The sequence below is a fragment of the Crinia signifera genome, chromosome 11 (genome assembly GCF_055691185.1).
Source record: "Crinia signifera chromosome 11, ASM5569118v1, whole genome shotgun sequence".
Taxonomy (NCBI): Eukaryota; Metazoa; Chordata; class Amphibia; order Anura; family Myobatrachidae; genus Crinia; species Crinia signifera.
The window spans coordinates 100911420-101030924 of NC_139227.1; the positions used below are offsets into that span (position 1 = coordinate 100911420).

A 119505-nucleotide genomic window follows, 5' to 3' on the forward strand; every position below is an offset into this window, starting at 1 on the left:
CCTACTGTGTGACATCACACTGGGCTGCAGCGGCAGAGGTTACTGTGTGACATCACACTGGGCTGCAGTGGCAGAGGCTACTGTGTGACATCACACTGGGTTGCAGCGGCAGAGGCTATGTGTGACATCACACTGGGCTGCAGCGGCAGAGGCTACTGTGTGATATCACACTGGGCTGCAGAGGCTACTGTGTGACATCACACTGGGCTGCAGCGGCAGAAGCTACTGTGTGACATCACACTGGGCTGCAGCGGCTACTGTGTGACATCACACTGGTCTGCAGCGAGAGAGGCTACTGTGTGACATCACACTGGGCTGCAGCGGCAGAGGCTACTGTGTGACATCACACTGGGCTGCAGAGGCTATTGTGTGACATCACACTGGGCTGCAGCGGCAGAAGCTACTGTGTGACATCACATTGGGCTGCAGAGGCTAAAGTGTGACATCACACTGGGCTGCAGCGGCAGAGGCTACTGTGTGACATCACACTGGGCTGCAGAGGTTACTGTGTGACATCACACTGGGCTGCAGCGGAAGAGGCTACTGTGTGACATCACATTGAGCTGCAGCGGAAGAGGCTACTGTGTGACATCACATTAAGCTGCAGCGGCAGAGGCTACTGTGTGACATCACACTGGGCTGCAAAAGCTAATGTGTGACATCAGACTGGGCGACAGAGGCTACTGTGTGACATCACACTGGGCTGCAGAGGCTAATGCGTGACATCAGACTGGGCTGCAGCAACAGAAGCTACTGTGTGACATCACACTGTGCTGCAGCGGCAGAGGCTACTGTATGACATCACACTGGGCTGCAGAGGCTACTGTGTGACATCACACTGGGCTGCAGCGGCAGAGGATACTGTGTGACATCACATTGGGCTGCAGCGGCAGAGGCTACTGTGTAACATCACACTGGGCTGCAGCGGCAAAGGCTAATGTGTGACATCGCACTGGGCTGCAGCGGCTAATGTGTGACATCATACTGGGCTGCAGCGGCAGAAGCTACTGTGTGACATCACACTGGGCTGCAGCAGCAGAGGCTACTGTAGGAAATCATACTGGGCTGCAGCGCCTACTGTGTGACATCACACTGGGCTGCAGCGGCAGAGGTTACTGTGTGACATCACACTGGGCTGCAGTGGCAGAGGCTACTGTGTGACATAACACTGGGTTGCAGCGGCAGAGGCTATGTGTGACATCACACTGGGCTGTAGCGGCAGAGGCTACTGTGTGATATAACACTGGGCTGCAGAGGCTACTGTGTGACATCACACTGGGCTGCAGCGGCAGAAGCTACTGTGTGACATCACACTGGGCTGCAGCGGCAGAGGCTACTGTGTGACATCACACTGGGCTGCAGCGAGAGAGGCTACTGTGTGACATCACACTGGGCTGCAGCAGCAGAGGCTACTGTGTGACATCACACTGGGCTGCAGAGGCTATTGTGTGACATCACACTGGGCTGCAGCGGCAGAAGCTACTGTGTGACATCACACTGGGCTGCAGAGGCTAAAGTGTGACATCACACTGGGCTGCAGCGGCAGAGGCTACTGTGTGACATCACACTGGGCTGCAGAGGCTACTGTGTGACATCACACTGGGCTGCAGCGGAAGAGGCTACTGTGTGACATCACATTGAGCTGCAGAGGCTACTGTGTGACATCACACTGGGCTGCAAAGGCTAATGTGTGACATCAGACTGAGCGGCAGAGGCTACTGTGTGACATCACACTGGGCTGCAGAGGCTAATGCGTGACATCAGACTGGGCTGCAGCGACAGAAGCTACTGTGTGACATCACACTGTGCTGCAGCGGCAGAGGCTACTGTGTGACATCACACTGGGCTGCAGAGGCTACTGTGTGACATCACACTGGGCTGCAGCGGCAGAGGCTACTGTGTGACATCACATTGGGCTGCAGCGGCAGAGGCTACTGTGTGACATCACACTGGGCTGCAGCGGCAAAGGCTAATGTGTGACATCGCACTGGGCTGCAGCGGCTAATGTGTGACATCACACTGGGCTGCAGCGGCAGAAGCTACTGTGTGACATCACACTGGGCTGCAGCGAGAGAGGCTAATGTGTGACTTCACACTGGGCTGCAGAGGCTACTGTGTGACATCACACTGGGCTGCAGCGGCAGAGGCTACTGTGTGACATCATACTGGGCTGCAGAGTCTACTGTGTGACATCACACTGGGCTGCAGCGGCAGAGGCTACTGTGTGACATCACACTGGGCTGCAGAGGCTACTGTGTGACATCACACTGGGCTGCAGTGGCAGGGGCTACTGTGTGACATCACACTGGGCTGCAGCGGCAGAGGCTACTGTGTGACATCACACTGGGCTGCAGAGGCTAATGTGTGACATCACACTGGGCTGCAGCGAGAGAGGATAATGTGTGACATCACACTGGGCTGCAGCTGCAGAGGCTACTGTGTGACATCACACTGAGCTGCAGCGAGAGAGGCTAATGTGTGACATCACACTGGGCTGCAGCGAAAGAGGCTAATGTGTGACATCACACTGGGCTGCAGCAGAAGCTACTGTGTGACATCAGACTGGGCTACAGCGGCAGAGGCTACTGTGTTACATCACTCTGGGCTACAGCAGCAGAGGCTACTGTGTGACAACAGACTGGGCTGTAGCGGCAGAGGCTACTTTGTGACATCACACTGGGCTGCAGCACAGAGGTTACTGTGTGCCATCACACTGGGCTGCAGTGGCAGAGGCTACTGTGTGACAGCACACTGGGCTGCAGTGGCAGAGGATACTGTGTGACATCACACTGGGCTGCAGAGGCTACTGTGTGACATCACACTCGGCTGCAGAGGCTACTGTGTGACATCACACTGGGCTTCAGCAGCAGAGGTTACTGTGTGACATCACACTGGGCTGCAGCAGCAGAGCCTACTGTATGAAATCATACTGGGCTGCAGCGCCTACTGTGTGACATCACACTGGGCTGCAGCGGCAGAGATTACTGTGTGACATCACACTGGGCTGCAGTGGCAGAGGCTACTGTGTGACATCACACTGGGTTGCAGCGGCAGAGGCTATGTGTGACATCACACTGGGCTGCAGAGGCTACTGTGTGACATCACACTGGGCTGCAGAGGCTACTGTGTGACATCACACTGGGCTGCAGCGGCAGAAGCTACTGTGTGACATCACACTGGGCTACAGAGGCTAAAGTGTGACATCACACTGGGCTGCAGCGGCAGAGGCTACTGTGTGACATCACACTGGGCTACAGAGGCTACTGTGTGACATCACACTGGGCTGGAGCGGAAGAGGCTACTGTGTGACATCACATTGAGCTGCAGCAGCAGAGGCTAATGTGTGACATCAGACTGGGCGGCAGAGGCTACTGTGTGACATCACACTGGGCTGCAGAGGCTAATGCGTGACATCAGACTGGGCTGCAGTGACAGAAGCTACTGTGTGACATCACACTGTGCTGCAGCGGCAGAGGCTACTGTGTGACATCACACTGGGCTGCAGAGGCTACTGTGTGACATCACACTGGGCTGCAGCGGCAGAGGCTACTGTGTGACATCACACTGGGCTGCAGAGGCAGAGGCTACTGTGTGACATCACACTGGGCTGCAGAGGCTACTGTTTGACATCACACTGGGCTGCAGTGGCAGAGGCTACTGTGTGACATCCATCACATTGGGCTGCAGCGGCAGAGGCTACTGTGTGACATCACACTGGGCTGCAGAGGCTAATGTGTGACATCAGACTGGGCGGCAGAGGCTACTGTGTGACATCACACTGGGCTGCAGAGGCTAATGCGTGACATCAGACTGGGCTGCAGCGACAGAAGCTACTGTGTGACATCACACTGTGCTGCAGCGGCAGAGGCTAATGTGTGACATCACACTGGGCTGCAGAGGCTACTGTGTGACATCACACTGGGCTGCAGAGGCTACTGTGTGACATCACACTGGGCTGCAGCGGCAGAGGCTAATGTGTGACATCACACTGGGCTGCTGCAGCAGAAGCTACTGCATGACATCACACTGGGCTGCAGCGGGAGAGGCTACTGTGCAGCCCAGTGTGATGTCACACAGTAGGCTCTGCCGCTGCAGCCCAGTGTGATGTCACACAGTAGCCTCTGCAGCCCAGTGTGATGTCACACAGTAGCCTCTGCAGCCCAGTGTGATGTCACACAGTAGCCTCTGCCGCTGCAGCCCAGTGTGATGTCACACAGTAGCCTCTGCCGCTCAGTATGAGGTCACACAGTAGCCTCTGCCGCTGCAGCCCAGTGTGATGTCACACAGTAGCCTCTATCGGGATTGTAATGCAGGACGGCCTCGCGCATGCGTACAACCAGCCTATCGATAAACGACCGGCCTGCGAAATCAACATTGAAAAAACATCGACTTGCACAAGGTCGAAACTGACAAAATGTCGGCACAAGCAAAAGGTTGACATGGCGATGGTCACACATGAAAAGGTTGACATGAGTTTTTGACAAATTTGCTTGAAGTTTTTGAATTTTTTCTACTTTACCATCCACATGTATACCGATTGGGAACGGTAATCTGCCTGAAGCATGACGAGCCATGCGAGAATACACGGGACACTAATTGGGGGTCTGTGTGTTCAGGTGTCGTCAAACTCATGTCGACATTCTGCTTGTTTCGACCTTTTGTTAATGTCGACCTTGTGCACGTTGACTTTTTGGTGTCGACATATTGGCTACCCACACACTGTTGACCCTGTAATCCGTGACCTTAATACCGCACAGCCATCTATACAGAGCTGGACCCGTTGCTGCATCGTCCCTAGTCTGGGGGATCCGCAGAGCTCTGAATAATGGATGACGGCAGAATGCAGTTCATGGTGGTGGTTATTATTATATGTGTGCAATAGACAGTGCTCCGAGATTGTGGCGATAATTGCAGTAAGGGGCCGCTGTGAATATCCCGCACCTAAGGTTAATGTGTCAGGGGAAGGGGCTGTCACTTTAAGGGTTACATAAGCCACATCTTGGCAGGATGTCTTGTCCCCGGCCATTGAGGAATCCTGGCTATGCCGCTGGTATTTTTATAACTGACCTACTGTATAGTCTGTGATCACAGATGTGTCCAGGTCCCTCAGTTATACAGGACAGTGCACTCACACAGACTGGGACTGTGGACACTGCTGTCAGGGCAGGCATGGGTCAATGGGTTTACCTACATTTCTGCCATTACCACCAGCGCAAGTATTACTGCCCATTACCACCGCTGAAAGTAATACTGCCCATTACCACGGCTGCAAGTACTACTTCCCATTACCAGCGCTGAAAGTATTACTGCCCATTACCACGGCTGCAAGTATTACTGCCCATTACCATGGCTGCAAGTACTACTGCCCATTACCACGGCTGCAAGTATTAATGCCCATTACCACGGCTGCAAGTATTATTGCCCATTACCAACCAACGTCCAGGTCCCGGAGTTACACAGGACAGTGCACTCACACTTAGCAGACTGGGACTGTGGACCTAAATTTCACTCATGTTGCCCATTACCACCGCTGAAAGTATCACTGCCATTACCACGGGTGCAAGTGCTACTGCCCATTACCACCACTGCAAGTATTACTGCCCATTACCACCGGTGCACGTATTACTGCGCATTACCACCGTTGCAAGTATTACTGCCCTTACCACCGCTGCAACTATTACTGCCCTTACCACCGCTGCAAGTATTACTGCCCATTACCACAGCTGAAAGTATTACTGCCCATTACCACCGCTGCAACTATTACTGCCCTTACCACCGCTGCAAGTATTACTGCCCTTACCACTGCTGCAAGTATTAATGCGCATTACCACCGCTGCAAGTACTACTGCCCATTACCACCGCTGAAAGTATTACTGTCCATTACCACAACAGCAAGTATTACTGCCATTACCAACAGCGCAAGTATTACTGCCCATTACCACCGCTGAAAGTATTACTGCCCATTACCACCGCTACAAGTACTACTGCCCATTACCACCGCTGAAAGTATTACTGCCCATTACCACCGATACAAGTACTACTGCCCATTACCACGGCTGCAAGTATTACTGCCCATTACCACAGCTGCAAGTATTACTGCCCATTACCACCGCTACAAGTACTACTGCCCATTACCACGGCTGCAAGTATTAATGCCCATTACCACGGCTGCAAGTATTACTGCCCATTACCAACCAACGTCCAGGTCTCAGAGTTACACAGGACAGTGCACTCACACTCAGCAGACTGGGACTGTGGACTCATTGGGCATGGGTCATTGGGTCTACCTTAATTTCACTCATGCTGCCCATTACCACCGCTGAAAGTATCACTGCCCATTACCACGGGTGCAAGTGCTACTGCCCATTACCACCGGTGCAAGTATTACCGCTGCATGTATTACTGCCCATTTCCACCGCTGCAAGTACCACTGCCGATTACCACCGCTGCATGTATTACTGCCCATTACCACCGGTGCACATATTACTGCCCATTACCACCGGTGCAAGTATTACAGCTGCATGTATTACTGCCCATTAGCACCGCTGCATGTATTACTGCCCATTACCACCACTGCATGTATTACTGCCCATTACCACCACTGCATGTATTACTGCCCATTACCACCACTGCATGTATTACTGCCCATTACCAACACTGCATGTATTACTGCCCATTACCATGGCTGCAAGTACTACTGCCCATTACCACGGCTGCAAGTATTAATGCCCATTACCACGGCTGCAAGTATTACTGCCCATTACCAACCAACGTCCAGGTCCCGGAGTTACACAGGACAGTGCACTCACACTTAGCAGACTGGGACTGTGGACCTAAATTTCACTCATGTTGCCCATTACCACCGCTGAAAGTATCACTGCCATTACCACGGGTGCAAGTGCTACTGCCCATTACCACCACTGCAAGTATTACTGCCCATTACCACCGGTGCACGTATTACTGCGCATTACCACCGTTGCAAGTATTACTGCCCTTACCACCGCTGCAACTATTACTGCCCTTACCACCGCTGCAAGTATTACTGCCCATTACCACAGCTGAAAGTATTACTGCCCATTACCACTGCTGCAACTATTACTGCCCTTACCACCGCTGCAAGTATTACTGCCCTTACCACTGCTGCAAGTATTAATGCGCATTACCACCGCTGCAAGTACTACTGCCCATTACCATCGCTGAAAGTATTACTGTCCATTACCACAACAGCAAGTATTACTGCCATTACCAACAGCGCAAGTATTACTGCCCATTACCACCGCTGAAAGTATTACTGCCCATTACCACCGCTACAAGTACTACTGCCCATTACCACCGCTGAAAGTATTACTGCCCATTACCACCGATACAAGTACTACTGCCCATTACCACGGCTGCAAGTATTACTGCCCATTACCACAGCTGCAAGTATTACTGCCCATTACCACCGCTACAAGTACTACTGCCCATTACCACGGCTGCAAGTATTAATGCCCATTACCACGGCTGCAAGTATTACTGCCCATTACCAACCAACGTCCAGGTCTCAGAGTTACACAGGACAGTGCACTCACACTCAGCAGACTGGGACTGTGGACTCATTGGGCATGGGTCATTGGGTCTACCTTAAATTCACTCATGCTGCCCATTACCACCGCTGAAAGTATCACTGCCCATTACCACGGGTGCAAGTGCTACTGCCCATTACCACCGGTGCAAGTATTACCGCTGCATGTATTACTGCCCATTTCCACCGCTGCAAGTACCACTGCCGATTACCACCGCTGCATGTATTACTGCCCATTACCACCGGTGCACATATTACTGCCCATTACCACCGGTGCAAGTATTACAGCTGCATGTATTACTGCCCATTAGCACCGCTGCATGTATTACTGCCCATTACCACCACTGCATGTATTACTGCCCATTACCACCACTGCATGTATTACTGCCCATTACCACCACTGCATGTATTACTGCCCATTACCACCACTGCATGTATTACTGCCCATTACCACCGCTGCAAGTACTACTGCCCATTACCACCACTGCATGTATTACTGCCCATTACCACCACTGCATGTATTACTGCCCATTACCACCGCTGCAAGTACTACTGCCCATTACCACCGCTGCAAGTATTACTGCCCATTACCACCGCTGCAAGTATTACTGCCCATTACCACCGCTGCATGTATTACTGCCTATTACCACCACTGCATGTATTACTGCCCATTACCACCACTGCACGTATTACTGCCCATTACCACCGCTGCAAGTACTACTGCCCATTACCACCACTGCATGTATTACTGCCCATTACCACCGCTGCAAGTATTACTGCCCATTACCACCGCTGCAAGTATTACTGCCCATTACCACCGCTGCAAGTATTACTGCCCATTACCAATCCCACGCATATTATTGACCATTACCACCGCTGCAAGTGCTCTCATGAAATGGCGGTTACCACCCACAGATGCCTACTTCCTGTCAATCACCTTGCTAACAGCTAGCAAACACAAAAATTAGCAAGACTTCATCGCTTCCCAAGGTCGCGAACTGCTGCCCATACGCATGCGCAGTTCATTGTGTGAATTCACAGCCGTGCGCTCAGGTCTGAATCGGGCCCTATGTATTGTTACACATTCACTGGTTACTGTTCATACCCACTTTTGATACTTGGATGTTTCATCCTATGGATTTATTTACTAAGATGGGAGTTCTATTAAAGATGGGGTGTTGCCCATAGCGACCAATCAGATTCTATCATCTTCTAAATAAATAAGTAGATTTTGATTGGTTGCCCATAGCACCATCCCATATGAAATAGAAGTCCCCCTTAGAATCTTCTCAAACGTTCCCCTATATATAGTATATAGCTTATAGTACCTGTCCCTGGACAACTGTGGTGACCTCATATAATTGGTGTATACCAGAGGTTCTCAAACTCGGTCCTCAGGACCCCGCACAGTTCACTTTTCCAGGTCACCCGACAGGTGCACTCATTACTCATTGACACATTTGAAAAGATCCACAGGTGGAGCTAATTCTTTCACGTGATTCTGGGAGGAGACCTTCAAAACATGCACTGTGCGGGGTCCTGAGGGCCGAGTTTGAGAACCTGTGGTCTACACCAAGCCACTTACACAAGTTTACATGTTATATATGCAGGCTTACTGCAATTTATGTAACTATCACATAATCCTGGCTGATGAAACAGGCGTTACTGTGGCTGTAACTAGAGGAAATGATGAAGCATTCGGCAATTATACTCTGTCACTTCCTCCCCTACAGTGATACAGTGTCTTATGTACACGGTGAAACAGAAGGTGGGCCCCGTCCTTACAGAAACAGACCTCCGTTTCTGCGCGCACTGAGTGACTTACGGCTTGTCAGAGCTGTACAATGTGTGCATTGTGTTCATATGCCAATTCCACAGGAGGCGTCTAAGGGCAAAGGATGCCCATCGCTGGCACTGCAGACCAGAATGCTGTCAGCTTAGATATTTTTGCTATTTTGGTCGCTATATGGGCTCGCACATGCTTGCTACGATCCATATGGTCCTTCACTAAACAAACAGATTGTGCATTCGCAATCGGGCACCAATGTATGGCCCCTTATCTCTCTCTGTATGTGTAACATCTGTTCCATCTGCAGTGCACATGGTTTTGCCCATTTTGAGACAAATGTCCTGCGATCTGAAGGTCTGAATTAGGCCCAATGTGCCGGTAGCACTGCAGTGTCTAACACAACTTTATCTCCTACCGCCAGACATTACATAAAGCCTTTTCTAACGAGAGAAACCAGCTGCCACTGTGTTCCATGCGATAAAATATTCATAAAGCTTATTACAAAACATGTAGAAGGTAAAACAGGTTCCGCCACACTGAAATCAACTCCACACCGACATGGATAGTGGGGGTATGAAAAGGTCGGAGGACGCGTACCACCGCCCCTCGCGGGCTTGCTGCACTCGCCACGCTTCGGGTTGGCGTTGATAGTGGGGGTGGCGTGGGGGTGCTTTTAACATTGTAAGCACCCCTTACGGTACTTATACAATTAATAATCTTATAGGGGGCCCATTTAACATTGAAAACACCCATTAGGGTGCTTATACAATTTTAAATCGTATACCATTGTATATGGCATACAATGCGATGGTATACGATTTAAAATTGTATAACATCGGCTGCCATCGCATCGCATACCATTGTATGGCTTATGGTATGCGATGCGATGGGCGCCGTGCTAGGAATCAAGTACCCAAGTCTGCTTCAGGAGCTGTACATTTGAAGCTTTATCTGCTGTTTTAATAAATTATTAAACATCAAAAACTGATGGTTGTCAGTCACCAATGTTCCTGGCTTGATGGATAGGTGTTTTTCTTTCAGTTGATGCCACAATGGTGATGGTTGCCCCCATGGTATGCCGGCTTTCTGGTGCTCATCTGATGACGCATTACGCCAATTGATCTGTGGGCACTGGGAGGCAATGCCCTATGTTGCTGATGCTGCATATATGCCATCAAATTACCACCAATGCTGACTTATCCAATGGCCAACTTGTGATAGCTGTAACTATATAGCCATGTTATAATTGCCATCAAAATGCCAGCACTTTATTTGGCCATCCCTACTTCCTATCAGCTCATACCCCATATTATTATCCAAGAGACCCCATATATCAGCTCAGAGACCCCCTATATTATTATCCCATAGACCCCATATATCAGCTCAGAGACCTCCCCCCATATTATTGTCCCAGAAACCCCTTATATCAGCTCAGACACCCCCCCTTATATTATTATCCCAGAGACCCCTTATATAAGCTCAGAGACCCCCCTATATTATTATCCCAGAGACCCCTTATATCAGCTCAGAGACCCCCCTATATTATTATCCCAGAGACCCCTTATATCAGCTCAGACCCCCCCCCCATATTATTGTCCCAGAGACCCCTTATATCAGCTCAGACACCCCCCTTATATTATTATCCCAGAGACCCCTTATATCAGCTCAGAGACCCCCCTATATTATTATCCCAGAGACCCCTTATATCAGCTCAGACACCCCCCTTATATTATTATCCCCGAGACCCATTATGCTCAGAGACCCCACCATATTATTATCTCAAAGACCCCTCATACCCCCCCCATACTATCAGCTTAGGGACCCCTACTATACTATACCCGCGTACTATCAGCTGAAGGACCCCTCTCATATTGGGCCTTATTCTAGTTCACTCTTTCTGACAAAATCCTTCTTAGATGGACAAAACCATGTGCACTGCAGGTGGGGCAGATGTAACTTGTGCAGAGAGAATTAGATTTGGGTGAGTTATTTTGTTTCTGTGCAGGGTAAATACTGGGTGCTTTATTTTGACACTGCAATATAGATCTTACTTTGAAGTAAAACCCCACCCAAATCTAATTCTCTCTGCACAAGTAACATCTGCCCCACCTGCAGTGCACATGGTTTTGTCCATCTAAGAAGGATTTTGTCAGAAAGATTGAACTAGAATAGGGCCCATTATGAGGTGCACCCAGGGCTATTTTTGTGCAGGCTCCAGCAGGAACTGAGGCCCTTATTCTAGTTCACTCTTTCTGACAAAATATTTCTTAGATGGACAAAACCATGTGCACTGCAGGTGAGGCAGGTGTAAAACCCCACCCAAATCTAATTATCTCTGCACAAGTAACACCTGCCTCACCTGCAGTTCACATGGTTTTGTCCATCTAAGAAATATTTTGTCTGAAAGAGTGAACTAGAATAAGGGCCTCAGTTCCTGCTGGAGCCTGCACAAAAATAGCCCTGGGTGCACCCTATGCGGTATCCGCGGGACCCCGCCTACTGCCCCAGGTGACCCAACACCGGCCTCCACGACGTCATCGCTCCCCTCTTCTTCTCCCGTTCCATCGCTCACAGGAGTATATATACTAGTAGAGTGACTCACTCTGAGATCCATCCGCCGCCGCAGCGCCTGCTCCCGGGCACGTCCGCCGCTCTATGCTAATGAGGCAGTGACGTATCTGACAGGGCGCTATATAAGTCTCCCTCCCTGCTCTCTTGGGCACGGGTTATTATTATTGCAACAGCATCGGAGAACGGGCCGGGCATCGGAGACAGGTGAGAGAGCAGCACCACTGCAACCCCGGGGCACCCTGCGCACGCCCCTCAGCACTGACCCCACACCTGTAGCCTCATTATACAGTGCTCCTATATGAACATTACTGCAGTAGCTTACTATGGCAGTGCTGGGTAGGGGCAGCTGGGTGATACATTGCAACATCCAGTAAATGATTAAACCCTATTCAGGATTCCATGTACAGTAAGCTCAGCAAGGATATGCGTGCATCCTGCCCTGGCACATGCATGTTTCCTCTTCCCCCTGGCACAAGCCATATGTGCCCCCTGGTAGAGGCCATGCATGTCCTGCCTCTGAAAGCACATGCCATGGGTTTGCCCCCCCACCACCACCTCTCTCTTTCTCGATCTCCACCCCTTTGGTACACACCATGTGTGTGCCCCCTACCCCCTCACCCCTGGATTGTGACGTCCCTGACACATGCCAATTGTGTGCCCCCAGGTGCTTGACCCAATCCAGGGCGCATGCCATGCATGTGTGTGTCTCAGCTTCCCTGGTGCAGACAGGCATGTAACATGGTAATCACACAAGACAGATGGGACTAGTTTTGCTTGGTGGCAGATGGGACTAGATGTGACTAGTTTTGCTTCTAGCCTGGATTTAGGGTTAATATGATATAAAGTAACGTGTGCGCTCACCCTCCTGCACCCTGAGCATCCCCTGTACCAGGAACTGTGTGCGCCAGGGAGAGAGAGCTAAAGCTGCAGGGTGTGGCTGAGGTGTAATGTGTATACCCATCAAACTACAAGTCTCAGCATGCCCTGACAGTGGTAGGTCATGATTGTTTGAGAAGAGTATGCGGGTGATAAGCTGTCAGCCCCTCTGCCATCCATGTATCTAGGGGCACGGGACACTGTGCCATAGCACCACTTGGTGGACCAGGACCTAAGCCCTTCTCAGCTGATTATTAATGACAGCTGGGACTTGTATAGAGATCCTCCAGGAGAACAACTTCTACTAATACAGAACAGCGATGCTGCTGGTATACCGCAGAGAGATGCTAATACTGTATCTGGCACACATCAAGGTCACGTCACTTGCCCACTGTGTGGTACAAGCCTCTGTGTTGGTGCTATTTACAGAACAACAAGATTGTGCTCCATATTTACCAATCCTGGCTTCAACCTCATTCTTACACGTATCCAGGGGTAGAATCCCAGCATCTAGTGATGAGACTGCCCCAGCTGGTCCTTCTGTCACATACTGGGGAAGAGGTATCAAATCCAGCTTGCAGAGATGAGACGGCCCCAGTTGGTCCTCCTGCCTGCTTGCCTGTATCCACAGACTGCAGGTGGAAAGGTCATTTTAGCATCCTCTGATTGTACCACATCTGCATCACTTTGTCCTTGAGTGCACACTGTAGCTGCCTGCCCCCCCCCCCCCCCCCCCCCCGCACACAGATTATGTCATCGCCTGGCACAGGAGCACCATCTGAGGTTTCATTACATTGGTGTCATGTTTAAATAGTAATAGAGGAAAAACAAGATTTATTTGCATCTATTATTTTTATATTTTAGATTATTGGCCTGATTCAGCTTTGTTAGCAATGAAAAAAAAGAAAGCAAATTTGCAAAACCATGCTGCACTGCAGGTGGGGTAGATGGTACATATGCGGATAGTTAGCTTTACTCCTACCCTGAAATATGGATTTCCCAAAGCTAACATCTGTGAGCTGCATGCAAAAGCAGCCAGTATTTACCCTGCACAAAAACAATAGCTCCCCTTTACAGAATCTGGGCTTATGTTGGCTTGGGTAATTCGACTGCTAGCTTTTATAAGCAGGGCCCTCTACCCTCACCTGTACCCTCCTCTCCTCCCCACTGCCTGCCCTGCTGCTCATGTGGGTACTGTAACGGTTGGCATGCAATACTTATGCCATGTCCTGTAATGCTCTGTGCTGTAAGTCCATTTCCTTCTGTACATGGTTTTGTTTCATTTGCTATATAAGGCGCCTCTGACCCCTTGTGGCGCCCTATAAATAAGGCATCATAATAACTGAGAACAAACAATCTTCCATTCTCAGTGGTAATGACCGCTGTAATAATACATAGTGGTCACTTGATGGTGTGGTACCCATGACCCGTAATGTAAAGTTATAACATTACAATAACAATATAAGGCTTTCCCTGCAGAGACCTGACAGCACTGGCAGTAAGTGGTATATACCCTGCTTAGACAGGCCGCACATACAGCAGCATTCACTGGAGAATGTGGGTCACTGACTGTGGTTTATACTGTATATAGATCTCGAGATATATAGATGGATCTCCTATAGAATTCCTGTCCTTATCACCCCATAAAGCCATCTTCTAACTTTCCATTGCTTGGAATAATGTCACTCTCCCTGGTTACCATAGTGACCACAGCCAGGATTTGGCCTAGCCTACATACTGATGGCTATTTTTGCATGCTGGCGTCCCTCCCATTGCAGAATACTCCCACAGAGGCTGACAGTGTGCTGGAATGAAGCATTCTGTATCTGGTGCTGGATGGTGTATGGTCCTGGTGCAGCCATGACATACAGATATGTCGCTGCCTAGGCCCTGTGACCTGTACAGACGTGCTTTATCTGCTGCCTTAGGAGGAAGCGCAGGTCACTGCCTCTTGTGTCACATGCATTGTGCGGAGAGCAGCTGCAGTGCCTTGTAATGGCCGCTGCAGGAAACCCCAGTCCTGTCTCCAGGGGTGACACATGTTGTTGTGTGCACATAGATCACCCTCTTAAAACTGTTGTGCCCTAGAACGAGCCATCCTATTGATCTATGGCAGGATGTATATCTGCTCATGTCTGTGAAAACAGAGATAAAGTATGAGCCCGTAACTTGTATTTAAAACCCAGCAGGTAACATGGCAGGAGCTGATTGGCTGGTACTTTGGGGTCTAAAGTGGACAGCGATAAAGTGCAAACCAATCGACTCTTAACTGTCACGTTGCGCTGGCTGGTACTTTAGCTCTCTCCAAGGCTCAGTACATTGACTCCTTAGTCCGCTGGATGTATCTAAGCTCGAGGCTGACGTTTCAGCAGTGATGGAGCGGTATATTATTCAGTGTGTACAGCTCCCTTCTGCCCATCCCAAAGGTGCGTACACAAGATAAATAATGATATTGGCTATACTATCGTGCATATCGCCTAGTGTGAACACACTATGGGCCAGATTCTCTAAGCTTCAAAAGTGATAAAAATAGAGAGTGATAAACAGCCAGCCAATCAGCTCCTGTCGACATTTTTCAAACACAGCCTGTGACATGGCAGGTAGGAGCTGATTGGCTGGCTGTTTATCACTCTCCATTTTATCACTTTTGAAGTTTAGAGAATCTGGCCCATTATATCATTAGTCTGATCAGACAGTGTTCCAGGGTGGGAAGCAGTACATGTCTGTATATTCTCTCCTACATAAAGGTATCAACCGACAGTTCACATAGCTTTAATGTTGGCAATCCTTTGGCGCAACAAGTTAATTATTAATTATGTACAGACAGTGTCCCCAGTACATTGTGCTTGGGAGGGTTATTGGCCGCTGTCTGCAGCCCTGTCCCATACATTATTATTGTATTATCCAGTGTCTGTTATAAATATTTGTCTTGGTGTATTGGGGAATAAGGATTTTACAATGACCCCATGGTTGTCCTCTGGTGGTAATGAGATGACGTCTTGGCCCATTGGCAGATTGAACATGATTTTGGAAGCTGTTGGAGTGTTCTGTATTCCATAAAATAGATAATAAATAGTCAAGAGGAGGATCCTTAATATACTTGTTCTAAAAGGAAAACCAGTAACTGCAGATTCCCAGATTGATTGTACTGTACAGTCCTCCTTACCTGCAAGGTATAAGTCATGGGTTGGGATCATTTAGTCTACAGCATGATGGTTGACAGTCATTAGGTCGACATGGGAAAATGTCGACATGGTTCTAGGGCGAAAGGTCGTTGGTTCGACAATGTCTAGGTCAACAGTGAAAGGGTTGACATGTGTGGTTTTTTTTTTTTTTTTACCTGAATGTCGACATGGACACAGTTTAAAGTGCACCGCATCGCTCGCAATGCGACACTATATTTTATTCTCCCACCACACCCTAGTGGATGGTAAGGCATGAAATACTACCTGTCGGCTCAAAAAAACTGTGAAAAACCCCAATGACCTGTCGACCTAGAACCATGTTGACTTTTTCCCATGTCGACCTAAAGACTGTACCATAATGCTGTAGACCAAATGACCGCATCCCTAAGGCCTAGGGTTTCATCACGTCACAGCGGACTTGCAATGCTGTACAAACTCAGGGCAGTTGGGGACTGTGCACCTTATATCCCGGACCAGGGGGACTGTGATCCCTTTATAACCTGGCGGCACTGTGTGCACCTTATACCCCAGCTCAACAGCGACTGTGATCCCTCTATATCCCTGACCGGCGGCGACTGTGTGCAGTTTATATTCCGGCCTTGCCGTGACTTTGTGCTTCTTTCAGCAGAGCAAGATGGCAAGCACCAAAGAGAAGCTGATCAAAAATGTGGTGGCCGAGGCGGCCCCTTCTCAGAACAAGGTCACCATAGTTGGCGTTGGTGCAGTTGGCATGGCCTGCGCCATCAGCGTCCTGCAGAAGGTGAGAATATTCCCTGGATGTCTTGAAATGTTCTATCTCTGCTTAGAGCCTGAATATACCAAATACACAGATAGATTTGGGGCTTGATTTCCGATTATTAACTAGTAGATTGGACTCGGCATTACAGAATAACATGTTTCATCCTATTGCATCAGTATAACTTTATGTTAATGTAAAGTCAGCCATTTTAGATGCAATAATGCCTGTTTTGGATGACTCCTTTAAATATGATGTATCATACCAAATGATGTCATCTCTGATATGACATCACCTATCACATTATGTCCAACGCCAGATATGACGGAATAGTTATGCTTTCATTCTGCTCTATTACAAATATAAGGTGAGCACCAGATAGAGTCTTGGTCCCACACACGAACAATTTATTTTTTTTTTTTTTTTAAATATCGTCCGATGTTTATCGAAAATCGGTCGATTTCGGTCCGATGTGCGCTCCCGTGAATCTTTTGCTAAATCTTCTGATCTTACGTGCTGCATGAAAGATCAGAAGATGTAACAAAAGATCCAAAGGAACGCACATGGTATCTTAAGAAAAATCTTTGGTAAAGACGTGCGCTTGCCTGAAATCTCTAGTCCAGGATGGACAAAAGATTTCAAGGCTAATTTATGCGCACATCTTAAGATCACAGATCTTTCTAGTGTGTGGGCACCAGGCCAGAGAAGAGTAGGCTGCTGGTCTTCTGCATGTTGTGTATAGCAAACTCTCATTCTTGTCCCAATTTTTACGTTTGTTTGTGTAGTTTTATTTGTTAAACATCCAAGAAAATCGATTGTGTTTAATAAATTGGCAACATTTCAATCCGATGAAGTTATTCTATTACTATGTATTTGTTTAGCAATTGCTTTAGTTAAACTTTTTGGGACTTGTGTATTATCACGGCACCCACTACTCCATTTGTGTAGAGGGCTATTCAGGGTGGTGAAATCGCATCGCATGCCATATTGTATGGCATGCGATTTTTCCTATGTAACGTATTCACTGCTCTGTGTCAGTGAATCCATTACAAAGATAGGATGCGATAAAAAAATCGCATGCCGTTATTGTATGGCATGCGATGAGATATCTGTTCTGATGGAACCTAGAATAATGCCATTTAATGGTAAAATGACATATAGGGGGACATTTACTAAGATGGGAGTTCTATTTCACATGTGATGTTGCTGTGGGCAACCAATCAGAACCTACTATTTATTTAGCACCTTGTAGAAGATAATAGATGATTTATGATTGGTTGCCGATAGCAACATCCCATGTGACATAGAACTCTCATCTTAGTAAATTTCCCCCATAATGTCATTTATTTTGCCCCCTCTACTATCCACGTCAGCCTGAAGCGTGGCGAGCGGCGGCGGTACGTGTCTGACCGACCTTTTCATACCCCCACTATCCACGTCGGCGTGGAGTTGATTTTATAAAGTGTGGCGAGCGGACACGTAATACACGTCCCCTCACGGGGCTCGCTCGCCACACTTTATAAAATCAACTCCATGCCGACGTGGATAGTGGGGGTATGAAAAGGTTGGTCGGACGCGTACCACCGCTCGCCACGCTTCGTGATCACGTCGATACTGGGGGGGGGGGGCATTAATAAATTTATATGTCATTTAATGCTATTGTACATTAAATGCCATAATAAGCGTCAAAATCTCATCGCATGCCATACCATAACGGCATGCGATGCGATTTCACTATGTTTGCGTACGTAGTAAATCTGGGTGCCGTGATAATACACAATTACCAACTTTTTTTATACTTGTATTCGCGCCACCCACCTTGTGCCATTTCTCTCAGGCTGGGTATGGAATGCCTGGTTATAAGCACTGCAGGGGAATCAGGTGCCCCCACCTAGATAGCGCCATTCCCCATTATTCTACAGACCCTGCTACATAATCCGCCCTGGGATGTATGAGTTCTGGACAGTAACATCAGCCCTGTGTAAGCGTACATGTCTGCATTGGTTTATAATCTGTACAGGAGTTCTGTGTTGGGGCACACATGCATGTCAGGATAGAATCACCCCAGACTATTGCAGCTGTCAGAACCCACCCTGGGTTCCTGTAACTCCTACGTGGTGCCTGAGACCCCTGGTGGCTCCTTACAGGTTGTCTCTCTACCCACAGGACCTGGCTGATGAGCTTGCTCTGGTTGATGTGATTGAAGACAAACTGAAGGGGGAAATGATGGACCTCCAGCATGGCAGCCTCTTCCTGCGTACCCCAAAGATTGTCTCTGGGAAAGGTGTGTGTGTGTGTGCGCGCATGTGCTCTAAAACTAGACCGAGGTTATTGCCTCCTTTAAATGTTCCACTAGAAGTCCATACTCTGCATTGTGGCATAACCAGTTTACCCACCAGCGGTGCCACCAGTGTACAGTAGGTGATTTATCTGCAGTTTATATCCCCGCAGAAATGGGCTATGCCACAGTCATTGACTTGGAGACCTCTAGATCATAGTAGTGCTGTGTATAGTGTGACTGAGTGTCCAAGGATGTCCCTGGATGGGAATAATGTACCTATGTATGATCCTGGGGTCATGTTATGGGGCCGGGTCAGAGGCAGGATGTGGCTAGTAAAATCAGAACTGTATTTGTATTGCAGATTACAGCGTCACAGCCAACTCCAAGCTGGTGGTTGTGACCGCCGGTGCCCGTCAGCAAGAGGGAGAGAGCCGCCTCAACCTGGTGCAACGCAACGTCAACATCTTCAAATTTATCATTCCTAATATTGTGAAGTACAGTCCCAACTGCATCCTGCTGGTTGTCTCCAACCCCGGTAAGTGTCACCATAAACACCAGGCAGAACTGCAGGGGTTCCACCATTATTAGCGGGATGCCAGGGACTTGCTTGGCCCATTCTGAGACGTATGCTACACAGAATAGAGCCAGTGTTTGGGCTAGTTCATCACATATGGGTAGGAACCTAGCCTACTGTGACGTGACCAGGCAGCTGGTTGGCTTATTAGATGTGCTTACTGGCCAATCAGGCTGTAGAACTTTGGGCCGGACTAAACAATCCGGTCCACAGATCTGATCGCCCGGCAGTGGGACAGACAGCCGGTTGTGTGTGGTTAGCGGTTTATTGGCTTTTGTAATGAGGATTATTCAGTAGCTTGTGGCACAGGTGTTAGAACTATGGTAATGCACATAGTCTGCAGTAGTAATGTACACGCAAGCATGACAGCTGCAGCTATGAGGTAACAAGACTCTGTACACCACTGGTTCTTAACCTTGGTCCTCAGGACCTCCCAACAGTTCACGTTTTCCAGCTCTCCACACAGAGGGCCTTATTCTGGTTCACTCTGAGGCAAATTCCTTCTGAAATGGTCAAAACCATGTGCACTGCAGGTGGGGCAGATATAACATGCGCAGAGAGAATTAGATTTGGGTGGGGTTTTTCTTTAAAGTGAGATCTATATTGCAGTGTAGAAATAAAGCAGCCAGTATTTACCCTGCACAGAAACAAAATAACTCGCCCAAAGCTAAATCTCTCTGCATATGTTACATCTGCCCCCCTGCAGTGCACATGGTTGTGTCCATTCTAGAAGGAATTTGCCTGTAAGAGTGAACCAGAATAAGGCCCAGAATCAAAAGTAAAGTAATTATCCCCACCCGTGGATCTCTTATAATTCACTTTTTAAGTGCACATGCAGGGTGACCTGGCAAACATGAACTTTTGGGGGGTCCTGAGGACCCAGGTTGAGAACCAATGCTGTACACAGTTCACACAACTTACTTGTGTTCTCCATCACACATCCCACTAATCCCAGTGGGATTCCATCTGAAGGAACTATGGGCCCAAATCACACCTGATCGCTGATCTTTGAATTCACAAAGCAGCCGGTTATCGACCGATCGCGTAGGAAACAGATTATCGCTTGCGCAGGCTCAAACGGCGACTAAATCCAGCATCTATTCTGATCGCTGGCTGTTCGCAAGTTGGGTGACGGTAAGCCGTCATTTGTGAGTGTCACCTGGCCATTTACTGGGAGTGTCAGGGAAAACGAAGGTGTGTGAAGTCGCCCTGTTTCTATGGCAGGGAGTAGGGTCTGTGTTCTGCAAACATTGGGAATCCTTTGAGTGGACTTTGCAGCTGTCCGTAGAATTGTACAGGGCAGGGGGTCACTCTGTCAGGGTGGCGGCTATCTGATTGCAGGGCTCTGCCAAATTGCCCAGCAGCGATCCAGTCTGAATAACCCCATGTTATGTACATTCAAAGCTGTATTCCAAAGCGCGCTGCAACAAAGTAAAAACTGCGTGACACATTTACACCCCAATACCTTTACCCATTGCGTCAGTCTGAGGATCTGATTATCTGGCTGCTGTTGTGCGGTCTCTAATGTAGATAATTCAGCTACAAGTTATTCATGCAGTCTTTATTTTTTTTTCTTCTTCCAGTTGATGTTTTGACGTACGTAGCCTGGAAAATCAGCGGCTTCCCCAAGCACCGCGTCATCGGCAGCGGCTGCAACCTGGACTCCGCTCGCTTCCGCTACCTCATGGGGGAGAAGCTGGGCATTCACTCCCTGAGCTGCCACGGCTGGGTCATTGGGGAACACGGAGACTCCAGTGGTGAGAATCTAGTAGTTGTCAGCTTGTCGGGAAGAGGATCTGAAGGCTGAACCTCCGTAACCTTAGAGAGGATCTATATTTAACTGTTTGGAAAGGTCACAATGTAACACAAGTAGGTCAGACGTTATGGCCTTCACCCCAAAGTGCAAATAAAGGGCAACGTGACATTTGCTGCTATGGGTTAAGACTGCAAAGCTCTGCTCCGACAGAACAGCTGGAAACGAACGGCTGTCATTTATATCGGAAGCGAATCATATTGTGTTATGGGCCTAGTTCAGCGTCTGTTGTAGTTTAGCAAGATACAGTAGGTCTTTGGGGAGATAACGTGTAAGAGGAATCTAGATGGGTGCTATTAGATATGACTGCTACTGGAGGTTATTTGGGGGTTCCGGAATAGGTGAGTTTTTAGGGAAACAGAACATAACTGATATATAGTATGTAGTAGATTGGGAAGTTTCCAGAATCTAACTTTAAGGATAACCCCAAATACATTTTAGCAAATATATATGGATTTTTTAATACAAACCTGGTAGCCGGGTACCCTAATTTTCCCCAAAATTACTGAAGGAATAAAGGTTGTTACTCCCAGTATCTGCTGTAACTATCTCTGAGCTGCAAATTAGTATTTTTTTTTTTTTTTTTTTTTTTTATTGCTTTCCTTGAGTTTATCTCCACGTGTGTGTGTGTGTGTGTGTGTGTGTATACGATGTGTTGTGCGCAGTAAATTGTCTGATCTTGCTTAGTTACTGTGCATCAGGCAGCCTACAGATGTGGGGTGCAGGGTGTCCTCCCGACTAGGAAATAATCTGCAGCCTGCTAGTCCCGTTTCTAACCTGCTCCCCCTCTTTCAGTGCCGGTGTGGAGTGGGGTGAATGTAGCTGGAGTGTCTCTGAAGACCCTGAATCCTGACATGGGAACAGACGCGGATAAGGAGAACTGGAAGGAGGTGCACAAGCAGGTAGTGGACAGGTAGGTCATTACTGCAACCCCTCTGGCCTAATGTTTATGCAGGTAAGAGGATAGGACTATGTAACTGGTACAGCGTCACATGTGAAACTGCTGTACCTGAGGTACAGGTAGGGGGTCTCTGCCTGTATTCCAATGCAGCTGTACTTAAGCACAGATGGGGGGGTCTCTGCCTGTATTCTGATTTCAGCTGCACTGCACCGATATGCCCCAGAGTAGCTTTTCCCACTATTGAGAAATCCTGGGTGCAAAGTTCTGTCTGATATAACCGGGTCCTTGTGTATGGTACTTATCTCCAGTGTGATAAACCTGTGCACAGTGCCGGCACCCCAATGCTATCCAGTTACACCTATTTTTATTTCTATTTAGCTGCTGCACAAATCATTGGCTGTTAGTGACTGACTGTTTCATGTTCCGACAGCGCTTATGAAGTTATCAAGCTGAAGGGCTACACTTCCTGGGCTATCGGCCTATCCGTGGCAGATCTCGCTGAGACCACCCTCAAGAACCTCAGGCGTGTCCACCCAATCTCTACAATGGTCAAGGTAAACTTCTCATGAGAAAGCAGGTTCCCTGTCCTGGTGCCCGGGTTATGTCTCCTTCGCCATAACATCTGCTGTTGGAGAAGCCCCCGTGGAGCACTGCTTCCTGGCACGCCCTGCTGTGTACTTCACCTGGGGAACCATTTGCTTTGTTACATTAATTACAGTATTAGCAGGATAATGGTGAGCACCACATTATTACTGGCCAGCCACCCTGTGTTTAGCTGAAGGATGGTTTAGTTGTCCATCTTCATAGCTATCTACAGGGGTCCAATGATGGCGCCATAGTCTGGCTTGTACGACATCAATCTAAGAAGGTGCCGTTTCCATACTAAATGCCACTACAGTATATCCATGTCTGTGATAGGACCCCGGTTTAAGCACTTGGGTGCGGATTGGCTACAAGCGGGCCAGAACCACCCCCCTCCAAACCTTATTGGCCAAAGTATGCATGTGTTCATTGGGTAAATGGCATTATGTCGCTGTGAGCCTTCTACTGCTGATGGTTGAGATTGTATTGTGCCCCCTAACAATTGTATTGCTGTGTTTCAGGGACTGTACGGTGTGAAGGATGAAGTCTTCCTCAGTATCCCATCCGTTCTGGGGAACCAGGGCATCACCGATGTGGTACAGATGACGCTGAAGGCTGACGAAGAGGAGCGTCTGCGGAAGAGTGCGGACACACTCTGGGCCATCCAGAAGGAGCTACAGTTCTAGGCCGTACTGCAATAGTCACGTGTTCATTGTCGTCTTAATGTGTTTTTACGTTGCACTTTTCAAGTAGGTCAAATACCTTTTTGTCCGATAGTCACCTGTGCGTTGCCAGCAGGGCCCCGGTATACTGCAGAAATTACCTGTTGGCATTTGTGATTTGTCTGTTTGTGCCCACTCAACATGTCACAGCCTGACCGAACAAACCATGCACAGTCCGTCGTCTTATGCAGGCGGTCCTTGTGTGGACCTACCCAGCATGAGATTCTAACCATCACTTCTCCAGCTTGGCCGCATATTCATGGTTGTCTGTCCACAACATAAAACAGTCATTCTCTAATGACTAATACATCCGATGACCAAGCTAGACCATCGATAGTGCAATACATTGCTTGTACAACTAAATTAGGGATGTTTGCAGCAATCTGCCATTGAAACGGGGAAGCCTGAGACGTTTCAAAACCAAGTCTCCCCAACATATAAATGTTTCTGACCTGTATTAGGTTTTTTACAATCATTTAATGGTAGCCCTCCCGCAAAATCTGTATGAAGAGTAATCTATATAAATATATATTTTAGCATCCTGTCCACTGTTGTCTTTGGCTCAATGGAGTAAGTGGTGTCATGTGATAAGAGACTGAATCATGTGACTGAGAAACAAGATGTCTGCACTAAATAAAGAAATCTATTCTACTGATTTTTGTCATCCGTCTTCCTTCCAGTCTGTGCGTAAATCAGATCCTTCTCTGCCAGTGAGATCGAAAGCTGAAGTCACAGGTCCTCCATGTATATGCTTGGGCATGCCTGCGGTTTTTCATAACATGCCCAGAAAATGGGTGGCTGACACCCACGAATGCCAGCTTACTGTCGGTCCACTTGGCAAATGGCCAGTGATTAGAAAAGACACTGGATTTGTGTTTTGCTGCTGAATATCCTCACACATGCACAGTTGCAGGGGGGGTGTGTGTATAAGAGTCCTATCTAGTTATACGGTGTCCAATGTGAGAACGCTGGAGGTGAAATGTTCCGATGAACCAAGCGTCTTCTCTCAATGGTGGCTGCAGATGGAATTAGGCCACCGGAAGATCTCCAGAAGGTGCTGGTATTTGGGCACCTTTTGAGAAAGCTACAGTAGATAGTGAACCCCTTCGAGTGTTACTGCCTCACTTCCAGGTTTTACATCTAAGGAGCTGACCACCTTTCACTGTCATCTCTGCTCAGTGCCACGACCATTCTTGGTCACCAATACCGGCACCTGCCCACTCTATCGCCTCCGGTGGCCTAATTCTGTCTGTATCCACCATTGAGAGGATGCTTGGTTTTAACTTTGGGGTCCACCAGGACATTCTCCCTCCAGTGGTCTCGCATTGGACACTATAACTAGAGAGGACTCTGGTACCCCCCTGGGGGCTTTGATTATATTGTTCACAGCAGTGACACAGTACTACATTATGGTAAAGTGCCCTTACCTGTTTACTTGACAGTTTCCAAATTACCTGGACGGTGTCACCTGCAAGTGAGGAATTGTTCATTTTAATGTACATTTATTCTTGTACATTTATTCTTGTATTTATACAAGTACATTTTTATTAGTGGCATGTTTTTGTTAATACAGTAGTTTTCTATATTACATATGCTGCATTTTATTATTATAGTATATTTTCTTTAATTTTCCTTTCTGAATAACCCCCCTAATCCATGATTGGGCAATACACACCAATTCTCTTAAAATGCTGACCCCTTACAGAAAATCTATTCTTGGAAGAATAGAGAATTATATTAATTCTGATAATCAAACTAATATCACAGCCCTCTGTAGGTATTTTTTTTTTTTTTTTTTTTTTTTTTTTTTTTTTTTTTTTTTTTATGCTGGACTGTACAGGGACGGTCTGTCCCCAAAGTACATAGCAACAATTTTCTACCGAGTCGTATGTGATAACATAGGCTTCATCTCCACACCCGGATACACTGTCCCTTATCGTTCTGCCTCCGCCACCAAACGTTACACTAGGCAGGAATAGTTCTGCTAGCACAGTGATTGTTGAATTCTTCTAGCACAATGTTAACCTTGACAATCCAGCTGTTGAACTACACATCTAAGCATGCCCTGCATCAGTTTTAGCATGGCCAAGTAGTAAAACTGTAGCGGGGCATGCTGGGATGTGTAGTTCAACAACAGCTGGAGTGTCAAGGTCAGCCAACACTGCGCTAGCATCTGCCAAAGACACTTGTCCATTGGACCGCCAGATGGTGGTTTGTGATTGGTCTCCAGTGTGCCAGAGACCAATGGCAGGTACTGTACACCGTTCCTGCAGGAGGCAATGGATGTCGCAGGCAGGAAGTGACAGAATGCTACCTGCCTGTCCTCATTGCTTGTTCCTATTACTAACTAATAACATTGCCCAGGAGAAGCCTCTGATGTGACCAGCTCCCTCAGGCACAATCTAAAGACTGCTGTGGAGGGGAAGTAGAAGGGGAGGAGTCAGCCACACTAATTTACATTAAAAGTGCCCATGCTCCCCGTGGTCTCCCTCCTATCCACCACTGTCTACGCTCCAGTGCCACCTAGTGGATGAAGGAGAAATATTTATATGTGAATACTGAATATAATAAAGGGATATATAATCGTGGCAACATGGACCCTGGGATTGAACTTCACTTTTCTTGGCAAAGTTTCTGCTGCGCCCTTATACCTCTATCAGATGAATCTTTGTACCTACCGAATATAAAAGCTAAATAGTGAATAATGAAACCTTTGTGGTGATCGGCATCTGGCGCTGAACACTGCTAAGCAATGCCACATATCTGATGTAGATATCGTGCCACAGGGTAAGAGGCCACGGACCCAGGACACGAATTATACTATTACTCCACACTGTCTGAGCAGTATTACAGGCACAGTAATGCTTATCTATAGGTGGTTCCCATATGGTGTATCTAAAGCCGGGTGCCCATCGGTAGATGTAGCTACCGACAGATTGGGCAGTATGTACATACAGCCTAATCCGTTGTGACTGACATCAAAACTAGGCAAGCCCAGTGAGCTGTCAATCACTGGCGGCTCCTGCAGCAGCTGTACAGGCGGTAGATAAATCGCGCACACGCACAGAATGATGCGCAAATGAAGCTTTAGATGTATTGGGTATCGGCTGTGCTGCGCAGCCGATGCAATATATCTGAATGACGCCGATGGTCTGCTGATGTATTGGCCAGTGTGTATGCACCTTTAGGGTGCGTATACACTAGTCAATATGGTACTTGTTTAGTTTCACGGCGGCACTTCCCAGCAGATCGCATCGCATGCAATTCTATCTGTGATGCGATTTAGCACACCCCCACTATCCACGTCAACCCAAAGCGTGGTGAGTGGATGCGGTACACGTCCTCCCAACCTGTTCATACCCCCACTATCCATGTCAGCGCGGAGTTGATTTTATAAAGTGTGGCGATCGGACGCGGAAAACGAGCCCCAAGAATGGCGAGGGGACATGGATTACTTGACGTGTATTCCGCGGCCGCTCGCCACGCTTCGGGCTCCATGGTTCGCTGCGCTCGCCACACTTTATAAAATCAACTCCACGCCGATGTGGATAGTGGGGGTATGAACAGGTCGGGAGTATGTGTACCGCGGGGCACACTGCGCTCACCATGCTTCGGGCTGACGTGGATAGTGCATGCAATATTGCATGCGATTTGCATACAATCTGCTTGGAAGTGCCGCCGTGAAACTAAACCAGTACCGTCAATATGGTTAATGATTTTTCCTATGCTCCTGGACAAACGATATCTTTCAGATGCCACTGACGATATAGTCAGAATTTGCAGACGGTGGGGTTGTGAAGGACCCTCCGGTCCTTACCGATATAGAGCTGCAGATTATTTGAATTAGAACATTAGTGTGCATATTATTAGCAATGATCATACAGCGTGTGCTATGGGACCATTCCACATTTTATTAATTACTAGCTGACCCGCCTGGCGTTGCCCGGGAAAACCTTGTTTTTTGTTTTTTTTATTTAAAAAAAATTGCTGTAAAATTTCGTCTTATGCTGTACCAAAGGCCCAAGATTGTAATTCGTTAAAGCCTCCATTATAATGTTAAAATGTGTTTGCATTGATGCTCAATGACCGCAATGAAATCAGGTGGAGTTGTTCCTTTGTCATCCTTTTTCCAGATCCTCAATAAAGGCAAATTGAACCTTGATGGGTTTTTTTACATTTCAAAGTGAAATTTCCCAAAAATGGCTTATAGGTGCTGGTTCTAGAGGAACCCACCCCCCCTTATACATCAGCTGGGGTGTAGCGTAGCAAATCAGGGACTAGACCCAGCAGTGTACAGTCATGGACTAAGAATAGGATTCCATGTTACTAGACACTAAGATAGGAGTTATATTAAAGATGGGATGTTTTTATGGGCAACCAATCAGATTCTTTCTATGATTTTCTAGATTCTACTAAATAAATAAGTAGAATATTCTGATTGGTTGCTATGGGCAACATCCCATCTTAGTAAATAAACCCCAGTAGATGTGACAGCATATGCAGCTATTCCCGCAAAACATAACTGCGTGTGGTTACCAAGTTACCCAGCGACCCCGTGCTCGGCACTCTGAAGAGTCACATCTGTACAAATAGATGACCCAGGCTGCACCCCAAGTCCAGAATTCGCCGCCACACATACAACATCCTCAAATGATGAAAACAACAAAACGATAAAGAATTAGTATTTCTTTAATACATATTATTAAAATTATTCACAGACAGGTGGAGTTGGTGCTGTGGCGGCACAGCAGAAGTCCCAGGTACACTGTACAGGTGTCGCACATACAAATATAGACATGGGAAATGCTCAAATTACAGGCAGATGGGAATCACGCAGCAGCCTGAGAAGCCAGCGTTTAATAGAAAGGAAAAAATATTTGTACAAACGGACCTTTAATCGGCCCTCTAACTGGTCTCTAGTAAACTAGACAGAATAAGAGGACATTATTGCACCCGCCTCTGCGCCACCATGCCAGCCCCGCGCCCCCTCGCACAGGGGGCCGCACCAGCCGCAGCGCCACAGTCTCACAGCATACACCAGTAACAGGCTGCAATAGTGTCTGTCGCTGTACTAGTGACCTCTCCTGTGAGTATAATCCAAAGTGCATCAAGCAGAAGCCTCCTCGCCGAAAAACAAACGCAGATTTTATTTTTGTATTTTTTGTTATTTACTATTTTAAATATTTTTTTTTATTTTTTATTACAATAATAACTTAACCCAAATCTCTAGTGATCTGCAAAATTGAGAAAAAATAATAAAAAAAAGATGTCACGGGTATAAATGGGAGGAATCGGATGTTGGCCGTTTAATACAAGTCGCTCAGTCCTGCCGTCTTCCGGGCTTTCTGCATCAATGCTCGGAGCTGGAACTGCTTGCGGGACAAGAGGCGCACGTGCTGGAAGATAAAACGGGCGTCGGTAACCACATGACCCAACCACCGTACACTACAGAGAGGCTCAAACGTGACACCATACACCTGACACACTGTTAGATCCATCTAAAAGGTTAAAAATACCTGACCTAGGGCAAAAAGCTAAAACAAACAAACAAAGCATCCATCCATGGTAACTGTTCTCTCTGCCTCCAACCACCCTCTATGTGCCAGGCTGTAAGCAGGCATCTGATGCCGGTACACACGGCCGCTATGACAGCCTATTAAGTCTGTCGTAGACCAACCGGCTACAGACTACTTGGTATTAGAATATAGACTAAGGGGTCAATTTACTGAGGATGGGAAGACACCAGAACAATTGCCAATCGTCCGGACGGTCGGCCCGAATTCCATTTAGCCAAGACAATGTGAGATTGGCCGTACGTGATGTAATGAATGACGCAATGATACCTCGATCTGCCATTCATTACACTGTGCGGCCAGGTATACAATATCGTCTGATTGACCCTGCAGTATAGACAACCAGATAATATCGCATGCAACCGGCGGGAACGTGCAATTGTGTGTACACAACAGAGGATGTAGGCGTTTACTATTACAGTACGGCAAATCATACCAATATTGTTTTAATGTGTCAGAAGCCTTGGAGAGAGAAAGCACCAGCACCTAACTGTCATGTTACAGGCTGTGTTTGGAAAAGGACAGTGGGGAGCTGGTTGGATGGTACTTTATCTCTCTTCAGGGCTCGATACTTAGTCGTCACTGGCCACCTGGACATACCGATTGCCTAAATGGGAATCATCATGTCAGACAGAAGAGGCAATAACTCAGGTCTGATAATGGTGTATCCAGTTATCATCTGCCTGTATTAGTGCTGCGCTCTATTACAAGCTGCGGCACTGCAGAACGGTCACACACATGGGAATTACAAGCTGCGGTACTGCAGAATGGTCACACACACATGGGAATTACAAGCTGCGGCGCTGCAGGAGAATGGTCACACACATGGGAATTACAAGCTGCGGTACTGCAGAATGGTCACACACACATGGGAATTACAAGCTGCGGTGCTGCAGGAGAACGGTCACACACATGGGAATTACAAGCTGCGGTACTGCAGAATGGTCACACACACATGGGAATTACAAGCTGCGGTACTGCAAAATGGTCACACACACACATGGGAATTACAAGCTGCGGTATTGCAGAACAGTCACACACATGGGAATTGCAAGCTGCAGTACTGCAGGAGAATTGTCACACACATGGGAATTACAGGCAGTAGGGAATTATGTGACAAAGACAAAAACCATGGCAATCTAGTGAACTCACCGTTCATGGTTGCCACCGTTCACTAGATTGCCATGGTTTTTGCTCAGCAGAGCAGCCTTAGTAACAGTGTCATAGAAAATCATCACCGGTAATAAATATGTTTTTATACATTCATGTACAATATGGAGAAGGCCCCGCTCCCTGCACCCCAGCTTATCTATCCTGCCGGCTACCACTGGTAATGAGTGACGCACCTTTAGGAAGACATCCAAGTCTATGACGCCACGCCTGAGGGCTTCTCCCAGATAGAAGATGGTGTCCTCGATAGCATTCTCTTCTGCGTACAGGTTCAGGATCTGCTTGTACAGCGGAGCGGTCGGCACGATGACCTCATCAATGTCTCTGTATTCCGATTGGCTCTCCATTTTCTCCACCACAGCTCCCAGTTCCTCATCTTTGTTCCTCAGGGTTTCTATGTTTTTGTCCACTTCAGTCTGGCAGGAATCAGAATAACAACGTGTTATTAATCGAACACGCACATGGGATAAATCACGTGGAACACTATGCTACACTTCCCAGCTCTCATCATCCTCATCCTCACCCTCACATTGGGGGTTATTCCGATTCACTCGGAAAGGCACAATCACTCTCTAATGGACAAAACCATATCCACTGCAGGTGGGGCTGATGTAACATGTGCAGAGAGAGTTAGAATTGGGTGTTTTTTTTCTATGCAGGGTAAATACTGGCTGCTTTATTTCTTACACTGTAATATAGATATCAGTTTGAAGTACACCCCCACCCAAATCTAACTCTCTCTGCACATGTTACATCAGCCCCACCTGCAGTGCATATGGTTTTGTCCATTAGAGAGTGATTGTGCCTTTCCGAGTGAATCAGAATAACCCCCATTGTGTATTGGTGCTCCTCACAGTGACCGGCCATGTCTGGGTGTATGGCCGAACAGCTGCAATCTTTGACTTCCTGGTGAACGGGGTTCCAGATAAAGCAACTGTAACTCTATATATAATATACATCTAAACCTCATATATGATACTATTACCTAAGCCCGCTGTTACATTATATTATGGCAAATGGCGGTTTCCCTGGTGAGCTGTGGGCAGAAATTAAGCCTGGGAGGGTTGGATCTGGCCCACCAGCTGTACAGCAATTGGGGCTGAGAATTTATATGATTTTATATTCGAGGTTCCCGGGCTGGAGTGGAAGATTTAATCCGGACTTACAGTTCAACAACAGGGACCAGTGAATGCTGGTCCAGCTAACAACATGGCTGCCTCCATTGTGTATAGGCATCATTACCACTCTCTGGTCAGGCCTCAGTGATGTCACTGGTCCCTAGTACATTATACTACAGCCTGATGAGTGCTGGTCTAGCTAACAACATGGTTGCCTCTACTGTATATAGGCATCATTAACACTTCCTGGTCAGGCCTCAGTGACATCACTGGTTCCTAACAACATGGCTGCCTCTACTGTGCATAGGCGTCATTACCACATCCTGTTCAGGCCTCAGTGACATCACTGGTCCCTAGTACATTATACTACTGCCTGATGAGTGCTGGTCCAGCTAACAACATGGCTACCTCCACTGTGCATAGGCGTCATTACCACTTCCTGGTCAGGCGTCAGTGATGTCACTGGTCCCTAGTACATTACGGCCACAGTCTGATGAGTGCTGATCCAGCTAACAACATGGCTGCCTCCATTGTGTAAAGGCATCATTACCACTCCCTGGTTAGGCCTCAGTGACATCACTGGTCCCTAACAACATGGCTGTCTCGACTGTGTATAGGTGTTATTACCACTCCCTGGTCAGGCCTCAGTGACGTCACTGGTCCCTAGTACGTTATACTACAGCCTGATGAGTGCTGTCCAGCTAACAACATGGCTGCCTCGACTGTGTACAGGTGTTATTACCACTCCCTGGTCAGGCCTCAGTGACGTCACTGGTCCCTAGTACATTATACTACAGCCTGATGAGTGCTGGTCCAGCTAACAACATGGCTGCCCACACTGTGTATACGATTAACAAGGTCATTACCACTTCCTGGTCTAGCCGAGTGACCATCTCCTCCAGCTTCTGGTGGCCTTTCTTTAGGTCCTCTTCTGTGCGCTTCAGGGCGTTCAGCTCCGCCTGGGCACGATCCATTTCCTCCTTCATTCTCCATCTTAGCTTGTCACTTACAGCAGAAATAAGAGAGGCACGAATCGTGTCCTCACCGATGGTGCCATCTCTGGCTGGACCTGCAGGATCACACAGATATATTATAATGATTTGTATACAACACGAGGTACATGAACTGTATCAGTGTACACGTGAGTGTGACCAGAAGTATCGGTACAGCCAAGGAGATCTTGTGGTCACTACACTTACGATAGAGGTCGCCTTATGTACAAAACTAGTAACAGAGAGAAGCATATATGTAAAAGTGTCATCTATAATGTGATACTTGGTGGACACAATCTACACAAAAAGAAAAAAAGTTACACCAGTGGTCTCCACATTTTTTTTTTTTTTAAAGAAGGCGCTCTAAAGTAGCAGATTTTTGGGTAATTAAGGTATGCGATGGGACCCGATTTGAGCCTTTCCCCGGGCTGAGTATACATCTTTATTATCGCGTCGCATAGCATGCCATTATAATGGCATGCAATGCGATCATGCCCGGTTTGGGCTTATTCCCATGTTAAATGCCCCCCCAGACCCGATTTTTTATTGTATACCCACCCTGATGGGTAATGAGTATGTTAAATGCCCCCCCCACTGTTAATGCCAGCCCACTATCAACGCAAGCCTGGCGAGCGCAGCGATATACATCCTCCGATCTTTTCATACCCACGTCGGCGTGGAGTTGATTTTACATAGAGTGGCGAGCGCAGCGAGCCCGAAGCGTGGCGAGCGGAATATATGTTAAGTCATCCGTGTCCGCTTGCCAAGCTTCAGGCTAGCTGGCTCGCTGCACTATATAAAATCAACTCCACGCCGACGTGGATAGTGGCGGTATGAAAAGGTCGGAGGACGCGTACCGCCACCGCTCGCCACGCTTCGGGTTGGCGTTGATTGTGGGGTGGCGTTAACAATGGGTTGCATTTAACATAGTCATTACCCATCAGGGTGGGTGTACAATCAAAAATCGGGTCTGGGGGGCATTTAACATAGGAATCAGGCATCTGAGTGCCTGTACAATTAAAAATCGTAGCGTGCGATTGAAAACGATGGAAAACGTGGGCGCCGTGATAATACACAAGTACCGATTTTTTTTGGGCACCCCTAAGCCGGAGATTTGTTACAGAGAAATTCAGACCAAAGTACAGATACACTTAGCTTCACAAAGTGATAAGGTGGAGAGACATAAAGTACCAGCCGATCAACTCCTAACTGTCAATTTTCAATCCCAACATGTAGCGTGGCAGTTAGTAGCTGATTGTTCATCACTTTCCGCATGATCACTTTTTGAATTTTGATGCATCTGGCCCAAAATATTAAATTCGTTTTTAATGGTCATTGTTAGCCATGTGATGAGGGACAGGACTCACTTCTGATTGGCAGTTTGGATAGTTTATGATTGACAGCCACCAGCACTGGTTATGCTGGTTACATTCACCTTAAATCATTTGAATTGTTACTAGAATACCAACCCAGGGCACCCCTGCAAGTGTCCTAATATGGTGCTTATTTGTTGCAGCCTCATATATAACAGGGTTGCCGACTTTCAGAAAATCCTCTCCGGGAGAAGCCCGGAAAGGAATCTTTCATTACGATTTTTTGGGGGCGGGGGCTTAACAGTGACGTCATTAAGCCACGCCCCCATTCAGGGAAATAGACTAAATAACTGATATCCATGGAGGGGGCGGGGCTAAAACGTCACGATTGTGCCGTTTTAGCTCCGCCCCCTCCCCTGAGACCCGCGGATTGCGGCATATAAATGCCGCGATCGGGGGGCTCAGTGGGGGTCCCCCTGATTCCGGGATGGTTGCCCACCCTTCCGGGGGCCGGGAGGAAGGACCCGATTTTCGTGAGACTCCCGCAAATTCCGGGAGGGTCGGCAACCCTGATATATAATAGTCATATTACTACACGAAATATCGGAGTGGTGCAGATTAATCGAAAAATCATGTGGAGGGTTATTAGATCACACTGCCATATTTTAAGTTTTCTACATATATAAAAGGCCAACTACTCCTCACCTCTATGAGGTGAAGTACCTCCACTGACCGCTTGACGGACCAAATTTCTCCTCTATGTGCTAAAAGAAGTCATAACAGAAAGTGGAAGCAATTTTTGCAGGGACACTGACCTGTTTCAAACTTGCTGGATATGGAGAGGGGGGGCTGTGAACACAGAGATTGGAGGTAGGAGCAGATAGGGGCCAGATGCACTCAGCTTCATAAGTGATAAAATGGAGAGTGATAAACAACCAGCCAATTAGCTCCCGCCTGACATATCACAAGCTGTGTTTGAAAAATGTCAGGCAGGAGCTGATTGGCTGGTTGTTTATCACTCTCCATTTTATCACTTATGAAGCTTAGTGCATCTGGCCCATGGACTGGGGGAGGGGTTCAGAGTTTGTGGGCTAAAACGGTCACCGCTCAAAGTGAAAGTAAACACTGTCACAGCTCAAAGTAAAAGTACATGGCAGAAGCGGTCATTTTGATGGGCTTTTAACTACTTTGTAAAGCGCAACGGAATATGCTGCGCTATATAAGAAACTGTTAATAAATAAATAAACTACTTAAGGTTTATTTAATGGGTCACTTTGTATAAATTGAACAGTATCACAAAGCTGCTCACTGGTCATACAGTTACCACCTCTGCAGCTAGAACGATCTTGCAGTGTAAATGTCTCTGAATGGAGCAATATGATGGGGGAAGCAGTGCCACCTAGTGGCAGTAGTGCTCACACACATGCAAAGTCTTTCATCGTCACATTAGCTAATTCCAATATCTCCTTAGGGGCCAGATGTATCAAGCTTCAAAAGTGATGAAGTGGACAGTTATAAACCAACAGCCAATCAGCTCCCAACTGTCATGTCACAGTCTGGGTTTGAAAAATGGCAGTTAGAAGCTGATTGGCTGGTTGTTTATCATAGCCCATTTTATCACTTTTTGAAGCTTGACATATCTAGATCAAGAAGAGAACGACTACAGGACACTAAAAATCCAGATGCACCACAGCAAACGTTCACTAATTACTCACCAGAGCTGGTGACCTGAGTGTGAGGTACAGGGGGCTGAGGAAACATCTGGGGGCCAGATGTTGGGGGATAAGGTCCCCCTTGTGGATAGTAGCCAGGATAGCCGCTGTAAATACAGAAGGGAAATGATGCTTAGTAGGTTATACACCCGGAGAGGATCCCTGTGCGCATTACTAGGTGGGGTTACAGACAGGAAGTCTGGTGTGCTTGGGATAGAGGGTTCCCCAATCCAATCACATCTTCAGGACACCAGGCAGTTACCAGAATTCTCTACTGAATATTGTATTACATTTTGCAGATGTGTCCTCATACGCTATTGCTGCAGTTATGCCAAACAGTGCCGCTCGGTGCGTCAGGTCCCGGAAGACTCTACTAGGGATGTGAATCTGCATATACATACCTCCCAACAGTCCCTATTTTAGCGGGACAGTCCCGATTATTAGGGCCTGTCCCGCCCGCAGGCGGCAGTGTCCCGCGGTGAGGGGGGGCTGTTGGGAGTCCCCCCTGTCGGCTGCTAAGCAGCAGGGAATAGATGATGTGCGCATGCGCACAGCGTCTATTCCTGCAGCCAGGGGGGCTGGGGGCATGGCTAGAGGCTCACAGAGCCTCTGGGTCATGCCCCCATAGCGGCAAAATGGGGGCGTGGTCTTGAGGTGGAGCTGCGAGTATAGGCCACGCCCCCCGGAAATTTTGGCGCGTCTTCGGCGCGCATCAGCAGTGTCCCGGGTCCGGCGACCACAGAGTTGGGAGGTATGCATATGAAGTGCCGCACGGTTTTACACTCCACGTTCTGTTGTGCCACGTATACAGAATCAATGGCACACATATACAAGTGTCTAGTTGCGTCACATCGCCAGTGTCACCTGGGGCCTGGCGGCTCACTTGTGCTGGATGGTGTATTGAGGAAGCATGTATGAGGACACGTATTACTTGCATATTGTTTCAGTAACGAATTAATGTATCAATAAAATCTGAAAATAGCACCACCTAGTGGATGGAGGGCCACAGATCTCAAGACCCAAACCACTGCTATGGTATATACCAGGGGCAGGCAATCTTTGGTACTGCAGCTGCTGTGGAGCTACAAATACAAGCAGATCTTGCCGCAGTGTTGTCATTCGGGCATGCTAAAACTGTGGCAGGGCATGCTGGGATGTGTGGTTCCACTGGTTCCACAATAAGGTGTGGCTTTGTTGACCGCTTATTGATGTATTTGGGCACCTTTAGGTCACATTGCACAGAATACAGACCCCTCACTGTACCTGGAGTTAGTCGGGTGGCTTGCGGCAGGATACGGGGGGTTGGCGCCTGGGATGTACGAGGCTGAAACACAGATCATAAAAATGCGTCAATTTTATTTCTATTAGTGGAAATTAGAATATGCAGAACAGAATCCAGCATCATACATGAGTACATGAGCGCCTGGGGAACATGAAGCAGGACTAGGGGAACATGAAGCAGGACTAGAACAGCATGGCGTTCTATCACACAGACTGAGGAACCCCTCTACCGCTGGGGGGGAACATACTCCTATATATCATTATGGGTTTGTGTATATCGCACATATGGGGCCTCACCAACACAATGTACAGGCTGAACCTGCAACTGGTCTGGCTGCAGGTATGTGAGATATGTTCACAGAGGTAGGCGCAGTAATAACAGAGGTTACGTGTCAGACGTGACGGTGGAAACCCGCAGCAGCCACAAATAATACATACCTGCTGCCTCCATTCCCCTCCTCACATCATGTCACTGCCCCTGTTCTCACTTACACATCAGTCATCTCCTGATATACTCTGTGCTGCTGGGGACCCTGCTCCTCCCACTATATAACTCTCAGTCTGTGGCTTCCTGCTGCCTCCATTTCCCTCCTCACAATATGTCAGTGCCCCTGTCACATGCAGCCCTGTCCTCACGGACACATCCCTCATTTCCTGATATACTCTGTGCTGCTGGGGACCCTGCTCCTCCCACTATATAACTCTCAGTCTGTGGCTTCCTGCTGCATCCATTCCCCTCCTCACATCATGTCACTGCCCCTGTCACATGCAGTCCTCACTGACACATCACTCATCTCCTGATATACACTGTGCTGCTGGGGACCCTGCTCCTCCCACTATATAACTCTCAGTCTGTGGCTTCCTGCTGCCTCCATTCCCCTCCTCACAATATGTCAGTGCCCTATTAATGCTTTTGTATTGTACACTGACGTCACTTTGCTTTTTACCCAAACATTGCAGTATACTATGTCTAATTAACCCTCAATTCATAAATCAGAATCACCTCCTAAACCTTAATCATCAATCTACAAATATAAGAAGAAGCAGACAATATACAGGTCTGAGTATTTTACTCATTGATTTGTTTGTTTTTTCAAACATACAAGAATTTTTTTTGTTTGGTTTTAACATTTAACATATATTATGTTTCCGTATGTTTTAATTAGAAAAAACATAGCGGATCTGTAATTGGCCAGCGCCGTGTCTCCTCCTGCCCTTTTGGGCTGCTACCGCCTGCATCTGAAGGTGCGGTGGATTTCTGGATGCGGGTGTCCGCCTTTGAGGAGAGGTCACCGGTGTTACTTGGGGAGCGCCCCCCCCCCCCCGAGCTGCTTCTATGTTGCCGACTTTGCTGAGCCACCAGGTGCTGCGTGAGCCACCAGGTGCTGCGTTAGCGTGGCAAGGGTGGCATTGAGATCTCTTGTGGCTGCATTATGTGACTCCATGGGACGTACCATGCTCAGTTGTGTGGTGTGATGCATTTCCATCATGTGATGAAAGCGATTATTGTCCTCCCTCATTAAGTCCACACTATTTGCAGGCGTGTGAGTTGTGTACTTTGTCAACCTGAATTTTGGGACATTTTTGGGGTATTACTGCTTTATCGACCACTCGAAGTGGTTTGTTTGCTGGTTGGCCAAGGTGCTTGCTCCTGGTCATGTGCGGATGGTGATGGGCTGAATTGGGCTTCCCTGCATCGGTGGCGCCGAAGTTGTCGGCATTGATGATTGAATTTCAGTGTCGGCCTCCTCTATTTCCGGTTCCTCTTGTTTGGCTGGATCATCATCATCTTCGTTAGGCTTCTCTGGAAGTAAAGTAAAGGGGAATCCTTGTATTCAATGTAGGTGGAAACAAAAGGGGAGCCACCTCCAGTCTCGTGTGCCGCCATCTCCATTTCAGCCCGGACACACCGCTTGATGACTACAGGTGTCATCCTTCCTGCAAACAGGTCCCTCCACATTCAAGGCTGTCAGGACCTTCTGCCAGATGGCGCTCTTCTGACGGGTGGAGACTCAAGGCCAAACAGCTGCTGGAGAGGACTCGTAACCTTCCGCACCAGGGCCGTATTCTCGCAAAACATAAAAATCGACATTGCGCCCCATCCTGGTCCAGGCAAGCTGCTAGAGGAGGTCATCGCTGTCCTCTGATGAAGAGTGTGGTGTCTCAACCGCCACCTACCCCCATCTGACTATCCCCCAAATCAGACACTTACAAAATAAAGAAACACATTGCTCTCCTTCCAACACACACAGGCACAAACACACACAGAAACACAGACAAAAGATGTATTATACTGAATTATAATCACAAATACAGAACAAGACAAACTAATAAGGAACCAACAAGTCAACTTACAAGCACAAAACCCATTCATAAAAACGTACTACTAACCAAATCCTCTCCGCACATCTCCAACCAACTCCTCTTACCAAACCTATACAGTTTGCTTGGATTGTGACATGACATTCCCCCGTGTGACAATATCTACAAATCGCGCACATTCCGAAGTCACTTCTGGGATCGGCCTTATATTTCTCTAATTTGAACCATAGTGAAATACAGCCATGGTCAGCAAATGCATACTGAAAACACGACACTGGAATAGGAACGGCTTCACAATCGGAAAATACGAATTGGCAAAACACGGGAGGTACGTAGATTTCCCAATTTGATCCCAATAAAATAGGTGATATCAACCGATACTGATCTCGGTAACCCACTGTGGAAAAGCGAGAGCTTAGAAAGTTTACTTTAAGGGCAGTATTCAATGTAGAAAATTCTCTGTACATGGCGAGAGATTTTTTCTCTCGCCATGCATTCGCCGTGTTCCGGAGCCTCCTGCTCCCACTATTCAACGTATTTAAGACTCGCCGCCACTCGCGGCGAGTCTTAACCCCTGCAGCGGACGAGCGTCCGCGGCAGGGAGCTGACAGGGAGCCGTGGGACGGTGGCATCCAGGGAGATTAAAGTCTCCCTGGATGCCCCAGAACATATGTGGAGGGTAGGGGGCCCCCCCGGGACCCAGGCAGCACAGGCTGCCCCCCCCCTATAGCCAGCGGGGGACCCAGTATTCACTGCACCCGAACGTGCATCGGGTGCAGTGAATATATGAATATCTAATGAGCGGCTCGAGCGCTCAAGGCCCCCTGCTGGCTGCACTGTGTAAAAATAAAATAAAAAAAAAAAATATTTTTTTTTTTTTTTTATTAAATATATATTCATGTGCATAAGCACATGAATAAAAATAACATGCCCCTTCACAGAAAAAAAAACCTGATTTTTTTACACCAAAATAAAAAAAAAAAACCTTTTAGATTAAAAGTTCACATTCCAGCTCTCCATCAAAAGATGGAGAATTTCTACACGGAGAGAGACGGCGAAAATCACTTAGAAAGACGGCGAATATTTCACATTGAATAGGGTGGTTCACTTTTGGAGAGCAAAATGCTCCGTCCAGGGCGAAAAAAGCAAAAATTCTCCATAAAACACGGAGAATTTTTCTCATTGAATACTGCCCTAAGTCTTATAAGCGCACAGTGACATTCTCTACATTCAGGCAACATGACTTACTGTTTGGGGGTCCCGTTGCTGGATACATGTAGGTAGTGGGTGCGGATGATCGGGAGAAAACCGGAGGCTCCTCGCCAAACACAACCACCAGGATCTGGATTAATCCCAGCAAGTCTGACGGAGGCTGTGGAGAGGAGAAGAGATAGTGAGGACAGAGAGAGACAGAGGCACTATGCTGACCAGCAGCGATCCCACTGCCTCCAGCACATTCTCATTCAGTCCCACTGGGTCACACGTGTGCTGGTCCTCAGCCAAAACACACACCAGGCCTGCAGTATGCTCTGCACATTACTCTGCTGGTACAGGACACACACACCAGGCCTGCAGTATGCTCTGCACATTACTCTGCTGGTACAGGACACACACACCAGGCCTGCAGTATGCTCTGCACATTACTCTGCTGGTACAGGACACACACACCAGGCCTGCAGTATGCTTTGCACATTACTCTGCTGGTACAGGGAACACGCACCAGGCCTGCAGTATGCTCTGCACATTACTCTGCTGGTACAGGGCACACGCACCAGGCCTGCCGTATGCTCTGCACATTACTCTGGTGGTACAGGGCACACGCACCAGGCCTGCAGTATGCTCTGCACATTACTCTGGTGGCACAGGGCACACGCACCAGGCCTGCAGTATGCTCTGCACATTACTCTGGTGGCACAGGGCACACGCACCAGGCCTGCAGTATGCTCTGCACATTACTCTGCTGGTACAGGACACACGCACCAGGCCTGCAGTATGCTCTGCACATTACTCTGCTGGTACAGGACACACACACACACACACACCAGGCCTGCAGTATGCTCTGCACATTACTCTGCTGGTACAGGGCACACACACCAGGCCTGCAGTATGCTCTGCACATTACTCTGCTGGTACAGGGCACACGCACCAGGCCTGCAGTATGCTCTGCACATTACTCTGCTGGTACAGGGCACACGCACCAGGCCTGCAGTATGCTCTGCACATTACACTGGTGGTACAGGGAACACGCACCAGGCCTGCAGTATGCTCTGCACATTACACTGCTGGTACAGGGAACACGCACCAGGCCTGCAGTATGCTCTGCACATTACACTGCTGGTACAGGGAACACACACCAGGCCTGCATTATGCTTTGCGCATTACTCTGCTGATACAGGGAACACGCACCAGGCCTGCAGTATGCTCTGCACATTACTCTGCTGGTACAGGGCGCACACACACCAGGCCTGCAGTATGCTCTGCACATTACTCTGCTGGTACAGGGCACACGCACCAGGCCTGCAGTATGCTCTGCACATTACACTGGTGGTACAGGGAACACGCACCAGGCCTGCAGTATGCTCTGCACATTACACTGCTGGTACAGGGAACACGCACCAGGCCTGCAGTATGCTCTGCACATTACACTGCTGGTACAGGGAACACACACCAGGCCTGCAGTATGCTTTGCGCATTACTCTGCTGGTACAGGGAACACGCACCAGGCCTGCAGTATGCTCTGCACATTACTCTGCTGGTACAGGGCACACGCACCAGGCCTGCAGTGCACTCTGCACATTACACTGCTGGTACAGGGCACACGCACTAGGCCTGCAGTATGCTCTGCACATTACTCTGCTGGTATAGGGAACACGCACCAGGCCTGCAGTATGCTCTGCACATTACTCTGCTGGTATAGGGAACACGCACCAGGCCTGCAGTATGCTCTGCACATTACACTGCTGGTACAGGGCACACACACCAGGCCTGCAGTATGCTCTGCACATTACTCTGCTGGTACAGGGCACACGCACCAGCCCTGCAGTGCGCTCTGCACATTACACTGCTGGTACAGGGCACACACACCAGACCTGTAGTATGCTCTGCACATTACACTGCTGGTACAGGGAAAAAGCACCAGGCCTGCAGTGCGCTCTGTGTACATTATTACTCTGCTGGTACAGTGCTCAGATCTTGCTGAGGAATATAACGTGTGTGTGTGTGTGTGTGTGTGTGTGTGTGTGTGTGTGTGTGTGTGTGTGTGTGTGTGCGCGCGTGCGCTCTACCTAAGGGGGTTATTCAGACCTGATCACTCAGCTGCTAATTTGTAGAGCCCTGCGATCAGATAGCTGTGCCCAGACAGAGCTGTGTAAGGTTGTGAAAAGCTTGCGATTAGCTACAAATTGATCCACAGCCGCTCACCATGTAATGATTTCCCAGTGTGTGCAGCCCAGGACTTAAGGGCCCTACATACGCAGAGATTTGTTCCAGAGATTCATAACGGGAGATTCAACATGAGAGATTTCATATCGGTCACAACTGTTACAGAAAGTGACGTACAAAAAACTGCACTTCATCACCAAAATAGTGGCCATATATATGTCGCCAAATACGTAAGGAGTGGCAACATTGCACGGATCAGTGGGATCCGTTCAATGCTGTCCAGTGTAAAATACTGATAGAATGAATGAATAAATAAATAAAGAACTTTAAAAACTTGGCATGGGGTCGTCCCCCCCCCCCCACGGCCAGAACCAGCCCCGGGCTCAAAGAACGGTCCTGGTTTTAGAAATTGAGGGGCCAAAAATGTTGGGGTTCCCCCAGATTTCTAAAACCAGCACCAGGCTCAAGGGCCAGTCCTAGTTCCCAAAATGAGTAGGGGTCCCCCGTATTTTGGCAACCAGCACCGGGCCCAAACAGCCAACAGGATAAAGCTACAGCCAAGGGAAACTTTTTACCCATGAAGGAGTCCCCCGCCTCCAGGATACCCCCTGCCCGGCCTGAAGCCTGGGGCATGACAAGTAACAAAGTATCAAGCAGCAGCCTCCACATAATGGCATACACAGGACCGCAGCGTTCTCTCCTACTCACGTGTTTCCATTCATGCAAATACGGAAGGTAGATCTTGCCATTTGCATCTACATGTTTTCCGGTTTTAATCGTCATCGTACTGGTAGGTTTAACAAAGCAGATTGGGGGGTTGTACGGGTAGGTGTCCAGCAGCCACAGGCAGATGGGAATATTATACGTGTTACCTGCACGGAAGAGAACACAGTTACATGTTACGGTACTTATATGTTAGTTGGGCTATTCTGCGTAGGGAAATCGCATCGCATGGGTCATGTGATGTGCGATGCGATTTTCCTATGTAATTTATACACTGCTCTCTCAGCCCTGGGCCATCGCATCTGCCGCAAAACCGCATGCGATTTTATGGGGTGTGCGATGCCATGCAATTAGGTATACAATAATATGACTATGTCCCAAAAATAGGTTTAACGCACCCCCCCACTATCCACGCCACCCCGAAGCGTGGCGAGCGCAGCGAGCCCCGCGCGGGGCGGCCGAAGTACGTCCTCCGACTTTTTCATTACCCCACTATCCACGTCGGCGTGGAGTTGATTTTATATAGTGTGGCGAGCGCACCGAGCCCGAAGCGTGGCGAGCCAGGTGAGGGGACGCGGAATGCATGTAAAGTAATCCACGTCCGCTCGCCACGCTTCAACTCCACGCCGACATGCATAGTGGGGGTATGAAAAGGTCGGAGGACGCGTTCCGCCGCCGCTCGCCACGCTTCAGGGGGGCGTGGATAGTGAGGGGGTGCGTAAAAGCTATTTTTGGACATACAATCATATTATTGTATACCTAATGTAATAGCATCGCACACCTGATAAAATCACATGCGGTCGCATGATATTTTGCGGGAGGTGCGATGCGATGCCCCAGGGCTAAAAGAGCAGTGAATAAATTACAATGGAAAAAAGCATTGCATGCCATTAAAATGGCCCATGCAATGCGATTTTCCTATGTTACCGTCCGTATGCTAATTGGGCGCCCAACTAACATATAAGTACCCATGTTACATTGAGTCAGGACATGGCGCTTCTAAGCTACAGAAGGGCAGCGCTGACGCAGGTGGGCAGCACGTTACCAAGACAATCGCCCCACATACTGTATCCCCAGATTACATCCAGCTAAATGGTCCTACTATGGCTGGATTGTCGGCTGTAAGGAGATTTGTCCCCATCGTTCTACTGTATTCATTTACCAGAAATATTACTGCCCAGCAGTAAATGTATGATTAAGCTGATGCTGAGAGATGCCCAATGTTAGACGGAATGTGACAAGAGCAGAGACTTACCCTTGTAGGGTACAGGGATGGTCCCCGTTAGGCTGAGAAGCTCCCTGGAAGTGCCATCGTTGAAAACTGAAACACAAAAAGAAAAATGACTGTAGTCTCAGACAGACTGTAATTGGCATCGCTATACAGTGTATTCCGTATACTATGCAGGCCGCTTCCTTATAGCGTGAGGTCACCGCCTGGGGTCATACATTCAGTAGGACCCACATTCCATCTCTCCTCTGGTGTTATTGACCAAAGGAGAGGCGGAGCCTGGCATTAGCAGCATGTGGGACCAAAGAAGAGACGGAGCCTGGCATTAGCAGCATGTGGGACCAAAGAAGATATGGAGCCTGGCAGGAGCAGCGTGCTTTGACCAAAAGAGAGGCGGAGCCTGGCAGGAGCAGCATGTGGGACCAAAGGAGAGGCGGAGCCTGCCATTAGCAGCATGTGGGACCAAAGAAGATATGGAGCCTGGCAGGAGCAGCGTGCTTTGACCAAAAGAGAGGCGGAGCCTGGCAGGAGCAGCATGTGGGACCAAAGGAGAGGCGGAGCCTGGCAGGAGCAGCGTGTGGGACCAAAGGAGAGGCGGAGCCTGGCAGGAGCAGCGTGCTTTGACCAAAAGAGAGGCGGAGCAGCATTTGGGACCAAAGGAGAGGCGGAGCCTGGCAGGAGCAGCATGTGGGACCAAAGGAGAGGCGGAGCCTGGCAGGAGTGGCATGTGGGACCAAAGGAGAGGCAGAGCCTGGCCCGAACAGCGTGTTTTGACCAAAGGAGAGGCAGAGCCTGGCAGGAGCAGCATGTTTTGACCAAAGGAGAGGCAGAGCCTGGCAGGAGCAGCGTGTTTTGACCAAAGGAGAGGCGGAGCCTGGCTGGAGCAATGTGTCGGACCAAAGGAAAAGCAGAGGCTGGCAGGAGCAGCGTGTGGGACTTATGTGCAGAGACCAATGTTAGAGTGGTATATGTATGTGTATGGGAGGAATGTATGTATGTATGTATGTATGTGATTTTTCACCTATGCACTCCAGACTCCTGTGATGTTGAACATATTTTAAAATCAAGTCAGGTGGCCAACCAGAGATTCACATGGAGGAAAGTAGGGGCCAAACATACATACACGCCGTAATCACAGCTGTACACGGAAGAGCTGCAAATGACACAAATAGATCTATAATGGTTTCTAGGGTTAATTGTGTTGGGGAGAACATACAAACTCCACACAGTTTAGGCCATGGTGAGAACTGAACCCATGACCTCAGTGTTGTGAGGCAGCAATGCTGTACAAATATTGGGCCAGATGCACTAAGCTTCATAAGTGATAACATGGAGAGAGATAAACAACCAGCCAATCAGCTCCTGCCTGACATTTTTTAAACAAAGTCTGTCACATGGCAGGTAGGAGCTGATCATTTAGAATCAGCAGTGTCACCAAAACAATACAGGGCATTAATAGCCAGCCATAGCGATAGGGCCGTAGCCAGCAGCGTAGGAGATTACGGAGCAGGCGGTGTATATGATTCTCCTCTGTCACTGACTGCGGCTATTCCTACTGCTGTCTGCCAGTGGCGTAACTAGAATTTTGCGCATTCCACCCCCCACATTTATTATATAATGTAAAAGCATTACACGTAAGAAAATACAACGGATATTTGTGATTCATCCCTCAGCCACCAACATACAACAGACCTCCTGTATCCTGCCACTGCTGTATTAGCTGTACATCAGTGGGACACGCCATCAAAGCAGCCATGATCAGAGACATGTAATCATACATGTATGCTCTATACTCCATGCAGCGGGAGTCAGCCAACAGGTTCCGTGTAACCCCCTGAGGGTCAGGTGTCGTTTTATTGTAGATCAATGTGTGACTGTGTACATCACACAGCTATGTATATTTGTTGATCTTCCCCCAGCCATGAACAGACCCACCTGCCGTCCTCTGCGTACCCCAGGGAATCTGTGCGGTACGCCCCAAAGTGTCTCCGTCACACATACTACGCCTGCTGCCACCCACATAACTCAAAGAAAGCACATTAACAGGTTATTAGTGCGGCTATCTACAGGAGCTCTCTCTGGACTCTGCAGACATATTGTAGTCTCCCCTACCATGGCAGCTAACGTCACAGAGCCTGGGGACAGGAACCAGGGGCCTGCAGGCTCACGTTACAGGCGCTAGCAGTAAGTGGCACTAGAGGCCGATGTTGTAAAGATATTTAGTTACATGGTCTCTGAGTCACCAAGGTCTGTGCAGAACGTCCCCTCCATCAGGAGACAGTGGCCACTTTGTTCTAGTTGGGAACCCACAGAACAGGTTTTGTCATGTAATACACCTCCCCCATCACAGGCCACTGTATAAATGTAGGAGGGGTACACATGCGGATACCATTTACGGTACTTGTGTATTATCACGGCGCCCGATTTTACTACGTACGCAAATGTAGTAAAATCGCATCGCATGCAGTTATGGTATTTATTTATTATTTATTTGCAGTTTCTTATATAGCGCAGCAGATTCCGTTGCGCTTTACAATAGAATGGTATGGCATGCAATGCGATTTTGACACTTATAATGGCATTTAATGTACTATACCATTAAATGACATATAATGTCATTTATTAAGGCCGCCCCCAGTATCGACATGATCTCGAAGCATGGCTAGCGCAGCGAGCCTCGCGAGGGGCGGCGGTACGCGCCGACCGACCTTTTCATACCCCCACTATCCACGTCGGCGTGGAGTTGATTTTATATAGTGCAGCGAGCCACCGAGCCCGAACCGTGGTGAGCGCAGCAAGCCTCGCGAGGGGCGGCGGTACGCGCCGACCGACCTTTTCATACCCCCACTATCCACGTCGGCGTGGAGTTGATTTTATATAGTGCAGCGAGCCACCGAGCCCGAACCGTGGTGAGCGCAGCGAGCCCCACGAGGGGACGCGCATTAAGTTACATGTATTACGCGTCCGCTCACCACGCTTCGGGCTCGGTGGCTCGCTGCGCTCGCCATACTATATAAAATCAACTCCACGCCGACATGGATAGTGGCGGTATGAAAAGGTCGGTCGGACGCATAACGCCGCCGGCCACGCTTCGGGATGACGTGGATAGTGGGGGGGGGGGCAAAATAAATGACATGACATGTCATTTAATGGTATAGGACATTAAATGGCATTATAGGTTCGATCACAACCGATATCTCATCACAACGCATGCCATACAATAATAGTGTTCCCGCTAGGCTGTTTTAGCGGGGCGCTGCGCCCTGCCCGATTTTTAAAGGGCAGAATGCGCCCTGCCCCTCTAGCAGTGCCCCGCTAAAACAGCCTGCTGCCTGCCCGCCGGAGTGCACCGGTGAAGCCCAGCGCCGCCATAGATTGCGGTGCCCGGCGCTTTCCCGGCAGCTCGGGATATAGTTACAGCCGGGCACGCCCCCATTTGTGACGCAAAGACCCGGGCACGCCCCCATTTGTGACGCAACGACCCAGGCACGCCCCCATTTGTGACGCAACGACCCGGGCACGCCCCCATTTGTGACGCAACGACCCAGGCACGCCCCCATTTGTGACGCAACGACCCGGGCACGCCCCCTTTAGTGACGTTGGCGTGCCCGGTCCACCCCTCCAGCGCCCTGCCCCGTTTGGTTCCTAGAAGGAACACTACAATAATTGCATGCGATGCGATTTTTTGGTACTTGTGTATTTTGGCGGCGCCCATCGCATCATATACCATTACGCATGCGATGGTATACGATGCGACACGATTTCGTTGGTTAGTGTACGATGGCATACAATTTTCAAATTGTTCACGTTTATAGTGGGGGGGGGGGGGGGGGGTGGCGTGGGGGTGCATTTAACATTGAAAGCACCCATTAGGGTGCTTATACGATTTTTCATCGTATAGGGGGTCAAAATCGCGTCGCATGGCATGCGATGCGATATGTTCATCGAACGATGCTGAAATCGGGCGCCGCCAAAATACACAAGTACCGATTTTTTTATCGCACCCTATCTTTTTAATGGATTCACTGACAGTGAATACATTATATAGGAAAATCGCATCGCATAGCATAGAATATGGCATGCAATGCGATTTCACTACCGTGAATAGCCCACTACACAAATGCCGTAGTGGGCGCCGCGATAATACACAAGTACCCCATTTACCACCAAAATGTGATAGACAACTCTTGTAACTGTACAATTGGGCAATCCTACCGGTAACAGAATCATCATCTGTCACCACTGATATCAGTAAATCAGCTCAAACCGACCTGAGTTATCTGATAAATCATCCTGGGAACAACACTACAAGAACACCTTTTTGTGTGTGGACCATTGCCCGTGTCCACCCATCAACTGCATACCACAACAATGCATCTCTCTATTATTTAAGAATATGACATACTCACACACCCTATGTGCAATACTGAATAGCTGGCATGCCCCGTTTATGTGGTGATCATACACGTGTCATGCACTCAGAGAAAGCTCCGGGCATCTCTGCCGACTGTCAGTTACAATACATCAAACACAGCTACACTGGGAAGTAATGACATCACGACACATGACGAGAGATCTATATCATGCAATACTGCCTACTATCTTAGCTCTCATCATCCTCTCCACAATAATACTGCCTGGCAGGGAGCGTAGTCAGAGACGGTCAGCGGCCGCGTCAGTGTGCAGGACGTTATCACTCTAGTGGCAATACATCAGCCCATAGTGACTATCCTCTACCAATGTGCTCCTGCTTTCTCTTCTGATGACGAACATGAGCCAAGGTCCTATCTGCTCACCCACTGGACAAAGTAAACCACAGAGGTTACAAACGGGTGCCGGACGCGATCCCGACAGTCATTTACTCGACGTCGGGATCCCGACTGTCAAAGCGCCGACAGATGGGAGCCCGACGGCCATCCGCTATTTTCCCTCGTGGGGATCCACGACCCACATAGAGGTAGAATAGAATAGGTGGCGAGCGTAGCGAGCCACCGTGCCCGCAGCGAGCCCGCAAGGGTCTTTGTTGCGCTCACCATGCTGTCCAGGCAGTCGGGATCTCGACGTCAGGCTAATGACTGTCTGAACCCTATACCAAACCCGTTACAACAAGGGTCATGCTGACCACAGGGACAAAAGGGTTTGTTGTGTGTAATACCCATTGTCGGTGGCACAGAACAGGTGCCCTTAGTGCCCAGAGCACAAGACCCATGCAGATCCCAATACAAGCAATCCCCAAACTCATTATTCCCTTTTTCCCAGATTATTACGCGGAGCAGATACGTACCGTAAAAGTCCAGCATCGGCTTCAGGTCTCTGTACAGGGACGTCACATTTATGATTTCCCGGACCGACAAGTCCCTGTATTTGTACTAAAACCAAAGATAAATAACATTTTAAAAACCGAATTCACCGCTGACGGCATCGCACAGTATTTAAGAACCTAAAATGTACCAATGAGAAGGGCCCTAGGGACGCCCAACCCATATCAGAGGTCTCCATGCATACACGCAGTGATGTATTCTGAATGGCTGCTGTCTTAACTACCGGAACATTGACGCCGAGTACAATAATTCTGTATGTCGGTGGCCGACTGGACAGGCGATCTGTCGGCCAAGTGTTTTCCCAGCTTAAAATGTTGAAACGATAATGATTTTGTTAAGTTAACTCTTGCTTAAAAGTATCCCGGCTCAAAATGATGTATAGAATCTGATCAATAAGCTATACTTGAACCTAATGACTTTTTAATCTGGAATATGTGTTCTTGAATGCCAGATTTATTTTGGGATTCAAAATATAAGAAATTTAAACTAACGCGTTTCACAAATCACTGCGTTCTCAAGGGAAACCGCGTCCTCTCACTGACAAAGCAGAGATTTGGGACACAGGAGCCATTACATAGAGGACACAGTGTACAATGGAACCTGAAAATTCCCTGACCGCTAATTAGGTTATCGCTGTATGGGAGGGATACGGTCACTAGGTCGACATTTTAGGATGACCACTAAAGGTTGACACATGTAATAGGTCAACATGGCTAAGGTTGACAGGGTCAGAAGATCGACACAAGCATTGGGTCAACAATGGTGAAGGTGGACAGTCAAAAAGTTGACATGAGTTTTTCATGGGTTTTTATTTTAGGCGACAGGCGGTATTTCATACATTCCCATCCACTAGAACACGGAGAGTTACTATAATACTGTCCTGAGTGCACAATATACATTTCTGTGAATACAACCCCCGATCTGTGGGACTTTATAAAGAGATGCCCCACACTGGCAGCACTGCGTGGCATGAATTGCACTACCTATCACACATGATTGCATTACTTCCTTGAGCTCTGCAATGCACTGGTCTGAGTGTAGACTCATAATAACTGGTAGCACAACCTTCCAGTGACTCATCTGTAATGTGACAATCCCAGGTCATCGTCACATGACTGCATTGTGTCACAGCGTAAGAGCCAGACACAAGCAACATTAAGATTATTGCAATCAGCAGAACTACAGTATAAACCCCTCATCAGTACCCCACATCTAAACTACCACTCCCAAGACAACTGTCCCCTTATTAGCCACTTATTCCTAGACTGAAGGGAATTGGGGGTTCAGTTAGTGACAAGCATGGAACATGGAGCTCAGTTAGGGGATTCAAGGTAATGGACAGGCAGGGGAGTAGAAGGGGGAGAGGAGAGATGATTTTTTGGGAGACAGTCTGGTAGAGGCGGCTTGAGGGGGGCTCAGTGGATGACAGAATGAAGGGGTGGTAGAAGGGGGACAGAGAAAAGAGGTGCAGAACTGAGTGATAGACAGGGATCAGTGACACACAGGGGGCCGGGGAAACACACAGATAGGTATTAGTGGCACTCGGGGTGGTGGTAAAATGGTGACACTGGGGCAAGTAGGGACCAGTGACACTCAGGTTCGGGGGCAGGTAGGGATCAGTGAGTGACACACAGGGCAGGGGGAAAAGATACATGCAGGGATCAGTGACAGCCAGGGGCAGGAGCAGTTAGGAATAAGTAACACTCAGGGGGTGGGGGCAGATATCGATGAGTGAGTGACAGAGACACACACACATATATAGAGTGGAAGCAGGTAGGGATCAGAGAGTGACACACAGGGCAGGGGAACAGATACAGGTAGGGTTCAGTGACAGCCAGGGGTGGGAGCAGTTAGGAATAAGCAACACTCAGGGGGTGGGGGCAGATAGTGATGAGTGAGTGACACACACACACACACACATACATAGGGTGGGGGCAGGTAGGGATCAGTGAGTCACACACACTCACACACACACACACACACACACACACACACACACAGGGCAAGGGCAGGTAGGGATCAGTGACAGCCAGGGGCGGGAGCAGTAAGGGATAGGTGACACTCAGGGGGTGGGGGCAAATAGTGACGGACTGACGGTGAGTGACACACACGGGGCGGGGGCAGGTAGGGATCATTGAGTGACACACACAGGGCGGGGACAGGTAGGGATCAGTGAGTGACACACACGGGGCAGACTCGGCCGGGCCTCACCTTGCTGAGCATCTTCTTGAGCTGGGCCTCTGACACCGCCATGGTGGTGGTGAGGAGTGTCAGCCCCGCTCTCCCCTCTCCCCGCCGCTGCCAGAACCTAACCCAGCTAGCCGGAAATCCAGCTGTCCCTACTGCAACTTCCGCTCCTGGCACTGACGTCACTTCCCTGGATACAGGCTTGTGTTGCCATGGCGACTGTGGAGCGCTCCACAGCCGCCATATTGAAGAAGGGCAAAGCCTGTTATTCCCTGCAGTATGCGTCATACACCCTGTGTGTGCATTATGCCTCATAACATGCAGCAGGGTAATACCTAGGCATAGGCCCCTAACCTAGGGGAAGGGCTACACTGTCCAGATAGACAGGCAATAGGTCAGCAGGGTCACTAAGTTGACATGAAACTGGTTGACACAAAAGAGGTTGACACAAGTTTTAATGTTTTGGGTGTCATTTTGTATATTTAACCATACCTAAGCATAATAAGTTGACACTGACACCCTTGCAGGCTTGCCACATGGTAAGTTTTCCTAGTAAAACAAGCAAAAGTTGGAAAAACATAACAAAAACTAAAAAACTAGTGTCAACCATGGTCATGTCGACCTTTTGACCATGTAGAAATTTTGTACCGGTCAATTTGAAGCATTGTCTACATTTTACCTGTTAACCTTTGGACCACGTCAACCTAGACACTACTGACATATACAGTACATTGGAACAGCTTTCATAGTATTGGCTTCCCGATACAATGTGCCAACAATCCTTCCCTGGTGTGCAACCATGCATCCAAATGTGCAAGGCACAGTCATTGTCCGTACGTGCTGTAATACTGACTGACTGGCACATCCTACTACACCACCATCGAACCCTGCATGAACCCTACGGCCGCTACAGGTCCCACCATGGCCTCTTGTGGCTGCAGGATAATGGGACCTATCAGTAACCACCTCCCAGTCATTACCAAGAAACGCCAACCGCTTTCCTCTGCCTCCCTGATACGGCCCACCCCCAACCACAACAGCACCTTTCTGTGTTCGCTGCGCAACACATGCACCATATAAGTGCGCAGGGATTTTCTTGCATGCAAATAGCATAAAAATAAATACAAAAACGCCTAAAAATGTAAAAACACTCTGTTACGTGAACATCAGCATCGTGATAAATGAGACACCCGTGGGGATGACTGTAATCAATCTTCTTTTATTTCACAATACTTTTGACCAGGACACCAGTCATTTCCCATTGTCACCGGAAGCCTCGGTGTGATAGTGTAACAAGTAAAACACACCTTAAAGTACATTATATAAAACATTGTTGTAATGAAAGGGCTGCAATTACAGAGACTCCAAACCATTTTATTCAGCGAGCAGAGATCAGATGAGAATGTCAGAAATCCAAAACATTATATAATAATGCAGAAAGTGAGGGAGCTTCTGCCTTTAAATAGTAGAAAAGTAGAGTAAGAAATGTATAACATAGATATACAATATAAAGTAGTGCAGTGACAAGTATATTTCTGCATATTATACTTCTCCTTCCACAGACAATAAGGCACAATCCAAATACATATAATAACAGAACACAAAAGTCACAGACCCCTATCTGCCATCGGAGTGTTTGGTGCATCTCCGGAACGGACATTTCTGTTGTGAAATTGTCTTATAATTATTGTGTAAGGCGCCACAAGGGTTCTGTTGCGCTGTACAAGGGGATGATATATACAACAAATGGCAGCAATTTGTTATCCTTTACCGTGTACCGTCAAGGTGCAGAGTCTGCTGACCTTCAGGGACATATTAAGGTCACCGGTAGGGTGACCAACTCATCCCTTTAATCCGGGACACATATTAATTACACAGCTTCTGTGGCAGTTTAAAACCAGGTGAAATGGAGTCTTGAGGTGTGGCAGTTAAAAAACCAGGTGAAAGCTAGCCACAGAACCTGTGTAATTAATATGTGTCCCGGATTAAAGGGATGAGTTGGCCACCCTAGTCACCGGGCTCATGAAATTGGGACCATTGATCCCAGTTACATTCCCCTATGACTGGCTGGAGGGGGGTAAAATCGGCGGAGCAGCGTTTACCTGTTGGATACTGTGTTAATATACACCACCTAGGGAACCGGTCTGAATCAGACCGTATGTGTGGTTAAAACCGTAAAATGTACAATAATCTACAAAAATGAGGTTCCACCTAAAATCACAAGCGGAAATATTTCTTAAGAAAATAAAATGATTTTAGTGCATTTGTAGAAAAGACATCACAGAGTAGCTGTGGTCTGCACACAGTGGCAGCGGCCATTTTGTGCGTTGAACCAATGTTTGACTAGAATACAGTGATGTTATGTCAGTGGGAACCAGAGCCTCAGCGATGTCACCAGTTTCTAGTAAACTCTTATTGGTACATTTAATTAAGGTTGATTTTAATCGGTTTTAAATTTATCTAAACGGATTTAAAATCGGAAAACTTGCACTTTTAGTAACATTTAAAAAAAATAAATCTGTTAGCAAAGGTGCGTTATAGCCCTGGAAACACATCGATATAGATCAATTTAATATTAACTAAAATCAACCTTTCGTAACAATGACCCCATAGACCACATTCTCATTAACATTACTTCAGGCACACAAAATGGCCGACTACACCTTGTGCACGGAGTGTAGGAGTATCTGAGTAACGCCCTCTGCCCGGCAGAGATCATCCACCTCCATGGTCACTCAGTGCACAGAGACAGAGTCCCGCTCTGGTTATTTTACAGTTTCAGCAGCTGCTGCAGACTGTGCATAGAGGACGCACTTTTCTGGAGAGCGTCGGATACACAATCATCCTGCTGTAGGATTTCAGGATTCCCAAACACCCCACTGCTTCCTAGTACACACGGCATGCTTAGAAAGACTTCATCCTGTATGTTGAAGAAGCCCTAGGGAGAAAGAGAGACAATCAGGAGAGCAGGACAGAGACGGACAATATCTGCTTGAATGATTGCTGACCGCATGTGGATCGTACTGAGCCTGCCCTGCGTGAACATTACCTTAGCAAAGGAAGAGACCGAGTGAATCTTTTTCTTGTTCTGCATTATGGTGTCCGTAAGGTCAGCGACAGACAGACCGATAGACCATGACCTCTGACCTTTACCTTTCAGCACCTCCATGGCTCTGGGAAATAAAGAAAAGCGCATTTCACTAGAAGTTGTGTTATATTTAGGTTACTGTAATGCATACTCCTGTAAAGGAGAGGTCTAATGAAACTAAGCACATTAATGTACTAAACCTTATACTTGCAGCAATTTCACCTGTAATATCACAGCAGCAATAAAAAAAAAACAGAAAAAAAACAATCTGGTTTTGGCTTTTTTACATAATTGGCGCTTTAGTTCCAGAGACAAAAAAACCTGGTGACTGCCAAAAACTGACAGGATAATACCCCATAACAATAATCATGCTCGCTCCAGCTCATTATACAGCCCAGTTACGCTGGATGTCCGCAAAAATGCACCCTTTCATTTATATTAAGGACTTAAACATTATAATTGTATCATCTCTTCTTACCGCCTAACAATAAACCATCATTGAATGTGCTAATCCTCTGACACTAACCTCCTCCGACACTCACCCGCCAACACTAACCTCCTCCGACACTAACCTCTTCCGACACTCACCCGCCAACACAAACCTCTTCCGACACTCACCCACTAAGCATCACTAACCTCTTCCGACACTCACCCGCCAACACAAACATCCTCCGACACTCACCCGCCAACACAAACATCCTCCGACACTCACCCGCCAACACAAACATCCTCCGACACTCACCCGCCAACACAAACATTCTCCGACACTCACCCGCCAACACAAACCTCCTCCGACACTCACCCGCCAGCACTAACCTCCTTCGACACTCACCCGCCAGCACTAACCTCCTCCGACACTCACCCGCCAGCACTAACCCCCTCCGACACTCACCCCCCCAACACTAACCTCCTCCGACACTCATCCGCTAACACTAACCTCCTCCGACACTCACCCGCCAACACTAACTTCTTCCGACACTCACCCGCCCCGCCAACACTAACTTCTTCCGACACTCACCCGCCCCGCCAACACTAAACTCTTCCGACACTCACCCGCCAGCACTAACCTCCTCCGACACTCACCCGCCAGCACTAACCTCCTCCGACACTCACCCGCCAGCACTAACCTCCTCCGACACTCACCCGCCAGCACTAACCTCCTCCGACACTCACCCGCCAGCACTAACCCCCTCCGACACTCACCCCCCCAACACTAACCTCCTCTGACACTCATCCGCTAACACTTACCTCCTCCGACACTCACCCGCCCCGCCAACACTAAACTCTTCCGACACTCACCCGCCAACACTAACCTATTCCAACACTCACCCGCCGACACTAACCTCTTCCAACACTCACCCGCCGACACTAACCTCCGCCAACACTCACCTTCGGATACTAACACCCTCAGACTCTCACCTGCCAACACTCACCTGCCCGTGAGCTGTTCCTGGAAGATCTTGGGGTACAGTTTTGCTGGCGATTTGTGGTTATTTGCAGAGTCAGGATCACTCCAGGCAGCCACTAAGTACAAATAACACCATTACCACATCTTCTTCATACAGTTATACAGGGAAATATACAGCACATTATTATTTTTATCCCTCAGAAAACGATTTTATCTTTTTTTCCCGGGAAAGTTGCCGTTACCTTTTTATGTAATATTCATGCCAATCACTCGAATAGTACATGTATAAGAAACCATCCAATGTTATAGAACAAAATATAATGCTCTATGATTTTCTCCATAGCTACTATAAGAAAGGGTCCATATATATAGGGGGAGGGGGGGGGGAATATGTGTACAGGGAATGACCCTCAGTTGTACTACGCCGGTCACAGTCGAACAATTCTAAGTCACAACGCGAATGCATCACGATTGTGTTTGCACTGATCACAGACACACCCATGAGCGCAAAGCTGCGGGTAGACACGAATGACCGATTGTGCAGCAGTATCCTCACCTTTGTTTTCGCCTTGTTCCCCAATGATCCAGGCAGACTGCGCCTCCTCCTGGGAATTGGTCACAGTGTGAATGATGTTCTGGAACCGCGCGGAACACAAGTTACATCCAATCCCCACAACCTGTCTGTGAGGAAAGCCACTCATCTTCCACGCCACGTAGGTCATAATCTCCACTGCAAACCAGGAATTAAAGGGGAAACATTGGTGAAATGAGTATTCTGTGCACAGTACATACATCTGCTATAATACACACATTCCCCGTGTGACCCCCATTTATATAAAGTTACCCCAATTGCAGGACTGTGCCGCCAAAATAAGAAGTGCTAATGTGATAGATATATATAGATATATAGATATATATATATATATATATATATAAAAATCTATTTCAAGAGCTATATGCAATTCTTTAAAGCCCACGAGTGTGTGTGTGTCTGGCGCTATATGCTGCACCTCCAGATTTGCAGATTTCTGTTTGCATTCCCGCAAGAGTAGTGCAAGTCCAGGCCGCAAGGGGTGAGAGTTGAAGTGCAGCTGTAAGGCCAATTTGCGCCCTTCATGGGTTACAGAAATGGCCCCCAAATGACTATGTACAGTAGGTGCCAATTCTGCGCAGCATTATCCATATCACGTTCTGCTCTTACCAGGCTGAGAGGCCACAAGGAGGACACTCTCTGGACAGTGGTAGGCCACGGCTGGGACAATGCCACGTAGCAGCTCCACGTTGCTCTGCAGGACCTCCACGTAAGACTGAGCGTTACTCCAGGCATTCACTGTAAGAACGATGACTTTTGAGCCACTGGTAGAAGACAAGTCTGAAAATACAGTAATAATAACATAGAATAACGACAATAAATAGGTTGATAGTCAATAGGTCGACCACTATTGTTGGACAGGCCACAGGTTACCACATGAAAAAAGGTAGACATACCTTAAGAAATGTTGACATGAGTTTTTCCTGTTTTTTTTTATTTATTTTTTTAAGAACAGGTGTTTTTTTCATACCTGACTATCTATGGGCATAGGCCCTTATTCGGATCTGATCGCAGTACAAATTTGTTCTCAAAATGGGCAAAACCATGCTGCACTGCAGGTGGGGCAGAGGTACAGTGTGCAAGAGAGTTAAATTTTGGTGGGGTGTGATGAAACGGAAATCTAATTTGCAGTGTAAAAATAATGCAGCCAGCATTTACCCTGCACAGAAACATAATAACTCACATAAATCTAACTCTCTCTGCACAGGTTACATCTGCCCCACCCGCAGTGCACATGGTTTTGCCCATTTTGAGAACAAATTTGTACTGCGATCAGATCTGAATAAGGGCCATAGAGGGAGAATATAATAGCATGGAGAGCAAAGCGCTACACTTATACGGTGTCCATGTTGACGTAAATCGACATAGACACCGAAAAAGCTAATGTTGACCTTTTGCTCAAACAAACAAAACAGAGGAAACTATTCTGTCCCACGAGAACACAGCGCCAGCTTTCTCATGTCCTTCAAAGCAGACTACGGAAACTAAGAATGCAGGCAAAGCCGCAGCACTGTACCCCAACCGCAGAATGAGTCCTGTAGAAGGTGGCGACATGTGCATTAAAGAATATAGGGCTCATTCTTAATTGGGAGTAAACCTCCAACAAGTAAAGCTATGCTGTGCTGCAGGTTTGCAGATGTGAGGTGTGCAGGGATATTTACTAAGGTGTGGGAGTTTAGAAGTGGAGATGTTGCCCCTGGCAACCAATCATATTCCCGCTAGATAAATGAATTTAGAGTAGAAGGAAAATCTGATCGGTAACCATGGGCAACAACTCCACTTTGAAAAACCTGCCCCTTCGTAAATATTATCCCTAGAGATGGCAGAGGCTTGTCCTAGCACAGATCTTAATTGCAGTGTAATGCTGGGTACACACTACACAATGGCCCTCATTCCAGTTGACTTGGTCCCCCATGTGTTTGCACGGGGGACCGACGTTGGAGGCCTATGCATATTCACTTATGCACATGTGCAGGGCGACCTGCACAGTCGTTGTGGTGTTCCCACAGAGATGGGGCAGGGCGGGAGCAGACTGGGCAGCAATGGGGCATGGGTATGCCCAGCACAGCCATGCAGCATTGGGCAGGAGAGTGAGTATACACAGGATAATTCAGATGCAATCATATATATGCTCAAGAGCATTGGCGCTACATTAGAGCCCATAGCTGTACCACAGAATCAAATGGTTGTTAATTAAATAAAGATTTAAAAAAAACATAGCGGATTCTGAAACAATGCTATAGTACCTAATTTATTATCATTACACATGAAAGCAATTCACTTTATCTTTCACTAGGAATACAATGTTATACAATTAAATGGAAGAGTAAGTGAACATGTCAGGTACCTTTACTAACTTCCACGTTCGGAATGTTGAAAACCTCCAAGTCCGTCGCGCCTCCACCTTTGGATCCTCCATCACTTATATCAAGAAGAACCAGCTTGTCTGCAGCTCTCTAGAGGGGAAACAGGTGATGTCGTGACCCAAATGTTGAATGACTTTGCCGCAAGCAGCATCAGCCAATCACAGAGAGGTGTATTGCTTATGCGCGTAGCTCTGGGCATATGTGGATCACTGACTTTTCTCTCAATATTTTTAAATAAAGAAATGGTACTTTCTGCATGTTCTCAGTCATCCCAAACAAGTGAAATAAAGTGGCAGACACGGAGCATGCAGGAGACATGCCATAACAGGTGGTATCATGATACCTTCATTAATAGCCTGTTCAAAGCAAAGCTACCAGCAAGGGGCAAACGGAGGACACCATGTGGATTCCTTTGTAGCTATGTGCCCTATTGCTTAGGGTGTATTTAAAAGCACAACTTCTGATAAGGGATAAAATATATATATCCTGATATACTCTGTGCTGCTGAAGACCCCGCTCCTCCCACTATATAACGCTCAGTCTGTGGGCTCCTGCTGTCTCCATTTCCCTTCCCACATCATGTCCCTGTCCCTGTCACATGCAGCCCTATCCTCACTGACACATCGCCATTTTCCTGCTATACTATGTGCTGCTCAGGGAACCTGCTCCTCCCACTATAGAACTCCCAGTCTCTGGCTTCCTGCTGCCCCCATTCCCCTTCTCACATCATGTCACTGCCCCTGTCACATGCAGCCCTATCCTCACTGACAGATCCCTCATCTCCTGCTATACTCGGTGCTGCTCAGGGAACCTGCTCCTCCCACTATATAACTCCCAGTCTGTGGTTCCTGCTGCCTCCATTCCCCTCCTCACATCCTGTCACTGCCCCTGTCACATTTAGCCCTATAGGGATATGCAGACATATACATTAACACTATTGGGTTTACCTTAGCAGATATGGCCAGTAAACAGGCCATGGCAAGGTCTCCAGCACCCACCACTGTGACTTTACCCTGGCTCGGGGGGCTCACATCTATGCTGGACACACCTGGAAATGTAACAACATGGAACATAAGGTTATTTTGCTTGTAAAGGGTCCTACAGCCGCCAGTGCGCACTCCTGCCGTATGCAATCCTGCGTGATCAGTGACACCATCAGTTCTGCACGCAGAACCAGGACAGCCCGGACACCACATCACGCAGCCACCAGTGTACTTTCCTGCTGCTCTGCAGTCCTGTGCGACCAGTGACAATACCAGCTCTGCGCGCAGACCCAGGACAGCCCGGACACCACATCACATATCCATACAGAAGCAGAAGCTAGGAATAGATCTCAGTCCCACCGTCTATATGGTGGGTGATTATTAGTAATGGGAGAGTCTGCACATAACTCCCATAGCTCCCATCTCACTCTTACCGTCAGTGACCCGAGAGATGAATGAGAGCAGCTCCTTCTGTCTGGCGGCATCCGCAGCTGAGAGGGAATACAGGGGGAGCTCCTCCTCAAACTTCACCCCCATTTCTTTTGTCAAGCCGATGATAGTAGATTTGGGCTGAAAGAGGTTGTATGTTACATTCTAACTCATCAATCACATGGCTCATAAAAAACATACATATACTGTATATACATATATACATTTATCCTGGGCCAGCAGGGACACAGAAGGGTTGAGTGGTCCAGCACTGCAATACATCTCCGCTGTTCTGTCACCTGAATACACTGGGCAACGCTGCAGTCAATGACCTGTACGACCTTCCCAGTAATACCTATGGGAGGTATAGATGGGAGACCCATCCTATGAGGAGAGAGGAGCACAGAGCTGGACTAACTTGGGACTTGGCAAAGATAGAACTCCAGGCAAAAACAAAATGTTCAGGGTACTTATGTAGTATCTGGGCTGCCGATTTTTTGATTGTATGCCTTAAGTTAAGGCATACAATCAGATGCGATGCGATGCGATATCGCATCGCATCGCATCGCATCGCATGCGACCATCGGATGCGATGACCCGATTTTTCCATAGGAATCAATGTTAAAATGGACTGAGTCCATTTTAACATGGAATTCAATGGGAAAAAGGGGTCCTTTTCATACCCCTACTATCCAAGTGGGCATGTAGTTGGATATAAACCTGTGGCGAGCGCAGCGAGCCACCGAGCCCGAAGCGTGGCGAGCGAAGCGAGCCCCGCGAGGGGACGGTATTCTGTGTACGCTCGCCACGCTTCGGGCTCGGTGGCTCGCTGCGCTCGCCACAGGTTTATATCCAACTCCATGCCCACTTGGATAGTAGGGGTATGAAAAGGACCCCTTTTTCCCATTGAATTCCATGTTAAAATGGACTCAGTCCATTTTAACATTGATTCCTATGGAAAAATCGGGTCATCGCATCGCATCGCATCGCATCGCATCGCATCCGATGGTCGCATGCGATGCGATGCGATGTACCCGATTTAGAAATCGGCAGCCCAGATACTACATAAGTACCATGTTCAGTTTTTGGGGGGGATTTTTTTTTTTTAAATAAATTATGTCAAAGTGTGTACTCAATGATGTCACTGGCTCCTAGTGACTGGATAGGCTGCACTCTCAGTGATGTCACTGGTTCCTAGTGACTGGATAGGCTGCACTCTCAGTGATGTCACTGGTTCCTAGTGACTGGATAGGCTGCACACTCAATGATGTCACTGGTTCCTAGTGACTGGATAGGCTGCACACTCAATGATGTCACTGGTTCCTAGTGACTAGATAGGCTGCACTCTCAGTGATGTCACTGGCTTCTAGTGACTAGATAGGCACTCACTTCAGGCCACCTTCCAATCACATGAAAGAATGCCCATCATATTATGGCTCCATGTCTGATACCACATGTCCCGGGGTTTTCCGATTTATTATTTGCGCATGCGCAGTTACTAGTAATTGCTGGACTATGTGTGACCACCATGTCGCTGTGTCCGCTTACCATGGTACTACGGTGAATTTATACTACTGTGTGAATATTTTCAAAAGGAATTTCTGAGGTAAATATTTAGCTAAAGTAAACCATAGTGATTGCAATTAGGAGTTTACCCTATTTACATGAAAGTGTGCAATTGTCACTACCAGCCAATCAAAACAGACAAAACCGGAAACACCAGTCTGGTTGGTTGGTTAATTACAGTGTGAAATGTGTCACAGCACTGGGCAGAGTCATGTGACAGATCTGCAGCACACACAACAGTAATTAGAATAGTGTATTGTGTAATGCTGTGGGCAATACCAGCAGTCAGACATTGCACAGTCTTATTGGAAGGAATCTGAGGTACTTACATGACTCCAGTCCCGAAGATACGGCAAATATATCCTTCCCTGCGCGTCTATGTGTTTCCCAAACCGGATTCCCATGCTCTCTGTCGGCTTCAGAAAACATAGCGGGGGAGCAAAGGGGTGCGAGTCCAACAGCCACAGGCAGATGGGGATGTTGTAAGAGTTTCCTTGAAAATGGAATGTTACCATATTAGACATGGGCCCTTATTCAGATCTGATTGCAGTACAAATTTGTTCTCAAAATGGAGAAAACCATGTGCACTGCAGGTGGGGCAGATGTAACATGTGCAGAGAGAGTTAAATTTGGGTGGGGTGTGTTGAAACTGAAATCTAAATTGCAGTGTAAAAATAGTGCAGCCAGTATTTACCCTGCACAGAAACAGTGTCGGCAGGACATTGCTCCGGCAGCCCACAGTGTCGGTAGGACATTGCTCCGGCAGCCCACAGTGTCGGCAGGACACCTCTTCCGCATCCCACAGTGTCGGCAGGACACCTCTCCCGCATCACTACAGTGCGGGTAACTGGCACTCAGCCAATGTACCCTGAATGTCACAGCTAATGACGGGTGTGGATTATTAGATACAGTCAATAGGTTGACCCCAAAAAGGTATCATGCAATAGGTTGACAGGGTCAAAAGAAAAACACATGAAAATTCGACAAGAGTTCAAAAAAAAAAATTGTGGACCCCAATTAGTGCACCGTTGCGCTCGTCATGCTTCGGGCTCGGTGCCCTGCTACGCTCAGCACACTATTATATTTTCCCTCTATACTGACATGAAGAGCCAGTTTAAAAAAAAAAAAACTAAAATACTGAATAGAATGACAGCAGGAAAATTGGCAAAGCTGTCACAGAACCCTGCGCACGGCAGTCCCGTCACAGAACCCTGCGCACGGCAGTCCCGTCACAGAACCCTGCAGTCCCGTCACAGAACCCTGCACACGGCAGTCCCGTCACAGAACCCTGCGCACGGCAGTCCCGTCACAGAACCCTGCGCACGGCAGTCCCGTCACAGAACCCTGCGCACGGCAGTCCCGTCACAGAACCCTGCGCACGGCAGTCCCGTCACAGAACCCTGCGCACGGCAGTCCCGTCACAGAACCCTGCGCACGGCAGTCCCGTCACAGAACCCTGCGCACGGCAGTCCCGTCACAGAACCCTGCGCACGGCAGTCCCGTCACAGAACCCTGCGCACGGCAGTCCCGTCACAGAACCCTGCGCACGGCAGTCCCGTCACAGAACCCTGCGCACGGCAGTCCCGTCACAGAACCCTGCACACGGCAGTCCCGTCACAGAACCCTGTATGGGTGTGTGTCACTGACAGAGGATGTTTATTCATGAGGCTCTATAGACATTTGAGCCCCATTGCAATTCTAGCCTATATCGCCGGGATATGGTTGCTGGTGTACAGGGCAACTGTTGTCGGGGCGCGCGCTCCCGCTACCAGCCCTGGAGTGGTTGCTGGTCGGAGGAGCATGCTCCTGCAATCAGCTGTTTCCCCCGGCAAGTAGTCTCTTTTTTAGCAGCAACCATCTGATGAAAATGGGACACTGAGCAATATACTGGCAGGTATTCAATGCTGTGGGCGAGCAGCGACAGCGAGCAGGACTTCCTGCTCGCTGTCACCACTCACCCTGTCAGTATTCAACGCATCCCCCCTCATACGCCAATTCCCCCTAGCTCCATTTTTTGAGCGAGGGGGAATTGGCGTATGCGGCTCCAGAACCAGCGAGACTCGCGGCTAAATAAAGTGAGTTTTCTGCATTAGCCGTGGGTCTCGCTGTTTTGGGGAATTCTCGCCATCCTGTGAAGGCGAGGATTTCCCCGGAACATTGAATAGAGCAAGGGACCGTCGAGGGGGTTAAACAGCGAGGATCTGCAATCCTCGCTGTTTAACCCCCTCGCCGGCCGCATTGAATGCCTGCCACTGTATTATTCTGTGTGTACAGAGCTTCACACATCAACCACAGACTGTCCCCTATGTAGGTGGGACTGGTATGACTTGAGGGGACTGTCCAGCCATCCCACCAATCAGATTACAGGGCAGTTGGGAAGTGTTTCCCACTAACCAGTGCCCCATCCAAGCTGCACTAACCAGCAACAGGTCGCAGTTTGCTGCAGAGGGGAAGGGGGTAACCCAGATTTTAGGATGTGCCGGCCTCTTGGCAGGATGTGCCATGTGTCAACATGACATGAGGCCTAATTCACACCTGCTATCACGGCTGCTACTTTTGCAGATGGACAAAACCATGCAGCACTGCAGGTGGGGCAGATGTTACTTGTGCAGAGAGAGTTAGATTTGGGTGGGGTTTTACTTCAAAGTGAGATCTATATTGCTGTGTAAGAATAAAGCAGACAGTATTTACTCTGCACAGAAACAAAATAACTCCACCAAAACTAACTCTCTCTGCACCTGTTACATCTGCCCCACCTGCAGTGCAGCATTGTTTTGTCCATCTGCAAAAAAATGCAGGCTTGCTAACCGGCCTGATTCAGGCTCATGCTAACACCCCAAGATGGCTGGCAAGTTGAGTGGGATTACAATAATCACGTAGCCAGTTCCCCCCCATCCTGCTCTGCGGGCACATCCCTGCCCCATATCTGCCCAGCACACGGTCACACAGGATCACTGGAGGCACAATTACCTTGGAACTTGGTTGGGACCGTCCCTGTGAGGTTCAGCAGATCCTTCTGGGATCCATCTTTAAAAGCTGAAAAGAAACAATAAAGGCAGAACTGTTACCCATCACATATGGATTCCAGGGGTGGCACACAGGCCGAGGCACAGGGGTGACACAGAGGGGGCTTCCACCTTCAGACGACTCTTGCCCAGCCAATAGTACTGAATGCAACCAGTCTACGGGCAGTGCTGGCAGCAGGGAAAGTATGCAGCAGGAAGTGCAGGCAGCAACCCACTAAGGGTAATAAATGCAGCTTCATGATTGGCTCCAGCTTCTGTCCTATCAGAAGCCACATGCACTAGACTAGAGAAAAGGTTTGGGGAAATGTCACCCTGTGTGCCCCGTGTAACATCCGCAATCAGCATTCTGCAAACGCTTACTGGGTTACCCATTGGGGTGACACTTACTGTAGGTGTCCATGGAGTAGGTGAAGTTTGGATACATTTTGTGAACATCCTTTAGCTCCTCAATGGTCAGGTCTCGGAATTTATACTGTGAATATAGAAGGAAACTCGTTCTCAGTACCAAAAGCAAAATACAGCCGCCATGGTAATCAATACAGAAAGGGGCCTGATTCCTAAGCGGTCGTATATAGTGATTGCTCACTTACTGGGCATGTCCCTGGCTACATGCACAACTTCGCAAATTCAGTGATCCTGCTGGTGGTGATAGTAAACAGACCAGTAACAGTGATACTGCTGGTGGTAATAGTAACAGTGATACTACTGGTGGTGATAGTAACAGACCAGTAACAGTGATACTGCTGTTGGTGATAGTAACAGACCAGTAACAGTGATACTACTGGTGGTGACAGTAACAGTGATACTGCTGGTGGTGATAGTAACAGACCAGTAACAGTGATACTACTGGTGGTGACAGTAACAGTGATACTGCTGGTGGTGATAGTAACAGACCAGTAACAGTGATACTGGTGGTGACAGTAACAGACCAGGAACAATGATAGTAGCAGTGTGACCAGTGCTCACCTTTCCCAGCCTCTGTCTCACCAGCTCCACATTAAACTCCATCTGTGTGGATCAGGCAATATACGGTGTGCAGAGCACCGAGCTTCTCTTCCTGCTTCCTCCCCACTGCTGCAGCCCGGGAGTCGGGACATCCAGCGGGGAGGAGCCGCCTCTCCCGCCCCTGCTGCATCAACTCACTCGGCCGGCGGCGGCAGCAGCAGCAGCAGCAGCAGCAGCAGCAGCAGCAGCAGCAGCAGCAGCAGCAGCAGCAGCCTCTTCCTCCAGCGACCAGCAACATTGTGTCAGGTCACTACAAGTGTGTCAGCCGCATGTAACAATACAACTACATCTGTGTGTGCTGGCAACAATACAGATATATAGTCCTCTCTCTCTCTCTCTCTCTCTCTCTCTCTCTCTCTCTCTCTCTCTCTCTCCCCCCGACACTCTCTCTCTCTCTCCCCCCGACAAGCATTCAGTCGACACTATTAGGTTGACATGAGTTAAGGTCGACATACAGGAAGGTCGACAAGACTTTAGGTCTACAGGGTCATTAGGTCAACATGGGTGAGGTCGACATTTAAAAAGTCAACATGTTTTTTTTTTTTTTACTGGAATGTCAACACAGTCAACATAAACACTAAAACCTAGCACCGGGTCCCCTCGCATGGCTCGCTACGCACGGCACACTTTTTATTCTCCCACCACACCCTAGTGCAGGGCTGGCCAATTGCGGCCCTCCAGATGTTGATGAACTACACATCCTAGGATGCTTTGTATTAGTTTTGCTATGTGGCCATGCTGAAACTGATGCAAGGCATGCTGGGATGTGTAGTTCATCAACATCTGGAGGGCCGCAATTGCCCAGTCCTGCCCTAGTGGATGGTAGGGCATGAAATACTGCCTGTCGGCACATGTCAGCTCAAAAAACAGTAAAAAAAACAAAACATGTCGACCTAATGACCCTGTTGACCTTACCCATGTCGACCTAATGACCCTGTCGACCTAACCGCATGTCGACCACCATGCTGGTGACCCAATGACCGTATCCCTTATAAAACTCCTTGGCTTTGATAAATGGTGCTCCAGCCACTCAGCTCCCAACTGACATTTTTATACACAGGAGCACATGACAGTTGGGGGCTGAACACAACATTTGGGAATGGAAAACATGGCGGTCAGGAGCAGAACACATGGCAATTGGCAGCAGAAATCATGACATTTGGGGGTGACACACATCACAGTTGGGAGTTGAACACATGACATTCAGGGGCGGAACATGTGGAGGTTGGGAGCAGAACACATGGCAGCTGGGAGCTGAAAACATGGTAGTTGGGAGCGAAAATGTGGCAGTTGGGAGTGGAACACATGACAGTCAGGAGCAGAACACATGAGAGTTGGGAGCAGAAAATCATGACAACTGTGGTGAAATACATGACAGTTGGGAGCAGAACACATGGCAGTTGGCAGCTGAACATGACAGTGGGAGCAGAACACAAGACAGCTGGGAGCTGATTGGCTGAATCACCAATATCATATTTGTTAATAAAGGAGTGTAATCTTCCATCTGACGCAGGTAATCGCACAAGTGACGCAGAACACTTTATGCTGTCGGCTTCCGTTCCGCTTGTGTTACACAACCATGAGGGTCACAGGAGGCGGAGGGATCCCAGCCACCTGCCCATAGGTAGGAGCTGGCGGAGGATGATGTTAGTTAGTCCATGCTGCCGACTTCCATTCCACCTGTGTTACAAACCCGTGAGGGTCACAGGAGGCATTCCAGCCACCTGCCCATAGGTAGGAGCTGGCGGAGGATGACGTTAGTCCATGCTGCCGACTTCCATTCCGCCTGTGTTACACAACCATGAGGGTCACAGGGATCCCAGCCACCTGCCCATAGGTAGGAGCTAGTTAGTCCATGCTGCCAAGCTCACAACAAGTCCCATGTTCAGAGTTTGGTAAGTAACACAACTACTTCATCCCCATATATTGTTTTAGGACTGTGGTCTCCATTAGTTACTGGAATTAGGGCCTGATTCGCTCCGAGGACTGAAGTTTTTGCTCTGCACATGTGTATATGCAATATTCTGCTGTGCGAATGCCTTTGGCGACTTTCATAGTCGCTGAGGCGGTCAGGGGGATAGTGCATGGGGACATCTGGGCATTCCCATAAATATGGCGGGTGCCCCTGCAAAATGCTGGGTGACCCTGAGCGCAGGCGTGCTGAAGCGTGTGTGCCTGACATCACATGACCTCAGTGCCGCCCCGTTCTTCATAAATAAAAGTCAGCCAAACTGACATTTACTTACGGATGGGTAAAAGATCATGGAATGGTTTTGGCCTGTAGGCTCCCATGTGTACATTAAACATCCATTCGTATTGCGGCAGGGATCTACGCACTGTGGCATTAGCTTGCAAGGCGGGCGGCGTTAAAGGGCACGCTAAGCAGCGTTTCTTCACTGCTTAGCGAGCCTTACTGAATTAGGCGCTTAGTATATAGTGTCAGTTATTCTGACCGGCGGTTTTCACATGATTACTGGTGCAAATAGTGTTGATAAATAAGCCCTAGGGCCCTACGCTTCTCCAATGCAAGCGTCAGCGTGTACAAGATCACAATTCGGAAGGACAGGTACTTACGTATGGATATTGGAAGACCGGCATCATATCGTTACTTCTGATATCAAGACTACCAATGCTATAACCATCGATGGCTATAATACATGTGCATTAGGCTGCGTGCAACACTTCCAGATGTCTGCAGCTGCATGGAAGCAGTCAGCCTTCCAATGGGTGGCAACCATCGAATACACAAACTCAGATGCAAAAAAAAAATCGGGACAATCGATGGTAGCTAACTGCTGACCTCCAACATCCATCCCTCCTGGAACGTGCGGAACTGCTGTACTTAATGGGCCACACAGTGGAGACTCATTTTTTATCTAGATTGACCGTAAGGGACCGTTTGGAGATGGTAACGTGACGTGCTGTAGTCTGCGACCTGGAATTCTTTGCAGATGTTTGGCGTCTCAGTACACACATGGGTTGTGTGTGACCAGTTACTCAGGCCAATTATCGCAGGATATGCGATCGCAATGCATCTACGTACGCGATTTCTGAGATCCGAAAATCCGCCGGTGGGCCTCTCAGTACACATCCTGCTGGTTGAGGCATTCGCAGATGTCCGCACAGCGTCTGCGTATGGGAACGCAACTGTAACTGCACGAGTGTACAGCTGCGACTCCTGTGCTCTGAACTGTGATGTCACCAACTGATGGCAATGAGGGTACCCCCTTACTGCCAGTGCCTGCATCACACTAGGATGGATAGGGCATAACACCAGCCTGGCCTCACTCACGTTACCTTTGTGTGACTCATTCATGGGAGGGAGCGCTACATTTATTTTATAGTGGATATAAAAGTTTTGCAAAGGTTTTATAGGTCACATTCCATGGATGGATGCTGATGGTAACGATTCTATGTCCAGACAACCTTCAAATACACTCACAAAACAGAACGTCTGCTCCAATACTTTCACCGGGTGGAATACCAGTGTTGTCGCAAGCAACGGTGGGAGCACACATATTGATCGTACACACGGAGCAATGTAGACGATATGCCAGCCCGATCAGACGGTATATAGCTGTGTTCATCCAACTTTAGACTATGATGGCACCTGGGGCGCCGACAGTTCAGCTCTTACAGCGCTGTGCACGATCCGTACACATCGCTGCAATTCTACACCATCCACTCTGCTGCTAAACCAGAAATCCAGGCCAAGGAGCAAACATGACGGAATTGAAGCGCAGCATTGGCGGTAATCAAGTTACATTCAATTCCTGTAATTATTTATAGAATGGAAGCATAGGGGGTATACTTACTAAAGCTTCTAAAAATGAAGAGGTGATGTTGCCTATAGCAACCAGATTCTCTTTTTTCTCTACTAGTAAGCCCACTCAAAGCAAATGCTTTGAAAGCTGGTAGATGTAGTTTCACTTGCTGCCAACAGATGGCAGTGTTTAGGACACGACACACACACATATATATATATATATATATAGAGGGGGGTACGTTGGCGGCACTCACAGGGTTTTGAATAAAGACAGAACACCAATGTCGTCTTAACGTTTTAATTCTATTGTGAATTTTCCTCAGAAGCATTAGACATATGGATAATAACATACCTTTATAGAGATCCCAGCACCCTCACCTCCCGTGTGTAGGCAACGTCATACTGCCCCGTCGTGTGCGTGCAGCAAACCGTGGCGCTTCTTGGCTGACGTCACAATGTAGGAGCAATAGTGGTTGCCTAGTTACCGTAAACAATCACCGAAAAAAAAGGAAGAAAAAGTGAGCAAACTGAAACATGGAATAAAAAATCTATCCAGGTTAAAGAAATACAATGAAGAGAGCATGGGTAGGGCAATAATAATCAGACAGTATCGGTCTAGGAGCATCAAAGGAAACAATTAAGATTTAAATGTTCGTTAAGTCCAGCGGGGTTAACTGTGTTCAAATCATAAATCCAACGTGCTTCTTTCTGAAGCAGTTGTTTAGCACGGTTTCCTCTTCTGATAGTGTCCGGTACACTGTCGATGATTTTATAACGTAGGGTGGCTAACCCATGGCGTGCTGAAGCGAAGTGCGGGGCTACCGGCTGATCAGACGTTTTCCCCTCCAGAGCTTGTCGTATGGATGTCCGATGCATAGCCATACGTTCTTTGAATTTCCGTGTGGTCTTACCGACATAAGCCAGACCACACGGACATTTTAGGAGATAAACCACAAATGATGTATTGCAGGAATAGATCTTTTTGATATTGTAGATTTTCCCAGAGTGCGGATGGGTGAAAGTGTCTCCGGTTTCCAGGTAACTGCAGGTAGTGCAGCCTAAGCACCTGTAATTACCGGGTTTTTTGGTAAGGAAATGCACTGATGTTGGTGGGCTAGGAGTGGTTACATTGGTACGCATCACCCAATCTTTAATATTACGACCTCTGCGGTAGCAAGGTGTGAGTATGTTATTCTTCAGAAGATTGAGTTCAGGGTCCCTCGTTATAGCCTGCCAGAATTGTTTGGCTGCTTTACTGATAATATGTGTCGAGGGAGAATGGTCCATGATGAAGATGGATTTGTCAATAGAATTGTCCTGAGTTCTGGGTTGCGTGAAATGAATTTTAGGAGTAGCCATCACTTTATCAAATGCCTCCTGAAGAATATGGGGACTGTACCCTCTTTGTAAAAATTTATCACGCATTAGGGAAATTTGTTGTAGTTCATCCTCTGTTGAAGAGCAAATGCGTCTCACTCGGCAGTATTGTGAATAAGGTAAAGACTTAATTAGCGGTTTCGGATGGTAACTGGTAGCTAATAGCAAAGAATTGCCATCTGTAGGCTTGCTATACAATGTGGTGGTAATATTGCCGTTTGATAGCTTCACCTTCACATCCAGAAATGGTATTTCAGATTCACTGCTGCAATATGTGAATTTGATGTGCTCGTCCTGTGTGTTGACATCTGTCATCATAGTGGTGAATTCATCGTTGGTGCCACTCCAGACAATGAAAATGTCGTCGATAAAACGACGGAAGAATTTGATGTTATGCGCATAAAGTACATTGGTGAGGAACAAGTTCTCCTCCACGTCCATCATAAATGAATTAGCGTACGTGGGGGCCACACACGCCCCCATCGCACAACCCTGCAGTTGGATATAGATATCGTTATTGAAGACGAAGTAATTTCTAGTCAAGACTAGATTGAGGAGTTCCAAGAATAGTTCTGTTTCAAGCCCGGCATGTAATGGGTGGTTGTTGAGCAGTCTTCTAACTGCAGCAAGTCCCCTATGATGTGGGATGCTAGTGTAAAGATTTACAATATCAACCGTACACAGTAGAAGTTTTTCAGAATGGAAATCGATTTTACTGAGTTCTGTGAGAAACATACCGGTGTCTTTGAGGTATGTCCTGCCAGATTGTATCAGCGGTTGGAGGAATGAGTCAAGGTATCTAGAAACCTCATACATGAGGGAACCTCGGGCCGCAATTATTGGTCTCCCCGGCGGTTTGTCAAGTCTTTTGTGAATTTTAGGTACAAGATATAATACCGGAATAGTCGGAGATGCATTAAGCAGCGATCCCTGAATGCGTTCTGTGATTGCACCCCTGTTCACTCCCTTTTGGAGAGTGTCATTCAGTTCCTTGATGAAAGTATCTGTTGGGTCTTGAGATAATTTTTTATATACCTTGGTGTCAGATAATTGTTTGTTTGCCTCGTCAATATAGTCGCTGGTATTCAATATGACTATTCCGCCCCCCTTATCGGCAGGGCGGATTACTATATCATCATATTTTGCAAGAGACAAGAGTGCTTGATGCTCTTGTTTTGTGAGGTTCTTATAACTGCTGGTGTAGTTCTTAGCCTCATTCTCAGAGATATTGGTTATGACGGAGGTAAAGGTTTTAATGGTGTGGTTGGTTGACACCGGATCAAATAGATACTTGGATTTTAATATGGGGGTTTTTGTAGGGTGTTCACTGGTTGATAATTGTGTGTTGTCTTGCTTGCCAAAGAATTCCTTCAACCGAAGTTGGCGATTAAATCTGTGTAGATCAATTTTGGCTTGAAAGGGGCTATACTTGGTGACTGGAACGAAGCTTAAGCCTTTACTTAAAACGGCAGTTTCAGAGTCTGATAGATCGCGACTGGACAAGTTGTATATCACTTTTTGTACTTGGATTTTACGGCTCGCGTTAAAGTTTCGCGTGCACTGGTCTGCACGTCTGGTGCGTTCCCTCTTGCGTTTGCGGCTTGAGTTTTTCTGCTCGAATTCCCTAAAGGGGGACGCTGTTGTTGAGGTTCCGTACTTTCTGCTTCACTGTTGGAGGATTGTTTGTCCGATGTATCTGTGTCGAGGGGATAGCGTTTGTTGGTATGTTTGCGAAATCTGGTTGGTCTTTGTCCTTGTGAAGACGATGCCCATAGGTAAACTCTTTTTTCTTCATAGTCCTTATTGACCATTAGTAATTTTTTCTTTTTGAACTGGATTAAATCCAGTTTATATTTACTAATTTGAGCTGTTAGTTTCGTTACGAGGTCCTCGAGTTGGATCAATCTGTAATTTGTCCATGTGTACGGATTCATACAATTTGATTTTTTCAGCCGTAGCAGTTAATTCTCGAAGAGTTTACCTATGGGCATCGTCTTCACAAGGACAAAGACCAACCAGATTTCGCAAACATACCAACAAACGCTATCCCCTCGACACAGATACATCGGACAAACAATCCTCCAACAGTGAAGCAGAAAGTACGGAACCTCAACAACAGCGTCCCCCTTTAGGGAATTCGAGCAGAAAAACTCAAGCCGCAAACGCAAGAGGGAACGCACCAGACGTGCAGACCAGTGCACGCGAAACTTTAACGCGAGCCGTAAAATCCAAGTACAAAAAGTGATATACAACTTGTCCAGTCGCGATCTATCAGACTCTGAAACTGCCGTTTTAAGTAAAGGCTTAAGCTTCGTTCCAGTCACCAAGTATAGCCCCTTTCAAGCCAAAATTGATCTACACAGATTTAATCGCCAACTTCGGTTGAAGGAATTCTTTGGCAAGCAAGACAACACACAATTATCAACCAGTGAACACCCTACAAAAACCCCCATATTAAAATCCAAGTATCTATTTGATCCGGTGTCAACCAACCACACCATTAAAACCTTTACCTCCGTCATAACCAATATCTCTGAGAATGAGGCTAAGAACTACACCAGCAGTTATAAGAACCTCACAAAACAAGAGCATCAAGCACTCTTGTCTCTTGCAAAATATGATGATATAGTAATCCGCCCTGCCGATAAGGGGGGCGGAATAGTCATATTGAATACCAGCGACTATATTGACGAGGCAAACAAACAATTTTTTATATACCTTGGTGTCAGATAATTATCTCAAGACCCAACAGATACTTTCATCAAGGAACTGAATGACACTCTCCAAAAGGGAGTGAACAGGGGTGCAATCACAGAACGCATTCAGGGATCGCTGCTTAATGCATCTCCGACTATTCCGGTATTATATCTTGTACCTAAAATTCACAAAAGACTTGACAAACCGCCGGGGAGACCAATAATTGCGGCCCGAGGTTCCCTCATGTATGAGGTTTCTAGATACCTTGACTCATTCCTCCAACCGCTGATACAATCTGGCAGGACATACCTCAAAGACACCGGTATGTTTCTCACAGAACTCAGTAAAATCGATTTCCATTCTGAAAAACTTCTACTGTGTACGGTTGATATTGTAAATCTTTACACTAGCATCCCACATCATAGGGGACTTGCTGCAGTTAGAAGACTGCTCAACAACCACCCATTACATGCCGGGCTTGAAACAGAACTATTCTTGGAACTCCTCAATCTAGTCTTGACTAGAAATTACTTCGTCTTCAATAACGATATCTATATCCAACTGCAGGGTTGTGCGATGGGGGCGTGTGTGGCCCCCACGTACGCTAATTCATTTATGATGGACGTGGAGGAGAACTTGTTCCTCACCAATGTACTTTATGCGCATAACATCAAATTCTTCCGTCGTTTTATCGACGACATTTTCATTGTCTGGAGTGGCACCAACGATGAATTCACCACTATGATGACAGATGTCAACACACAGGACGAGCACATCAAATTCACATATTGCAGCAGTGAATCTGAAATACCATTTCTGGATGTGAAGGTGAAGCTATCAAACGGCAATATTACCACCACATTGTATAGCAAGCCTACAGATGGCAATTCTTTGCTATTAGCTACCAGTTACCATCCGAAACCGCTAATTAAGTCTTTACCTTATTCACAATACTGCCGAGTGAGACGCATTTGCTCTTCAACAGAGGATGAACTACAACAAATTTCCCTAATGCGTGATAAATTTTTACAAAGAGGGTACAGTCCCCATATTCTTCAGGAGGCATTTGATAAAGTGATGGCTACTCCTAAAATTCATTTCACGCAACCCAGAACTCAGGACAATTCTATTGACAAATCCATCTTCATCATGGACCATTCTCCCTCGACACATATTATCAGTAAAGCAGCCAAACAATTCTGGCAGGCTATAACGAGGGACCCTGAACTCAATCTTCTGAAGAATAACATACTCACACCTTGCTACCGCAGAGGTCGTAATATTAAAGATTGGGTGATGCGTACCAATGTAACCACTCCTAGCCCACCAACATCAGTGCATTTCCTTACCAAAAAACCCGGTAATTACAGGTGCTTAGGCTGCACTACCTGCAGTTACCTGGAAACCGGAGACACTTTCACCCATCCGCACTCTGGGAAAATCTACAATATCAAAAAGATCTATTCCTGCAATACATCATTTGTGGTTTATCTCCTAAAATGTCCGTGTGGTCTGGCTTATGTCGGTAAGACCACACGGAAATTCAAAGAACGTATGGCTATGCATCGGACATCCATACGACAAGCTCTGGAGGGGAAAACGTCTGATCAGCCGGTAGCCCGGCACTTCGCTTCAGCACGCCATGGGTTAGCCACCCTACGTTATAAAATCATCGACAGTGTACCGGACACTATCAGAAGAGGAAACCGTGCTAAACAACTGCTTCAGAAAGAAGCACGTTGGATTTATGATTTGAACACAGTTAACCCCGCTGGACTTAACGAACATTTAAATCTTAATTGTTTCCTTTGATGCTCCTAGACCGATACTGTCTGATTATTATTGCCCTACCCATGCTCTCTTCATTGTATTTCTTTAACCTGGATAGATTTTTTATTCCATGTTTCAGTTTGCTCACTTTTTCTTCCTTTTTTTTCGGTGATTGTTTACGGTAACTAGGCAACCACTATTGCTCCTACATTGTGACGTCAGCCAAGAAGCGCCACGGTTTGCTGCACGCACACGACGGGACAGTATGACGTTGCCTACACACGGGAGGTGAGGGTGCTGGGATCTCTATAAAGGTATGTTATTATCCATATGTCTAATGCTTCTGAGGAAAATTCACAATAGAATTGAAACGTTAAGACGACATTGGTGTTCTGTCTTTATTCAAAACCCTGTGAGTGCCGCCAACGTACCCCCCTCTATATCCAATTGATCCAGGAGGGCACCCAGGAACTATATACATTTCTACTCACCAAGAGGAGTGCCGACAACCGACTACCTATATATATATATATATATATATATATATATATATAATTGTATTCAAGAAAAGACAGAATCTGATTGGTTGCTACGGGCAACATCCCCTTTAATAGAATGTAGATGGCAGATCACTCATTGAGGGTCTCTCATCTTCTGTGAGCGGTGGGATCATGTGCGCACCATAATGCCTTTCCTGAGTAACATTAAATATATTCCCTGCGCTGAGAAAATTAAATAAACCAACTTTACTTGTAGCAGATGGTTTCCTGTGAATGTATTCCTGCAAAGATATAGGACGTGGCGACGTGTTCCCAATACCTGGAGCTGCGGTTGGGGATCTGGGGCCCTGCCACAAACTGTTCTATAATAATAATATTGCTCATCTCGATTAAGGCCCATACACACTGGGCGACTTTGAGCTGAAAGTCACTCATAACATCAAGTTTGAGCAGCTTTCAGCTCAAAGCCCCCCAGTGTGTATGGCCCTGGCGATGAGCGCTGCTGCGTACTCCCGCATCATCGCTGGGAAAGCCCCCCAGTGTGTATGGCCCTGGCGATGAGCGCTGCTGCGTGCTCCCGCATCATCGCTGGGAAAGCCCCCCAGTGTGTATGGCCCTGGCGATGAGCGCTGCTGCGTGCTCCCGCATCCTCCTCTGCTGTCTGTACATTAAACCCTGATTATATCATCCACAGCATCTCTCTACGCTTGGATGTGGCCACTGAACTATATTATCTGTGATCACTGCTCTCTAGTCCAGTCATGACATCTGCATGTTGTGAGCCTGTATATACTACTGGATTATGTCCCACACATTATGTTCCGTGCTGCAGAACCTTTGTAATAGTATTTTGTTGTTGTTTACACCATATTTGCTCCTCCTGAGCTGCAGTTAGGTCTCAGATAACACAAGGACAGAGGCTCTATGCAGCCACCCGGTGTCACAAGGTAACTGGTCCGTTTATTGAAGAAGCCCGTTGTGCAATTAGCATTATACATCAAACACAAATAGGTTCTGCTACATAAACACTTCTGTTAGATACCTCTAGAATAGAACGCAGCGGTGAGACAGGGAGAAGACGCACATGACCCTTTACTGACAATACCACAAACAGAAAACATTGCAGGTGACGTAGCATAAGAGCGAGTACGGTACAATGAGCGAGACCTGAGTACAGTGGAGATTGCATCTGCAAAGGAAAGAGGACCCCTTGGCATCGGAGAGACTTGGCATGACCCCACAGATTATACCGAGGCTCGTCTCCCATGGGCCGGATATGATCACTAAACTGCTTTACGGACCCTTAACCAAAGATTACAAATGTGTTTTAATATAAATATTTCATTAGCCTGAACCCTTACATCTGACCGTATTGGATTATAGCTCTCTAGTAGCCGAAGCCATCGTCATGCTGCGTATAGAAAGCACCTGACCAGTGATTGGATCCTTATATACACAGCAGGGTGGAGGGCACCACCCACAGGGGGCGGGGCATAATGGCCTCCTGCGAATGGTGCAAACACACGCGTAACCGGACGCTACTCTGACAAAGGACAGTGCTGGAACGGTCAATTACTTATTAGTTTGTGCAACATAAAATTCCCAACTTTACATTATTTCATACGTGACAATTTTATAAAGGACATTTGTCACGATAAGCTGGCTGTGACTTGTAGTGCTATATTATAAACAATTGTATATATTTTATAACAGGAGTAAATATTAAACAACGGGATGCTTCATATACGAAGAGCACAGCTCTTGAAAAAGTATAGGCCATGAAAGTGGAAGAAGCCCATGGCTTAATTATTTCACCTATACCTCTTTCACACCACAAATACTGGGTTCCCCCCGGGATTTTTACCCGGTCCCGACCCAGCATTTGCGATAGTGCCCGGCGAAATGCCATGCTATGACATGAGGCAAGGGAGGGGGCAGGACGGAGTACAGACGTTGCTGCCTCCTCCATAGTAGTGAATAGGATCCAGGTTGCTCGACCCGGGGTTCCCTTTCAGGCTGCCCTGCAACCCAGTTCCGACCCGCGTAAAACACTGCTTTTACCCCGGGTCGGATTGCTGGACTCTGGTATTGAAAATGGCCCTTTCACACCACACGCACACCCGGATAGACTGGGCAAAAACCCAGAGTCCACCCAGGATATTTGAGCAGTGCGAAAGGGGTACTAGAGTACAGGCACGTTCCCATTCCCAGGTAGGGATACTAGATGGCTTGGGCAGAGAACCATTCTTCCCAATGCATATAAAACTTCCCATCATTAAGGGGACTCAGAGGAACACCGTATTTCCGGTCAGTAGGGTACAAGCCACCATTGTACATTGGATCATGGTGCTTGGTCCTTTAAGCAGTTGAGGGATCAGCTTAATCTAACCTGTTGCAGTAAGTGCACTTAAAAAGATCTCCAACAATCCTGACAATCTGATTTGACACAAACGCCGCAAATAAGCAATTCCAGTAGGCAGAAAGAGATATCTATATTATATATACAACGGAAGGCTGATAAACATGTTCTTTGCCTGGGGATGGGGACAAATCCATAAATCTTTCTTTAGGATCTGAATAATTTATTGACCAGTCTGTTCTCAGAACAAGGCCCATAATATATATACCTATAAAATAAAATATAAATCAGACTTTTACACACTTGATGAGAGGCCGAACTGCGATACTTTAGCAAAAAGTTGAAAAACTCTGGCAACTAAAAATAGCCAGAAATTCATCTCTCGCGCCTCACACTTACAAAAGAACTTTTTTTTTTTTGCGCTAATAAATTGGTTTTCTCTCATAAACATATTGGATGTTGTTTCCAGTCTCCATCTGGTGGCGGTGCAGGGAAATACACCGGCAGTAGCTCAGCAATGTTCGGGACTGGTAAAGCAGACGTTATCGTTTTTTCATCTTTTTGGATTTTTCCAGCTTGGCTTTTCTTTTCAACTCTTCCTCTTCGCGTCTCTGTTCCTCCAGGTCCTCCTGGATTCCCAGTCGCAGGCTGGAGAAGACAAAACAAGAAAGTAAGAACAAACTCTGTATCGGGATGTCCTTTGTGGAGGCTGTTCCAATGGTCTGGCGGAAAAAGGTGTTAACTGAACATGAAATACTGATATCTCCCCCCCCCCCCCCCCCCCCCCCCAAATGTCTTTGTGCTGAACACAAAGACATTTGTTTGCAGGTAACCCCACTAATGCAATTTGCACCCCAAACCCAGAGGCGGGTGTAACACTGAGCCAATGATAATCATACCTTCTCGCCTCCTCTTTTTGCTGCTCTCGAAAACTGCTCTCCATGTACTTCAAAGCGTAGTCACTCTCGTCCTTATACCTGGAAACCGCAAGACGCACAGACATTAAAACCCCATGGTCTATGATCTTCAATACATGCATTATGGGCAGCGAACTTGGCACAATAAAGAACACAGCCCCACTGTAAGGCTGCGTCTACATGTTGCGTTTTAGCAGGATGCAGTTGAACAGGATCCGGTTTAGCAGGATGCAGCCTCTTGCGTCTACACATAGCGTTTCAGCGGGTTTGAGTATATATTCTCTTGCGTAAGAAAAACCTGCTAAACATCTCCTGTTCAACTGCATCCTGCTAAAACGCAACATGTAGACGCAGCCATAGATTTACATGAGCAGGCTCCTTCCTGCCAAACAGGCCCCTTTAAATGGGACCTGTCAAAACACAATATGAAGACGCAGCCTAACTGCCGAGGTATGGCACACCAGAGAGTATATCAGGTCCCAGATTACTGCTGCCTATGGTCATGGTAACTGTCCAGCATTTGGATCACTGTGGGGATGGAGCGCTGCTGGTAAAACACACACCCCGCAATACACTTTCACTTACTTGTTTCTGTCATATCCGAATATCTCCCGAATATGCTTTGAGATCTCATCTTGGGGCCCTTCGCTATCATCAATGAAGTCTTCCATTTCCGAATCATACTCTTCCTCATCATCGTCGAGAACTCTCTTATACGAGCTGGTAATCGGTGGCAGAGGGGGACCTGCAGAGTACAGACGACTAGTGGTCAAGGCTGCCGGTACAGAGACAGGACCAGGGAGATACAGACATGGAAGGTCGATGTTTCGGATCACTCGCACAACTTGTCCTAATACATCTGCCAACCATCATCAGTTTGTGCTTCCCGGTATATATTAAGCCAATATCACATGTTCAAGAGAAGGGCCACATACACATACACACACATGAGGACACTGAATGGTGTTCTCAACTTTACACAACACGTCCCATATTATGGCCCAGTAATAAGGCCTTAAAGCAGTACAGGCAGATTGATCTTCTTCCTAGTAATTACGGCATCTCCATGCACTATTAGTATAGGACAAAGGTTCTCAATCTATGTCCTCAGGACCCCACACAGTGCATGTTTTGCAGGTCTTATCACAAGTGAAATAATTAGCTCCACCTGTGGATCGTTTAAAATGTGTCACTGAGTAATGAATACACCTGTGCACCTGCCGGGTGACATGGAAAACGTGAACTGTGTGGGGTCCGAGATTAGAGGATAGAGATATGTGTATATTTGTATGTGTATATTTTGCACACAAAACCATATAATACACAGGATAACATTACAGTGCGTAATATATACGAGTGGTTTGAATCATTACTCATTTATTTAAGTGCCTATTAAACCTATTGATACAGCTTTGCAGATTTCTAGTCATGCAAAGCAAGCTTGTTGGCTATAAAAATTTAAAATACCTGGGGGCCGCGCCATAAGTCTATGTCCAGACGGTGCATATCCAGGTCTCACTCCATTGACTGGCCCCGGCCTCATTCCATTGACTGGCCCCGGCCTCATTCCATTGACTGGCCCCGGCCTCATTCCATTGACTGGCCCCGGCCTCATTCCATTGACTGGCCCCGGCCTCATTCCATTGACTGGCCCACTCGCAGATTTAGGAACAAAGTTCTTGGATGAAATGGTTTCAGACACCACTGTACATTTGGGTTTGGATCCACCGACCGTTGCTGAATTTGAAACTGGCCTAGCCGCAGCAGAGCTAGCAGGGGGTCTTGAAGGACCCGAAGGTGGACCACCAGGTGGGCGCATAAATGAACCAAGTTCTTTACCCAAAGGAATGCTTTTGGGCTTACTAGTCAACGAGGGCGTTCCACTGGTTGGTCGAGCAGACCCAGATACGCTGGATGGGCGTGCAGTACTAGAGCTACTGTTTGGGTGCCCTTTGCTTGGCTTTGTTGAACTAGAGCTGGCAGGAGGTTTGACTGACCCAGAGGCACTGGATGGCCGCATAGAGCTAGATCCAGAGCTAGAAGAAGGGCGTACAGAACCAGAACTGGGGGGAGTTTTTTTGGAACCAGAGCTTGTCATTGGCCGGGCTGAAGTAGAAAGTGATCCCCCAGAAGGACGCACAGAATTTGAATTTCCTGAACCAGGGAGCCGCGAAGTACTGGATCCACCAGAAGGCCGCACAGTTCCGTGCCCAGTTCCTGCTGATGGAGGCCTTCCAGAACTTGACCCTACACTCTGGCCTCTAGAATGAGAAGCTTCCTTCAGCTTTTCTTTTGTGGGTTCTATCCTAGAAGAGGAAGACGGCTTAGCACCAAGTTCCTTCCCAGATGAGGGCCTGGAATTCCCATTAGAGGACACCTTTGGGGCTTTACTGTGCGAGACTGAAACATGTTTCTCAGATCTGCTGCTCAAAGAGTGTTTCTTATCAATTGTCCCTCTCTCTGCACTTTGTAATTTGTCACGATGATGATGATGATGATGATTGCTTTTGGACACTGAGCTGCTCTTTGACGTTTGGTCCCCAGAACGGCTCACTTTGGAAGAGGAATGTTTATCTGCCGAGCTCTTACTGACCTTTACTACCTGGCTATTAGTTTTTGGCTGTTTCGCAGAGGCCTTATCTCCTCGGTTGTTTTTCCTCTCCAAAAATTCTATTTCCCGGATCTCCTCAGCAGTCCTTGGTCTTTCGGAGTTCTTCACAGGCTTCTTCACAATTTCCACAGGCTCGTATTGTTTCTTCTCTGCAAGTCTCAGTAACTCAGCAAAGTTCATAACTGGTGGGGGTGGTTTTTTTGCATTGGCAAGCTTTGGTTTTTTTGGTGGTGGTGGCGGCGACGGCGGCTCCTCCACCTCCTCCTCATGCTCAGACTCCGTCTGGGAGAACTCATACATTTCCTCCTCCGTCAGGTACTCATTGTTCTCCCCATGACGGTTGTCGTTTGGGTCTTGCAGCGGGCTGGAACCGCGCTTCCTTGGTTTCTCTTCCAGCGGAATGCCGTTGTACCCCCTAAAATTGTCCTTGGTTCTGGAGGCCATCGCCCTGGCTTTCTTGTCATGTTTCAGCTCTTTGCGTTTCGAAAACAGTTCTTCTTTCCTTCTTTTTTCTTCTAACTCTAGTAGATGAAATGATAAAAGATCATATGAAACACACATACGACAATACCGGTAACTACCAAACCAGAGAACTAGCAATAGAGTAGAAAACACATACATGTACAGGTTAATGTATGCGAGTACCACTGCGGCCTGAGCTGCACCCACCCCCAAAACAGCGCTCATGCTATCATAACTAACCTCCTCCAGGGGATGGATGCGTGTTCCCAATCCAATGGCTTTCTAGCTGCTGCTCAGGGTCTTAGACTCTCCATGCAGTAGTACAGCCCACATGGCACAAGGGGAGAAGACGTCTCACCCCACATTGGGCGGAAGGAGGGGGCAGGCTGCTCCAAGGAGAGGTATGGCTCCCCCAAGCTATCCCTCTCTGTGCGGCCGCACCCCGCTCCTTACAACCCTTTATGCGAGTGACCACTACCGGTACAAATGTTTAAGGCTTAGTTATTTTTATTTATAAAGAAAGCAGAGTTTAACCAACACCATCACAGGTCTGGTCAGTAGTGCGCACATTGGCATGATGGGAATACAGAAAGTGGACTTATAACACAGAAGGGAACATTGTTTTTGGTGCCACAAGACCTTTGATGGAGCCGAACCCTGGACCCCGACAGGCCATACTATACAGTAACCAATCAGTAGAACAGGCCTTAGAAATAACAGTAGCCTCACAACAAAGAAGAATAATTTAGTTTAGATCATGGGTTCTCAAACTCGGTCCACAGGACCCCACACAGTTCACGTTTCCAGGTCACCCAGCAGGTGCACTCATTACTCACCGACACATTTTCAAAGAGCCACAGGTGGGGCTAATTATTTCACTTGTGATTCTGTGAGTAGACCAGCACAACATGCACTGTGTGGGGTTCTGAGGGCGGAGTTTGAAAACCTGTGCTTTAGATGGTTGTGTGGTTACCTTTCTGACGGATCTCTTCATCCTTCCGCCGGAGAAAAGCCTGAACTGCGGCCGACTGCACCCCTTTGACCTTGGGGTCCTTCTTCGGGGGTCCCACTGCCAGGCTGTAACGCTTCTGTGAGGGATAAAAGAAAAACAAAACGCACTCATTTATACACGGCGCCATGCTGGCATCTCAATGTGCTGGTCTGTAACAGGAATCCTAGCAGTACCTATGCTGTCATGCTCGTGCGAGAGGTATCAAGGAGGAGTCATCCACAAAAGAACAAGTGGACTGTCAGACCTTCTCCTGTGATACTTAATTAGGGGGGGGGGGGGGGGGGGGGGTTGTTTTGAGGCAAATGCAGATAGCGTTAGATTTGGGGGGAGTTATTTTGTTTCCATGCAGGGTAAATGCTGTCTGCTTTTCCTACACTGCAGTTTAGATTTCGGTTTGAACACCCCTCACCCAAATCTATCTCTGCTCATGTTGCATCTGCCCCACCTGCAGATGTCCATCTGCTAACAACACGTGCCCTGTGGTCAGTTCTGAATAAGACCCAATAAACGCACAGTGTCCCAGCTGAGGATAGCACGCCGCCAGCAGGACAAGTCGTCCTCACCAGAGCATGGAACGTAGACAGCTCTATCAATAATCAGCTCCCAGTGCACCAGGATCAGAATAAGAAGGGGGATTTGTGCGGAGAGAAACAGGGCAGACACTGGGCAACCAGTCAGCCGGGCCTAGGCTTGGCACAATGTATACAATATACTGATGACTTTGTATCACTAGATAACATATGGATGGTTTGGGCTGTTACAATGCAACAGTTGTTTCCTGCCACAGAGGCTTGTCAGGGTCCCACAGGGGCACAGCTGCTAGAATGATGTAACGCTGTCATCAGCTCCCTAAGCTGGGGTACCACAATGTAAGTAGTATGAGGGCTCATTCAGGCAGCCAGGATACGCCTCTCCCCAACTATAAATCTCTGCCCCACTCGCCGTGCAACCATGTATAACCCAGCTACAAACTGCTCCTGTATCTGATCAGGCCCTGAATGGGAAAACAGTATATGAAGATGGGGAGACCATATAAACTCCACACAGACTGCACCCTGCATTGGTGGGAATATGCAATAATGTGTAGATCGCTAGTATACAATTATATGCAGTGATTAGGGTGGCCAATCCCGGGATCGGCGGGATCCCGGGATTTGGCCCTAAAAATGCCGGGATTTGAATCCCGGGATTGGCCTGCGCAAATATAATGTCGGACAGCGCTGAGACCAGCTCAGACGCTGCCCGTCTGCTCACAAACCCCGGCGCGCTGCTCTGCGGCTACATGTAGCGTGACCTGATGTCAGAATTGAAAAAGCCGCCCTGAGCGCGGCGAAACATGTTTTTGAGGACTCTGATATATCGCCACTACTGAGGATTGAGGACTGGAGAGACGTATCAATACTCAGCAAATTGTTAAAACGTCCCATTCCCACCTTGGCAACATCGGCAGAGTGGCCACACAGCCCGGCCATTATCCCGGATACCGGAGAGGACGCAGCAGCTGTGATCAGCTTAATCTACCACCTGCTTCCCTTCCGCAATACAGCAATCCGGCGTGCAGTAAGCGGGCGCCGCGAGGTGTCATTGGACCCCGCACAACATACAGGAGGTGCCCTGCTGGACACTGTCATAAAACCACGGACCAAAATCAACTGCAGGAAGCAGTAAGTACCGCATCTGTGACTGTTATTCTTTCCCCAGACCTGGGACGCTATACATAAAAACAGCTGAGCACTTCAGTTACCTCACTGGGGGTTTCAAAAGTGGAATACAAATCATCCCAATGTGATGCTATACCATCTGATTGCGCACTGATGGGACATTTTCCCTATACCAGGGTTTAACAGCAAGTTACTTTGTTTGCTACAAAATCAATTAATTTGTTGCACTTTTGGGATTATATATCCCTGATTTTTAGGTTTAATCTGCATGCATGCAATTAATTGTTTTTATTGTGATTTATTAAATTGTTATTAAATGTTTTCTTGAGTGTACATAAGGCGCCTAGTGGTATTCTTTCCTTGTTACACTGCGCAGCCTGTCTGCAGCTCCATGCCCACCCACCGCCCGGTACCCGAGCCATCACTGCTGCCCGGCTACTCTGCCGTCCGCCTCCAGACCACCGCTGCCCCGGCTCCCGCACATCTGTCCGCCTCCAGACCTACCCCACATGGCCCCCAATCAAAGCCGCCGGCCTTTAAACACCACTGCCCGACTCCCGCACCAATGGCCGGGAGAGTGAGACTGGGTTTGGGGGGGGACCGGAGGGGTTCATCATTATATTGAGGAACTCAATCCTGGGTATTCCGGCATTAGGTATTTTTCAATCCCGAATACCGGGATTAAAAAAAAGCCCCAGGATTGGCATCCCTAGCCGTGATCACTGTATTAGGTGCCAGATGTAATTACAGGGCAACACTAAAGCTGGGCATACACTAGGGTGACATGCAATCCCCCTTCGCAGCCCAGAATCGTCCCGGGCGCACGTAATATATCACATGCAGTGCTTTTGCAGGCAATATATAGCCTGCCCGGCTCAGGAGTAATCAAAGAGATTGCTTGTGCAGCAGACGGGACTTGCAGGCTGCAATGCATTGTGCACGGGATCACACATCGCATCAGCTGTCAATCACATGCAATTTGATGCTTTTCATGCAAGTGATCACTGCAATCACATGAAAAAAGCCCCCAAAAATTGCAGGTGAAACTCCGGCAAGATGGTCACTAGATTTAATGTGGGGAGAAAAGTCAGAAGCATATGCCACAATAAATCTAGTGATCAGCTTGCTGTTGTCACACATGCACTAGTGCACCTGCTTTGTGTCAGACCATGCTAACAGCAGTTATTACAGAGTATATGATGAAATCCAGCCCGGAGCGCACAGAGGCTGGTCATACTATGTCTGCGGCACAGCAGTAATTAGTGCTGTAAGAACCTGAAGGTCCCTGATCATTTCCTCGAGAGGACTTGTGAGATGACTGTGACCCGAGAGTACAGCTGTAGTTACAGCCAGGCAATTTCATCTGTTACTATACGGTGAAATCCCCTTTACCAATATCAAAACCAGAAATGTCCGGGCTCACCCCACAGCAGTTGTATGTAATCACTGTATGTGTAGATGACCGTGGTCTTCATCCCAGGAATGTAACAGTGTGGACCCCTGTAAGCGGGCAGCATAGGCCACAGAACGGGCCTCCTTTTCAGGTCCTTTGCTAAATAAACGGCAGAATGCAGCAGCCAATGTTCTGGACATAGTTTATAGAGGGCTGAGAGCATTACAGCCGGGCACCAGGTCACCATACATTATATGGTGCTAACAAACCCATTCATTCTACAATAAAGCAGCGGAGAATACTTTGGTCTTTCCGATTAGGGCCACAGAGGCCATCTACAGAGTCTCCGATCAGAACAGTCTCTTATGCCTGAGGATTTGGCACTCAAGCTGAATTGGATGGGCAAATATTGCAGGACAGGACATAAATGTGTCATGCATTGTTGAAAAGGTTTCTTTGGTGGGAGGAGTTTGCTCACAACATTAGCGTGTCGGGTGATTATTTATTGCGTCCTAGTGAACCGGGTTTCTATGTGTAAAGCGGCTAAACCCATGCAAACTCCCTGGCATGTTATATTAGATTCTGCCGACACACAGAGTAGCTCCTGAGTCTACAATTGAATCCCCCTTGAAGGGGCCGATGCCAATGTAAACCAGAGTGATATTTGGCAGAAAGTGCTAATTAACGGATGTAATCCTATATGAGAAGCGGTCGTGGACCCCCACGAGGTTAAACAGCCCGTGTAAGTCGGGATTCCAATGACAGAGAAACAACTGTTGGAATCCCGACTGTTGGTGAGTCATCCGGCACCCGAGAATGGGTATGGTATAACTTAGCGAGAACAGATACCTAGGTGCAGGCTGACTATATAGAGGAGCTACTAGAAGCCGTGGACCATAAAACAGGTGGCACACATCGGGCATTTACCAGAAAGCAGACTTCGCAAGATTCTGGATGAACGCAATTCACCACTCCAGCCCTGTGTAGCGCACTAGGCAGGGTAGTCATGTTCTCTAATAGTGTCAGGGCAACACCAAACCATAAGCAGCACTTTCATGGCTCATCTCTGAAGTTCTAATGTGGAGATTTAGGAGTCTTTAAAAAGAAAACAGTATTTTACAAGTAACTAGTTTGTATAGGGCCAGGTGGAGCATCCAGCAACGCGTATACTCTGTACTGCAAACAGCCTCAAATACATCAATGCACACCCACCACATAAGATCAGTGCAAAGCAATTTTGAGTCTAAGCCGTAAATATGACTATACCCACCAAAGGGCCCATTCAAACCTACCGCTGCAATAAAGACTGCTCCTCCAGCAGCTGCACCATGCTCTGCAGCCTGTAATGTTCCTGGATGACTTGGATGAACGAGGGGGTCACACATTGTATAAAGCTCCATTTCCAGCATTTGGGGCTGGAAATAGCTCATAGCCCTGATCCACTGAACAACAGGTCAGGGCAGCAGAGAGAGGAGTAGGACAGACAGCTGCTGACGAAGCACCATCCCCTCCCCCACTGCACACAGCTCTCTGCAAACATTACTCATGTAATTAGTACATATGTAATTCCACTTACCAACATACAGCAGATCTCAGGGTGTAGATCTAGGTCCTAGTAACAAAACAGTCCTTATATGCCAGCTACTACCATATGCCAGTGTACCAGGCCCTCTGTAACCCCCAGAACCATACCCTGGCAATCCTGCACTCACAGCTACTAGTCACCACCTGTCGCCATATATAATCTGCCCACGGAGTGGATAATGCTGCCACATGAAGTCCCAAACCAGAGAAAGTTGCAGGCCAGCTCACTCAATACATTCGCCTTTCACGGGAGCCTGTAGCAAGGAAGGATCTGTATATACAGCTGGCAGTGCCAGGCACCCCACACAACTCAGAGGAAGGGAAGGGGAAACTGGCACTAGGGCTGAATAGCCAAAACCATATGTTCCACCCAATGCACCCCTGCAATGTGACCCTGCCCCTGCATTACTGTCCAGATATACTTACCTATACCCTCCTCAACTCCCTGCAGACCATTCCAGGTATCTGGCTGTTACCATCCCCCCCACACACTACTCTCACCTTGCACAGGGTGGCAAGCCCCCAAAACAATTGAGATCATAACACAAATAAACAATGATGCTGACCAAATTCTCTCCCTTATGGGCATTTATACCCCATCCCCCTCCCTCCATCCACTCAATTGAACTTAGCCTCCCCAACTCAGAGCCCTGTGGGATGGAGGGGGGGGGGGGGGGGGGGCACAGTGTAAGCCGAAGATGTGGGGGTGCCCCTCACCCCCGGAAATCTCAACATGCCCGCACTCCACGGGGCACTCAGTGGCCCCCTCCCCGTGGTCATACACCGTGCCCCACTCAGTCCACTCCCCCTCGGCTCTGGGCTCTCACCATTCCCCCCAGCCCCTCACCGTGCCACCGTCGTTCTGTTTGGCAGCGGCCACTTTCAGGACGTTGAAGAAATCCATGCCGAGGCCTTCTTCTGGCGCCGGCCTCCCAGCCCCCGCCTGTCCCCGGGCTCCCAACGGCCGGTAGAGACGGTACACTCCGGGGAGTGACGCACTTCTCCTCTAGAAACTACCAGACACCTCTACGTCACGAGATGAACACGGCTGACGTCACTTCCGCCCGAAGTGAAGCTTGTCTGGCTGCTCTATACCTGCCAGCAACGGCTCTCGCGTAACCATTCTGACGTCACTTCTGCCCACAGTAAGACGTAGACGTAGTATACCTGCTAGCAGCGGAGCACGCATGATCGTCCTGACGTCGACAGCGAGTTATACGTCACCACGTTTGGCGGAAGTGAGGTAGAAGAAGGGCTAGGATCATGGATGTTGGTGGCACTCTGAGTCTGCCAGGAAAAAAGATGGCATCCCTGCGAGGCAACGCCCCTTTCCACATACAACACCGCCTTTCTACAGCGCGAGGCGAGTGTCCTGCTCCTGCTGCTGCTCATACTTGCCTACCTGACCCTCTCCATGAGGGAGAAAATGCTCTGTTCCTGGGATTCCCTGGCATTGTAGGATTGCCATCACCTGTGGGGAGCTAGGTCATTGATAAGAAAGGCGTTTCACCACAGGTGATGGCACTCAGACATTACAAGGAAAGTCCAGGAACAGAGCATTTTCTACCTCATGGAGAGGGTCAGGTAGGCAAGTATGCTCCTGCTACAGAGGGTCAAATCAAATGTTGGGAGGTATGCTAAGGATACCATATACTAGTAGAATTTGTCCCTTACCTACATGATTTCCAAGCATTGTGTGAAAAATGTCAAATTGTGTGTCATTTACTTACTGACAATTCAATTGGCTGCGCAGTTCCATGCACATTGGACCCACAGATTGTCACTGCTGCAACAATTATGCATTGTATCCAGGGGCAGTGAATGGGATCCAAGTATACATTGTATGTAAAATTTTCTAGATCTAGGCTTACCATACTGTCCCTTTAAACCCAGACATTAATGAGTCACATTTAGTGATGCCCTAGTTCGGCGGCACGTGGGATGTCGGTTGAACTTAGATGTTTTTTTTAAGGGGCAATGACGTTCACAGCAAAACCATGTCTTGTACAGTTACACCCCTTTTACACCAAAACGCCGGATCGCACCCGGGTTTTTGGACCCAACTTCAACCAGGGTGCGACCCGGCGTTTGTTGCCTTTTACATCGGCGGCAACCCCGGCAAACTTCCCCGGCATGTCACCTCAGCCACAGAACCAGTATATATCATGTGTTTCTCCTTTTAAAGGGACAGTATGGTAACCCTACTTAGATCAAATGGTTGGAAAGGAATCTGTGTGCAAAATAAAATCTAGATAATATACATAGGGGCCAATTTATTAAGGATCATATTTACAATGCAATCAGGGTGGAATATTACTACCCAGTATCGCATTGTAAAATGCGACCCTATCGGCGGGATGTATCATCAGGGACAGAGCCCGTCCCTGTGACGTGCTGAGCTGCGCGCCAGGGGCGGGGGGGGGCTGTGTCTGCGCATGTGCAGTTAGCGATGACCCTGCTAACCGCACTTTCCCAGCAGCAGTGTGGTGTTTAGCCCATGGGCTACCGCCATCTCAGAATGGCGGCAGCCCAGGGATGCGATGCACTGCTGCACGATGTTGATACATCGGGCAGCTTTGCATCCCCCATAGAAACGTATGGGGATGCAGCCGTTGCTTCAGGAGGGATCGCAGCAGGGACTGGAAATTCCCACTGTGGTCCCTCCTACATACATTTGGGTGATACTTAATATTTGCGGCTGACCCCAGAACGGGTGTTTTCGGGGATTTAGCCGCAACTATGGAATGATAAATGGACCCCATAGTGATGCAGACTGTGCAGGAATCTGCAAATCAACCAAACAACCCACCAATATCTAATTAAAGTTGGATACTATTGTCCCTTAATTCCGAATATCCCGGCTATTAGTGTAGGTAGTGTTTATTCTAGCACCCGCCATATTTGAAAACCCATGCATTTCCTCTTCCCTGTCTGGGGTGTCGCTGTCTGCTATGGTGTTTCTAGCACAGGTCTGGTTTGCATATCAGTGCTGATATACAGACCACACTGTGCTAGAAGCACTACAGCAGACAGCGACACCCCAGGCAGGGAAGAGGAACTGCATGGGTTTTCTAATATGTCGGGTGCTAGAATGAACACTAGTAGGCTACATCTGAGAGGTATAGACAAAAGGGGTGTAGATCCGCACAGACTGGAAATTTATTAATTTATAAATTTTTAAACCAACTAATGTGAACTACTTTGAAAGAAAATTTCTGGTAGTTGTGAGGTTGGCGGTGCGCCCAGCGTTTAGGATCAATGCTTATACACTGGGGTTTTTTGTCAGGAAAAGACTGACAAAGAAAGAAAAAACGCTTTTTGGGCGCACTCCTTTTTAAATTTGGATACAGTAGATGATTGTTTTAAAACGTAACTTTTATTGAAGACTTTTTGTTAAAATAAATGGCACATTGTGGTGGAAAGGTACATTTTTAAAATTGATTGATTTAGAATGTAGTGTGATCCTTAAGCTATAATTGTCAAGGAATAGTAATTATTGTATCACACTTTAATTTATCATTCATGCACTGATTTGTCAAAGGTACAGTTTACCAGTGATCATAGGCAGATAAATGATTCAGTTCCCTTTAAGAATCTATAAACTCTTGTGCTGGGATTGCACAGTAGGTATACCACGAATGGTTTACCAAAAAAAGCCTCAGACGTAAATTATCTCTAATGGAAAAAACTCTCTCTCTGGCAGTCATATGTACAGAAATGGACTTGAAGTAGGGATTCACCTCCCTTGTGTTTATAAAGTCTTCAATAAAAGTTACGTTTTAAAACAATCATCTACTGTATCCAAATTTAAAAAGGAGTGCGCCCAAAAAGCGTTTGTTTTTTCTTTCTTTGTCAGTCTTTTCCTGACAAAAAACCCCAGTGTATAAGCATTGATCCTAAACGCTGGGCGCACCGCCAACCTCACAACTACCAGAAATTTTCTTTCAAAGTAGTTCACATTAGTTGGTTCTAATCTGAGAGGTGTTCTGTGCTAGAATTTTATTGTTATTAACCCCAAACTGTTGATTCAGGAGTGAAACAATGGCACTGCAGCCCCAGCGTTAGCATGGGGGAGCCAGTGCTGTGGGGGCGCATGGTCTCTGCAGATTCCAATGGGTCTGGCTGTTTGCATGGAAGCTGCTGAAATTGTCTCTCCAAAAATGTCTGCCGCCTTGGAGAAGACAGATGCTAGAGGTCCTACTGAAGAGATTGATAGATGTTAGAGGTACTGGGTAACGTATATCACTACCCTGAAGTTACGGATTCAGGGTAGCGAGATATACATACATATATATATATATCACACCAATAGTGTTAAATAGAACCCCTGTTCAAATTACTCTATGATATTTCAGTCGATGCTTATACAATTAAAAGTCAATTGTTCATAAAACATTTATTTAAAAAATACAAACTAAAATTAACCTTTCACCACAGTTCATAATCTTTAGGAGAGATTTTCTTGATTCTTTAGATGAAGAATGTAAACCCGACGCAGCGAGACTTCATCAGGGGTAAAGTACACAAAAATATCTACAAATGTAGAACATATAAATGAGTATTTACTTAAAATACAATTTCATATATAAGAAAATACATTTATACTGAAGATCATTACATACATTATATGTTTGAGCAGAATGGAGTGGAGAGCAGATAGGGGTAAGGGGAGATGAAGAGGAGTAGATATTAAAGGGCAGTGCATGTTTCTTTATTTTATTAAGTTTGTTTTTCAGTAATTTTTTAAGACAGAAAAGGCTTTTTTTACACATAATCTACGGATATACATAAAGGGAGTCCTCTACTTTATAGGACTTATGCCATACCTCTTGACTTTCAGTTTGGTTCCTATTGGTCTGAAGCTGGTCAACATACAGTACACTAATACAATTATTTTGTACAGTATGCGTATTCACATGACATTTAGGCATCTGCTGTCCTTACATTACAGTACCCAGTACCAGACTTTGAAAGTCAATGCAGGCTTACTGTTTAATGTATGGTACAGTACTGTATGTCTCATGGATTGATTAGTTTAGCCTACTGTCTGCCATGTGTACTGCGTTCTGTGTCATGTTCTGGGGAGTGTTCACGTTCAAAATGGCAGTGGATGCTCGAAGGCTGCTCTACTCCTACGGGGAGCTAGTATTCTTGTTAATTGCCGAGACCGGCCTTTAAGTACAAATGTAGAAAAGCGGAGGGCGTACAGAGATGCGTGGCGGCAAATAAGCACTAAATACGCCAAGCTGCGGAACATCAGGTCACTCCGGAGAAAATGGAGTGACCTTGTGACAAAGCAGCCTGTGAAGGGAGGTCTATACCCCTTTGTCCAAAGATCCTACTTTTTAGCGTCGTACTCTTTGTACAACCCTGAAGCAAGCAGTACAAGTCGGATTGATGTCACAAGCCACCAGCAATGTTTTAATTCCTGAATACCGGCTAGTTCCCTTGTTCTATACACTCCCCAAAATTCACAAGAGTCTGATAAATCCCCCTGGCCACAACCCAACCCACAGCAATCTTTCTAGATTCCATACTTCAACCTCTCGTTCAACGTGAAAAAAGTTTTCTTTTGGAAACTGGATCGTTTTTGTCAAAACTTAAAGAACTTCCTATTATTCCTGAGAACAATTGGCTGATAGGCCTCGATGTAGTAAGTTTATATACTTCCATTCCCCATGACTTTGGCCTCCAAGCAACCAAATGATTCCTCATGCACAAAAGCACTTTTTCTTTGGACCAAATCAATGTTGTTATTATTGACCTGTTAGAATTAGTATTGTCCAACAACTTTTTTCTTTACGATGGTAAATTTTATAGGCAAGCTCGGGGCTGCGCAATGGGTTCTAGCGCAGCTCCGAGCTACGCCAACATTGTAATGTACGCGATTGAGGATGATGTGTTTCACAATCATATTGATGTAATGGATAATATTGTTTTTCTAGATAGTTATATTGACGATGTCTTTATCATTTGGTCTTCTAGCCAGGAAGCATTTGCTGCTATAATACAACATCATAATTTATCCAAGTGTCCAATTAAGTTCACTTTTTCCCTTAGTCAGGAAACTATGACCTTTTATATGTGACTGTTTCTTTAAGTTCTAGTGGTCTAAATACCACTTTATTTAAAAAGCCCACGGACAGAAATGTACCCCTTTTATCCACCAGCTGCCATCCTTCTGGGCTTTAACGCGGTCTGCCTTATTCGCAGATGATCCGCATTCTGCGGATCAATAGTAATAGAGCCACTGACATCCTCCAGATCTAGAGCCTGGTTGAGAAATTTAAATTAAGAGGCTACTCTGATGCTATTTTGGCAGCTGCCAAAAACAAAGCATTAAAATTTGATCAAACCACTCTGTTAAAGAAAAGGGAGCCATCTGAACATCAGCAGACAAGATTACCATGGGTCAATAAATATAATTCCGCAACTCCTACAATTAATGCCGTTGCCAAAAAAACATTGGCCAGTAGTTGCATCAGATCCCCAATTACCATTTACCACCACAGCTCTAATGCCATGTTACTCACGAGGTCGAAACCTAAAAGATTGGCTGGTCAAACCTGATCTGTCCAGAATTAGGCAGAATAAGCCTCCATCCTCTTTTCTAACCTCCAAACCCCTGGGGTGTACCCGCTGTGGATGCTTGACCTGCCAATTCATGTTGGCAGGAAAATCATTTCCACACCCACACACAGGTAAAAACATTTTGATTAAACACCATGCCAATTGTTATACCACCTTTGTGGTTTATCAAATTCTAGGCCTGTGCGGTTTATCCTATGTCGGGAAAACCGAATGCAAATTTAAAGAACGGATGGCAGCGCATCCGCAAAGCTTTGGTTTCTGGTTCTAGTGAACAAGCGGTGGCACTGCATTTTGCCATGGCCAACCATCCTCTCAATTCACTCCGTTACAGAATTATTGATACCATCCCATTGTCTATTAGGGCAGTATTCAATGAGGCTGATTCGCCATGTTTTATGGCGATTTTGTGCTATTTTCGTGCTGTACGGCGATTTTTTGACTAAAACGGTGAATCACCCTATTCAATGACCAGATGGCGAATACATTTCAAGGTTTTTATCGCCATGATTCACCAAGTAGCAATCGCTATCTTTTTATGGTGAAGTGGAATGTGAACTTTTAAAATAAAGTGTTTTGTTTTTTACATTTGGTGTAAAAAAATCAGGAATTTTATTCTGAGGAGGGGAATGCTATTTTTATTCATGTGCTGTAAGCACATGAATATATATTTAATTGGTACTCTTTACCTAGAACGGCGCCCGTCGCGGGCATCGCGGGTACATTTATGCCTGCCCGCGACGCGACCGACGCGATGCCCGCGATTTTCCCATTGAAAACCATGTTAAACCTGAAAAATCGCGTCGGTCGCGTCGCGGCCGGCCATAAACGTACCCGCGATGCCCGCGACGCGATCTCACGATTTCCCATAGGGAACAATGTTAAAAGTCGCGATGGACCCGATTTTAGTGTTAAATGGCTCAATCAACCCGATTTTGCCATAGGAATCAATGTTAAATGGGCCACAGAGCCCATTAACCCTTAAATGTCCCCAAAAATTTTTAACGCCACCCCACGATCCACGCGAACCCGAAGCGTGGCGAGCGCAGCGAGCCCGCGAGGGGCGGCGGTACGCGTCCTACGACCTTTTCATGCCCTACTATCCACGTCGGCGTGGTGTGAGAATATAATAGTGTGGCGAGCGCAGCGAGCCACCGAGCCCGAAGCGTGGCGAGCGCAGCGAGCCCCGCGAGGGGACGCGGATACCTTCACAGTTATACGCGTCCCCTCGCGGGCTTCACAGGTGTCCGTGGCGACCCGGACACCTGTGAAGCCCGCGAGGGGACGCGTCTACCTGTGAAGGTATCCGCGTCCCCTCGCGGGGCTCGCTGCGCTCGCCACGCTTCGGGCTCGGTGGCTCGCTGCGCTCGCCACACTATTATATTCCCACACCACGCCGACGTGGATAGTAGGGCATGAAAAGGTCGGAGGACGCGTACCGCCGCCCCTCGCGGGCTCGCTGCGCTCGCCACGCTTCGGGTTCGCGTGGATCGTGGGGTGGCGTTAAAAATTGTTGGGGACATTTAAGGGTTAATTGGGCCTAATTCAGGGTTAATATGGCCAAATCGGGTCAATTGAGCCATTTAACAGTGAAATCGCGGTCAATCAGCCTTTTTTAACATTGTTCCCTATGGGAAAATCGCGGTAATCGCGGTAATCGCGGGCATCGCGACCATCCAATTTTACCCGCGATGCCCGCGATTACCGCGATCACCGCGATTTTTACCCGCGATGACCACGATTTCAATCGTGGGCGCCGTTCTAGGTAAAGAGTACCATTTAATTAATTAAAAAAAATGGTACTCTTTACCTAGAACGGCGCCCATCGCGACCATCGAATGCACTAAAAAAACGGGTGCGATGCGATGCCCGCGATGGCCGCGATTTCCCATAGGGACCAATGTTAAAAGTCAGATTGGACGCGATTTTAGTGTTCAATGCCTCAATGCCCGCGATTTTTCCATAGGAAACAATGTTAAATGGGCCACAGAGCCCTAATAGTCCCCCTGAAGTCTGAAATGGCCCCCACAATTTTTAACGGCACCCCACGATCAACGTCAACCCGAAGCGTGGCGAGCGCAGCGAGCCCGCGAGGGGCGGCGGTAAGCGTCCTCCGACCTTTTCATACCCCCACTATCCACGTCGGCGTGGAGTTGAGAATAGAATAGTGTGGCGAGCGCAACGAGCCACCGAGCCCGAAGCGTGGCGAGTGGACGCGGATACCTTCATAGGTAAGCGCGTCCCCTCGCGGGCTTCACAGGTAAGCGCGTCGCCACGGACACCTGTGAAGCCCGCGAGGGGACGCGTATAACTGTGAAGGTATCCGCGTCCCCTCGCGGGGCTCGCTGCGCTCGCCACGCTTCGGGCTCGGTGGCTCGCTGCGCTCGCCACACTATTCTATTCTCAACTCCACGCCGACGTGGATAGTGGGGGTATGAAAAGGTCGTAGGACGCGTACCGCCGCCCCTCGCCACGCTTCGGGTTCACGTTGATCGTGGGGTGGCGTTAAAAATTGTGGGGGCCATTTAAGACTTCAGGGGGACTATTAGGGCTCTGTGGCCCATTTAACATTGTTTCCTATGTAAAAATCGCGGGCATTGAGGCATTTAACACTAAAATCGCGTCCAATCTGACTTTTAACATTGATCCCTATGGGAAAATCGCGGGCATCGCGTCGCACCCGTTTTTTATGTACCCGCGATGCCCGCGATTTTTTACCCCCGACGCCCGCGATGCTAATCGCGGGCGCCGTTCTAGGTAAAGAGTACCAAAAAAATATATATATACTAGGTGATTCATCGCGCCCTACGGGCGCTCTTCACACCGTCGTAAGGGGCTGCGCCCCCTTAATTTGTGAACGTTTGTATATGAGAAATATGGTTAGAATTGTATGAAAGATGCCCTGTATTGCAACTTAGGTGTCCGCGAATCGCGGGAGGGGGGGTCGCGGAGGGTGCCGCGAATTGCAGGAGGGGGGGTCGCGGGGGGTGCCGCGAATTGCAGGAGGGGGGGTTGTGGGGGGGTGGATGCTGCGAATCGCGGGAGGGATTGCAGAGAATCGCGGGAGGGGGGTCGCGGGGTGGGTTGCCGCAAATCGCGGGAGGGGGGTTACGGGGGCGGGGGTTGCGGCGAATCATGGTAGGGGGGGTCGCAGGGGGTGTGCCGTGAATCACGGGAGGGGGGGTCACGGGGTGGGGTGCCGAGAATCGCGGGGGTGTGTGTGCCGTGAATCGCGGGAGTGGGGGTTGCGGGGGGGGGGGGGTGTGACGCGAATCGCCACAAGAAAAAATCAACACAGAAAGGTCAACACATGTAAATGTTGACATAAGTGTGGCACTTCATTGGTGTCCATGTCGACACATGAGAATGAATATGAAAACATTCAAAAAATTAAAAAAAAAACTTCAAAAACTCATGTCAACCTTTTTCATTGTCGACCATAGCCATGTCAGTGTTTTCCATGTGCAATTTAATTCTGGAGCTGCCGCGAATCGCGGGGGGGTGCCGCGAATTGCGGGAGGGGGGGTCGCGGGGGTGGGTGCCGCGAATCGCGGGAGGGGGGGTCACGGGGTGGGGTGCCGAGAATCGCGGGGGAGGTGTGTGTGTGTGTGCCGTGAATCGCGGGAGTGGGGGGGCACGGGGGGTGCCGCGAATCGCGGGAGGGGGGGTTGCGGGGGGTGTGACGCGAATCGCCACAAGAAAAAATCAACACAGAAAGGTCAACACATGTAAATGTTGACATAAGTGTGCCACTTCATTGGTGTCCATGTCGACACATGACAATGAATATGAAAAAATTAAAAAAATTTAAAATAAATCTTCAAAAACTCATGTCAACCTTTTTCATTGTCGACCATAGACATGTCAGTGTTTTGCATGTGCCATTTAATCCTGGGGCTGCTGCGAATTGCGGGGGGGGGGGGTGCCGCGAATCACGGGAGGGGGGTCGCAGGGGGTGTGCCGCCAATCGTGCAAGGGGGGGTTCTTTTTGCCGCGAATCGCGGGAGGGAGGTCGCGGGGGGGGGGGTGTTTTTTCCGCGAATCGGGGGGGGTCACGGGGGGAGGGTTTGCCGCGATTCGCGGGAGGGGGGGGTCGCGGGGTGGTGGTTATGCCGTGAATTGCGGGAGGGGTCGTGGGGGGGTTCTTTTTGCAGCGAATCGCGGGAGGGGGGGTCGCGGGGGTGTTTTTGCTGCGAATCGCGGTAGGGGGGGTCGCGGGGGAGCGGGTGTTTTTGCCGCGAATCGCGGGAAGGGGGGGGCGCGCGGGGGGGGGGAGGTTTTGCCGCAAATCGCGGGAGGGGGGCGCTCACCTGGTGGCTGTGGAGTAGCAGTGCTGGGCAACATGGGAAGGCAGTGGGTGTCTAGCACTGTCTGTGGGCTCACTGGGCTGGTTCTCTGTCACATACCTCCCAACATGACCCTCTCCAGGAGGGACACAATGCTCTGTTTCTAGACTTCCCCTTAATGAATGATTGCCATCACCTGTTTTAAACAGGTTAATTTCTCAGAAAGGTGTTCAGCACAGATGAAGGCAATCACACATTAAGAGGAAAGTCCAGGAACAGAGCGTTATAGACACAGACACCCACTTTGAGTGACAGATGTAGCCAAATATATAGGAGATTTTTTTTACACAGCAGCCAGCAGAGGACCGGGAGCCGAGCCGCTCATTAGATATTCATATATTCGGTACTCTTTACCTAGAAGGGCGCCAGCGATTGGAATCGCGGGCGTCGGGGGTAAAAATCGCGGTCATCGCGGGCATCGCGGGTAAATCGCGGGTACATAAAAATCTGCTGCCCGCGATGACCGCGATTTTCCCATAGGGAACAATGTTAAAAAGGCTGATTGAGCGCGATTTTCATGTAAAATGCCTCAATGCCCGCGATTTGGCCATAGGAATCAATGTTAAATGGGCTACAGAGCCCAAATAGGCACAATTAACCCTTAAATGTCCCCCCAAATTTTTAGCGCCACCCCACGATCCACGCCAACCCGAAGCGTGGCGAGCGCAGCGAGCCCGCGAGGGGCGGCGGTACGCGTCCTCCGACCTTTTCATGCCCTACTATCCACGTCGGTGTGGAGTTGAGAATAGAATAGTGTGGCGAGCGCAGCGAGCCACCGAGCCCGAAGCGTGGCGAGCGCAGCGAGCCCCGCGAGGGGACGCGGATACCTTCACAGTTATACGCGTCCCCTCGCGGGCTTCACAGGTGTCCGTGGCGACGCGGACACCTGTGAAGCCCGCGAGGGGACGCGGTACGCGTCCTCCGACCTTTTCATGCCCTACTATCCACGTCGGCGTGGAGTTGAGAATAGAATAGTGTGGCGAGCGCAGCGAGCCACCGTGCCCGAAGCGTGGCGAGCGCAGCGAGCCCCGCGAGGGGACGCGGATACCTTCACAGTTATACGCGTCCCCTCGCGGGCTTCACAGGTGTCCGTGGCGACGCGGACACCTGTGAAGCCCGCGAGGGGACGCGTTTACCTGTGAAGGTATCCGCGGCCCCTCGCGGGGCTCGCTGCGCTCGCCACGCTTCGGGCTCGGTGGCTCGCTGCGCTCGCCACACTATTCTATTCTCAACTCCACGCCGACGTGGATAGTAGGGCATGAAAAGGTCGGAGGACGCGTACCGCCGCCCCACGCGGGCTCGCTGCGCTCGCCACGCTTCGGGTTGGCGTGGATCGTGGGGTGGCGTTAAAAATTTGGGGGGACATTTAAGGGTTAATTGTGCCTATTTGGGCTCTGTAGCCCATTTAACATTGATTCCTATGGCCAAATCGGGTCCATTGAGGCATTTAACAGTAAAATCGCGTCGGTCGGGCCATTTAACATTTATTCCTATGGGAAATCGGGTGCATCGCGTCGCGGGCATCGCGGGTACATTTATGGACGGCCGCGACGCGACCGACGCGATTTCCATGTTTAACATGGGTTTCAATGGGAAATCGCGGGCATCGCGTCGGTCGCGTCGCGGCCAGACATAAATGTACCCGCGATCACCACGACGGGCGCCCTTCTAGGTAAAGAGTACCAACTATTCAATGCACCTGATCATTACATATGCACGATCGGGTGTAGTGAATACCCGGTCCCCTGTTGGCTATCCTGGGGGGGCAGCCTGTGCTGCCTGGCTCCCGGGGAGCCCACCTCCCCCCCACAAACATTCTGGGGCAGGCAGGGAGACTTCCATCTCCCTGCCTGCCGCCGCCCTCAGGCTCCCTGCGGCATCGCCGCAGGAGTTAAAATTTGCCGGTCAGGGGCAGTGAGCCCCTGACTTGTTGAATACTGGAGCCGGCGAGGCTCCGGAAAGCGGCAGGCAGTGGCAAATGTGCAGCGAATCCTAAAGAGGATTCACTGCACATCGTCAACATTCTCATTGAATACTGCCCTTAGAGGTGGTAATAGAGCTTTAAAATTATTACGGTGTGAATCCAAATGGATTCACAAACTTGATGTCATCCCCCCTAGAGGTTTTAATGAAGTGATCTCTTATGCTTGTTTTCGTTAACCACTGCATTGCTCATCGGTTTTCTCCATCCTCTATGATACACTGTGATACCTGATCATGGCAACTATGCGCTTGGTTTTTTTTATATATGCACTTGTTAAGATTTGTTCTCTATACCAATATTGCCAGCATATATTTATTGTTACATTTCGATGACACGATCCATGCGCATCTTATTTACTATGCCTCTGTTTGTTCTGCTCTGGCAGGTTTCCATGGTGAAGGAGTACACTGTAGCGACGCACATGACGCGGATGCGTCATGACGTCATCACTAGTGCAAAAAAGATTTTAGTGGCAAAACATCATCATATCAGATCCTACACACACTGGAAAAGAATCATTCAATGGTGAACAGCCTGCGGATGGTGAACAGCCTGCAGATGGTGAACAGCCTGCGGATGGTGAACAGCCTGCGGATGGATTTGGAAATATTTGCACGGCTGGGAATAGATTCACTAGCCGTGTACATCTAGTCACAGGGGGTACTTCATTGTGGCAGGGCTGTATTTACCTGATCATTTGCCACTGCCAATTAGCAGCCGTCAAGTCTGAATCAGGCCTATTATACAAATATATGTCTGTTTGTCATCAAGACAGCAGGTGGCGCTCTGGCAGCGAATAGACGGAACCAGGAGTGTTTGACTAGACATAATGCAAGGCAAAACAACATGAAACATGACATTTATAATCAAAAATCATCGCTCATCAACTGTAGCTCAAATAATATTCAAAATAGTGAACACAGTAAAACCCTAAAGCAATAATACCTGTAATAAAGGGAGAATATTCTGTAATCTCTATGCTCAAAATATTATTTGTGATATTGTCATAATGAGTAAACAGTACACAAAACAATACTGTAACACAATCATTCCCTTATCCATAATTGTGATAATAGAGAGTGCAGCAGCAGATATCGTAACACTTAAGTTCCGTACACACTGAGCAATATGATCGCTGAGCAATACTGGCTTAACCCGTTGAGTGGTGGATTTTGCTGGGGCAGGACAAACCTACCAGGGCAAGAGCTCTGGCATACGAACACAGGTGATTGGGGAGCTGGGGGATGTAACGGGGTGGCTCAAGAGGTGGTGCGCCAGTGGTGCACACCTGGACACCACTGGCGCGCACCTATTTCATATTTGTGGTATGCCCGGAAATATTCCGGGACAGCCCGCTGTGGCAGCGCAGCTGAGCCTGGGCATACCACTCAAGGGGTTAATATTGCTCAGTGTCACGATTTCATCAGTGACCAGAGATGGTTGCTGATAAAAAGGAGACAGTCTGCCTGGGGAAGCTGCTGGTCACAGGAGCATGGTCCTCCAACCATTGACCACCCCAGGGCTGGTCGCTGGATTGCGCTCCTGGCAACCATCGCGCTCCTGGCAACCATCGCCCAGTACACTGGACAATATGGTTCAGCAACCATAACCCCGGTGATTGTGGCTGAAATTGCCCTGTGTGTACGGGGCTTTATAGTATTCATTCTAGCACCCGCTATCTTTGAAAACCCATGCAGTTCCTCTTCCCTGCCTGGGGTGTCACTGTCTGCTGTGGTGTTTCGAGCACAGGTCTGGTTTGCATATCAGTGCTGATATACAGACCACACTGTGGTTGAAGCACAACAGCAGACAGTGACACCCCAGACAGGGAAGAGGAACTGCATGGGTTTTCAAAGATAACGGTTGCTAGAATGAACACTACTTTACATTCTCTTCTTATTTTTGTCTATTTGCACAATGTTAGGGATGGTTTCACCAACAACGTATGCAAAAGAAAAAAGAGCTGTACACAGGGAAGTGCTACATGTAAGAAGAAGCTTACCAAGTTATTAAACTCAATTACAGCTATACATGTGTGTTATTAATGCAACAATTAACCCAGAATACAGATTGGGATTGCCGGCGGGGGACTAGTTTGACAGGTATTAGGTGAATAATGAATAGACCTGGGGTAGCCAACCCTAGTCCTCGAGAGCTACCAACAGTGCATGTTTTCCAGGTCTCCTCACAGAATCACAAGTGAGCTAATTAGCTCCATCTGTGGATCTTTTAAAATGTGTCAGTGATTAATGAGTGCAGCTGTGAAGCAGCTAGGTTGTCTGGAAAATGTGCACTGTTGGTAGCTCTCGAGGGCTAGGGTTGGCTACCACTGGAATAGACGAACCACTATTGAACGATAATCCACATTGTTGCAGAATATACTGGATCTTCTAGAAATTCTATCCAACGCTCTCCCCTCTGAATGCTTGAATAAAAACTAAATAAATCCCGCTGAGTGCCCATGCTCCACCCATTCTGATATAATGACAACATTTTGTGATGCGAAATGCGTCAGACAGTTTTGCGAAGTTTTACTTCGTTTTTTTACACCTGCAGTGATCACAATGTTGGTAACTTTGATTAACATCTATGAAAGGATTTATGATCAGGTGCTTGGAAAGGGGCGGAGTTGACGCTGCGCGGTCCGTACTATAAAGCAGAGATAACTATTATAGGGCTTTCTGATTCAGTCACGTTAACTATGTTGCATGTTGGGTTTACCCTCAACATACAAAAGCAATGTGAAAACTTCTGTTAATGTCCAAGCCATAAAATAGCGCTCTATACTGAATGAGGCCCCAAGGACCTACGGTAGAACAAACATTTTTTAATATGTGCTACTTCCCCATTTTCTATCTTCTTACAGCTGTAATGACACGCTCTGATTTGGGTGCCCTGAAGGCACAGAGAAGGCTCAGAGGAACTTCCCCTCCAGCTGTCTGGTAAGCCTGCGCCACCTCCTGGAAATAGTGACACTGTCAGCAAAATCGGTGATGGCTGTGTCAGCGACTGAGGAACTGAGGGTGCACTCCGCTGTGTCAGCTTTCTGTAGGCATTGAGAACAGGGCGCTAATCATTAAAGCGATAAAAAAAACATTACCCCATATTATGTGAATCAACGTACAAACCATGTGCGTAATCCAAGCACTTTAGGCCCCATGCAACTTTTAAACTTGTGGGGACTTCTGTTCACGCTCCCGTGAAAAGAGGGCGTGGCTTTGCAGCAGTGCCATGATCGTAATCCAGTAACCTGTTTTTCGTCACTGTGGGGGTTATAGCCAGCACTCTGTGAGGTGCAAGCATGTCCTCGGTCCCTCTCTCTGCGTGATTATACGCTGTGCATGACAGTGGGACTCCCCCTCTTCACGGGACTGTCCCACGAAAATTGGGACAGTTGGCAGGTAAACCCATGTGTAATGGTACCTTCCCTGTACCTCTGAGATAATACTAATGAGCTCATTGGTCCTGTGCATCGGCAATGTTGGGCAACCTGATGCACTTTGGGGGCTGCATTGGTCGTCCAGTTCCGGTTGGACAGCTATAAGTTGAGGTAATTTTTAACAAGGTATACCATACCTCCTTACTTTAATTGCCCTTAGGTCAGGACATTTCAAGCCATAGGTAGGAGGTGTGGCCATGAGGGGAGAGGTCGTAACCTTGGATGAGTGGGTGTGGCCTCATGACCTGTTTTCATCATTTTGGGCGGGCCCAGCTCTCACTGAGCAGCTGGGCAGCCCCGTGGCTGGCCTCTCTGCACTGATTACATGCCATTTGCTTGACTATCTATTTAGGGATCACTCGCTGCTTTGCACCAGGGCCAAAACTAGTAGTAGTGCAGAGTGTGCAACCAAACACCACACTTCAGTATTGGAGGAACTGCTGGCACTTATTATCTGGGATTCAAACCCATCGCCTGTGGCACTGCAGTCAGACACTGTATTCATGAGCTATCTGACCCTGTATAGAAGGCTAGAGAATTCCTTATGCCCCTAGTAGAAAAATTTGGGAAACAAATTCTCTTTCTGGCACAGGGCACCAAAAAGTCTAGTTAAGGCTCTGCTTTGCAGAGCAGTGGTTGATCAAAGCCTTCCCCAAACTTCTCCCCAACCTTGGGACACTGCGGCCTGTAGGTGGCCCTGTGTCCAAATAGTGAGAATAGCTGGGAGGTAAGCATATGCTTTTCCTGCATAATGTTCAAATTATTAATGATGATGTGGAAAAAACATTTCCGTTTTGCGGCAGGTGGGGCAGATGTAACATGGGCAGAGATCGGAGTTGGGAGGGGCATTTTTAAACTCAAATCTAAATTGCACTGTACAAATAAAGCTGTCCAGCTTGTGTGGGCTACATGCAAAAACAGCCATTATTTACCGTGCATGCAAACATATTTTCTGTCTTCTATAGAGTTATCCAGGGGTAAAGTTACTCTTTCATCTTTACTCCCAGCTCTGAATCAGGCTTATAAGCAGTAGGCTGTACATAGATAGGAGCAGGCGGAGCATCTCTGTCCTGCCTGCATAATGCAGGGGTATAATGCAGCACTGGGTACATTGGATAGTCAGCACATAAGCTGCATCAGCAGGGACATCTGGGTGACATCAGCTGACTTGTGGTCTCACAGCGCATTCTCGCCATGTCTAGCACAGCTAATGACAAGGGGGTTTTCTAGATAATGTTGAGTTGCAGGATGACTTGTACAGCTCAGCAGCACGCGACTCTCTGTGGGCACATAATGACTATTCATCTCTTCTGTAAGTGACCCTGAGGTTGCAGCACACGCAGTGGGGATCACTCTGGGACATTGACACTTGCATTTACTTATGGTGAGCACGTTGTTTACACATTCATCAGGCTGCAGCCAATCCAGAGCTGTCAACATCCCCCAACTCCTGGCTATTGCACTTTTGTCCCTGTTTTTTAGTAGTGACCATCTGCACAGTAAAATTCCTTTTAATTTTGTACATCGAGTGCAATTCTCACTCACTGTTATTTACTGGACTTATAGGGCCTTATTCTGGTCGGTGCGGCCGGATCCGATTATGCGGCCAGGACCGTGCGTGCGAAACCCCGCCTTCCATACGGATCGCCAACTCCGTCCGTATGCGGTAAGAAGCTGGCCGAACGGACCGCACGTATATTTTTCACGTAATACGCCTCCTCCATCTAAGGGAACCTCCCCCATCATTCGATGGTCGCAGACCATCGAATGCAGGACCGATTGCTCCACCAGCTCCCGCAACCTCAGACCACACGGACATTTCTCCTTGCAAAAGCAGGGATCTGGGCGGGCAGCTGACATCCGGCGATGTCATATGTCCTCCCCCTACACGTGCGTCACGGCCGCATTACCATACGTACGCCCAGCGTTTGCATGGGAACGCCCATGAAACGCGGGGCGTATGCATATGGTAATGAGCACAAATAGCCCTTCACGCCCCTCTCCACCCCCTGTTCGGAGTGTTCACATATCATGCGGGATTTGGCCGTACGCCCCGCTCGCACATGCGCAGAGACGCCTCTGCACATGCGCAGACACAAAACATCGGCGGCCCGAACGCACGCGGATATATCCGCACCGACCAGAATAAGGGCCATAGTGCAGACACCCCAGGCAGTTCCTCTTTCCTGCCAGGGGTGTCACCTGAGAGTTTTTAATGGCCAATTTAAAATTGGGTATACACCTTACGTAGTGCTCAGTTATTCCCAAGAAGGCTCTCACCTGCTTCTTAGCCAAAGGTGGGGGAGCTTCTGTATTGCCTGTTTTATTTTGTTGGGACTTTATCAAACCATGACCTATGGTGTATCCCAGATACTTCTCCCAGCACTGCTTGAATCCTTGGCATATTAGACTAACAGGACTAAAGATGACTATGTCCTCAAGGTAAGCAGAATACTGTCTATAGGGACTTAGAATTCTATCCACCATCCTTTGATTGTATTCATGATAGTACATAGCCAAATTGGCAACATCCTGTATTGGAACAGCTCCTCTACTCTATCTATAAACAGAAACATAGAAACATAGAATGTGATGGCAGATAAGAACCACTTGGCCCATCTAGTCTGCCCCTTTTTTTAAACATGTTACCTCAAACCATATTTGATCCTTATTTTTTTGTAAGGATATCAATATGCTTATACCCAAGCATGTTTAAATTGTACTACTGTATTTGCGTCTACCACCTCTGATGGTAGGCTATTCCACTTATCTACTACTCTTTCTGTGAAAACAGTGAGCGGTGTAACCAGCCATAGTCCCATCACCCCCTCAGCACCATGGACAGTGAGTGGTGTAACCAGCCATAGTCCCATCACCTCCCTCTGCACCATGGACAGTGAGTGGTGTAACCAGCCATAGTCCCATCACCCCCTCAGAACTATGTACAGTGAGTGGTGTAACCAGCCATAGTCCCATCAACCCCCTCAGCGCCATGGACAGTGAGTGGTGTAACCAGCCATAGTCCCATCAACCCCCTCAGCGCCATGGACAGTGAGTGGTGTAACCAGCCATAGTCCCATCACCTCCCTCAGCACCATGGACAGTGAGTGGTGTAACCAGCCAAAGTCCCATCACCTCCCTCAGCACTATAAACAGTGAGTGGTGTAACCAGCCATAGTCCCATCACCTCCCTCAGCACCATGGACAGTGAGTGGTGTAACCAGACATAGTCCCATCACCTGCCTCAGCACCATAGACAGTGAGTGTTGAAACCAGCCACAGTCCCATCACCTCCCTCAGCACTGTGGACAATGAATGGTGTAACCAGCCATAGTCCCATCACCTCCCTCAGTGAGTGATGTAACCAGGTGGTGGTGATGTATCCCATCACCTCCCTCAGCACCACAGACAGACAGTGAGTGATGTAACCAGCCATAGTCTCATCTCCTCCCCAGAACCATAGACAGTGAGTGGTGTAACCAGCCATAGTCCCATCACCTCCCTCAGCACCATAGACAGTGAATGGTGTAACCAGCCATAGTCCCATCTCCTCCTCAGAACCATACTGAGTGATGTAACCAGCCATAATCCCATCTCCTCCCCAGAACCATAGACGGTGAGTGATGTAACCAGCCATAGTACCATCACCTCCCCAGAACCATAGACTCTGAGCGGTGTAACCAGCCATAGTCCCATCACCTCCCTCAGCACCATGGACAGTGAGTGGTGTAACCAGCCATAGTCCCATCACCACCCTCAGCACCATGGACAGGGAGCGGTGTAACAAACCATAGTCCCATCACCTCCCCAGAACCATAGACAGTGAGTAGTGTAACCAGCCATGTTCTCATCACCTCCCTCAGCACTATGGACAGTGAGGGGTGTAACCAGCCATAGTCCCATCACCTCCCTCAGCACCATGGACAGTGAGTGGTGTAACCAGCCATGGTCTCATCACCTCCCTCAGCACTATGGACAGTGAGTGGTGTAACCGGCCATGGTCTCATCACCTCCCTCAGCACTATGGACAGTGAGTGGTGTAACCAGCCATAGTCCTATCACCTCCCTCAGCACCATGGAGAGTGAGTGGCCATGGTCCCATCAATTCCCTCAGCACTACGAACAGTGAGTGGTGTAACCAGCGTTAGTCCCATCTCCTCCCCAGAACCATAGACAGTGAGTGGTGTAACCAGCCATAGTCCAATCTCCTCCCCAGAACCATAGAGAGTGAGTGGTGTAACCAGCCATAGTCCCATCACCTCCCTCAGCACCGTGGACAGTGAGTGGTGTAAGCAGCCATAGCCCCATCACCTCCCTCAGCACCATGGACAGTGAGTGGTGTAACCAGACATAGTCCCATCACCTCCCCCAGCACAATGACACTGAGAGATGTAACCAGCCATAGTCCCATCACCTCCCTCAGCACCATGGGCAGTGAGTGGTGTAACCAGCCATAGTCCCATCACCTCCCTCAGCACCATGGACAGTGAGTGGTGTAACCAGACATAGTCCCATCACCTACCTCAGCACTATTGACAGTGAGTGGTGTAACCAGCTATAGTCCCATCACCTCCCCCAGCACTATTGACAGTGAGTGGTGTAACCAGCCATAGCCCCATCACCTGCCTCAGCAACATGGACAGTGAGTGGTGTTACCAGCCATAGACCCATCATCTCCCTCAGCACCATGGACAGTGAGTGGTGTAACCAGCCATAGTCCCATCACCTCCCTCAGCACCATGGATAGTGAGTGGTGTAACCAGCTCCATCACCTCCCTCAGCACCATGGACAGTGAGTGGTGTAACCAGCCATAGTCCCATCACCTCCCTCAGCGCCATAGAAAGTGAGCGGTGTAACCAGCCATAGTACCATCACCTCCCTCAGCACCATGGACAGTGAGTGGTGTAACCAGCCATAGTCCCATCACCTCCCTCAGCACGATGGACAGTGAGTGGTGTAACCAGCCATAGTCCCATTACCTCCCCCAGCACTAATGACAGTGAGTGGTGTAACCAGCCATAGTCCCATCACCTCCCCCAGCACTATTGACAGTGAGTGGTGTAACCAGACATAGTCCCATCACCTCCCTCAGCACCATGGACAGTGAGTGGTGTAACCAGACATAGTCCCATCACCTCCCTCAGCACCATGGACAGTGAGTGGTGTAACCAGCCATAGTCCCATCACCACCCTCAGCACCATGGACAGTGAGTGGTGTAACCAGCCATAGTCCCATCACCTCCTTCAGGATCAAAGTTGTGTCGACCTTTTGTCTGTCAGTCACGTTCCTGTCGGCTTAACTGTCATTTTAGACGTTGACGACTATAGGCATCTAACTAAAGGCTTTTACCTAAGCTTGGTTGACCATAACATGATCGATCTAGACACTGTCGATCTGTTGACCAGATACAGAATGAAGAACAATCATTTTTGTATTATAATAACATTAAAAATCAAACGATAATCCAGAAGGTCTAGCTTCAGTAATCACAGTGCGCCTAAGCACCCAACAGGGTCAAACAATGTCATAAAATCTCCAGTAAAGGACAAATGAATTCAATTCAAACACGTTTCTCATATCATGCTGACAATGCAGCACTGCAAGATTGATCTAAACTCAATGGATCAATACAGAGAACGGATGAGCTCCACTGAAGGACGGGACATGATTATTCAGCATCCGAGGATGGTCAATGTCAGAAGGGAGCACAGTCATTACTAGGAAAGGTCTTGTATACATGAGATAGACGATCAGTTCATCTGATAGAAAACAAATACCATTTCTATCAACAAATTATTTATTATCCATTAACATAAACAAAATCAATAGGCTAATTTCTTCACAATTCATTAAATCCAATTAAATCATCCAAAGTATGAATCACAATTGATCTTAAGCATCCGGAGCCAAGAGCTAAACGCCGCTTCTCGGAACGCCTTTTTGCAGGCTCTTTGTGGCAATGTTGCCAACCAGTTTTGCGGTCTGAGACGCCATCATCAGGCTGAGATGCATTATGAGATATCTGTTGGTAGTCCAGTCTTAACCAGGTGAGGCTCTAAAGGTAGGGCTGCAGCACAGATCACAATTCAAATAGGGGAGGCACAGCAACTGACACCAACGGCCATTCCAAACTGACTCACAAGCAGTTTTTGTCCTCCCCTATTGGAATTTTGGACTGTGCTACACCCCCTTCCCTTGAGCTGCCACTGCTTAAGACTAAAATAATGAAGAACTAGCTGATGTGCTGCCTCCTTGTCTGCAGTTCAGGCAGTGTTATCAATAGCCCCAACAGATCCCCAGCACCCCCACAAGCCAACCAGCTCCTCTAAGCCCCCACAGAGCCACTGGATTGGGATTTCTATCAGAGAGAAAAAAGGCAGCAGCCATGTTTTCTGTGTACCTTGGAAGCATTGCGGATTTAGGGGAATTTTCCACATCTGAGATGCAGATTGTGACACGTGCCCATTAATGTGGACAAGGGAATAATGAAGATATTGTTATTTGCAGTTTATGTTTGTTGTAGCTTATATTGCGTTTAAAGGGAATATTGTCCATCTTTATAAAATGGTGGGACTATGGGAGAACTGGCGTAGAAGCAGCGGCCAATGTAAGGATTCCCGTCTCTTGGAGTGGATTATTATTGCTTATGAATATCTCTGGGGCAGAGCATTATGGGGATTATTTACTAAATTGGGAGTTCTATTACAATGGAATGATGCTATGGGCAGCCAATCAGAATCTACTAATTTAATAAGCACCTTCTAGATATAGATAGTAAATATAATCTGATTGGTTGCCCAAAGCAACATCCCATCTTAGTAAATAAATCCTTAAGTGACCACTTGGTGGGGTTTTGTGGTACATTGTGACCCTTGGAATTTGGTTACCCAACAAATGTGGCATTTTGGAGCACTAAATTACCCGTTGTACCCCTCTCAAGGTAAATAAAGTCTGTTGTCATGTTCCTTTCCCTCCTCTGCCATTTATTAGAAGCTGACACTATGATAATAATATTCCGAGTACAGATGGGTGGGATGTGTCCGGTCCTAAGGTCACTGCCTTGGATCTGGGATGGCAGAAGGTGCTGAATCATTTACAAACTGTCCCAATCACAGAACATTATCCGGAACATTATCAGGAATATCACAGGCTCTACTCCTAATCTTTATGTAGATGACAGTTCAAGGCCCCCGGGATTAGATGACTTTTTCCATATGCTTTGTTTTTCTATTCAAACTAGCACAGAACATTGTTGTATTTTATTTGATTGAAGCCTGGATTGTGGCTGTCACAAAACACAAGGGCCCAGGGGTCCCTTACTGAGTTCCCTGGCACTGGGGCCTGCTGGCAGTAGTGCCCATTGGCAATGGGGCCCTCTGGCCCTGATCAAGCCAGAAATTGTCAGTTGGCATCACTAACGGGTTTTAGTTGCGGTCACGTGACTGCTGGCATCAGGGTGGTGCCAGATTGTTTGCTTGGGCCCAGTCTGTTTAAACCACTTTGGCAGTCAGTATCACTCCAAGTCAGGGGTGCATCTAGAGAGGAGGTGGCCAATGTAAAGACTCCGCCTTGATCCCACCTCTCTAGCCGGCAGACTCTGGGCGCTAGGGTCACTGGGGCATCCTAGGGCTGTCCCAGAGTCTACAATGCATGTGCAGGTCTTCGGGAAAATGGATACCACGCCATTTTACTGGTGATTCCTGCAGCACTGTCTTGCTAATGCCTAGCAAGACTAAGTCTTGCTAATGCCTAGAAATGGTTGGTTGCTATGGGCAATATACTTTCTTTTGTAAAAAATCCCATCTTAGCAAATTTACTCTTTTGAATTGATTCATTTTTACCTTTTGGAAACAATTTAAGAAAGCCAGATTGTCATTTTCTTTCAAGATCAAACCAATATTATTTCGGGGTTGCCTACCCTCCCGGAATGGCCTGGAGGCTCCCGATAATCAGATTCCCCTCCCAGCCCCTGGAAAGGTGGGAATCCCTCACGGATAACGGCGGCACCCCCAAATCTCCCTGGCCGCAGCGGTAAATTACCACACTTTACCTGGCTTTTCCTCGAGGGGCGGGGCTAAAGATGGAAATCGCATCATTTAGCCCCACCCACTCCTCGAAGACCAGCAAATTGCTAGATTTGCAGTGCAAAGGTAGTGCCTAAAGGCTGCCATATTAGGTGGGAGGGGCTTATTGAAATGACACAGAGTTACTGACAGTCGGATACGGATGCGCCAAATGAATTGGTTGGCTCAGTTTCCCAAACTCGCCCATTACAGTACAAATTTTAAAGATATACATGCTTGTGCTCAGATGGCTGAAACAAGTTAACTGAGGCATTAATTACAGTAAGTCACATGTGCTCAAGCATGGATTTCCTTAAAGCCTGGACTGTAATGGCCGAGTGTGTATGAGCCAGCTACTGGGCTGGCTCATACACAGAGGTGAGAGAGTGATGTCACAGTCGCTTGTTTGCTTTTCAGCTCCCTGTAACGTGACTGTGGGATTCATACTTTTGTATGTATGTATGTGTGTGTGTGTGTGTGTGTATATGTTTGTGTATGTGAGTATAGAACAGTCACTTATTTGAGTGCCAATGCCGCTGTGAGAGATCATCAAAATATCCGCTAACAACGCCAGCGCCACTCACAGCGACTGTTCTTTTAGTATAAGTGAATACAAATACAGCCAAGTCAGTTCATTGAAGTTTAGGTAAATATTGCACCCAAAACAAGAGCAGTCGCTGTGAGTGGCGCTGGCATTCTTAGCGGATGTTTGAGGATCTCTCATAGCAATATTGAATCCACATGCATAAGTATATTTACTGATAATGAGTAATGTTACTATATATTTTTTATTTAACCACTGTTAGTGCCGGCCACACCCCATTGTGCTATGTTGAAGGACCCCGCTGGGCACTCCATGATCTAGTCTGACACAAATATAAGTCCCAGCTACAACCCAGAGGGACATAACTGATAACAAACATATTGTCACGGTCCTGGTATAATCTGTAGCTATGTTCCAACATGTAGGAATGTAGCGGAGTGTCACACTATTGCAACATACAAGGTGAGCACAATGCGGCCACTGTGCTATTATAAGGATCCTGCCGGGTAATGCAGTGTACTGAGTGTGTGTGTATATGTGTGTACTGCGTGTGTGCGTGTGTTATGTGTGGTTTGGGTACATTTAGGAATGCCTTATACTCTCCTTACTGTCTTTAAGTGTTGGTGTAGACCAAACATAGGCAACGCTTGGCTATCCGTCACAGTTTCCTCCCAGCATGCCCTGCGGCTGGCGCCATCACATGTGCAGAGGGACTCCCAAGAGCTATCCTATGTGTTACTAATGACATATGTTAGAACATATGCGATTAGTATCGATGGAGTAGCCAGTAAAGGGGGGGGTGAAAATGGGCAGCGGATGTTAGAACATCCCGCCCCATATCAGATAGCCAATGCATGGCCTGCGCTCCCCGCAAAGCCTGGGCCTTTGGTGGGTGACCGCTGCCAGGGCTGGCAATAGAAATCTTGGGGCCCTGTACAATGATATTTCTGGGGCCCCCACCTAATCCCAAATCCACACAACCCTCTTCTGTACGAGCCTCATTTAACCTTTCGCTGTTCCAGATCCTGCTTCCAAGTGCAGACTTCTCTCGTTCTCAGTCCTGCTGGCCTGGCTCCTGGCTGCTGCCTTCTGCTGGCCTGTCACTTTCACAAACGAATGCAGAGCATCCCGAGCAGCCACGGAACAGACAACCTGCACAGGAGCCAGAGACTAAGGCCACAGTGCCAGCGGCGGCTACGGCTGTACGGCTACAGCCCCAGGCCGTGTGCACACACAAAGTAGATGGTTTTGAGCGCCGAATGGAAGGGCGCGCACAAGGTAGACAGCAGTGGCACACAGTGAGTCAGTCTCAGCCACACACAGATGTTACACAGTAGTCTGCCGGGCCGCGAGGGTCACTGACAGGCCAGCTAGAACAGACTGTGGCAGTGATGGGGCATGGAAGCTCTGGGGCCCTTCAGATCACTGGGGCCCATCACACTTGTCCCCCTTGACCCCCCCTGTTGCCTGCCCTGACCGCTGCCACAGTCACATACCTCCCAACTGTCACGATTACAGCGGGACAGTCCTGATTTTCGGGTCCTGTCCCGCTGTCCCAACCGCGGCAGGCATTGTCCCGCTGCGGGGGGTGGCAGTTGGGAGACCCCCCAATCTAATAGAATAGATGCTGTGCGCATGCGCACAGCGTCTATTCTCGTATAAAAAATGAGGTTGCGGCTAATTAGTATAAGCCTCGCCCTCATTTGCATACGCCCGCCCCCTTTTCGGGCGCTCGCGCGGCGTCCCTATTTCCCCAACACAGAAGTTGGGAGGTATGCAGTCAGTCCTGCTGGAAAACGAAAATCCATGCACAATTCTGGCACACGTCTCCATCTCCAGACTAGAAATCTTTAACATACCCTGAGATCCGCCTCCTAGCGAGGCCACGCTTTTCATCAGCCACACCCCTTTTTCTCAGTGCACCAGGTGTCACAGAAGCTAGTGATGCCTCAAACCCACTCTGTACACCATGCACCCATATTATACTCACTCTTCCGAAGTCCCATGGCAGTCAGTGCTGCAGACATAAATCACTGGGAAAATGGCTGTCAAGGCCATTTTCCCAGTGATTTGTGCACGCACAATAAAGATATCCCCAGAAACAAGTTGTGAGATCCACGGTCCCAGAGTCCCGTGCATACAATGTAGACTACATAAAGCCAGAGTGTGCTGTGCTGCAAGAGGGGGAGGGGGGGTGGGGGTGCCAGAGCCTGCACACAGGCCCCCGCCTCTTTTAAAACGCCTTGATGCAAGCGGGTGCAGAGTGTACAATTTGTGAAAGAGCAGAGAGGTTTTTGGACCATTAAGTGCATGGCTAGAAGGGTGACTATGGTGCAGGAAAAAGGGGAAGAGGAACATAATTCTAAATCCAGTCTGCTGACTCTTTATAGGAAGCACTTGGGGAACAGTTTCACAATCCCGTCACCAGACGGGTGTCACCGCAGAACGCGGCGTAAACTGCTGCTGAGCACAGAGATAGATGGTGATAAACGGTATACGGGCGCTGGGTGGACACAGATATAAGGTCGACATGCATTGGCTCAACCTCTGAAGGACACATGAAATAGGTCGACATGCCTACGGTCGACATGGTTGGAAGGTCAACACAAACATTAGGTTGACATTGGGAAGGTCGACAGTCAAAAGGTCAACATGGGGTTTTTCACTTTTTTTTTTTTAAGCCGACATGTGCCGACAGGTGGTATTTCATGGCCTACCATCCACTAGGGCATGGTGGGAGAATATAATAGTGTGACGAGCGCAGCGAGGCACCGTGCGAGGGGGCGCTGTACATGCATTTGTGTCCATGTCGACCATGTCAACATTCAGGACAAAACAAAAGTGAAAATCCATGTCTACCTATTGACGGCCAACTAAGCCCTTGGCGACCCAATGCTTGTGTTGACCTTCCAACCATGTCTAACTTAGACGTGTCGGCCTGTTTCATGTGTCAACCTAAGCCATGTCATCATTCAATGGTCGACCCATTGCATGTCAATCTAATATTGGTTGACCCAGTGACCTTTGCCCCCTTATACAGCAGCTGCAAATGTCTTTCTTACATTTACTTTTTATTGCAAAAAAGTTAGCAGTAAGAATAATAGGAGAGACGACGCAGAGCCTGCAGTCAGTCGGCATTGAGGCTGCGTCGGAGCCTTTGTCCTGCGTAACAGTAACGGAATCTGCAGATGAAGGATCACAGAGAAGCCGAGTGTTATATGTCAGCTGAGCGCCGTTGCTGACACATTGGGCCTTATTTTGGTTCATTCTTTCTGACAAAATCCTTCTTAGATGGGCAAAACCATGTGCACTGCGGGTGGGGCAGATGTAACTTGTGCAGAGATAATTAGATTTGGGTGGGGTTTTACTTCAAAGTGAGATCTATATTGCAGTGTAAAAATAAAGCAGTCTGTATTTTCCCTGCACAGAAACAAAATAACTCACCCAAATCTAATTCTCTCTGCACATGTTACATCTGCCCCCCCCCTGCAGTGCACATGGTTTTGCCCATCTAAGAAGGATTTTGTCAGAAAGAATGAACCAAAATAAGGCCCAATATGGTCTCTTGTTCTGCAGTCAGCAGCGCACAATCATGTCGCAGCCAACCGCCGACATACGCGTGCAGAAATACTCAAAGTGCAAATCCTGCAGCAAGTCCACCAAACGGTTGTCACGTGACTACAAAGGCGTCATTTGGCGGCTAGTGCTGGTATCAATGCATCTGCGTTCCAATCCACAGGCGTGAAATGCATTTACTCGTAACACCGCGACAACACTGCAACAACGCATGTCTGCAGCAGCTGCTAATGCGACCAAATTTACGTCACGCATATGTCGGAAAGAATTCCAACCAGGCTTTAATACAGTATATAGTTGCAAGCATATTACGTCACAGTATTTAAGAGCCACAGGTAATAAATAGCCTGTCTGTGACGGTCGGCATTTGTACATAAATACTGAAATACGCCATAACTGGAAATGCGCAACATTAGAATGCCACCTCCTTGTCTCAACTCACCAGCCACTAGAGGGCACAAGAGTCATAAACAAGCAACGCTGCTTATTTCTAGGGCATGAGCAGGATACATTCTCATCTTACACTATGCAGATGGGCATAAGCCTAACACAGCATCAGTGCAGCCAGTACCGCCTCATACCTGCCGCGTTCTGCACACTGCTCCGCTGTAACGTATTCAAAAGAAAAAAAACATGTTTTGGAAAAAATTCAAAAAATTTATGTTGGCCCTTCATGTGTCGATCATTACCATGTCGCCCTTTTGCATGTGTGACCTATTGCGCCCTGTTACACACCTTTCTATAGATCAGTAAGTATCATATATATGTGATAGTGGCTGTAGCAACACCGCGCTAAACTTCGGAATCCCAGGTTGCAGTGTACGATCAAAGTTATATTCAAGGTCATTTCCGCTAAGTGTATGAGCTGTGGTGGCCCTGAGGGCCCCGAGGTGACGTCTCTTGCAATGAGCAAAAATGTATCTTTTTATATTCTGTTACACAGAGCCAGAAGCAGACATTTCGGTGCGTTGTGCCGATGACTCCATGGGTGGTGGGGGGGGGGGGCAATGACTCCACGGGGGGGGGCTGGGGGGGTGATGACTCGGGGGGGGGGGGGGGGCATGCATCCACGGGGGGGGGGGGGGTTTAGGTGTGTGTTTGTGATGCCGGACGGTTACCCCGGCCTGCTGATACGCACGGGGAGGATTTTACGCTCACCTCCATGCCATCCGGGGGCACACCAGCTCCAACCCCCGTCATGCAGTGGCAAATGCCTAGAGCTGCCTAGTGGTGGCCCTGATTGGTACCCCCCAGATTTACAAGGACAGTGTGTGCCAAAGGTGTGCACCAGAAATATAGGGGTGTGGCTCCAAGCGGAAGGGGCATGGCCACAGAATAGTACCAATGAAGCGCAGGCTTGCACGGGGCGGGATCTCACTCTGCTGGGGCGGCCTATATCTAGGCCGGTAACTAATGAGCGATTTCCATACATGTAACATAAGAAGCGCCCACAAAGCATTCATTTGTTATGTTTGTGACCTCACAATCTTCCCTAAACATTATGTTCATAGTATACGCTCTCTAGGTCAACATCATACCTCCCAACCGCCCCGCTTATTGCGAGAACGTCCCAGGTTTTTTTGGGCGTTCCCGTGGCCGGCAGTGTCCAACGGCGGGGGGGTTCAGTTGGGAGTCCCCCTTTTCATCCGTGAATAGACGCTGTGCGCATGCCCCCACAGCGGCGAAAACGGGGGTGTGGCCTTGCAGTAGTGTTGTGTGTATAGGACACACCCCCTTTTCGGTGGCCGTGCCCCCAAAACGCTGTCCCGCCTCCCTGTCTGTGAATGTTGGGAGATTCGACACTTTCAAAAGTTCATCATGGCTTTAGGTCGACAGGGTCGTTAGGTCAACATTGAGAAGGTCAACAGTCAAAAGGTCGACATGGGGTTTCCAACTTTTGTTATTGAACCGACATGTGCCCACAGGGGGAATTTCATGCCCTACCATCCATTAGGGCGTGGCGGCAGAATATAGTAGTGCGCCCGTAGCATGGCGAGGGGACGCGGTGCACTAATACAGTGTCCATGCCGCGACATTTGGGACCAAAAAGTGAAAAACCCATGTTGACCTTTTGACTGTCGACCGTCCCCATGTCGAGCTAATGCTTGTGTTGAGCTAATGACCCTGTTGACTTAAGGCCATGTTGACCTTTTCAGGTGTCAACATAAGCCCATGTCGACCTTCGGTGGTTGACCCAGTGCATGTCAACTTTCCTGTGGTCCACCCAATGACCCAATCTGATCTGATCCCGATCCGTACCCAGCTGAATGGTCATTTCCAGATCCTACCTGCTGCACGTAGGATCTGTGAAACAACCAAATGACCCCCGGGGCCGAGCATCGGATTGGAATCGGATCAGAAATGGCCCAAAACATGCCCAATTTACATACAATTGTTGAGATTGTATCTAAATTGGGTGTTTTGAAGCCAAATCACTATGGTATGTACGCCACATAAGAGGGAAGTCCAGGTAGAG

The 119505-nt window shown here is 48.1% G+C and overlaps 4 protein-coding genes across 5 annotated transcripts; 1 reads left to right on the plus strand and 3 right to left on the minus strand.

The window, feature by feature from the left end:
- Positions 1-11963: 11963 nt before the first annotated feature.
- LOC146045232 (L-lactate dehydrogenase A chain) lies at positions 11964-24249 on the plus strand. 2 transcript variants are annotated; one of them, XM_083163953.1, is made up of 8 exons: positions 11964-12128; positions 16611-16745; positions 18888-19005; positions 19364-19537; positions 21160-21333; positions 22185-22302; positions 22721-22844; positions 23394-24249. In XM_083163953.1, the coding sequence occupies exons 2-8, from the start codon at positions 16620-16622 to the stop codon at positions 23556-23558; spliced, it is 999 nt and encodes a 332-aa protein (XP_083020079.1). In that variant the 5' UTR covers positions 11964-12128; positions 16611-16619; the 3' UTR covers positions 23559-24249. The 2 variants fall into 2 exon arrangements, with proteins under 2 accessions (XP_083020079.1, XP_083020078.1); XM_083163952.1 differs by having other exon boundaries at positions 11965-12128; positions 16614-16745.
- Positions 24250-28265: 4016 nt separating this feature from the next.
- Positions 28266-52097, minus strand: TSG101 (tumor susceptibility 101). Its single transcript, XM_083163954.1, has 10 exons — positions 51940-52097; positions 49692-49776; positions 44435-44500; positions 43165-43328; positions 40324-40447; positions 36736-36796; positions 35476-35579; positions 32322-32524; positions 30514-30753; positions 28266-28990 (listed from the first exon to the last, which is right to left on the minus strand). The coding sequence occupies exons 1-10, from the start codon at positions 51979-51981 to the stop codon at positions 28901-28903; spliced, it is 1179 nt and encodes a 392-aa protein (XP_083020080.1). The 5' UTR covers positions 51982-52097; the 3' UTR covers positions 28266-28900.
- Positions 52098-53111: 1014 nt separating this feature from the next.
- Positions 53112-66525, minus strand: UEVLD (UEV and lactate/malate dehyrogenase domains). Its single transcript, XM_083163955.1, has 12 exons — positions 66340-66525; positions 65761-65845; positions 65318-65383; positions 62677-62840; positions 60787-60922; positions 60317-60417; positions 59351-59459; positions 57613-57783; positions 56968-57141; positions 56437-56527; positions 54965-55088; positions 53112-54853 (listed from the first exon to the last, which is right to left on the minus strand). Exons 1-12 carry the CDS (start codon positions 66379-66381, stop codon positions 54686-54688), a joined length of 1431 nt encoding a protein of 476 aa, XP_083020081.1. The 5' UTR covers positions 66382-66525; the 3' UTR covers positions 53112-54685.
- Positions 66526-77404: 10879 nt separating this feature from the next.
- Positions 77405-89626, minus strand: SPTY2D1 (SPT2 chromatin protein domain containing 1). Its single transcript, XM_083163956.1, has 6 exons — positions 89335-89626; positions 83811-83925; positions 81232-82896; positions 80350-80509; positions 79747-79824; positions 77405-79495 (listed from the first exon to the last, which is right to left on the minus strand). Exons 1-6 carry the CDS (start codon positions 89389-89391, stop codon positions 79390-79392), a joined length of 2181 nt encoding a protein of 726 aa, XP_083020082.1. The 5' UTR covers positions 89392-89626; the 3' UTR covers positions 77405-79389.
- Positions 89627-119505: the final 29879 nt, after the last annotated feature.

What these genes read in the sequence shown, in the direction of transcription:
- LOC146045232 (XM_083163953.1), top strand. Translation starts at nt 16,620, where the DNA reads ATGGCAAGCACCAAAGAGAAGCTGATCAAAAATGTGGTGGCCGAGGCG. An exon ending in CCATCAGCGTCCTGCAGAAG is followed by an intron (nt 16,746 to 18,887) that starts GTGAGAATATTC and finishes CTCTACCCACAG; the next exon opens with GACCTGGCTGATGAGCTTGC. An exon ending in CAATCTCTACAATGGTCAAG is followed by an intron (nt 22,845 to 23,393) that starts GTAAACTTCTCA and finishes GCTGTGTTTCAG; the next exon opens with GGACTGTACGGTGTGAAGGA.
- TSG101 (XM_083163954.1), bottom strand. Translation starts at nt 51,981, where the DNA reads ATGGCGGTGTCAGAGGCCCAGCTCAAGAAGATGCTCAGCAAG. An exon ending in CATCCCTGTACCCTACAAGG is followed by an intron (nt 43,329 to 44,434) that starts GTAAGTCTCTGC and finishes TCTTCCGTGCAG; the next exon opens with GTAACACGTATAATATTCCC. An exon ending in ATTTGCATGAATGGAAACAC is followed by an intron (nt 40,448 to 43,164) that starts GTGAGTAGGAGA and finishes TCCTCTCCACAG; the next exon opens with CCTCCGTCAGACTTGCTGGG.
- UEVLD (XM_083163955.1), bottom strand. Translation starts at nt 66,381, where the DNA reads ATGGAGTTTAATGTGGAGCTGGTGAGACAGAGGCTGGGAAAG. An exon ending in CTACTCCATGGACACCTACA is followed by an intron (nt 65,384 to 65,760) that starts GTAAGTGTCACC and finishes GTTTCTTTTCAG; the next exon opens with CTTTTAAAGATGGATCCCAG. An exon ending in CAGGAACAGCTCACGGGCAG is followed by an intron (nt 55,089 to 56,436) that starts GTGAGTGTTGGC and finishes TTTATTTCCCAG; the next exon opens with AGCCATGGAGGTGCTGAAAG.
- SPTY2D1 (XM_083163956.1), bottom strand. Translation starts at nt 89,391, where the DNA reads ATGGATTTCTTCAACGTCCTGAAAGTGGCCGCTGCCAAACAGAACGAC. An exon ending in TGAAGAGATCCGTCAGAAAG is followed by an intron (nt 82,897 to 83,810) that starts GTAACCACACAA and finishes TTCATCTACTAG; the next exon opens with AGTTAGAAGAAAAAAGAAGG. An exon ending in CAAAAAGAGGAGGCGAGAAG is followed by an intron (nt 79,496 to 79,746) that starts GTATGATTATCA and finishes TGTCTTCTCCAG; the next exon opens with CCTGCGACTGGGAATCCAGG.